The sequence below is a fragment of the Lynx rufus genome, unplaced genomic scaffold, assembly GCF_022079265.1.
Source record: "Lynx rufus isolate CCGP_SWC_20201006 ecotype Redwood Valley unplaced genomic scaffold, mLynRuf1.p SCAF_5, whole genome shotgun sequence".
Lineage (NCBI taxonomy): Eukaryota > Metazoa > Chordata > Mammalia > Carnivora > Felidae > Lynx > Lynx rufus.
In genome coordinates, this window is record NW_025814867.1 from 100,757,243 (window position 1) to 100,901,421 (window position 144,179).

Genomic DNA, 144,179 nt, shown 5'->3' on the forward strand with positions numbered 1-144,179 from the left:
ACCACAAGAAATAACCACTTAACCAAGGTTCTGATTTTGTTTTTAATTTTTTAATGTTTATTTATCTTTGAGAGAGACAGAGCGCGAGTGGGGAAGGGGCAGAGAGAGAGGGAGACACAGAATCTGAAGGAGGCTCCAGGCTCTGAGCTGTCATCACAGAGCCTCACGCAGGGCTCAAACTCACAAACTGCGAGATCATGACCTGAGCCGAAGTCAGACGCCCAATCGACTGAGCCACCCAGGCGCCCCACCAAGATTCTGATTAATGAGAAAGGACTTCTGCTGGTTCAGTAGTTCTCAACTCCGGCTGAACACTTGAATCACCCAGAAGTCCTGATGCCAGGACTTAATTCCACAGGGATTCTGACTGAATTGTTCCAGAGTAGGACAGCCATGATGTTCAAAAAGCATCAACACACTCTCCGAGTTATTCTCACATGTAGTCAGGGAAAAGCACAAAGGAACTAAATGTTCCTTTTGAGATTAAAATCCATGCAGCATTTCCCTACCATATCTGACAGCAACATCTGTTCTTGCTTCCTAGGGCAGAGGTTCGGGGGTGGCTGAGAGGGACAAAGGGCATCAGCAGTTTATTCACTCAGGAACTATTGCTGACTGCAGAACAAGTTTGGCTAACTAGGCTTCTTTTCCATCACCTTTGCATTCTGTTTGAACTATTTTGTAAAACACGGGAGAAGCAGGATTAATTCATCAATGTTAGTCTGATTTGAACCTGTATTTATTTCAAGACAGATCAAAATGTATAGATTGGATGAACGGGAGAGTCCCCAGATGAAAAAGAGAACAGGAATTACAGGATTTGGTTTGGGGTTAGGCTACCTGTTTACTCACACAACAGTTTGTAATAGTCTGATAGATGCACACACACACACACACGTACAGATAAAGCTAAGGATGAGACCATTGTTAGTGCAGATCATTTTAGAGGCAAGTGAAGTGCTACCTGTGTCTACTAGGCTACTTGGTCATTAGCTAATTTTCCCTTGGATCCTTCCTAATCCCATGGGGCAGAAGGCTGGGTGGAACATGGTGGGAGGAAGTGGGGTTGGGACTGGTGTTCTTGTGCAAGGTATTCTGTTTTCCTCCACAAGCAAAATATTTTCAGTACAAAGACAACTTGCAATTATTTGGAACTCTTGCCAGAACTTGCACATTTTCTTCTTTTTGCAATTTTCTTAGGAAATGCAACAAAGCTCAGAGATTATCACACTTTTGGTAAATAGCTCAGCATGGTGGCAGATATCCAAAAAGAAGAGGGTCTGGCATGGACATATGCTTGAAACCATTGTCGTCACCTCAGTCAGAGAACGAAAATGAAAAATAAAAACACTGCAAGTACTTTTTAACAGCAGTCTGATTTGCACTTCTTACATAAACAAGAAAATCTCTGCAGATTGCATTGGGTATGGGTGTGACATAACCTCTCACTCTAGCTCAATTTCAGGCATGTGCTGATGAAAGAGGGTGGGTTGCTGGGAAAACAGGTCATTCACTTCTGACATCCACTTCAGCTGCAGTACAGGCGTGGCTCGAGGGCAATTATATTAATAAAGCACAATGTCCACCTTCTTGCAGGATTCTAGCCGAGTTCTCTATGGCAAAATCTCAAGGGACTAGAGTGTCTCCATCTCATGACAAGGCAGATCACTTCCAATGGACTCTTGAATGCAAGTGTACTTGATGGGGGGTGGAGGTGGCTTGAAAGGCGGGGGTCTTTCCATGCTAGGAACAAAACATTGCTCTTTCATTGCTGAGAATGTGAGGCGGTGATTCAAGGAAGTAGGGAAGTGGGAAACAGAGCAAGAGACATGCCCACCGGTCCTCTCAGAAGTTTTCCTTGCATAACCTTCTGCTTGTTATCTGCATTATTTTAGTATCACTAATTAATATCTATATGGTATTTTATAGTTGGCAAAGCATTTTTATCATGACATTATTTAATTCATATCTAGGGATTGGATATTGTTCTCACCATTCTACAGATAATACTGAGGCTCAGAGGTCTTCAGCAACTTGCTAAAGAGAACCAGACCAGCAATTTAAGGCTTTGAACCAGAACCTACACTCTCCATGGCAACTGCCTCTTAATAGAAGAGGTGTTTCTCTTATGTGGGTTAAAACACTCCTCCGGAGACACAATTTTTAACTTCTGGGACCAAAGACTGAAGCTGTTCAAATAATCCCTTTGCCAACCTTACCCCCAGCCCTCACCCACACATTCGCTGTATACTGTGGGGATAGGTTTGAGGTGGGAAGAAAAGCTCTTCTGAATCCTTGAGTTGGTTGGTACTGGATGGTTAATGCCAGAATCCCTTACATCTGAATCTGTGAACATTCTTAAAGGCATCTTTATATAATGTTTCATGTTAGCACAACTCATCTCTTTGAAGTGTATCAGGACTCCATGTGAGCAGCACAAATGCTCCAGCTCTCTTGACATCAGGACACAGAAATACAACTGTGAGAACATTTATGTCTCTGACTCAAACACCTCCAACTCTTCTCAGTAAATCCATAGCACCTTAATCTCTCCAAAAATTTAGAGGGAGAGGGGGAGGGAGAAAGAGAGACTCTCATCTCTATATAACACAAACATCTGAATACAGAATAATCAAAAAATCAATTCAAAATCTCAGATTCCCGTTTTCTCACTTTAATAAAAATATCTAATGCCTATTACCTGGCTTTCTGATGCTTTCACATAGACAATATATATCAAAAGGTGGAAAAAATTCTAAGAAATCTGCATCTGTGTTTTTTCAGGGAAATTAAGAACTCCTCAAGGTATATGGTAGCCAAAGTGTAGTCCTTGGCTAAGAGTCCAGAATTTCTGACTACTGGTTTAGTGTGTTTTTTTTTTAATTTTGTTTTATTTTTCTCACCACGAAACACTCCCTGCACATGACTATAGAGTGCTCAAGGATACTTTCAGTAGAAGGTCCTGCACAGTGGGCACTGGCATCTTAGATAGTAGCCGTAAGAGATGTGGAAGAGACGCTCTCTATGTTGGAGGGTCTCCTCCAATCATGGTCTAATCTGGATCCCAAATAGCCAAGTCAGAAAAGTGAGGCTTAATCTTACATGTCATTGCAGATTGCTGAGTGAAGGGAAAAGAATTTTGGAAAATATTTCCAAAAGACAAAAGAGGGGCAACCCACCATTTACTTTCTTTTCTCCTTGGGGAAAAGGGAAAAGGGCGGTAAAAGCCCATTCTGCCGAAAAGCAGATGGAGTTTCTTAAAATTACCTTTCTCACTCAATTTCACACTTGAGCATCTAGGCCCAGCTGGGCCCAGGCAGTTCAGAGATGCATGAAAATGAAAAAAATAATGAAGATTAAAAGAAAAATCAGTTTTAGTTTTTGAGGTGAGGCAAGGCTCAGTTCTCATTTCATGCCCACTGACTTGTCCCATCTGACGAGTGTCACGGACTGAACAGAGGGGGACCCCAAGTCACAAGTTCTGCAACTAGTCCCAGCTGTGTGTGGTGCTCAGCAAACTGGGAAGCTTCTCTGAGCTTCCCCAAGCCTCATTTCCTCAGTTACATAGGAGGGGAACTCTGGACAGGGGTGATACTTCAAGTGCTGCGTGAATGTTTTGTACTGAGAAACCATCTCTGTTCCTGCAGATTCAGTATGATACTCACATTTCTTTCTGGTATTGACACCATTTTCTCACTCCAAGACCGAACAATGCCATGCAGAAAGAGAGCAAGGCTGCTACGATCACTGGCCAGGACATTCCGTCTTTAGGTTTATTAACCACGATACCTGCAAAGGGCATAGAGAGACGGACTTTCATGTCAAACTTTGGCAACTAGAAAGCATGACTAATTGAACTCTCTCTCCTACCTGAAACATGTTTTCTGCAAGGTCCACCACTGACTACAGTCATGCTCTGGGATCATATCTATGCCTTGTTCTCACTTCTGTTTTTGAGTTTCTGAAGTTACTGTTTATGTGAATGTTTTTCTTAGAATTTAGAATGTTCCAGAATCCATCTTTTTTTTTTTTTTCCCTTTCATTTTCCTGAGGCCCTGAACAATTCCTGGCACATGATGGCAATGAAATGTTATTTGAAAGAAGGAAGAAGTGGGGCACCTGGGTGGCTCAGTCGGTTGAGCTTCCGACTTCGGCCCAGTCACGATCTCACCATCTGTGAGTTCGAGCCCCACGTCGGGCTCTGTGCTAACAGCTCGGAGCCTAGAGCCTGCTTTGGATTCTGTGTCTCCCTCTCTCTCTCTCTCTCTCTCTCTCTGCCCCTCCCCCACTCATGCTCTGTCTCTCTCTGTCTCAAGAATAAAACATTAAAAAAAAACAAAAAAAGAAAGAAGGAAGAAGTAAAAGTGATAAGCTGTAGATTTGTATCCCAAATTTACTCCAGTAAAGGGAATTTTATATGTGAAATAATGCCCTACCTTTGGCTTCTCCTATTCTTTAAGGAGTCATTAAATACTTTATGGAATTTATTGAGTGTATTAGCAGGAGGAAGAAAGAGTAAAAGGCATTATAACTGTAACATTCCAATGCCTTGAAAGCCCCAAATTGAGAAGGCCTGGGTAATACCTATAGAATTGTATGCTCAAGAGACCATCATGTAAGACTTTTATTTAGATGTCACTTGAGGCATGATATCCAGAATAGAGAGTTTTTAATCCTTTCTACCACTGTCCCTCTTTTTCCTTCTTCCTCCTTCTCTACGTTTAGGCAATAGAAAGGGGAGAAGTGACCAAAGGAGTAAAGCAAAAGCCAGATAGTTTTGCTCTTTCTGTGGTCTGCAAAGGGTGGAAGTCAAAAAGTAAAGGGCAGGAGGGGCTGCTGGGTGGCTCAGTTGTTAAGCCAACTCAGGTCATGATCTCACAGTCTCTGAGTTCAAGCCCTGCGTTGGGCTCTGTGTTGACAGCACAGAGCCTGGAGCCTGATTCTGTGTCTCCCTCTCTCTCTGCCCCTCCCCTGCTCTCTCTCTCTCTCTCTCTCTCTCTCTCTCTCAAAAATAAACATTAAAAAAAAAGTAAAGCACTGGTAGAAATTATACTGGTGTGTAATGTAGACTGATTTTTCTTACCCCTCTGATTATAGCCACACTCAATTTATTCATTACATTTCTAGCATTTGAACACTAAGTCAAGCTGTGTGAATCAAAGAGTTTCAAATATTGTTGATTTTAGACCAGAGGCAATGTGAATATCATATTCCAGACTGTTTTACTTTTTTTCTAACATGAAGGAAGAATTAAGAAAATTAACTCTCTTAGGAAATAAGACTGTCTGATTTTACTGCAGACAATAAAAGGGGATGTCTATAATTACATAGTTACTTAATATTTTCCTTTTTGAAAAGCATTTTAAAATCATGTTAAAAATTCAAACAGTATAGAAATATAAAACTATAATGAAAAAGGAAGTGTCCTTATGGCTTTAGATGCTGGTAACCCACATTAGAGGCAAAACATTTTAATAGCTAATTATGTATCCTACTGGAAATTTTCTATGCATATCTAAGCATATATATATATATTATATACATATTTATATATATTATATACATATATATTTATATATAATTATATACATTTACATATATATTATATATTATATATATATTTATATTTATTATATATATAATGAATATGTATTTCTTTTCTTACAAATGAGGGCATGCTATACAAGTTGTTTTGTCACTGGCTTCTTTCTCTTAAAAAAATGCTCTTGGAATGTTTTCCATGGAGATATATAGAGCTTTATCTTATTTGATTAAATGAGTGGATAGTTCCCCAGTGTATAGACATATCATGGTTTATTTAATTAGTTTCTTAACATTCAAGGGTTAAATTTTTCCCAGGCTTTTGTTATTTCTAGTAACACTCCAGTGAAATTCCTTATACATTATTGATAACTCTTCAGATTATGTAGATCATTTGGGCAAAATGTCCAGTTTATGTCAGAATTATCTGGATTAATTTTTTTATTGCTTCAACTAGATTGTCAACTGTTTGTAGGTAGAGACCAGGTTTTTAATTTCTTTTATTGTCTCAGATTTATTATACTGCTTTTTATAAAGCAAAGTCTCAAAATGTATAGGCAAAACTGGGTTCAAAATATTAGTTACCAAATCTTTTCTATGTATTACATAGCTTAGACTGCATTGTCTATGTTTATGACATTGTCATGTTTATGACACACACCTAGAGACTTAGGATGTTCCTGAGGCTCACCCTACCTCAGCCTTGTCCAAGCACATGCTGAGGGCACTCTGGAAGCCCATGTAATCCTATAATGCATACCCATTTGCTATGTTGTCTGTGCAGGTGACTAGTGCACAATAGTTCATGGAAGTAGTGGAACTGGTAAAGACTAGACTATCACAATCATAAGGGAAACAATCATACAGATGGCTAACCCAAGACTACACATAGTTCTACTTTAGTCAAGTCAAAATTTACTAGGCTCTACACTGGTAACATGGTGGGACACAACATTTTACTCCCAAAGTTTCAGATAAATAAAAGAACAAAAGGTTTTATTTATTTTTTTTACTTTTTAAATGTTTGTTTATTTATTTTTAAGAGCTACAGAGAAGGAGAGACAGAGAGCAGAGGAGGGGCAGAGAGAGGAGAGAATCCCAGGCAGGCTCCATGCTGTCAGTGCAGAGTCCGACATGGGGCTCAATCCTATGAACTGTGAGATCATGACCTGAGCCCAAATCAAGAGTTGGACACTTAACCAGCTGAGCCACCCAGGCACCCCAAGAACAAAAGGTTTTAAAGGGGTCTTACATCAATGCTTAAAATGTTTCTCCCTACCAAATACAGAAAATGAGACCACTGACTTCAGGGATGTCTCAATGGAGAAGCAGGGCTCCAATCTTGCCCATCTCTGAACCAGGCAGTTCTAAGCCACCAATATCTGAAAGACACTGTTGGGCCTTCAGTTTGCAGTTCTAGTGCCATGTTGTGCGCAGGATGGTACTCCAATGATCTGAGGACTGGATGACCTTCGATGCAAAATAAGCTGAGTACCCAACTGGAGCATTCACCAGTCAAGTGACCACCTCTTGATAATGCCCCTGGGTTAGGAGGGCCTTGATCTCTTATGAGATAAAACAAGAAATCATATTTAGTATTGACAAAATGTTATTAGTTTAATTATAAATACTCTTTGTTCCAACAATCTTTCTGGTCTCAGATATATTTTCGCAGGATAAAATGCTCTCACTACTTTTCACCTGGCTAGGTTTCCTCATTTTTCACATTTTAATTTCAATATATCCTCAGAGGCTCCTTTCTTGTTCCCAGTAAGAATCAGATCTTTCTGTTATATTCTGACAACGCCTTGTACTATTTCATAGCATTTGTCACAAATTAATTATATGATTACTTGCTGTATATCATCCATAATAGATTATAATCTTCAGAAGGCCAATGTTTACACAGGTCTCTTCTACGTACAAAACGAGAAAGACCTACTTCTTTCACAGTGTATATCCAACAACCGACACCAGGTCTGGCAAATGGTAGGTACTCGACAAATTATTTGTTGAGTGAGTAAGACACACAATTTTTTAAACAGGTAAATGACTCACCAGTGATATGGATGTGACTGCTGTTAGTAGATTTGGCAGTTGTGGGAACTTCTGAAGATGTTCTGGTTGTGCTGGTGAAGACATCACCTAGAGATATACAGGACATACCCGAACCGATCCTAATAGTCACCTCAACCCCATCAAGCGGTGTAGAATCATGATTGGATTTCATTTGCTACTTGGAAGGGCTCAATTTTAATGGCCTAAATGCTCCTATGGTACTATGTATAAAGCTTTCTTAGGACCAATTTATTGCAAGGCTAGGATCTTAGGATCTAACAGCTACCAAAGGAGTGAAACCTTCCATTGGTTTAGAGGAAAAAAAGAGAGAGAGAGAGAGAGAGAGAGAGAGAGAGAGAGAGAGAAGCTGTATAGCACATATAACAAAACAATATCTGCTAAAGAATCTCCATGAGAAATTTAAGTGGTTATGGGAAAATGTCTTATTTTGGAGCCATAGAAAAATTCAACTTAGCCCTATTCTCCCAGGGTATCAGGGGTCCAGCCACTCAAAATACCAATTCTCCCACTCGAATGTGTTTGAAAAAGTCAATAAAACTTCTTTTGCAACATTTTAGTAGAAAAATCTCTGTTGACAAATCATCTCATTTTCTAATGGAAAATTAACACTTAAAATACAATTTTAATGAATTTGCTTAGCCGAGCAATGCTATTTTGTAGATTTCATTGTGAAATAAAATAGAGGAAAAAAAATCTAAGACTTGGTCTCTATCTTCTTTGAATGATCGTGACTGGGAAAAATTTTGGTTCTATTTATTGCTGTTTTCATCATCAAGGTACACTTTTAAATACCTGAGATTGGTTTCTTACCTGTCCTTGCTTTTCCTCCTCTGCCTAAATAAAGCAGGTCATTATACTCCTTGACCCTAAATCTCCCCCAAGTACTCACCTTGAATTGTTGAGCCTACACCTGAGGGGGATGAACTGTCTGTTTCACTGGGCATCCATGGAGCTGCTAGGGGAAGAATATATTGGAAGAATGAAGCTGTATAAGAGTTGTTATTTTATTGTCCCTTCTTGACCTTTACTTGAAGTTAGTAATTTATATAAAATAATAAAACAAAAAATATTATTAATGCATATGTAAAGTAAAATCATTGAACTACGCCGCAGCATACATACGAATGTCCCAAAATAAAGCGGGAGTTGAGGGAAAACTTGTGATCTAGATGTCTCCAATAGGGAAGGTTTTGATTATTGCCTCTTAGAAGCAGGAAGAAGGAATGGAAGGAAAACACTAGAAGAGGTTCCTTTAGCCACAGAGAGTGTTCTCTTGTCCATCCAATGGGTGGGAGAGAATGAAAGCCCGGCTGTGTTATGGTGGCCCTTTGTTGAGAAAAAGTGCCAACAGGACTTTGAAGACCTTGGTAGAACACGCATGAGGGAACAAAATAATTTGTATTTGTGCACAAGTTGACATTCTAGTTTGGCTATGAAAACTGAACTGTGTCAATAGTGAATTATCAGCCCCCTATGGTCATAGGCCACGCTAGCTGCTGTGTGAGTCGTCTTGATGGATTCAGAAGCAAACCTTCCCCTTGAGTCGATGGCAGCAAACTCAGGAAGTACCTATGGCTTTTGAAGTAGATCTATCGACTCATTTTGCTTAGTTCCCCATCTCTGGCAGCAAAGTTCCACTTGTTGGCAGGCTGTGCATTTCAGGCCTGTGCATTTACATAGTGTAGTGTAAAATAAAGTAGCTATAGTCGCACATAGTTGCAATTGGTAGAAAAACACCATGCTCATTTATTTAAAACATTAGCATCTATGATTTTCCAAGTGTCTTCTTGTGTGTCAAGACCAAAGCAAATAAGCAAAACCAAAGCAAACATTAAAAAAAAAAGTCCTTAGTCCTCCTCTTTACTGGTTCCTCCCTGGGTGCCAATGGCAGTTGAAAGTATATTATCAGGCCCTTCAAAGAGGTGTGGCTACATGCTCTCCGGGGATGGCTCACAGTGCAGTCTGCCATAGCTAATTCCACTGGGGGTCACCCCAGAAATAAGGGGGTTTTGCACGCAGCTATTTTGAGTGTGACTAGGTCAGGGAGACATTCTTATCTTCAGTACAATTATCTGACCCTGCACAAGTGATCTTGATTAATTTTTATTATTGCTGTTCTAGAAAGAATACCAAGGTCAATAGGTGATGATGAACTGAGCCCTTTGTTAAAAGCCCATTTTAAAAGGCTAAGCCATTAAGTTAGGGATTTGAGTAACAAATAACAACAACTAATTAAAAAGAAATTGGACCAGGACTGGATTTAGGTACAATTTTGAAGAAGGCAAATTGTTCCAGATAAGCTTACAAGATTTTTTTTGCCCAATATGGTGCCTCCTTTACTTATTTTTAGAGCTTGATACTTTATTTTTTATCTTTCAAAGTCTGTTTGTAAGAAAGGATGTGATAAATTAATTTATGCTGAGATATAAATAGTTGAACAAGTAGTAACCCTTTCAGGGAAGTGGGTATTAAGATTCTTTTTTCCATTTCATGTTTATCATCAGCAAGTACATACAGACCATCTGTAAAAAACAACAGTTTTTTCACCAAATCTAGAATGCCAATCTTTTCTGGTCAATATTGATTTTCTTCAGGCAAAATAACCAAGCATAGCACGATTTCAGGAGATGGTGATACCATCGGCATGATCCATGCAAATTACAAAAACGGTAGGACTTAAAATTATGCAAATTATTTGCCATTTCATAAATCTTCCTTTTTAGACTTCTAGGAATTTTCCAAGTGTAAAAAGACTCCTCAGAAAATGTGTGATAAAATTAAACATAAGAGTCCATTTAGAAAAGCAAAAGTTATTTTTCTAATTTTGGCTTTAAGATTTGTTTTTAATCTGTTAAAAAAATATAGTGGGGAGTGTGTTGAGAGAGATGAAGAAAAAGGAGCTTCCAGTTGATGGATTCAGCATGTCTGAAAACACTCAGGTAATGTAAAGAAAAAACTTTAAGAGCGAGAATGTATTATACATAAGAGTCTTCCAGCGAGACAAAGAGATGAGCAATTGTTGTATCAATTGCTCCCACAGGAAAGAGGTCTTCCTGAAGAATACTTACTTATAGAATCCTCAGTAAGATAGAGTTGGCTACCTCTAATGATTCATCTCTCACTAACATAATACTTTTCTAAAAGCTCATCCACTTTATCATTTAGATATCCAATCTTCAGAATGTGTTCCACATTGGCTACTCCATCTGCCATCCTTAAGTTTCTTTGAGGGTCTCTCGGCAGAATTATGTTTCTACTGTCTTTTAATTGATTGAAATATTCTGTGTTCTTCAAGCCACCATGATGTGTGTTAAATACATGAGTTAATTCTCCTTTAAATCTTTTGAGACTCCATTTTAATCAAAATCCATGAATAAACACTACTTTGACATTTGGATGATAAATACCAGCTTGATGGATAACCTTCTCAAGCACATCACCATTATCAGCCAAAAATATGAACACAGGGATGCTGTGTTTTTGGAGTTTTTCAAATAAATTTTTATATTCTTCCTTGAACATAACATTGGATTCTTCCACAATTTATTTAAATTTAGCATTGGGAAAAGCTTGTTCAACAAGGAACCTATGTGCCTTGGCATGTCTTTCTACCATAAAGGGATATTTTTCTTCTATGGTAAAAGCAGAATCAATTTTGACAACATAGTATTTTTCCTTAGTTGCAAAAACTTTCATTTTTGCAGCCGGTTTATGGTTGTCAATAATATTATGACATGTTGGGCACCTCTTCCCTTTGCAGGAAAATCTACTTAGTGCCATATCAAAGTCCATAGTTACCTGAAGATAAACTGCTACTTTTTTGATAAAGCTACAGATAATTTCTGTTACTTTTGTACGGTTTTTGATGTAAGTTGAACTTCTCTGAAATTTGGGCATCATTTTTGCATGTACATTTTTACATTCACATTTACCAAGACTTGTCTCAGTTATCCAATCATCCTTAAGCCATTCTGAATTCTTCTGTCCCTGATTTTGTCCTGAAACAATGGCATGGGTGGCAAGAAATATTCAGAGATGCAGGGCTTGGATACAGGGATCTCAGTGATCTTGGTTGTCTACCCCATCTTCCTCTTCAGGGTAAAGATGCACTGGGACAGCACCACTCCTTATACCAGGATGCAAATGTTGGCACTAATTACCATGTTTGTTCTTGTCACGACCACTTCATCTATAGATGAGACCCTCATGCTCTTCCTGACCATGAGAAAAGATGACACTCATGATCTCTGGAAAGGCAGACTTGTGTGCTATCTGTGGAGAGACCCATGATGCCCTCAGAAATTGGCATTTTAACAGAAGATAGAACTTAAAATCAGAGAAACAAATCTTTAATTTGTAGCTGACCTAATCAGGACCTAGGTAACAGAATGGGAGGAGGACAGTGTTTTACAGAAGAGGAAAACTGAATGAGAAGTGATCCGAGACATATAAGTTTTTCGAATTTGAGGACAAGAGTGGCGAATTTAGAGAATCAGCATCATAGCCAACAGGGAACATCAAGACTGCAGGGAGTATTGTGCAGCCTGAAATAGGAGCAGGGCCCAACACTGTTGTAGATTCTGGCATTGCTATGTCCTTGCCATTGACCCTCAACCCCTCAACTCCAGCTTCTCCATCCCCTCCGCCTATGGAAAGTAGAAGGGGTTGCTATGAAATTATTCGGCACAGTTACCAAAAGCCTGAAAAGAACCAACCAGGACCAAGGACAGAGAAAACAATGCACTTGCAAGATTTGCGAAGAAAAGTACATAAATTTTGAAGAAACAGGAATGTCTGGTCAAAGAACAAAATAAAGACCCTATGTGAAGTCATTAACAAGTACTCTGAGGCCCAGGTGTGGGTGTGTGTGGGTGTGGGTGTGGCCATGCACATGTGTGAGGTAATGGTGAGCTTGTTGATTTTGGTAATGAGGCAAATTGGAGGCATAGGGGCCCGTGGAGACGCATATCATTTTTCTGCTTGTCTAACTTAGACAGACTGACTGAGTTTCATGTGGCTTTAGGCTCCACTGGACCCGATGGATGGCAGGGAAAACAGAAATAAAAAAAGTAATCAAGCTTCACTTTTCTGCTCCATGGCCTGATCACTTGAATGTCAAGATGCAAATGTCTCAGGATGTTATTAACCTTATATATTTTGGGCATTTAGATAGTCAGATTTGGTACCCCCATTTCATAAGTGGTTCAAGTAAAATACACATTTCTGTTCCAGACTGTTGGAAACTTGGAAGCTGGACTAGGATTAGATTCTAATATTCTCAAGTGGATAAAATGACAACAAAAGAATATATGAAAACATATACTTATAAATTAGTGAAAATGCAATGCCCTCACAATCTTCTAGTGACATCCAAATATATATAAGCTACACAAAATGCATGTATAAGCAAATATCCCATTAGAATGTGTTCGGAAATAGCAAGAGCCTTAGAAACAGTGTTGGTGGGTTTATTTCACCAGAAATCCATCCATTACTATTCTTTATCTGCCTGTGAACATTTCATAAATCTACTGAAATAAACATACTAGAAGGAAAAAAAATCCTATTACCAATGCCTGTCATGAATCTTGGCAAATGCATCATCTAATATTGGATGTCACTTTATGGTCCAATCCAACGAGTAGAAACACGTTTCAAAAATAGTTTGGGAGTGAGCAATCAATGTTAACTTGTCGGATCCTAATGTGTTTTTGTGAATGATTATAAATAGAGCAACTCACTGTAGGGAATTTCTTTCTCTAAGCTTATGGATTAAAAATGGCAACTAGTAAACAAGATATTCTTATTTGCATAAGTAGGAATGTGGGTTTTCACTGCTGAGAAAATTTTGTTTGTTGGGTTTCAGAGTCCTTTCTTAGATTTCACATTTTCTAAGGCTCTATTATGGTAAGAATGATAAAGAGATGTTTGAGGATAAACAAAGTTTTCAGTTGGGAAAGGACAGATGATATGAAGAATTGCAATAGTTCATTTCATTACGAAATCTATTAAAAAAACCGAGAATATATTTGTGTAAATTATAAAGCACTTTCCTGCACTCCCCTTTTAGTTTTCCAGTTTCTGGGGAAGAAAATACCTTGGGTAGCCTCTATGTTTCATAACGATATGATGCATGGGATGAACAGGAATTATTTTTTACTCTGGGCACACATAATATTGTAATAACAATTTAATTAAAGCAAACAAAAAGTTCGAAAATTCCAATTAAGTGGATCTTTTCTTTTCTTTTCTTTTTTTTGGAGAGAAAGAGAGGGAGCATGAGTGGTGGAGGAGGCAGAGGGAGACAGAGAGAGAGAGAGAGAGAGAGAGAGAGAGAGAGAGAGAGAAAATATTAAGCAGGCTCCATGTTCAGCACAGAGCCCAATGCAGGGCTCCATCCCACAACCCTGGGATGATGACCTGAGCTGAAATCAAGAGTCGGACGTTCAACCAATTGAGCCACCCTAGATCATTTCTTTTCACCGTGTATGTATGTATTTTCTTCCTTGTCTTTACCCACATGTACACAGATTCTTTCAATTGTTCAAGAAATATTTGCTGAGTACCTATTGTGTGCCTGCCGCGGCTACAGTCATTATGATACTACAGTGAACAAGGCAGGAAAAGGTTTAGGTCCCTATTCTTGGGTATCTTACATTTCAGTATAATTTCAATAAAAAATCAAATAAATAAAATAAAGGAAATCATTAGACACCAAGGATTATTCTGAGAATGAAAGTATGGGATAATTTATATGTAATTATAGCATAAATTTAAGTTGGAGTTCAGCTTTTTCCTATAATATTGTCCAATAACCTTTTATCAGCATTGCTACATAATTCCCGCCATACCCAACAAGTATTAATTCATTTATCTATTCAACAATATTTGTTGAGCACCAACTATATACCTTAGGCACTGAGGATACAAGTAAGCAACAACAACAAAAAAGATCTCATGGACTTAACTTGTATTATACTATCAAGAATCAAGGATGACAAACTAGTGTAGGTAAAGGAGAGTTTCGTCAAGTTCATTAGAAACTCAAATTTATGTTAACACCATGGAAGACAAATGTTAGTCTATTAAGTATGGACTTTCATCCCCGATCTAAGATTTTTAATCTCAATTTATATCTGATGGGTAAAAATTTTCCAGCAAGTACCCTTGTCTATACAATAAGATGTACTGGCTAGCTTAGCATAGTATGGCTGTTGTTTGGATTGGCTTCATAATATTGCATTGAATTATGATCTCATCTTATTCCACATTCTCTTATTATTGGACATATTTTTCCTTAACACCCTCAGACCCCCACTCACACACAGATTTTTGGACTATTATAATAAATTATAAACATTATGCCTTCTTCTTGTCTCATTCCTTGTATGCCCTTTGCAAAGCAAATGCTGTTCTGAATGCTATGCCCATTATTCACTTGCTTTTACAGTTTTTAAGTATTTATCATATGCTTAAGCCACATGGTGTCTGGCTGTACTTGCTTTAAAATTTTATTTAAAAATATCATTCCATATATTGTCACCTGGCATTTACTTTTTTGACTCATTACAATGTTACTAAGATCCATTCATGCTGTTGTATGTGGCTGTCATCTACTCATTTTTCATTGCTCTCCAGTATTTTATTCTAGGACTATGCAACAACTTATCGATTCTCTTGGATATGGCCATTTAGGTTATGTATAGTTTTTGCTATCAGTGTTTTCCCTGACATTTGTGTACACATCTCCTGGATAGGTATACTAACGTGTGTGTTGGGGGGTGAAGTATACATTCAGGAGTGGAATTGTTGGCTGGTAGGGTATGAAAATGTTTGGCTTTAAAATATCATGTCAAAATGATGGGAAATGATGGTACCAGTTTATACTTTCACCAGCAATATATAAGAAATTGGCAATTTCAGACTTCTTAATTTTTGTTGATTGATTATATGTGAAATGGTTATCTGATTCTAGTCTTCATTTGCATTTCCTGATTGTTAGGTTATGCACCTCTTTGGATGTTTTCTAGCCACCGTGGTATATCTTTGGTGATGTGCCTTTCTGCTCATCTTCTAATGTTTTTGCATTTTTCAAAATTGATCTGTAGCCATTCTTTATATACTCTTGGTATAAAGTTCTGCTCCGTTGTCAATTATGTATTCTTGATCAGTTTTCAGTGATCAGTTATATAATGTGGCAAATATCCGCTCCCACATGATAGCTTGCCTTTTTTTTTTATTTTTGCTAAGGCGTCTTTTGATGAAAATAATTTTCTTAATTTTATTATATTCTAGCTTTTCTATCATTTTATGGTTCGTGCTTTATGTCTCTTTTTTAAGCCCTTCCTTACCCCAAAGCCAAAAGGAAGTTCACTTTTATTTTACTACATGCTTTAGTGTTTTGCTTTTGACATAAAGATCGTATATGCCGCGGAGCTTATTTTTCTGTCATGTGCATGGCAGACAAATATTTTAATACTTTTTTCCTTATAAATAATCAATGTTTCCAGATCCATTTGCTAATTGCCTCTTCTTTTCACAGGAATGTGCCACGCCACCTCTGGTTACACCTATTTGTGGATCTCCAGGGGTGCTGTGTCTTCTGAGCACCTTTCACTTCTTGCGCTTGGGCACTGAATTCACAGGTGTCTATTATATTAACATATATACTAAAAGAAATACACTACACTAAATTAAATCATGCACGGACTAATGGTGAAAGTGTGTCCTGAATTAAGAATTATGCTTAATCCAAATGTGTGCACCTGAAGTCCACAAAAGAGATAAAATCAATAACTAATGCGACAAAGAGCAATATCACACATGTTCCTTTTCACTCTTCGATTAATCTCCTAAGGACAAGTTCCCAGCAGTGAGAAGACTGAGCCAGTGGGTATCAAAGACTTTTAGAGGCTTTAAACGTACAACTTAAATGCTTCCCTAAAAGAGACACACACCTTCACTGTTTGTGCAAAAGGGCCTAGTAGCGAAATCCAGAGTTCTGCACCAGCGGCCCCTGGGGGCTTTGCTGCAGCCACAGCCCTTGCCACTCGCCTACCACACAGACAGATCCTCGTCTTCTACCACTAAGAGGCAGTGCACTTCCTCTTTAGATCCTGTTGCTACCTGCCAAAGCAGCATCAGCACAGGCTGCTGAGAGGCAGCCAGATTAAATGGCCAGACCCTTTCTGTGCCTCACACTGGGCCCCCTCTTCTCATTGTCGTTAGTGACATGTGTACTCTGGATACGTCACTCTTTCCTCAGATACACTCATAGCCTGCTCTTTCGTCTCCATTAGGTATGTTTTTACTCAGATGTCACCTTCCTCAGTAAAGCCTTGCAAAACCACCCTATTTAGAACAGCAACCCACCCTCACACCTGATTCTCATGGTCTCCCTCCACTGCTTTATTTATGCCCGGTCACTCATCACCGTGTGCCCGTCTCTCTTCCGCTAGAATTTGGAACTTAGCTCCGTTTTGTTCACAGATGTATCCCTGGCAACTAACTGCAGCAGTGCTTTAAACACAGTAGATGCTTTGTTTAGTGTTTGTTAATATGATTAGGAACAGAGCACGTAGTGGTTGTCCATTATAGGTGTCGGATGAATTAATGAGGTCCAGAAGACCCCAAGGGACTCACAGTCACGTGTACAGTTTTTGGTATCTTTCCCGCTCGAGGTCCAGTAGTTGAAGCCTTGGGTAGTCGCATTGGAATTGCTGGCTGAAAGACAAAATTCTCAGAATCCAACCTTTTTTGTACAGCTGTAATTTGACTTTACTTTGATGTGCTGAATTTTTAATCTATGTGACTTTGGGGAAATCTGAAATTGAAAATATGCTTTCCTACACGGGAACACAGCTGGCATATTAAGCAAAAGCTCCGTAGTTTATGTTTAATGCCGACTTGTCACTGATTTTCTTTTTCTGTTCCTGTCACCAACTCAGATCACTGGGAGTACTGTCAAGATTACTTTAATGCTATCTTAAAATTCCATGAGAAATGAGAAGTGCACTATAATAATTCACCAACCCATATTTTTAAGATTACAGTGATTGTCATATCAATATATAGCCACAATTTAGATTACAATTTGCCACTGAGCAACTCAAAACCAAAATATCAAACATTAAATGAAAATTGTGGCCTTTTGCCCAAACCTCAACATTGTCATAGCTATACTAAAACTTGTGTTTTGTCTCTTTTCAGTCACATAAGGAAAGCCTTGCTGTACTCACCTTGAGGGATGGTATTTGGAGTCGATGTACCCACGTCTCCAAGGGTTGTTGATGAGGTAGCTGGATACCCTATTTTGAAAACAAATTTCCCAAAGTGTTAAGGTATATACATTCCCATGTTTGATATGCCGCTGTAATTAACAAGGGTGGCACGTAGAGCATGGAATATCAGAATCATAAAGAACCTTGGTGAATACAGTGCCTACTGCCTTCATTTTATAAACGATGCAACTGAGTCCAAAAGGCATATGCTTGTGGCTACATACCCAATATTCAATATCATTTCTGTGATATTAACTCAGTTCTCCAAGTGTATCACATTCACACTTTCAAAATATGATGTTCCAGTGTCTTTTGTGTGCCAGGCTCCAGTCTACATTCAACAATGAACATGAGGTGCTTGTCCTCACGGAAATTACCTTGTACTGAGTTTTCACGATTGTACATATTTTAATATGCTCAATATGGTTACATATCTACGTTAGTTCTTAGCTTTCAAAATCATCCCCATGTTTACAGTCTATCATTTCCCATTCTTCCCCTCTCTCTTTTCCTCCCAAAGTGAAAGACGAATTCATATTCATTTGAAAATACCTCAGGGGATGAAGCAAGATAGATTGAAAGTGAAAAGTACCCAATCACACTCCATTTGAAAACATGGTTTATCTCTTGGGAAAACAAATGTTTAATGCATTTATTTTTGTGTATTTCTCCTTTGTTTCAAAAATATATTTAAGGTAGCATACATAAATACTCAATTCAAGAAGACAAAAGAAGTAGATAGAAAGGGAAACTAAAGCCAAGGAAAATATGGTTAGAAAAAGTATGTTAACCTCTGTCTAAACCTGAGTGGGGATGGTACACAAAATGCATTTCTTGATGTCATGTACTCTTAACAGATGTGGATCCCACATTGCATCAGAACTTTCTAGTAACAATGCTAAGAAATAAAGAGTATATGTTCTGCCATTTTTGGCCATCATAACAACAGTCAATTTTCAAAAGAAACACAGCAATTCTTTTTATTATGATTAAAAAATAAATTTCTCACCTGTCTTTTAAAAAAGAATACTGTATACTGTGTATGATATTCTGAAAAATATCCTTATAGTATGGTGGTCAGTATGCTCATACACCTGTTAGCTTTAGATAGTAGTGAATGGTATCCCAGCCTCCCAGGTACCTCAGCTCTGGCAAATCACATGCTTAAATAAAAAACATGGGTGGGACGCCTGGGTGGCTCAGTCGGTTAAGCGTCCAACTTCGGCTAAGGTCACAGTCTCGCAATCCGTGAGTCCGAGCCCCGTGTCAGGCTCTATGCTGACAGCTCAGAGCCTGGAGCCTGTTTCAGATTCTGTGTCTTCCTCTCTCTCTGACCCTCCCCGTTCATGTTCTGTCTCTCTCTGTCTCAAAAATAAATAAACATTAAAAATTTAAAAAAAAAACATGGGTAATCAAATCTCTAAAAAAAAATACATGTAGGACACATTGATAAATTGGTCTCATGGTTTATGCATCTATAACCAATTTAGAGAAATGATCAACAACAATTGTTTTGCAATCCTGCTAATGAACACCAAAGACACGCTCTGCCCAAGCTCCGTGAATAGTCAGATATGGGGAGATGCGTTAGAGGCTGCTTCAGATGGTGCCATATGAGGAACTAAAATGGGCAACAAGCATCAGGGTGGCAGAAAAAATGTTTTGAATACTGAATATGCACAGCTTCATTTACCCAGCAAATACTTATTGAGTGCTCAGTGTGTACGAGAATTGGGGATGACATGGAGAGAGAAACACTGCCCTTGTTCCCAGAGTTTAGTGAGAATAAAGGTCAGCATGGCAGACTATCAGCTGACCACCAAGCCCATTCTTCTCTCTGGTGTGCATGAACTGCATCTCCTAGCTTCCTCTGCAGTCGGTTAGCTATGGCCATGTGCTATGTCTTAGCCAATGGGACGTGAATAGGAGTGATGGTTGTCATTTCAAGGCCTGATGTATAAAGCCTCCATGTAAGATCCTCCATGATCTGCCCTCATGTACTATCAGATATTATGATGCAGGGAGGCATAGAAGCCCACGAATGAAAGGTGACAGAACTGCCAGAAACCTGGGTTCTTGAATGACTGTGTCATTCCAGCTACTGGATCACAGAAAGAATTTGAATTTCATTTCTCTCACTGAGATGGCTCTACCTTTGTCCCTATCTGCAGCAATTCCTTCGGTAACCTATTTTAAAATTTTTGTATTGTGATGTACTTTTTTTTTTTTTTCAACGTTTTTATTTATTTTTGGGACAGAGAGAGACAGAGCATGAACGGGGGAGGGGCAGAGAGAGAGGGAGACACAGAATCAGAAACAGGCTCCAGGCTCTGAGCCATCAGCCCAGAGCCCGACGCAGGGCTCGAACTCACGGACCACGAGATTGTGACCTGGCTGAAGTCGGACGCTTAACCGACTGCGCCACCCAGGCGCCCCCGTGTGATGTACTTTTAAAGTAACCTCATCTCCTTTTTAAAACAAGGCAAGGAAAAATTGCATAGAAGGATAGAAACGACTAGTCATAAGTAATCTTTGGATATTGTGAAATACTGAGAGATAGGTGTTTCTCCTAATTAATAGAGGAAGAAGAGGTGAAAGCAAAAGGGAGAAAGAAGGAGAAAGAGAAGAAAGACTCTATCCAGTTTTTGAGAAATTCTCAGAAGGACGAAAAGAAGGATCTCTTTACTCTGGGACTCCATTCCTCATGTAGGAGAGAGTGAAACTTTTATTATTGGTGGCAGTCTATTATCTCACCTCCCACAGACCAGTATCATTCATTCTTCTTCCTTCCTTCCTTCCTTCCTCCCTCCCTTCCTTCCTCCCTCCCTCCCTCCCTTCCTCCCTCCCTCCCTTCCTCCCTTCCTTCCTTCCTTCCTTCCTTCCTTCCTTCCTTCCTTCCTCCCTCCTTTCCTTCTCCCTCCCCTCTCATTCTGAGACCTAACCTCGCAGAATTCACTGAGTGATTACATAAGTGAAAGCAGAAAGGAATGGTTTTAAAGTGGTGATATGATAACAATGGTGATAATAAGGATGAAGAAAAAGAACTAAGAGGTAATCATCAGAGACCTTTGTATTTATTTGTAGGCAATATTGCTGTTACCTAGAAATCTCAGTCTAATAAGCAACTGCCAGTCACATTTTAAAATACCTCTTACTTACAAGCAATGGACACTTTCCCCAGCCAGCGATTGCCCACACTGACCATTAGCTCCATGTGATTTAATTCTGTCAGGAATCAGTGGAATCCTGATGACATGGGATAACTTGACTGAGAATTTCATGTGGATTAAAATGACTGATTAAATTTCTTTCCTGGAGAATCAGAAAGTAATGTGACATAAATCCTAGCTCACTGCAAGTTTACTGCAGGGAAAGGAGAATTCATTCATTCCACTGCATCTGCATGTTGTTCTTGGACCACGTGAGAGGAGGAACACTGACTGCCCCAGGCTCACATGCCACCTTGATCTTTGTGTCACTGTGTCTCTTGCCTGGCATACATATCAGTGCAGCTTTATGCTTCCTCTCACAGGCCTGCAGAGTTTGTTGAGGGCTGAATGTGTGCCAATAAGCTTCTGGGAACAAAAGGATCAATGACACCCCGTCATATCGCTAAGAAGTCCAAGCTCATTTCAGTTTTATTGGTCGCCAGCTGAATTTGGCTTGAGTCTTGGCCTGAGGGTCTGTACCTGGTTGCACAGGTTTTTGAAAGAATGATCCCTTTACCATGAGACCCTGATCCTCAGGTGCAAGTCAGAGCTGAAGCCATTTAGAAAACTGTCTAGTACTTTAGGTAAATCAAATCCCTCTCACTCCCCTTGGCTTTACACTATGCTTCAAGGTCCTTTGGCATTACATGACCTGACCTCCAACAGTCTCCACATTGTTATCTCCTGCTACCCCCTTCCTCTGTTCTGTCACTTATTGACCCAGCATTTGGGAGCCTCTATCTTCCAGGCATTGTGCTTGGGACTGGCGGCACTCCTCTGGAGTTGAAGTTCAGAGGATATGGACATCAACCAAAGAATCACAGAAACCAGTCCAAATATGAGGACACGTGAAAGAGGAAATGGCTTATGCAGAGTCTCAGGAAGGCTTCCCTGGGGAATGTAGCAGACTCGAGTGGGAGCAGGGGAGGGGTGGTGGGAGCCTCTAGGCAGAGGACACAGACAGTGCAAAGGCCCTGTAGGCGGTCTCACGCACTGTTAGCAATAGCAACGTGTGGGGCGTGTCTATCAGGGCTGGGCCTTTGTAAGCCCTCAAGGAGGGTTTGTTCTGTGTGATGAACTGAACTGAGTATGAGATTGTGAGCCACTGCTTGTCACAGTGCACACCCATGGCCTCAGCCGCAGAGGACAGTGATCAAACTGTGGCCCACTAGTGGCAGAAACACTGCTTGTTTCTCAGCGTTGTTTTGTTTGGCTGTTTTTACTTTTAGAAGAAATCTCTTCCTAGGGCCTGGCCTGGAGATCCGTAACTGTAAGAGGACATAATCGGCGGTCTTTTGACATCAAATAGAGCATTTTAAAAGAATTCTATTTCTATTCCTCTTAGCCAAGTCTTTAAGATTCATGTTGATCATATATTTCAGCATGTGAATAAAGCAGCTTGTTTTTTTTTTTTTGTCTTTCTGTTTCAAGGTTATATTTATACTCATAATAGAGCAAAGCCTCTTCAGCACTCAATACTTGGTTCTATATTATGACATACTGTGTAGGCGAGTAATATGCCAAACCCAGTGACAGAGTTGTTTGCTTTGTTTGCTGGTTGCTTATATGTTCTTCAGTTTGAATGCTTATTGTTATTGAACCTTGCAAGTATCCAGAGATACATAACAATAACCCATGTTTCAGGAAAGAAGAAGGGGTTTGGGAGAAAAACACTACTTTGTACAAAATGTCTTGCCTATATTAATTTGAAAACTGCCATGAGGTTAGATGAGAAGTTTCAAAACTTTCCTAGCCCATTCCTATTTCAACTTAAAAATGTTTTTCCACGGAAATTAAAAATTACCCCTTTATGTTATCACTAGAAATTCAATTAAGTTAGAAGACAGCTCTAGTCAGTTCTGAGTTAAATGGAGGAGACAGAATCATGTTCTTTAAGAGCTAATTCTGGTTGGCTCCTTGTGACATTATGAAACAGAATGGAATCTCTTCATCTGGACTCCTACCATCTTCCTGGTGACTGTCCCTCTCACTGCCGGAGAAGGGAAACAAAGGGAAATGCTGGAGGTCTCATGGAGGGTTAATTTGGGGGAAATGCTGAAATATTTTCCAAACAACTTAAAATTTTAAAGATCATTTAATATGAACTTACTCTGTACCAAATGAGAGAGACAGGTGAGCAGTCACTGATGCAAGGTAAGTGGAGGATAAAAGTTAAAATGGTAATTAAAAAAAAAAGAAATTGTGATTTGGTCACTGTTTCCTCCTTCAAGGAGATAAAAAATACAAGTAGAGGTCTTGATTTATTTTGAGATGAATTTTCTTTGCTGGACTCTTGTTTTGATCATGGCATGCCTTCCCAGACTGGCTTGTGTGGGTCTAGCTTTATAGTTGCTCTTTATGCATTTACATATTTGATACTCAGAATAACCACATGAACTAGATAATACTAACTCCTGGTTTTTAAGGTGAGGAAACAGTATTTGAGAGGTAAAATGACTGTCCAGATTACACAGCTAGTAGTCAGCAGAGATAGGAATTGAACTCAAGCCTGTCTGACACCAGAGACTATATTCATTCCACTCTGGTAGACTTATAAAGTATAGTTGGCCTTGCTGCAGAACCAGGGGGTAGCCCTGGAATTCAGTCATGGTCCCCAGCACACAACCTCCCAGGATAATTGATAGTCTGTGTGTCTCTCCCATCATCCTCTCTCAGCCTCCCATTGTAAGACTGCCCTGTCTTCAAGCCCTGACCAGGTGCCATTTTCTTTATAGAGCCTTCTTCCGCTCTCCCTGAAGCCTTTCCTTTGTTAATCTCTTCCTCCTCTGTGCTTGAAAAAAATATCCTTAAGCTCCAGGATATTTACTGAGTTATCAATACTTACTTACAGCCAGGTGTTATCACTGTTCTAGGTGACAGAGATACCTCAGCAGACAAATCAGACTGAAAAAAAAAAGGCCCTTATGGGATTCACTTTCTTGTGGGGACAAGCCAAACTAGTGAATTCTACAGGATGCTAAAAAATTCTGTGGAGAAAAATAAAGCAGGGAAAGGGGACTGGAAGTGAGATAGAGGAGGCTACAGTTTCGAATTAGGTGGTCACGGAAAGCCTCATTGAGAAGATGACATTTGAACAAAGATTGGGAGAAGATGAGAGTGGGAGCCATGTAGATTTTGGGGGAAAGAATTTTCTAGGCAGAGGGAAAAAGTAAAAAGGCCTGAGGTGGAAGCAACTCTGGTATGCTGTGGGAACAGTGAGAAGGCCAATTTGGGTGAAGCAAAGTGAGCAAAAAGGAGAGTACTGGAAATATAATAAATTGGATATAACATGAAAACTTTCAGGCTAACTTTGTAGATATTTGCCCTTCCTTACCACCATTTTCTTCCTCCATTAATGTGACCATGATCCTGGTGGGTTTTATTTACGTAAGTATCCATCTCAAGCAGAAGGAGACACAGAATTCTAGGGCTAGATTATTTGTTTTTACTAAAACATGCACACACACACACACACACACACACACACACACAACTTAGACAAAGATAGACTGGTTAATTAATCAACCACTCTATTTCCTACTTTAGGTTCCTACCATGTTCCAAAGGGATTTAAGGGGACAAATAATACAGTGTAACATTTTGAAACTTATGAACCAGGTACTATATTAGGTGTTCTGCATGACTACTACCTTCTGTTGCTTTTAATAATCCACTGAGAAAGGAACTACCCATATTAAAGTTCTTCCTTTTCTTCTTTCTCTTGTTTTCCCCTATTTTCTTCAACCACCCACAACTTTGGCCATGTTTTTAAAGCTATGTTTATTATTTACCAATCCATTACACTGTTTCCAAGAACTATAGCTTTCTGTGGATCATCTCCATGGGTAAACCATCACCTTGTCATGCTTGCTTCATTTTCACAAAATTACTTTATCTACTATTTGCTTATTTATTAATCATTTTATTTTTTTTTCATTGTGAGAAGTGTACTCTTTAAACCTCATCACCTATTTCACCCATCCCCCCATCCACCTCCCCTCTGGTAATCATCAATTTGTTCTCTATAGTTAAGAGTCTGTTTCTTGGTTTGCTTCTCTCTGTTTTTCCCTTTGCTTATTTGTTTTGTTTCTTAATTCCACATATGAGTGAGATCATATGGTATTTGTATTTCTCTGACTGAGTCCTTTTGCTTAGCATTATATTCTCTAGCTCTATCCATGTTGTTGCAAATGGCAAATTTCATTTTTTTATGGCTGAATAATATTTCATTACATGTATATATATCACATCTTCTTTACCCATTCATCTATTGAGGGATACTTGGGCTGCTTCCAGAGTTTGGCTATTGTAAATAACACTGTAATAAACATAGGGTTGTATGTATCCCTTTAAATTGTATTTTTTTTGTTTTTATTCACACACACACATACACACACACGCACAACTTAGACAAAGATAAGTTGTGTGTGTGTTTTAATAAATACCCAGTAGTGCGATTCCTGGATGGTAGGGTAGTCCTATTTCAATTTGCAGGGGAACTTCAAGTTTTCCACAATGGCTGCACCAATTTGCACTCCCACCAATAGTGCAAGAGGGTTCCTTTTCCTCTACATCCTCATCAATACTTGTTTCTTGCGTTTTTGATTTTAGCCATTCTGACAGGTATAAGGTGATATCTCATTGTAGTTTTGCTTTATATTTCCCTCATGATGAGTCACATTGAGCATCTTTTTATGTGTCTGCTGGATATCTGAGTCTTCTTTGGAGAAATGTCTATCCATGTCTTCTGCTCATTTTTTTAATTGGATTATTTGTTTCTTTGGTATTGAGTTGTATCAGTTCTTTACATATTTTGGATACTCTTTATAAGATATATCATTTGCAGATATCTTCTCCCATTTAGTAGGTTGCCTTTTAGTTTTATTGACTGTTTCCTTTGCTGTGCAGAAGCTTTTTATTTTGATGTAGTACCAATAGTTTATTTTTGCTCTTATTTTCCTTGCCTCAGGTTTTTATTTTATTTTTTAAATAAAAAGTGTATATATTTAAGGTAACAACATGATTTGATATACACATACATAGTGAAATGATTAGTACAGTCAGCTAATTAATGTATCTTTCCTCACATAGTAACAATTTATTTTTTTGTATGATGAGAGCACCTGAAACTTACTCTGACCAAATTTCCAATATTCAATACAGTATTATAATTATCATGCTGTATATTAGATCTCCAGACTTATTAATCCTACATAATTCCAACTTTGTACACTTTGACCAACATCTCCCCATTGTCTCTTTTTCTTTGCCCCAGGAATTACTGTTCTACACTTTGCTTCCATGTAGTTCACTCTTTTAGACTCTACTTATAAGTGAGATCATGCAGGGTTTTTTTCTGTCTGTCTTATTTCACTTAGTGTAATGTTGTCCAGTTTCACCCATGTTGTTACAAATGGCAGAATCTCTCTTTTTTTTTTAAGGCTGAATCACACACACACACACACACACACACACACACACACACACACAATTTCTTTACCCATTCATTTGCCAATGGAAGCTTAGGGTGTTTCCATATCTCTTAGAGGTGACTGGTTTTCTTTTCTTTTCTTTTTTTTTTTTTCTTTTCTTTTCTTTGTGTATATACCCAGAATAGAGATTACTGGATCACATAGTAGTTCTATTTTTTTATTTTTTTGAGGAACCTGAAAAACTGTTTTCCATAATGTTTTTCATATTGTTTTCCATAATGGCTACACCAGTTTACATTCCCACCAAGAGTGACAAGAGTTCTCTTTTCTCCGTAGCCTCACCAACACTTGTTATCTTTTATCATCATCATCATTATTATTATTATTGGTAATAGTCATCCTAACAGGTGGGAGGTGATATCTCATTGTGGCTTTGAGTTGCAATTCCCTAACGACTAGGGATGTTGAGCATCTTTTCATGTACTTGATGGCTATTTGTATGTCTCCTTTGGAAAAATGTCTATTTTTAGGTCCTTTGCCTATTTTTAATGAGTTGTTTCTTGTTTTGCTATTGAGTTGAATGAGTTCCTTATATATTTTGGATATTAGTCCCTTATCATATATGTGACTTAAAAATATTTTCTCCCAACGTATAGGTTACCTTTACATTTGTCGTTTCCTTTGCTGTACAGAAGTTGTTTAGCGTGATGTAGTATACTTGCTTGTTTTTGCTTTTGTTGCCTAGGCTTTGGTGTCATATCTATAAAATCAATGGCAAGGCCAATGTCAAGGAGGTTTTCTCCTATGTGTTCTTCTAAAAGTTTTATAGCTTCAGGTCTTATGTTTAAGTCTTTTACTTTATTTTGAGGTGATTTTTGTGTATGCTGTAATTCCATTCTTCTGCATATAGACATCCAGTTTTCCAAACACCATTTATTGAAGAGTCTATGCTTTTCTGTTGTGTATTTTTGGCACCCTTGTTAAAAACAGTTGACCATATATGGTTGAGTTTATTTCTGGGCTCTCTGTTCTGTCAATCTATGTGTCTGTATTTATGCCAGCACCATACTGTTTTGATTACTAAAGGTTTGTAGTATACTGAGAAATCAGGAAGTATGATGTCTCCAATGCTGTTCTCTCTCAAGATTCCTTTGGCTATGTGACGTCTCTTGTGAATATAAATTTTAGGATTGTTTTGCCCTTCCTGTGAAACAATACCATTGGAATTTTGATAGGGACTATACTGAATCTGTATATCACTTTGAGTAGCATGGACAATTTAACAATATTAAAATTTCCATTCCATGAACATCAGATGTCTTTCCATTTGTTTGTGTCTCCTTCAATTCCTTTCATCAGTGTTTCATAGTTTCCAGTGTACAAGTCTTTCACCTCCTTGCTTAAATTTATTCTTAAGTATTTTAGTCCTTTTGATGTTATTATAAATGTGATTGCTTTCTTGACTTCCTTTTTGGATAGATCATCATTGGTCTCACTGAATTTCTTTTAAAAGCTGAATTTTAAGGGGTAATACAGAAGAGAATTTTCAAATGGACCTCTTTGTACCTTTGTTTTAGATGAGGTTCCAGAGGCTAAGAATGATTTTATAGGGCAAGTCATTGTCACTTCTAAAGCAGAGTTCTGGACCACCTATGAGGGGCATGTGGAGTATGTTCTGTTAACTATGGTCCATCATCAATCTCAAGACTTCATAGGGGCAGAAGTGCCCCAGGTGAGAATTTTTTAAAAGGTATATTTATTTATTTATTTTTAGAGAGAGAGAGAGAGAGAGAGAGAGAGAGAGAAGTGGTGGAGGGGCAGAGAGAGAGGGAAAGAGAATCCTAAGCAGCCTCTACATACTCAGCACTGAGCCCAACACAGGCAGGGCTGGATCTCAAGACCGACCAGGAGATCATAACCTGAGGTGAAATCAAGAGCCAGACCCTTAACCAACTGAGCCATCTTAGGTGCAGTGAGGATTTTTTTTAAAGAGAGTTGTCAGTGTGCTACGAGTCAGGTCCCCTCTCACGTGGGTGGTGGGTAAAAGAAGAACCTGCCCCCTTACCTTAGCCCAAGTGAAGTGTGGTTTCAAGAGAACTACTCAGAGCTGTTGGCCTACGTGTCCTGGAGTTTGGGATGAAGAGGACCAGTGCCTGACTCAGGCTAAAGAGACTACACTGGGAGCCTATGCTTGACTAGTAGTGTTGAGAAGAGAGAGATGGCCCTGTTGGAGAAGAGGAGCACTTCCACCAAATAGGAGGCCAAGGTGCATGTTTTCTCAGATAAAACAGAATGCCATGGAAAGAAATCTCACCCAGGAATATCTGGAGGAGCAAACAGCTCCTAAGGGGAAAGACCTCCAGCAGCTCATGGGCTATAGGGGGATAATAAACAGAAGCCTGGTGGAGAGGCAGGACCTGCATCCTGCATCAAGGGGACAATAGCCACGGGCCAGTCCCAAATTTCTGAGAAATTTGCCAGAGCGCCCCATGAGGTCAAGATGGCAATTTTTATTCTCCCCACCCACAGGGCACCTACGTCAGATTGCAGTCAGCCTGACAAGGAAGGTCTTTTTCATCTACCTCTCTCTTCTCTTCTGCATGGTATGACCCCTAAAGCGAGGCCCGAACCAGGAGTGGAAGACAGGATTGAGCTGGACAATCAAAGAGACATTTTCTCTACCCTCCACAGACATAAAACACACAACCTTGCATCCCAGGCTTCTGCAGCTGAGGTACACCAACACACAGTGGGCAGAAAGGGAAGAAAGTTCTGGATCAAATTAGTTTTTGCAAGTTTTGACACTACATTTGTCAAGGCTTTTTAATTATTGACACAAGTCTGTTCTTGAGTCTGAAAGGGACCAGACAACATTTATTATATGAAAATCACCAAAAAAGCTTTCAGAGTCTAGGGAGAAATTATTCAACAGAGCTCATTTGGACAGGGAATAATGGGGAAAGGAAAAATCTTTTTTTTTTTTTTTGCTAATTTTACCCACTTTAGCTTATTTATTCAACAAAATGTAAAAGTGAAAGTTATTTGTAAGTTCAGGCTGCTGCTGTGATCTGGTTTGTCAAGCTCAAAGGTCCGAGACTTTGCCTTACTTTTTTTTTTTTTTTTTTGAGAGAAAGAGAGAGAGAGACACAGAGTGTGAGCAGGGGAGGGGCAGAGAGATGGAGACAGAATCTGAAGCAGGCTCCAAACTTCGAGCTGTCAGCACAGAGCCTGATGCAGGACTCAGACTCATCAACGGTGAGATCATGACCTGAGCCGAAGTGGAACGCTTAACCGACTGAGCCACCCGGGCGCCCCGAGACTTTGCCTTATTTCTATGTAAAACTGAATCTGAAAATATAATTTGTTTTTTTCAGATAGTAACATTTTCACTTGACATTCTATTCTCTTGACAGTATCTAGCCACATAGCCACCTAGCCTTTCCTGCACATGTGTTACTATACTCCATCAATGCACCTGCAGCACAAAGAGCCTTTAAACTCATAATGATATTAACTGGAGAACTGCACTTAAAAGAATATAGGCCATCAACTACATCTAAACACATGTGAGTTGGCTTCATCAAGCCCTAATGTCAGGATTATGTGCATATTGACGTTTACACCAGCATAAAGGAAATATATGGTGTGAAATCTTAATCTCTGCTCAAGACCCTTTGCCCATGGGAGGCAGATTGTTTGGGGAACGTGTGTTCACTGAATGGCTAAAGCAGTGTGTATTACTGGATTTCTGGTCTAGGAAGGGTTTCTAGGACCCGGTTGGGGGAAATGACAGGAAGCAGGACAGAGCTCATGACACATTGTGTGGAGTGTTAACAGACACTCAATACTTTATGAAATGAACGGAAGAATAGGTCAACTGATAGTTTTTTTCCCCCAGAGCTACCTTGCTCCCAAGGAGGAAAACTGGATAAACAAATACTCAAAGTAAACTAGTCATCAAGAAGGCTACCCTTGGCTTATGGGGGATGGGTATGGAAAAAAATGAGAAACTCTTTAACAACTTGCAACATGAGCCCCAGGTGCAAGGTGGTTGAGAAGATGCAATGATGAGAATTTCCCAGGATTAAAGGAGAGCGCCGGAGTTTTGTATGAATTCTGTACATATCTCTGGGCAATGAAATTATATTATAATAATGTTGAAAAGGGAAGGATAATGGATGGAAGAGGATTTTTTCTCCAATTTATTTCTGACTGAGGAAATGTTAGCCCCACTTCTGGAGGCTGCATTTCTCAGAAAACACTGATCCAGAGAAGAGAAAGATTAATATAGGCATAACTGTCATGTTGACCTTTTCATATCAGCTATACCAGCTTCACACAGGAATGGATTTATTCAGTGTCTAAAGATATTTATTGAGCACCCATCCTGTACTGTCAGAGGCAGTAGGGCTCAGGCTCTCAAACTTGTCTGGGCTCCAGCACTTTTTCTGGATCTAGGGCTGTTTCTATGACTTCAGTTAAGTTATTTAAACTTTTTGTGCCTCAATAGCTTCATCTGTAAAATGGGGATAATAATAGTGCCTGTAGCATTGCGTTGTTGGGCGAATTAAAAGAGATAATGCATTTACTAGTTTAAAACGCTGCCAGGCACATCAGGGGCACTCAAATACTAACAGATATTATTAATATTATTGCTTAACACTATAATATAATTGGGGTAGTTGGTTAAAGATTTAGGTAATTACCAGGCAAAAAACTGGTATGATAGTCTGCTAAAAAGCTTTTATTTATCCCTCATATTTAGGCAAACCAGCCATGCTGGATCTTCTGTTGAAGTACTCTCCATTGCTGCATACGCCCACTCTAGTTCAGATCATTATCACTTTACATCGCTTAGAATCTGCATCATTTGGTCTGCATGCTCTATGCTTGCTTCTACCACTTACCATACACATCACCTCTATGTCACCCATATTTTTCACATACTCACAAAGCCACGGTGGCTCTTTGTTGGCATTCTGTTCCAGTCCAAATCCTTGGCCCTTAACTGAAGCTCACCCTCACCTGGCACCTCACCTAAGCAAGCTGTGCCCACCCAACGAGCACCGTCAGCACTCACCCTGCTTGTCTTCTCATGCCCGACACTCATTTTATTTTATATCTGTGCTCAGGACGATTGTCTGAAGATCCATCTCTCATCTTTCTTCCACCTGAGTCTATATTTCCTTCCAGCTCCCTGTGTAGACCTCCCTGATTCCATCCTCCACTGTTACCAGCACTCCTCTACGTTGGCAGGCTAGCAAGCTTTCTCCAGAGCCCCTTCTTACTTTAACATCCAACGTCTCGACCTGCAACTGATCTTGTGATCTGCTTCCCCCAGTGATCTACATTTGACAATCTTGTCCGATGGCATATCTTCCGGTGTCATCCCTCAGCCATTCTGACATGCTTTCTCATAAATCAGTAGTTTTGGTGCATCCCCTGGGAAGCTGCTGCCAACAGTCTGTACCTTTCGGTGTCTGATCCCCCACCCGCTAAGGATCAGGTGTGCTTGCCTGGAGAGTTAGACAATGGTTAGAATCATCCTGGACCTGGTATTTTATTTGAAGTGTTTGGGGGTAGAAGGATCTAGACTGTGAGGACCAGCTAAAGCTTGAGAGAAGGCTTAATATCAAAACCAACATCATCAGGTCCAAGAGTCATGTGCAGTCATAAAAAGAGGCAGAGCCAAAAGGCCTGTGGCTCTGTGGACAGTGAAACAGGATGCTAGGCATGTGGGTCCTGCTAGATTGTAAGCTCTGTGCAACTGGGTCCCTGCCTGTATTGTTCATCACTGTATCTCAGCACCTCTAAAGTTCCTGGCACCTTGCAGGCACTCAATGTGTATTTGTCGAACGAATGAATGTCTTGAACGATTGCCGGAATTTCTGAGGCCTGTTCTCCTAAGTCACACAACCTGCAGCCAATTCCAAGTCAGAGTTAGAAGGCATAGAGCTCTATTCAGCAGTGGGAGCCCTTGAGTCATGTACTGCCCCACCTGAGATTGGTCAGGTGTCTCTGACTGTTCCATCCCACTGGCTTGTCTCATCTCCCCATTTAGCCTGTCAGCCTCATGTCTTTTCCTAGGACAGTGCTGCCGTTGCAGCTGGGACTCAGAAGACATCATCAGTTCAGGTTGAAATGCGCAGGGCTCCCTGGGTAACTCTTACAGTTGGCTCTGAGTTATAAGGGTCTCCTTCTCTAGTAGAAGAATATTGTTTCCATTACCTTGCATTTGTTTAAACAGTACCTTTTCGATGCAGAAGAAAAAAAAGATACAAACTGGATGTTTGCAGCAAGACATGTAGCTTAATAATTATGACTGAATTATATGGTGCATTCCATCTTAGAATTTGGACTGAAACCATAGGCTTTTGAAGTTGGTTTCCATGACATGTTCCATCCTGCTTCCTTTCTTAAAGAACACAAAGGGTGGATCCTCCCAGCTTCTGAGACATTGTGTGATTTCACAATCACCCTCCAGATTTTCAAGACAAAATTTGGATTTTTCAGTAGTAATTCGGGGTTTATCCTAAGAAAATAAGTTTTATTTAGCTATAATGAGCCACTGATTTAACATTTTTTGACATTTCAGACTGAAAATTGTTCCAAACATAATTTATTATTATTATTTTGACAGAGGTCCAGATTTTGTAAAGTGAGAGCTAGCTACTCTTATTATACCTGAGCCTTGATCTAAAATAGGGTTTCTCCGGAAACCCTCTTGAACTGTTGGTGGGAATGCAAACTGGTGCAGATGCTCTGGAAAACTGTGTGGAGGTGCCTCAAAAAATTAAATATAGATCTACCCTATGACCCAGAAATAGCACTGCTAGGAATTTACCCAACGGATACAGGAGTGCTGATGCATAGGGGCACTTGTACCCCAATGTTTATAGCAGCACTTTCAATAGCCAAATAATGGAAGGAGCCTAAATGTCCATCAACTGATGAATGGATAAAGATGTGATTTATATACACAATAGAATACTACTTGGCAATGAGAAAGAATGAAATCCTGCCATTTGTAGCAATGTGGATGGAACTGGAGGGTATTATGCTAAGTGAAATAAGTCAGTCAGAGAAAGACAGATACCATATGTTTTCACTCATATGTGGATCTTGAGAAACTTAACAGAAGACCATGGGGGAAGGGAAGAGGAAAAAAGTTACAAACAGAGAGGGAGAGAAGCACACCATTAGAGACTCTTAAATACAGAGAACAAACTGCGTGTTGATAGGGGGTGGAGGAGAGGGGAAAGTGGGCGATGGGCACTGAGGAGGGTACTTGCTGGGATGAGCACTGGGTGTTGTATGGAAGCCAATTTGACAATAAATTATATTAAAAAAACAAAAAATAAAACAGGGTTTCTCAACCTCGGAACTATTGACATTTGAACCAGATAATTCTTTTTTGTGGTGGCTGTCATGTCCTATGCCGTACATTATGTAGCAGCATCCTTGGCCTTGGCTAGTAGCACCCTTCCCCCAATCGTGGCAACAAGAAATGGCCCTGGCAAAATTTCCCTGGTGAGAACCACTGATCTCAAACAGTCCTGAGGTTCAGTGTGGTAGGATCTTTTCTTAAAGAGCTCTTGTGACTCTCCGGAATTTTCCCAACCATATCAGCTTAGTGTGACAATAGCTCAAGTAACATATGTTCCTGCTTTTTGATAAATATGTTTATTTGACTGTATTCTCCTTCCCTAATACTAGAACTATTTTATATTGCAGGTTTCTTAAAGGGAACAAATGTCTTTTTCCTTTCCTTGCATTTCTTCACAGAAATAAGAATGATGTTTGGTCTGATAGAAGCATTTTAATGTATGCCAACTAACCCCATGGAAAACTCACCTAGAAGAAATGAATTTCTGCTTTTAACTGGCAGAATGTTAATGTCATGAGGGCATAGTTGTTCTCTTTTCTTTCTTTTTTTTTTTTAGTAGTCTTTTAAGTCACATTTTTATTTATTCATTCCTTTATTGAAGTATAATTGACAAATAAAATTTTAAGGTATTTAAAGTGTACATCATGGTGATTTGATCTACACATGCATTATGCAAGTCATGTTTTATTTTTATTTTTTTAATAATTTATTGTCAAGTTAGCTAACATACAGTGTATACAGTGTGCTCCTGGCTTCAGCAGTAGATTCCCATGATTCATTGCTTCCATACAACACCCAGTGCTCATCCCAACAAGTGCCCTCCTCAGTGCCCATCACCCATTTTCCCTGCCCCCCAGCCCCCGACCGCCACCAGCTCTCAGTTTGTTCTCTGTATTTGACAGTCTCTAATGGTTTGCCTCCCTCTCTGTTTGTAACTTTTTTTTCCTTCCCTTCCCCCATGGTCTTCTGTTAAGTTTCTCAAGTTCCACATATGAGTGAAAACATATGCTATCTGCTCTCTGATTGACATTTCACTTAGCACAATACCCTCCAGTTCCTTCCAAGTTGTTGTGTATGTCAACTAACCCAACCCCATGGAAAACTCAGCTAGAAGAAATGAATTTCTGCTTTTAACTGGCAGAATGCTAATGTCATGAGGGCAGAGTTGTTTTCTCTTTTTGGTTCCTGTTGTATTCCTAGTACCTAGAACAGTACCTGGGACATAGTAAGTGCTTAATAAATATTTGGTAAATGAATTATATCACTTCCTTTCTAAAAAATATTAATTGAACTCCCAGCCTCATTTCCTTTGGGAGAACATTGAGAAACCTTAGGCTGGGGATTAAGGTTCTCTTTATTCTGCATTTTCTAGTCTTCTTTGCTACACAATCCCACCCACTGACGCAAGATTATCTACTAACATTTTGTCAAATTGTCACCCACATCCTCACCAACGCTCAACTACTCACATTGTTCTCTTGGTTTAGAATGTTTTCTTCAAGCTCTCAACTGAGTCAAATAAATACAATACATACTTAAAGGGTCATCTTATTTTCTCTTTTTAGTAACATTTCTTGACTCCATGTACCCATGGGATCTCTCCTTACTTAAAACCCGAGACTTGCTGGTCTGCACCTCTCCCTGAGCATTTTAATTCTGTAAGATGTAACACCTTTCACCTCACTATTTTGAATTATCATTTTTATGTGCACATATTATCTCTTTCCAAGTACACTGCGACCTTTTTGAAGGCAGGAACAAAATATCATCTCTTTTTCAAGACATCATGGAATCTATTAAATGACATTTATATAGTGAAGGAACAGTATTCTCATTAATTCTTTTATTCATCCATTTATTCTACTAGTATTTTTGTGTGTCTACTCTGTGCTAAGCATATATCCCCTGTCCTCATGAAGTGTTCAGACCAGTTGGAGACAACCTGGTGTCACATGTGGATAGAACTAGATTTAGAGTCAGAAGACTTTGGTGTGAATACTAACTTTGTCATTTACTAGCTGTGTGATCATTTAAGCCCTCAGCATCTCAGTGTCTTCATCTGGAAAATGGGGACAATAATGCTTGCTCTGTCTACCTCTCATAATAAAGATCAAACCACATTGCATTTTATGTGCAAATATTTTCTAAATGACAGGACATGGTGGTTTTAATTTGTCTACAAATTCTTTGATACTCTTCCCTTCAAGAAGTGGAGCCTAAGTCTCTTCCTCTTGAGTATGAGCTGGACTTAATGACTCACTTCTAACAGATACAATAAAACAAAATGATGCTGTGCAATAAAAAGGCAGTGTGGCTTTTGTCTTGGTTACTCTATTTCTTGAGTTAGTTGGTCTGAGGGAGGGCTGCTGCCATCATGTGAGAAACCTTTATGGAGAGAAACCATGTGGTGAGGAACGAAGGCCTTCGGACAACATGCTCAAACTTGAAAGCAGAACCCTCGGCCCCAGTCAGACCTTCAGATAACTAAAGACCCGGCCAACCCCACTTGACGACAACCCCACGAAGAAACCGGAGCCATATGACCCAGCTTAGCTGCTCCTGGATTTCTGACCCTAAAATCATGTAAGACAATATATGTTTTAAAAGTTGCTAATTTGGGGAGTAATTTGTTATGTAGCACTGGATAACTGGATAATACGTGGAGTACTAAAGAAATTTAAGGCATTATTTTTGAATATGCTAATATTTGTTGAATGAAGAGTAGCATAATCTACTATAGTTTATTGCCGAATGATGAGTTAGAAGTGGAAGAAAAATCAGCTTCAAATAAAAATTTCAAAACATTACAAACTAGGAGAAGTCAGATGGATGTAAAATTTCTGATGGGTGATTTGCAGACATTTCGCACCCTGCCACATGCTTCATTTTCCGAGAGGTATCAACCTGTGACAGTGACTGCAGGCTGTATGCCAAAAGGCTACAGTCTGAAAGAATTGTTCATGTCTACCAACTGCTTTTGTTTTATTTCAATTTCAGTTCTCATTTTGAGCTAAAATTGATAGTTTTAATTAAATAAGAAATGAGAACTGTACTTCTCCTCTACACAGAATATACATTTTTTTTTGTATTAAAGAAAGTAACCATGGTTCTTTGTTAAACACAAAGGCCACAGACATGGGAATTTATGATTTGTTTGCATCAATACAACCTTCTGAAAGTCACTGCTATCCCTTTGCCATAGTAACACTGACCTAGCCTGGCCTCCATTATTAATAATGCCACTGGGAGGCTGAATTCATAGTCCTCACCAGTCAACTTTGTCAAAATTAATTTGAACCAGAACAAATTTAAATTTAAAACTATCTAACTACATCTGATCCACAGGATGCCCATTTATAACCAATCTCTTAAACACCCCACTGAGAACACAGTTCTAGAAGAAGACTGTCAATTTATTAACCTATTTAATAATAAATACAGAATTGAAATTTCTCACTGCGTATTTATTGACCCTAATCTTGCCAGAGCTTCAAGTGAAAGGCTTTGGAAGCTATGTTAATTCTTTAAAGCCATGAGAATAGTACTGAATATGTGTACCTAAAATGGTATAGATAATAAAAGAACACGAATGATACAAATTTTCTGATAATGTTTTCTCTATCAATCTGCTTGGTTAAAGGATGGACAGCTCATGGGAAGTAAAACAGTATAGTCACCAGTTGCAGATGACATGCTACTAAGTAGACAAAATCCTAAAGACTCCACCCAAAGCTACTAGAAGTAATAAATGAATTTGATAAAGTTTCAGGATACAAAATTAATACCTAGAAATCAGTAGTTTTCCTATACACTAATAGAGAAGTCTCAGAAAGAGGCATTAAGAAACAATTCCATTTATAATTGCACCAAAAAAACCCCTAAGAATAAACTTAACTAAGAAGATAAAAGACCCATACTCTGAAAACCCTAAAACATTGATGAAAAAAATTGAAGATGGCACAAATGGAAAGGTATTCCATGCTCATTGATTGGAAGAATTAATACTGTTAAAATGTCCACGTTATCTGAAGCAACCTACAGATTCAGTTCAATCCTCATCAAAATACCAACAGCATTTTATGCCCATACTACCCAAAGCAATTTACAAATTCAGTGCTACATGCCAAAAGGCAATCCCTAGCAAAATACCAACATCATTTTTCACAGGACTAAAACAAATAATCCTAAAATTTTCATGCAATCACAAAAGACCCTGAGTAGCCAAAACAGTCTTGAGAAAGAACGAAGTTGGAAGTATCCCAATTCCAGATTTCAAGATATACTACAGAACTATAGTCATCAAAACTGTATGGTACTGGCACAAAAATAGATCTGTGGAACAGAATAGAGATCTCAGAAATAAACCCATGCTCGTATGGCCAGTTAATCTATGACAAAGAAGGCAAGAATATATAATGGGAAAAAATCTCTTTAACAAATGGTGCTAGGAAAACTGGGCAGCTACACATAGAAGAATGAAACTGAACCACTTTCATACACCATACACAAAAATAAATTAAAAATGGATTGAAGGCCTAAATGTGAGACCTAAAACCATAAAAATCCTTGAAAAGAACACAGGAAGTAATTTATCTGACATTGGCTACAGCAACATTTTTGTAGGTGCTTCCTAAGGCAAAGGAAACAAAAGAAAAAATAAATTATTGGGACTACATGAAAATAAAAGCTTTTACACAACAAATGAAACCATCAACAAAACAAAAAGTCAACCTACTGAATGGGAAAAGATATGTGCAGATGATATATCCAATAAGAGGTTAATAATCAAAATACATAAAGAGCTTATACACCAAAAAACAAAAATCCAATTAAAAAATGGACAAAAGTGGCACCTGGGTGGCGCAGTCGGTTAAGCGTCCGACTTCAGCCAGGTCACGATCTCGCGGTCCGGGAGTTCGAGCCCCTCGTCGGGCTCTGGGCTGATGGCTCAGAGCCTGGAGCCTGTTTCCGATTCTGTGTCTCCCTCTCTCTCTGCCCCTCCCCCGTTCATGCTCTGTCTCTCTCTGTCCCAAAAATAAATAAACATTGAAAAAAAAATTAAAAAAAAAAATGGACAAAAGACATGAACAGACATTTCTCCAAAGAAGGTATCCAGGTGGACAATGGGTTCAAGAAAACATGCTCAACATTATTCATTATATCATTTCGGAAATGCAAATCAAAACTACAATGAGATATTACCTTATACCCATGAGAATGGCTAAAAACAAAAAAACAAAAACAAGAAACAACAAGCATTGGCAAGGATGTGGAGAAAAAGGGAACCCTCATGCACTGTTAGTGGGAAGGCAAACTGGTGCGGCCACTGTGGAAAACAGCATGGAGAGTCCTCAAAAAATCAAAAATAGAACTACCCTACAATCCAGGAATCGTATTACTGGGTATTTGCCAAAAAACACAGAAACACTAATTCAAAGGGATACGTACATGTTTGCAGTCTAATTTACAATAGCCAAACTATGGAAGCAGCCCAAGTGTCCATTGATAGAAAAATGGTTAAAGAAGATGTAGTGTACATATATACAATGGAATATTATTCATCCATAAAAAAGAATGAAATCTTGCCATTTGCAACAACATGGATGGAGCCAGAGGGTGCAATGATAAGTGAAATAAGTCAGTCAGAGAAAGACAAATACCATATGATCTCACTCATGTGAAGAAAGAAAAAAATGAGCAAAGATTAAAAAGAGAGAAAACTGGGGCGCCTGGGTGGCGCAGTCGGTTAAGCGTCCGACTTCAGCCAGGTCACGATCTCGCGGTCTGTGAGTTCGAGCCCCGCGTCAGGCTCTGGGCTGATGGCTCAGAGCCTGGAGCCTGTTTCCGATTCTGTGTCTCCTTCTCTCTCTGCCCCTCCCCCGTTCATGCTCTGTCTCTCTCTGTCCCAAAAATAAATAAACGTTGAAAAAAAAAAATTAAAAAAAAAAAAAAAAAAGAGAGAAAACTCCAGAAACAGACTCTTAACTATAGAGAACAAACTGATAGTTACCAGAGGGGGGGGGGGGGGATGGGTGACATAAGAGATGGGGATTAAGGAGTATACTTGTCATTATGAGTACCAGGGGATGTATGGAACAGTGGAATCACTATATTATATATCTGTGATGAATATAACACTTTATGGTAACTAACTGGAATTAAAATAAAAGCTTAAAAAATAAAGAACCTATATAACTCAACACTAAAAAACAAGTCTGAATTTAAAAAATGGGCAGAGGTGCTGAACAGACATTTTTTTCTACAGAAGACACAGCTGACCAACAGACACATGAAAAGATGTCCAACATCACTAACCATTAGGGAAATGTAAATCAAAACTACAATGAGATACCACCTTATTCCTGTCAGAGGAATCAAAATAAAAAAGACAAGAAATAAAAAGTGTTGGAGAAGGAACTTTCATATACTGGTGGTGAGAATATAAATGGGTACATCCACTGTGGAAAAATAGTATGAAGAAAAAATAAAAAATAGAAATAGCATATGATCCAATAATTCTACCACTGGGTATTTACCCAAAGAAAATGAAAATACTAATTCAAAAGGATATATGCACCCCTATGTTTATTGCAGCATTATTTACAATAGCGAAGATACGAAAGCAACCCAAGGGTCTATCGATAGATGAATGGATAAGGAAGATGGAATATTATGCATCCATATGTGCTATTTGCAGCAATATGGAGAGACCTAGAGGGTATTATGCTACATGAGGTGAGTCAGACAGGAAAAGACAGATACCATATGATTTCACTTACACGTGGAATCTAAAAACAAACACAAATGATCAAACGAGCAGAATCAGATCTATAAATACAGAGAACAAACTGATGGTTGCCAGAGGGGAAGGGAGAGTGGGGATGGGCAAAATGGGTGAAAGGGAGTGGGAGATACAGGTTTCTAGTTATGAAAGGGGTAAGTCATGGGGATGAAAGGCATAGCAGAGAGAATATAGTCAGCGGTATTTTAACAATGTTGTATGGTGAAAGATGGTGGCTATAGTTGTGGTGAGCACAGCACAACATAGAGGTTGAAATACTATGTTGTACACCTGAAACTAATGTAACGTTGTGTCTCGACTATACTCAAATAAAAAAAAAATAATTGAAAAAGGAAAAAAAGAGAAAGGAAGGCTGTGTGAAAACATGCTTACTTGTAGGAGATACTCTGTTGGCTGGAGAAGTTCGGGTGCCAAGGGTACGTGTGACAACATTAAGCGGAGAGTCTGTCGGAGGGTTCATGGAGCCTGAAAGGATGAAATGGATGTTAATGATGACCATAATATTGTAACAGAAGGATGATGTATTGACTTAATTTCCCCCACAATTGTGTCTACTCATCTAACAATTCATTAATGAAGGCCTATTACATGCAAGGCTGTGGGATGCAGCGGTGAATGACAAAGACATCGGGCTGCGTTTAAGGACCATAAGCCTAGATAACAGGCAGGTAGCCAGGCATTGTGTTGAGTGCCACGGGGTGCCACGGGGGTGCAAAGAAAGGGTACCAACCAAGACTGGAAGGTCAGGGGAAGCTTCCTGGAGAAAATAACGTTTAACCAAGACCTGGTAAAATAATTATAGCAGCTAATATCGTGAAGTATTTGAAAAGTAATCATACAGTTTACAAATCCACAAGCCTGCAAAATTGTATCGGCAAGAGAAACAACGATGTAATGCTCCAACTGGATGTAACGTCAATGAACCTAAGGCTGATGGCATTATTATTGCTTTTTCTCAGATGCCTTTTTTTTTGTCACAAAATTTTTATTTGGCTATAACTTTTCTCAATGTGTGTGGGGGCAGGTAGGGGTGAAAGGGAGCCTAGAATACATTGTTTTATCATATTATACACTCACGCCAACTCCTTAAGCTTCTATTATTGAACTGTAAAATAGTCCTATTAGCAGTATAAAACAACCCAAAAATGCCAGAAGGATCTATTAACTTTAGGAATGTCTGGATTAAATATGGTTAAATGATTTTCAGGCTAGGGGATTTTGTGATTTTCTACACATAATGACATTGGGTGTAATGTCACACATCTGGTGTGCTGTGTCAATTATCTGGACATTTAATTATAAATTATACTATTGGTTCTAGTCTGTAATTTGCTTTAAGGGAAAAAGATATATAAATTATGCCACCAGATAGCACATAGAACGTTGGAAGGAATTTGTTTTTGTAATCAAGATGTATCCATGTTTTATTTTCAGCGTTGGCAGTATTGTTGTTGCTGTTGGCTGTGGGTAATGCTCACAGTTGGCTCTGACCCGTTATCATATTATCATGTAAATGATCCCTCGCTATTAATCCCTGAGGAGGTGGTGTAGGGTGGGGAGAAAGTTCCATGGAGAGTATACAAATAGGCTGGTGGAATGACCATCCTCCTCCACCCGAACCATCTGAAACATATCTGAACACTTCAGCACGACACACAAATCTGATCATTTTCTTCCCCCCCATTACAATCCCACTTCATTTCCTGAAGTTGCCTATCATCTTTTACATCTCAAATCATACCCTCAACCCAACAGGTGATATTTCAATCCGATCTCTGTGGATTCTTTCTTTTTGCATATGCTGTTTCCTTATACTTACCCATCGCAGACTTCCTGGTATGCACCTTCTCAAACTTGACAGACCCTAGGGATCTTTGCGATGTGCTCATAGCCCTCAGTGTTTACCCTAGCAAAAGCCTTATTGCTCTATATCATCAGTATACCCCTCAACAGAAGTGATTGGGAAATCTCTGTATTTCTGATTCCTGGCAAATGCAGGTAGATGAATGAATGAATATAGATTCCTTTTTAACACTGGAAGAGAGAAGACCAACTTTAAGCACATTATCTGACTGCTGATGCATAATAAGCATCATCTTCCAAAGTAGTGACCTTAATAAGATGGAACACGAGCCTGGAAAAATAATGCCTAGGTGTTTTTCTCTGTAGATTGATTGGAACAGAAGTATGGTCCACAAGTCAAATCCACCCACTGCCAATGTTTGTAAATAAAGTTTTATTGGAATACAGCCACATCCATTTGTTTATGTAATGTCTATGGCTGCTTTTGTACTACAATGGCAGAGCTGAGCAATTGTGATAGAGACCATATGGTCCACAAAGCATAAAATATTTACTATCTGGCAGATAAAAACAGAAAGTTTGTTGACTCCTAGAAAAGAAGATGTTGATAGGTTGTGCTCAATCCTGGATTTCTACAATAGGAAGCATTTATTTTTCATTGATGGAACATTTCTATTTTAAGATGTTATGCAGCCATATTTCAACACCACATATCTTTGTAATCTGAGAAGTTCTTGCCACACACAACCTTACAGTGTATCAGGGAGTTGTTACTGCAAGATTTGTATTTTAAGATGAACTCTTTGCTCTGTAACAAAAATGATGCATAGCTTTCAAGATGAAATGTGCAGCCAAACAAAACAAAACAAAACACCAAAGAAAAAGAAAAGAAAAAAAAAAAAAGGTCCTTGTGGTTTCAGATTGTCCTATAAAGTAGAAACTCCTCCTTGGTCAAAACAAAACTCAGGGGGTATAGAAAAGAGTGGCTAAAACTTAACAGAAAAAAAAAAACCCATTTCCCAAAACTCAAATGCAGAATTTGGCAGGAAGATATCAACCAGTTTTCAGACCAGTACATTTGCCATCGTGCTGTAAGCGGTTAAGCTGCTGGCTGAAAGCAACTTCATCTGTTCCTGAGTGTGTCCTATCTGCAGCAGGCCTGGCAGGGTGCCCAGGACCATCCTCATGGGCAGTAGTGGCCAGGTGTCTGTCCCCTAGGGCAGCTGGTCAGTTCTCGGGCTTCCTCAGAGCTCGAATCAGCCCTTAGCTGGTCCACCTAGAAATGAACCAGACTCCAGGCCTTGCAAAGTCTTTGCTTCTCAAAATGTGGTCCATGGTGTCTCTTAGGAGCTTGCTAGAAATGTAGGATCTCAGGCCCTGCCCCTCCACCTCAACTTAATGAATCAGAATCTGCTTTTTAACAAATCCTTGGGTAATGTGCATGTATATATTAAAATATTTAACTGGAGCGCCTGGGTGGCTCAGTAGGTTGAGTATCTATCCTTCGGTTTAGGTCATGATCTCACGGCTAGTGAGTTCAAGCCCCACATCAGGCTGGCTGCTATCAGCTCAGAGCCTGCTCCGGATCCTCTGTGCCCCTCTCTCCACCCCTCCCCTGCTCACGCTCTCTCTCTCTCTCAAAAATAAAATAAACATTAAAAAAAAAAGTCCTTAATGGATATCCTAGGATCTCCAGGATCCTAAGGATCAGTCAGGGTATGAGAAAAATCATGAAATAAGAAGTATTTGTCTGGCATATTCCACCTCAACATTCAGTGGTTCTCTTGCCCCACTACTAACATATCCCTTGTTAATCCTGTCTCCACATCCAAAAAATATACATACATAACTTTCTTTTCTGTCCCAAATGGAAATCCTTTTAATGATGAATGGCAGCTGGTGACAGTGAGGACATTACCCACCCCAGGGGGCATTTGCACTCAACTTTTGTTTTAAAATGAAACAAAACATCCCCTCCACCTCAAAACAAAACAAAACAAAACAAAACAAAACAAAACAAAACAAAACAAAAGTAACTCTTTCTATATACCAAAAAATTGGCCCTGCAGCGCTACAATTTTAGACATTCTGATAAGCTAGACTAGCAGTGAAGCTACCTCTGCCTCTCCTGCTTAAGCAAGTATCTTTTAACTTTAGCAAATCCCTTGAGACCATGCGATTGGTTAACCTTCCTTTGTATATCTATAGATTTTGGATTCTTTCCTAGAAAGAACAGAGCACTCCTGCCCTTCAGAAAACATGAAGCAGGGGCACCTGGGTGGCTCAGTCAGTTGAGCGCCCCACTCAGTTTCCGCTCAGGTCAAGATCCCAGGGCAGTGGGATCAAGGCCTGTGTCCTGCTATGCGCTGAACACTGAGCTTGCTTAAGATCCTCTCTCTCCCTCTGCCCCTCTCCCTTGCTCACTCTCTCTTTCTAAAAAAAAAAAAAAAAAAAAAATATATATATATATATATATATATATATATATATGAAAAAGGAAACAGGTAGCAGATTCCCTCACACAACCCCCAGCACTGAGATAAGGTCTTTAGCTGGTTACCACCAAGTCTGCACCTAATCAAGAAATGTTACAGACTACTGAACCCCCCTACCAATCCTAACCCCCTTTAAAACATCCTTAGGCTAGGCAGAAACCACAGAGTCGGCCTCTGCACAAGAGTCCATCTTCTCCCCAGGTGGCCGGCCTCCTGAACAAAGCTCAAACTCTTTTCCAGTCAAAACTCTCTTGAGTATTGATGGCCTTTCGAGTGAGGAGCAGCTGAACTTGGGGTTTGGTAGCAGCAGGGTAAAGTATTTTGGAAAGAATTTAAAAAAAAATGTATTCACTGTTGAATCACAGGAATCTGTAGGCCCTCGTACTCAAATAGCTACCTGATGAGCCACTGACCACCCTACGCTGACCCCTTTCCCTTTCTCAGTTTACTGGAATAAGAATCCCTGAGCATTTGAACTCACTGGGAGACCGGGAGATAGGTGGGGAAGGGAACAGCTCAGAGAGCTGTTAGCTTTCAGGCTTCTAACTGTTCTCTGGGAGCAAAGGGAAACCAAAACTCCTCTTACTAAACCTCCTTTCTGCTCTGTAATATTCTCAGAATTTCTCTACTTTAGATTTTTCTTCTAGATTTTCATCTCCATATCTGTCAACAGTAATGGCCTGATAAAGCAGTAACTCTTACACAAGGCATCAGAAGTTTTCTTCAGGGTTCATAAAGCTCCCAGCAGTGCCCCCACAAGCAGAAAGTGTTTGGAACTAGGTGTTTAAAAACTTAGGGGCGCCTGGGTGGCGCAGTCGGTTAAGCATCCGACTTCAGCCAGGTCACGATCTCGCGGTCTGGGAGTTCGAGCCCCGCGTCAGGCTCTGGGCTGATGGCTCAGAGCCTGGAGCCTGTTTCCAATTCTGTGTCTCCCTCTCTCTCTGCCCCTCCCCCGTTCATGCTCTGTCTCTCTCTGTCCCAAAAATAAATAAACGTTGAGAAAAAAATTAAAAAAAAAAACTTACAACAAGTAAGGAAGTATGATCCAGGGATGACATTGCTTTACAGAGTCTACTGCATCTTCTAAATCATTCTTAAAGATATAGGCTAGAATATGACCAGAATGTAAGCTATAACTTTGGGAAACTGAACTCTTCAAGATTTATTATCTTTAATATTTGATCATAAAAGATAAAAATTCACTTGACAATTTAAAAATAACCATCTGCTCAGAGCCTAAAATTATACTAGATCAAGGACTGTCCTATAAAATTGGAATTATGGTGTGCTTTGGGTATCAGGATCAGTGCTCTCCCTTATTATCCCAAAATTATAGCACAGTTCAAGAGAATGAGAAGCCACAGACTGGGAGGAAAACATTTGCAAAAGACTCATCTGGTAAAGGACTATTATTCAAAATATATAAAGAACACTTAAAACTCAACAGTAAGAAAACAACCCACCTGATTAAAAAATCGGGCTGAAGACTTTAATAGACACCTCACCAAAGAAGACATATTGAGGGCAAATAAGCTTCATATAACATGTCGTCGGAGAAATGCAAATTGAAATAACGAGATACCACTACGCACCTATTAGAATGGCCAAAAACCATAACACTGACAATATGAAACGGTGATGAGGATGTGGAACAACAGGAACTCTCATTCACTGCTGGTGGGAATGCAAAATGGTGCAGCCACTTTGGAAGACAGTTTGGTGTTTTCTCACAAAACTAGACAAAGTCTTATCTACAATCCAGCAATTGTACTCCTTTGTATTCACACAAAGGAATCGAAAACTCAGGCCCACACAAAAACCTGCACATGGGTGTTCAAAGCAGCTTTATTCCTAATTTCCCAAAGTTGGAAGCAACTGAAATGTTTTTCAGTAGGTGAGTGGGTATATTAGACTATGGTACATGCATAAAATGGAATATTATTCAGTACTAAAAAAGATAAGCTATCAAGCCATGAGGCAACATGGAGACAACATGCTAAATGCATATTACCAAATGAAAGAAGTCAATCTGAAAAGGCAACATAGTGTGTAATTCCAACTATATGGCATTCTGAAAAGGGAAAATTGTAAAGACTAAAAATATCAGTGGTTGCCAGAGGTGGGGGGTGGGGATAAAGGATGTATAGGTAGAGGACAAAGGATTTTTAAGGCAGTGAAAATTTAGGGCCTTTTGAAGCTGTAATGATGGGTACATGTCAGTGCACATTTATCCAAACCCATAGGATGTACAACGCCAAGTGTGAAACCTAAGGTAAATTAGGGACTTTGGGTGATTATGATGTGTACAGTGTAGGTTTATCAGTTGTAACAAATGAACCGTATTCTGGTAAGTGATGTTGATAACAAGGGAGGCTATGCATGTGTGTGGAAGGGTATACAGGAAATCTCTGTACCTTCCTCTTAATTTTGCTGTAAACCTAAAACTGCTCTAAAAAATAAAATCTTTAAATCAAGACAAGCTCAATTTTAACATCAGAAAAGACTGGTTTTTCAAATATGGTTCTGTCTGTGATGGGAATAAGGTTCTCCATAGGAATTTGAGGTTGTTTGGTCTTTAGCTTATGGCCTTAAAGTCTGCCAAAGTTACTGGCAAATCTATAGGAGAACCAGCTGCCTTTACTCCGTTCCAAGACCGTAGCCTTACCTGTGTCCAGCCTTCTAGAAAGGAGGTGCATTTACTTCTGAGGGAATTAGGCAAAATTGAGTATGGATGTTTTAGTGTAAACCCATGATCATTTCCGGATGATTAACTAAAAGTTCGGAGGGAGATGTGTTTGTGTGTGTGTGTATGTACACATACACACAAGCAGCATTACAGGCATGATGCCACTGTCCCAGATTCACAATGGCACCTACTTCTGAACAGGGGAACGGATGTGTATTGAGCCACATACCCTTCCCAACTAAGGCTCCCGGGAACCAAATGGCTGCCTGTATGAAACGGCCGGGTAGGACCCAAGATGCGGACACTGGCCTTGAAACAAAGAGGAACTTTCCCTTATAAACTACCTTGGGTTTTAGGAGTATGTTATAGACTACAATTTCTCTGAAAATAGGAAGGTGGTAAAAGATGTTAACGGTCCTGCAGAGTTGTGATAATGGCTAACGAATCTGTTTACATATTACTTTGCTGTTATACATGCATGTTTGCTAGTTGTCATTACAAACTTCTATTTTTTATAGGCAATCTGTTGTCACTGCATTTGTTGAGACATTTGTTCACATCTTTTATGTAGCAAAATCTCCATTAGTTGGTCAGGTTTAGAGTAGTCAATATTCCGGTTCGTCAAATGTTGTCAATAAGTAGAATGATCCTACGTATCAATTTTCAAGTCATAAAAATCTTCTATATGCCCAATTCTGTGCTTCAACTTAGGGGCACTAAAATCATTAGGACACAGTCTTTATCCTCAAGCTTTTTATATCTCACACATGGTTTATCCATTCCTAAGTATTAAAATTATAAATGTTATATGTAATTGAAGGTTGTTAGTGACTCAGAAGAGATTTTAGGATTTTAAGAATCACTCTTGATCATCAATGTATTAGTGTTAATTTTCATTATATGGTAGATTAACAAAAAGTTATTATTAATGAAATTTGAAAAAATTGCCATATTCACTAGAAATTCTTTAGAAACAGGAATCAGCTGCTTTTTATTTGAAGAAATTCTTTTAAGCAGAGTCCCATTTTTCATCAAAAGAGGCTTGATCCTACGAAATTTAGTAATTTTGAGTTGTGTAGAGAGTCTTCCGAGATTAAAACACCATGGAAATAATGAGCACTCTATTTGTTCTAATTAGAAATGTTCTGAGCTTACGGCAGTCCTGGCCGCCCCTTGTTGACCTTATTAAATAGACAACTCACCCAAGGAAAAAGTGATCTTTTCAGACGAGATATTCCACACTTTGTTTCCAGGGACTGGAGACATAGCCATGCACCAGATGGTCAGGTTGTTTGGTTGGGCTGGCTTATTACCATACACCCTTGTCAAAACAGACTTCAGCTCCCAAAATCCACTTTTGTCTTTTCTCTCTTCATTAGTAATGTATATTTCTAGAAGACAGATTAAGAACAAGATCGGTCAGCAACATTTTCTGCTATGAGCCATACAGTGATGGCAAGGAATGGCTGGGGATGTGCTGGAAGCCGAGCTATCCCAGCCTGATGGCAAAGCCCAGGCTGTGGACGGATTGGTGACTGCAGGGCGGCCCGCTGACAGTGAAGCTTCTTGGACTCCCGCTTTTAGGTAATATGGCTTTAATAAAAGTACCTGGGGTATTGTCTGTTGGGGAAGTGCCCTCGACAGGCCCCCTGGGAAAAGAACTATTAGGAAAGAAAATAAGGTTCCGCAAGAAATTGTGCGGCCTTACATTTAGCCCTTGCCATCCCCTATGGAGACTCCTCTACTTACAGGAAGGATAGCCTCATGCATTTGCCAGCAAAGGAGGCCAAAAAAGGAGAGACATATGGATTTGAAAGCCCCACTCCTAAGGAGTGTATCTACAGGCACAAGTCACTCTAACCCCTAGGCTCACTTGGCCCCCAGGAGGCATTCCAGATGATGATTGAACCTAGTCGGTTAAAGTACAGAATAGTTCATTAGTTCCTAGGTGCATTGTCTGTCTGAGAATGTATAAGGCGTGGGTTTCTAAGGCCCTCTTGGCCCCCTCCTGGCACCTCAGACCCAGGCAAACACTTTTGTTCCTCAAACTACAAATGGTTTGGGGAAACAACTAAGAGGTCATATTCCTGTAACTGTTCCACTTGAGGTGTTGAGCGATAGATGACCTTTCATGAAAACAGCAAAGCAAACGCTCTATAGATTATAGATAAACGCAGATGCATAATGGAATAATGCAAGAAACTAATAATCAAAGGGTATGAGGGAACATTACGAGAAAATCGCCATGTTATTTCTTAAAGGTTGATTACACATAGGAACATTTTCAAAATTAGGTAATGTTAGAAAAACATAGATGACGTATGCTACAAGGAAATCACTAGCAAATATAATGCCATGTTTGCTACAATCAATCGGCCAGTTCAACACACTGCTGTTGTCTGTGTCCATTTTTATTTTTGTTTTTTATTTTAGTTTTGTTTTATTTTCACTTTTTCACCGACGCTGTTCATCCTTCGGGAACCCCTGGTTGCTGGAGCAGGTCTCCGGCAGGGATGGTTCAGTTTACGGTAACATAGAGTCTAAAATGGTCAAACCACAGCTTCTGGGCAGTGAGGGTCTGTTCCAGCAGGCCTGGAGTTACCCTAAACTGTTTGGCTCAAGCTCTTGCATGGCACCGATCCATAGTCAAAGTACGGAATGTGTTGATTCATAGCATTGCTTTGTTGGTGACCGTGGGTCCAAGGAGCTCGGGGGCCAGTTGTCTTAGCTCATCAGCATTGTTTATTGTTGACTGATACCGGTAAGATTAATGATTTGCACCTGGCCCAGGCTAGAATCTGGGAAGGCTCTGCAGTTCAGTGTGTCTACATAGCAGGAATCCACCTAAGTAACATATAAAACAACCTCAGCCAAGACTCCACTTGGGGTTCCCTGCTTCTAAGGTGCTCTGTGCCATACTGGTTGTCTCCCCTTTGCAAAGGAGCCCATGCCTGATTTCACTGCCCCTGTTGCTGTAAATCTGTACATGGGATGCATACCCTTACTTTAATGGTGTTGTTATATTGTATCCTTTTCCTGAAATAAGCTGTAGATTTATAGCCATTGTCATTTGGGTCCTGTGAGTCTCCTTTAGAAATAGAAACTGTTTAACTGCCACTGTTAGTACAACCTCCAAATAGCACACATGGCAGCAGGAAATCAACGTGAAACCATCTGTCACTGTAGGCCAGAACTTTCTGGACCCTTATGGCTTCTTTACACTAAAGGCTCTAAATGCTAGTTTTGAAGTTGTTACTTACCAAAGTAATAACTACATGTGGTAGAATTCTGACCACAATGTCTGGCCTCATGGTCCAGAAGAGTAATGGGCACATCAAACCAGGGCTTACTTAACAGGAGACCATACCTATAATGACCCTTAAGAAAGATTTTCAGGATTGCATCCGGTCATGATTATGGGTGAATTGTTTTTAAAGTGAATAACAAAACCAGTAATAGTCTCAAAATGAATACAGTGGATCAATACGATCATTCATCAATATAAACTTTTTATTTTTACCCATTAAAAATAACAATGTAGCAAGAGCTATGTGACTCAGTTACTGTTGAAAACATATTGAGCTTTGAGAAAAAAATGACTCAGGAGGAAGAAGAAGGGCTGTTGTCCCAGGCAGGGGGGGCTGGCTGGGATTGTTCTGGCACAGGCAGCCATGTTTATCGCCTACGAAAAATACGGCTTTATGCATTCTCATCGGAGCTTGTCTCAGTGTGTGTCCCTGCTCCGAGAATTTTTAATCCTCCTGGTGGAGTTCCTTGTCATAAAGCCCAGTCCTTTATATGTACTTCCTCTAGTCTTCCCCACCCCACTCAGATCCTTAGAAGAAAAAGTGGAAAGTATTTGTTCATTGATTTGAATCAGTGGTGCTAAGTTATTTGCATTAAATGAAATTATTAATACGTATATATTGAATTAAACTTCTTTGCCCTCATGTAAGAGATCTGCTTTTACTAACAGTTGAGAGTTAAAGAAATCAGGTGTATTTCTTAATTTTGGAAAATGTTACCCACTCCCGTCCTCTTCGAGGCACTAGATGGGGTATCAGAAAATGGCATCTGGTAGGCAAGATGATGTTTGTCTTGGAATGAGAATTGTTCTTAAATGCCAAGATCAGCTCAGGAAATGGCAATTTCTATTCTTCTTTGTTTTCTTTCTTTCTTTCTTTCTTTGCCAAACCCATTTCCATTGACTGATTTCCTTACCTTCTTTTTCACCTTGAGGAAAGCCTCCTTCTATAAACCACGTGAGATTTGCTGTGGGAAATACATTCCTCAGGGAGCAGGTAAATGTTCTCTGGGGGTAAAAGCAGAACACAGAAAGGCTTATTTGCAAATTCAGCAGCAAATGGTACCCCTTACATCCCGGCCAACCGTCACATGGGGCAAATTGGCAGAAAACAATTTTCTACACTTTCAACAAGGCTATGTTTACCTTTCAGAGCTTATGTGAAAAAGTGAGCTACAAATAGACTGTCTCCTATAGACATGTCATGAACTCATGGCTGGAAGCATAGGTCAACTTGGGAAGAATCTAGGACTAGACTAAGATTGCAAGTCTGGACTCTGGGTTTTGGAAAAAGAAGATCACTGTTCTACCCAAGAAGAATAAAACAGTGCTAAATGGAAGCCAAAGACTAAAAAGGAAGAAGCTCTAACAGTCAGAGACCAGAAAAGAATATTCTGTTAGACTCTAAGCTAAAAGATATCCACATTTGGGTTGTTTCCATTCCCCAAATAATGTAAAGTACTATTTGTAGCAATAACCACAAAAACCATTATTGTGAATATCTCACTTTTGACTTGTAAAGAGTTTATGCAATTGACTTTTCATGTTATCATCTTAACAGTCCTCTAGGGTGGGGTAGGACACAACTTATCATTGCCATTTGACAGATGGGGGAACCAAGGCACAGAAATCACAGGATGGTTAAAGAGAGTGGAATGTAGTTGATGGCACAACTGGGAACTAAGTTACCCCATTTCCAGTCCAAGGTATTTTCTGGTAAAACACATTGTACTGAAATATGAGAGAAACAGAACAGGTAGCTTAGAGATAGGTTTAGTTATGTTTTATTTCCAACACCATATTTGCTCTTTGTGAGATGGTGTTTTTTTTTCAACATCCTGGTGAAAATACCCAAAAGGAATTACTGGATCTCATTATTATTATTTTATCTGAGACACTATAAAATTGTATTTCGATCTTTTTTTAAACATGCCACTGCATGAGGTGTTTTTTTTTTTTAATTTATGTTATTTATTTATTTTGAGAGACAGAGAGAAAGAGAGAGAGTGTGTATGCATGTGAGCAGGGGAGGAACACAGAGAGAAAAATCCCAGGCAGGCTTTGCACTGTCAGCACAGAGCCTGATGTGTGGCTCGATCCCACAAACCATGAGGTCATGACCTGAGCTGAAATCAAGAGTCAGATGTTTAACTGATCGAGCCACCCAAGCACCCCAACACTGTCCAATTATAATACCACATAGAGTTGTTTGTTGTCTCATCAAGAGATGTATGTATTTCATATATGACTGGTCTTGGTTCTTAGCTCTCAAATATTTTCCACAACTGATGAATTTACTAGTTAACTAGTAAAGAACAATTAGCCATACGTAATACATGGTGTGCCAATTTCTTCACAGACTAGTTGCACCCAAAGAATCTGGTCCTGAGCAGAGCTGAGACACCAAATTGAAGGACACTAAAGTAGAATTTTCTGGTGAGATCCTACTGAAGTGCAGTTTAGCATCCCTCCACACCACTACCAAAAGCCCAAAGCAAACATGAGACTTTCAGAAGCGACTATCTGTGGAATCCAAAATGGTGGGTAGTGAAAGCTGCAGCTCCCAGTTTTCACATTCATGCCACACTTGACAATGGGGACGGGTGACAGGAATAAAAACCCGTGACATATGTCACTTTTTGTCCTAGAAAGCCAAAAATAAAACCAGGTTCCCTAAAATATATTCTTATTTAGTGAAAGAAAGAGAGTGCAATTTATTTAATCCAATGAAATGCCAAAGATTGATGTTTACCTTCAAGTGACCCACAAAAGGATGTAAAATGTTAGGAAACAAGTTGTAAAGGTTTGTATTAATGCCAATACTTTTAACCTCTCTCATGACTCATTTTCTCCATGCTCGGTTAACCTACCATAAGATGATGATATGGTAATATCAGGAACAAGTAGGGGTTCCATTATATTATAAAAGCAACTGGCTCACTGAAGAAATCTCTTGTCAATTTAATAAAAACGTTAAAAAGCTTTAACTCTAGTGGATTCTCTGAACTCAGATTTTACGGAGCGATTCAGATTTCAAATACTCTATACCACCTCCAGACTGTGTTCCAAGACTTTGTTTTGGAATGTGCTTGATGTCCTGAACACCTCCCAGTCTCCCTCAAATTGAAAAACCACAGACTAAACTAGTTCAAACTGAAGTAAAACCTCTTATGAAACACCAAGCTTATATGGTTTTGCTGTGCAAGCAGACATGAGTAGGACCTTCCACATGAGTAGGAAGAAAAACATGTGAAATTAAAAAAAAAAAACTATGAAGCATATACACACAAGAGTCCGTGCACACACCTACAAGTGCACACGCACACATTCTTCTGCTGAGGAGTCAGAATCACTCGCTCACTTACGGTGTGGCTGTCATGTCCATGAGACAAGCGAAAGAACTGGTTTCTTCAACACATTTTTTCTCGGTACACATGGAATATGTGAGCAATAGCACAAAGAATTATATAATAAGTGGCAAAAAGTATTTGGGCAGTTCTATAGGAGAGCAGAAAGAGGTGAATTCTGGGAATAACTCAGAAAGCAGAGTAATAGTTTGCAGTCAGGGAAGAGATGGGTCTGGATTCTACAGGTGGTCTGTGGTTGAAAGTGGCGGGGAATTCACAAAGATTGACAGACGGAATGGGTTCGTAGGCCAATGTGTGAGTTGGGCACATTGTCCTGGAAGTAGAGGGAAGCCAGTGGAAGGTTGTAGCACGAGGAGACTGAGGAATCAGGAAAAGTAGATCCAAATCTGGCTGTAAGAATGATCATTTCCTTATTTCCACAGCTGAAATACTCAAATGCTGACCATTTGTAAGTCAGCCCAGATTCAGTTTGCCTAAGTTTGGGCAGAGCCTTTTCAAAAGGGCTTCTCATAGATTCATTTAAAAAAATTAGCTTTTTAGTTTAGAAAGAGAAATCTTTTTTTTTTTTTTTTTTAGTTCCCCTATTCGTTTACCAACTCTTCATTTCTATTTGGAGTCTTTCCTCCCCTCAACCTTCTTTCTTCACTTGAAATTTGTCTTTTAGTCTTGGCATGTTTTCTACTTTGCCATTTCTCTTTTCTTCTATAACTCAAGGATTTTTCTTCCACAGACACCCTCTTTAAAATGTTCCTGTCTCCTCTTGGTAGGTTCTCCTTCCAAAATATACATATATAAATATAGCATATACGTAAATATAAAATTTGTGCTTAAATTGTGACTATTCATTTATTTCACTCCAACTGAGAATAGAAGCCAACAACATTTCAGCTTTTCCAATGCTAGTTACATAATATAATAAAAAGCAACCGCAAATCTGCTTCTCAACTTGTCACATTTCCTTCAACTTGGGAGGATTCCTTTCACTTCATCTTCCCTTTTGTGCAGGCTCCCTGGCTTCTCTACTGACTGTATTTACAACATCCGGAGTTTCTGAACCAAAAATTGAGACTCATGGTCTGACAACTGGACAGAACATTTGAAAGCACAGATGTTTCTGGGGCGTGTGGTTTCTCTGCTGAAACCTCACCCTTTCCCTCCTTTAAATATTTTTCTTTGCTTGAGAGGTCAGATGATCTAGTTATCTGGAAACAGAACCAAGACTAGTAGGTGCTTGACTTATTGTTTTACTACACAACATTTGCCAGAACATCTATTTTCCGAGGTGGGGGGGGGTACAGAGAAATGTGTGCATCTTTGTGTGGGCAGGCAGAGACACGCCCACTTGGAAAGGCATCATCCCTGGAAGTGGGAGGGAACAGGACCTGCGGGTGCCCTCCTCCTGGGGGCAGAAGTCAGCTAATAGCTACCCACAGCGTGTGGGAGCACTCACCCTGCACCAAAGCCATCAGAGACAAGCTCGGGGCCTTGCTTGCTTGTAAGTACCCACTTGTAGGGCTGTGGGGCCGAGGGAGGGAGGAGAGTGTTTACCAACTGTTAGGGATTGCAAAGCTTGGCGGATAAAGCTCTCAATCACTTAAGAAATGACCCAAAAAAGGAGGGAGAAAACAGGCTATTTCTAAAAATTTAGTTGTCCATTTATTTACTTAAATGGGGTGCAAAAGCCAAACATTTAGAGTAAGCTGCTGTCGAGGAGGTCTTATCAGCTATTGGCTTTGCAGGTGATGGTTCCCCTGGGAAGGCAGAGTGTAAGCTACTTGCTGAGGACTGCCGGGAGACAAGTCGGTTGAGATGTGCTCTATGTCCTTCTCCTCTGCGTGGGCCAGCTCCTCCTGCTGAAAACAGCTAAGTCTGCTGGAATTCTTGGAATCTCAGCCCCAGAGGGACCTCGCTAGGGGCAAACTGATCTCACCTTGGGAACTTTATTACCCAGCGTTTGGACTGCTTGTTCCAACAGTTCTTAGGAAGTGTGAGTGTCTTTCACACCAGCATCTCTCTGTGCTTGCTTCTGCCTACACTGAGGAAGACAAGTGCTGCCCCAGCCCTGGGGTTCCCGAGCAGCCTGAGGGTTCAGAACCTCCAAAACCCATATGTAGACCTCCAGGGGCATAGAAACATTGGAAGCAGCCAGGAGGACAATCGGGAGAAAACCTAACATTTTCAATATTCAAAAACTACTCGTGGAGGTGGTTGATGTAGAGAACCCTGAATTCACTGAAGAACTTTGTAATTTCTGGACTAATCTGTGTTGTCGTTCTGGTGTACACAAGGAGGGATCAATACATATCTGGGGCCTGGAGGGAATGTACCTGGGGGCCTCGGAGGCCATTTTGTGTGGCCCTGACTCACCTTGACTCTCCCGTGAAGCAGAAAGGAGGAAACATCACACCAGGTGTGGCCAGCCTTTGGCCATTGCTGTGAATACCCAAGAGTTACTGCAGTCCCTTCCCAATTACTCATTTTTGCCTTAGCTGTGGTTCAGCCAAGACTTCTGGCTCAAGGAAAGCTGTTAAAAGACGAGACAGGATGAGGCGGGAAGAGGAGGAAGAGGAGGGAACCAGGATGAAGGCAAAAGGAGACCTTGAGATGAAGGAGGAAGAGGCAATCAGTGAGAAGGGAGAACCGGTTGGCCCTTTCGCGAGCGCCATGCCCACCTCTCTGCCGCACAACAAGGGGTCCCGGTTTTCTGAGGTTTGGGAATATTTCCACCTGGCCCCTGTTCGTGCTGGCCACCACCCCAACCAATATGCCACCTGCCGCCTGTGTGGCAGGCAGGTGAGCCGCGGCCCGGGGGTTAACGTGGGCACCACAGCCTTGTGGAAACATCTGAAGAGCATGCATAGAGAGGAGCTGGAGAAGACTGGCCATGGTCAGGTGGGGCAGCGCAAGGACTCCAGGTCCCAGGGGCCCCAGCTCCCCATGGGTATCGAGGGCGAATGGGCCCGGCTCCTGGAGCAGCTGGGGACCCTGGCTTTGTGGGCCAGCCAAAGGGAAAAGGAGGTGCTTAGGAGGGAGAGGGCAGTGGAATGGCGGGAGAGAGCAGTGGAAAGGAGAGAGCGAGCCCTGGAGGAGGTAGAAAGGGCCATCCTGGAGATGAAGTGGAAGGTGAGAGCTGAGAAGGAAGCCTGTCGGAGGGAGCAAGAGCAGCCTGCAGCAGCTCATCCTTTCCATTTTGTTTAAATCAGCCTGGGAGGTATCTTATTCTGAAGACACAGACTTCAGGCTCCCAGCAAAGAGCCACTTTAGCTTAAATATAAAGTATTTTGTCTTTAAGAGAAAGAGTGCATAATAGGAGTTAATCTCAGCAGTTCCGAATTGACCAAATACTTACCTACAGGGCCTCTGAAGGCTGTCCTGATCAAAACCTCAAAACGTATTAACTGAAGATCGCTGTTGTTTTGCCGCCATGGGTCTGTGAGTTTGGGTGCAGAATGGACCATACGGTCAGTGGTGATGAGTGAAAATAATGGGATTTATGCCTAGCACTTGGTTCGCGGAGCTGAGGGTTCTGATAGTTGAGGTTGGCCAGGTAGCTGGAATGTACCTATGTGACCAGCTCATTCTAAGGGACTCTGCCACGAGCAGAGCTGAGGCTTCCTGGGGCTGAGGCCTTTGCACACATACTGGTGGTGATTTGAGAACTGGGTACAGGGCTTGTTCTGTGGGGCCCAGCTGTGGAAGCACATAGAAGCTTGAGCCTGAGTTCTCGGGACCCATCCGATGTAGGTCTTTTCTGCCACTGGTGCTGTGTTGTATCATCTGCTTACATTAAAGCTGTGTCACCAGCAGAAACTGTCTGAGTCCTGTCTTTGCAACAGTGTAACACGTACGTAATTAACGTATAATCAGCACAGAGAGAATTAAAGACTTTTCAGCTCACTGGAAAGAAACGTTAAGAATAGAGGATGTAAAAACTTATTCATAAATATTTAAAAATATAATCTAATTTCATATTAAGGTCTGTTAAAGAGGGAGATCATGAGGAAGAGAGGAGAGAAACTCAGAAAGGAAAAAAGAAAGGTGGAGAGAGGCGGTAAGAAGAAATAAAAAACAAAGGCAGAAAACCAAAAAAGAAAGAAAAAGGGACAGAGAAGAAGTGTGACATGGCAGTAGAGAGACAGATCCCTCCTCAAAAATTCACCATGGAAAGATGAGAGACATAGACTATCTGGGAGACTGAAGGGCGGAGAACATTTTCTGAGGTTCTGAGGTCAATTTTAATGAGTTAAATTGCTTTAGTTTTGTTCCCACAGACCACCCATTCATTTAAACAGTAGGTTTTGGATTTTATTCCCGCCTTTGAGATGCTGGCTACAGGCCAACTGTTCCATGACTTTAAAAAAAAAACAAAACTGTGCATTTTGGGGGTGTCTGGATGGCTTAGTCGGTTAGGTGTCCAACCTCAGTTCAGGGCATGAGCTCACAGTTTGTGAGTTCAAGCCCTGCGTTGTTCTCTGTGCTGATAGCTCAGAACCTAGAGCCTGCTTCACATTCTGTGTCTCCCTCTTTGCCCCTCCCCCACTTGTGGGAGCACGCACATGTGCTCTCTCCCAAAAATAAATAAACATAAAAAATATTAAAAAAAAAACTGTTCATTTTTAAATACTCAGAGATGCTTTGAAAAAAGGGAACCTACCAGTCCATAAGGAAAGAACAATCTATTGAGGGTATGCCTAATATGGTTACTCAGGAATAGATTAAACCAAAGTGGCAATGACTGTGGCCTTTGGGTTGGAGCTGACTTTTATTTGGATGATTCCTCTAGAACCTTTTTTTTTTTACTGGGTTGGAGGTGGAGTGAGGGATGGTGGGAGCTGGGGAGACAAGAGCTAATAAAGACAGTTTCTCATTATCTTGTAGATAGATCCAAGCACTTAATGGGCAACGGCCTCCCAGAAAGTGGACAAGATCCTGGTGTCGTAATGGGGTCTTGTTTCCCTCTGTCCTCACCTGTGTGGCTCCCTCTTACTGCTTGCTCATTCTTAGACTGTCAGCAGCTCTAACACCCAGATCTGTTTTCCCTGTGAGCTGTTTGTGGAACAAGCACAAGTCCAAACATAGCTTGTGAAAATCCCAGACTGTACTGTAGGCTTGTAATCTCCTTATTTTTTTCTAGAAACTTGCCTGATATTAAAGGTTTCACTTCCCATATGGTTTTCCAAAGGGATGTGGTGCCATTTTTAGGGCCCTCTCCAGCTAAGGTAAAAACTCAGGGACTCTCACCTTCTAAATGATGATGAGGGCCACTGAGAGTCCCATGACTGGACATTGGGAATCAGAGACTTATTGTTCCATAAGATTCCAGGAAGGAAGGAAGGAAGGAAGGAAGGGAAGAAGGAAGGAAGGAAGGAAGGAAGGAAGGAAGGAAGGAAGGAAAAAGAGAGAGGAAGGAAGGAAGGAGGGAAGGAAGGAAGGAAGGAAGGAAGGAAGGAAAAGAAGAAAGAAAGAAAGAAAGAAAGAAAGAAAGAAAGAAAGAAAGAAAGAAAGAGGAAAGAAGGGAGGGAGGTCAGAGGGAAGGAGGGAGAGGAAGAAGCTCTAATACCTAATCTTAAACACACATACACCCATACATTTGAAATGAAGCTTAAGAAGGTCAAAGAATCCACAGATTCAGGCTTTGCAAAACCACAATTAAATAAAGAGCAACAATCAAAATCTGCAAACAGACACCAGAACCATCCTGCTGAATGGTAATGTGTGTTTTTAGATTATGGTGTCTGTTTTACATGGCTCTTATGATTTTCACTTCTCTTCCTTTTCAGGCATTTTAACCCCAGCTACTTTTGTTTCCTATCTTTCATGTTAGGTAGTTCTCTTTACATATTTTTTCACTTAACTTTTGTCAAACATAATAAAGGTAGAGAGTGATGAGAACAAGACCCATGGAGATGAAGGGGTTAAAGCAGAAAGCCCGGGTATAAAAGAGAGACATATGTGGTTCATGGAAAGACCGAACTGTTGAATAAACTCTGGGGTTTTCATGTATCTCTCTTGTGCCTTCTTTTGCTACATCATCAGAGTAGGCTATTCAGGGCCAGGGTCTGTGGGCTGAGGGCTCTTTGGGCCAGCATCTTTTATTCGAATACTGTGTCTGCTACAAGAAGGGGCCCTGAGGTTTCAGCTAAAGACTCCTTTTCCATCTCAGCTGAGGAGGCGAGGCTGCATGCCATGCTGGCGCCCTGGTGAAGCCTTGCCCCCAGAATGCACAAGAATATGACATCCACAGGAGTAACACTCTCTTTGGATATTGCTGGCATGTCTAAACCTGAGAAGTGTCATGGTTAGAATAATTTGGGAGCTTTTTGATTTTTCAGGAAAACCAAATTAACCATAAACTTCATTGCTTTAGTAATGCTGGAAAACATAACTCATAACTGATCAAATCCCTATTACTTTAACTCCAAGGGCTGCTGGTGGAGTGAATATGTAGTACATAGTAGCATGCAATAAATGTAGGTTGAATTGGTTAATCTCTAAGAAATGAAGGGTAGGGCTGGAAGTTACCATGCCCAATACTTATGGTTGCCAGATGGTAGGTACTTTACATGTGTTCTCTCATTTGATCTTTATATCACTCTTGGGAGGTTGAGATCGTTGTCCATGTTCACTGATGAGGAAGCTAAGGAACTGAGGTCCCAGGGGTCAGAGTTAATAAGTGATAGGGGAGAATTCAGACCCAGGTCTATCAGATTCCACAATCTATGTTCTGTTTTTTCATTATCACATACTGTCTCCCAAAATCAATCACATAGGAGATTTATGAATATATCTTCAGATGAAACAGTGGATGAAAGGGAGCAGGTGAATGATAAATAATGGGAAGGAAAGAAATATTCCTGAGACATCTATTATGTTCAATATACTCCATTACTATGCATAAATTTAATTCCCCTAAGAGTCCCATAAAATATTAATCCTGATCCCAGTTTTAGATGACTTAGTTGAGACTCATGGAAGTTAACTATCAGATGAAGATATGTAGCCAAGAAATGGTTGAATTAGGATTTGATATTAGTTCTGTCTGCCACTGAATCATGGTCTCCTCTCATTATATCATCCTACCTGGTTATGGGCATTCTAAATTCTCATCCCAGCTCTGCCTTTTATTAGTGATTCAGCCAGTTGTGTAGACTCTTCAGGCCACCATTTCTCATCCGTAAAATTATGGATGCCCCACCTATTTCAGAGAATCACTCAATAAAAGCATGTGGAAGGACTTTGAAGAGTTAAGAAGCTATTAAAAATACAATGGGAACTCTAAGAATATTAGAGTAAGAAATTACTAACGTTTGGCAAAACGTTAAAAGATCCACAGACAAGCCGTGTCCTGTCGCTGGTTAAATAGAGTTGGTGAGAGATTATTTACTAATTCCCCAGGAAGGAAGGTTCTCTGACTGTCCTAGTCAGCACCTAGGTAAACATGGGTACAGAAGAAGAAATGTGATAACATGTAAGAGAAAGTCCTTTTTTTTTTTTAAACTGGAATTCTTGGATCCAATCTTACGGTTCTGTATCTTGATTGAGTCCTTATTACCTGTAAACACTGGCATAAAGAACCAACAGGAAAACCTTATAAGAAACAAAAATACCTGCCAAACGTGCCATTAGACTCTTAGTTTTATTGAAACTATTGAAATGATGTCCACTAATAAAATTGGAGTTAATTGTGGAAGAACAAAAAAAATTAAATTTTTTTTCATATACTCGGGACTATATAACAGCAATTATCTAAGAGACTAATACATAAAATCAACAAAAGACACAAATATATGCCCATCTAAAACCATCCCACAGAGTTTGAGCTATGATTTGTATATAGCTGTCAAATTAAATGACTTATATTTAGGATCATTTGTAAATGATCTTATATATAGGATCAGAAATCATAAGTTATGTAGTGTTCTCAGGATTAGAAGAAATTAGAATAGGAGTATAATTTTCTCTCATCTCATGTAGCAGAAAATGTTTGAGAGTTCACAAGAATATTTATTTTATTTTATTTGGGATTTTGAAAAGCTTGAATTAAGTCAAAATGCCCCGAGACAACTGATTAACACCCATAGTAGTAATAACAATAAAACAACAGTAATAATGTTTACTGAGCCCCTAATATATGCCATAGAGCGTACTAAGAACTTTTCATACAGTATTTCATTGAATTCTTAAGAACAACAACAATATGCAGGTGTTCTTCTTATCCTCTTCATATAGATAGAAAAAGATAGAAAAGGATGTGAAGTAATTTGCCCAAGGTCACAGCCAACAAGAAGAGCTGGCAAATGAGCCCAGATCCCAGTGACTCAAGGCTGGGAATCACCTACAAGAAACTGAAGTCAAACAGCCCTACTCTACTTTCCTTTTTCACCTGCCCTTTCTCCTACCGCCTAAGAAATAGGCAGGGTTCTGAAGGAGTATAGAAGGGCACCTCTCCTCTTGTTACTTCAAACCAAAGACTATAAGAAGGGCCGGTACAGGAAGTGGATTAGAATGAATTAAATGCCAGCTGAACAAAAGCCTCATTCTCACACTAAGATTCACACTGCTTTCTGTTCTATTTTTCCTTCCCTAGCTTCTCCAATTTTCACTAAAGAGAAGTTTAAACTATTGAGATGATTCTTCCAGAAAATTTAAGGACTAAGGATTACAGATCGTATGTTCTGAGAGCCCTAAGTCAGAAAGTAAGGATTTCCACTTGGCTCTAGAATCAGCTCAGCTTCTCTTCTTCCTCACTAGCAATTAACTGGCTGAGGGCCAAGGAATAAGGTCCTTTGAGAAGATATTCTGACAATGATGTAACCAAACACACCTTGGCATATTACACTATAGATTTTCAAAGGCTTTAATGTGACTCACCTCTCCCAAGACATCCGTAGAGTTATTTTCCATAATCATGGGGATTTCTGGCTTAGCTTAAAGGCAAATAAAACACAGTTAGTGTCACTGAATACCATCTTACCTGGCCACTAGTGTGTGTGTGTGTGTGTGTGTGTGTGTGTGTGTGTGTGTTCATCATTCATCAAATATTAATTCAACATCCACTATGTGCCCAGCTGTATGCTAAAGGCCTACGAAACAAAGGTGGACAAATCAACTTCACTGTCCTTAAGAAATTGACATTTTCATGGAAAATACAGATTTTAGAATACATCAGAGGATATTTCAGTGACTTTGACGTCCTGTTAGACTGTAAGTGCCCTGAAGCCTATTTTCATTCATCCCTCCATCTCTAGAACTTACCAGTGACCAGCACAAAGTAGACATTGAGTACATTACGTTGAACCAAAGTGGCTTCAAGTCAGTGTTTGAGTGCAGCAGACAAGGCTGTCTGTGAACCACTGGAGAAATAGTAAGCCTGTCACAGGCTGTCAGTGTCTGTTACATCTAGACGCATTTGCCTCTACTTGCTGAAGGCCTTTTGTTGGGCATACCTGTGACCCTCTCTTAGGGATTTATTGGGCCTATGGGAGCTCACTCAGTCCACAAGCAGGGCAAACTGGATGTCTAGTGAGCTAATGGCTATAACAGATAGGGAGTTGCTGGAGAATACCCCAACTTCCTTGCCTTTATCTGGGAGAACTCTGATGTGTATTCCCCCAGAGTTCCCTGGTGGGAATGAGCTCTGAGCCCACCCTGGTAACTGGCATGTTCACGTATATTTCATTATCTTCCTTCCCTTCCTTGGCTTTCTGACTCCTCTTCTGATGCTTCCCCCGATAAATTCCTTCAATAAATACCCCTCAAATAAATTAATTTAACTCAGATCCTTGTCTCAGTGTTTTCTTTTGGGGAACCCAAACCAAGATAGACCCGAAAACACTAATGCGAGGAGGGGTATTCTGGCCATTCTGACCTCATATCAGCAACAGATACCATTGGAATGAAGGACCTGAAAGAAAGAACCGTTACTGAAAGTTGCAGGGGTGCTACAGAGACATTCCTTTTGAGGCTCAGGACAATCAGGTTTAAGGGCTTAGAAGGGGGCAGGAGCGAACTTGGGATAGCAGGTGATGCCCTGCTAAGGAAAGGAAAGTCAAGAAGATCAGTGAGAGGAGAGCAAGAAGTAGCAAAGGAGCCAGGGAAGCTCCTGGCCCCTGCACTGTTAGAGAGGGAGGTGTTATTCAGGACGAAGAAATAAAGTGGATTTAGGGCAACCACGCTGCAGTGGGTCTGTGCTACACTTGGGTACTTATTTTGAAGTTTCAAGTTTTTATTTTTGGTTTGTCCTATTTGAGGAATCACCGAGGACTGCTGAGTGGTTTCTGAATAAGACATGTATTATACTTCCATGCCAGGGCCACTAGGATATATACTTCGTGGCACACACAAAGAGTCTAAGGACTGGATGAGCCAGGCCAAGCACAGCCTGGCTGGCCCGTTTGCTAAAGGGGAAAGAGAGGAAGCAGGGAAAATCGAATGAACAGGCAGGCAGAATCTCCTATTTTTAAGCATCCACTGAGAGGAGATCAAAGAAGAAACAGAGACGTAGAAACAGAGAGGTGTAGACACAGACAGGGTGATAAGAGTAAGATGTGAAAGAGGAAAAAGCATTCAAGACTAAGACGGCGGAGGTCTCTGCCACAGAGAGAGAGAGGGTGTGGTTTAAGTGTTGACAAGGCAGTTAGATCAAGTTGGGGTGCAATAACCCTTGGTCCAACCGGACATGGTTTGCCCAGCTTAGAATCGACACGTGTTTTCACATCCTGGAGAGCTGCCTTCATTGATTTGCCTAAAGTCAGGCCAGATGAGTCAGTTTTGTGTTTGTTCGAAGACAGTCACGCCCCAGTAAGTGAGCCGACAGCGATATCGATGAAAGAAATGAACAGTCTTTCCCACCTCTTCACAGAGCACTGTTCAGGCTCCATAAGCAACATGATCATTAGGGGTGATCAATTATCTCCTAGCCCATCCACAAGGAGAGATGGAAAGAGGGGGAGGGAAGGAAAGGGAGCCAGAGAGAGAGAGAGAGAGAGACATAAGAAGAACTACAAGAGACTTCCAACTACATAAATCTTGGCTGTAGCTGCCTCCATTTTTACGAACTACAGTCTTTGTATTTCCCTCAAAACACTGAATTCTCTGATCTCTATTAATAATGCCGTAAGATTCTAAGTGAAAACAAAGATTATTCATTTGTCTGGTCAGAGAACTGAGGGAAAATCTAGTAGCTCGTGTGCTCAGGTTTGGTGAGGTTATTTTCTCTCCGGTTCCCTCATTTGCAAAAACAATTAATGGCTCATCCACATCACTGCTTTTCTCTTTGCCTTCACTTAAAAATGACTTGGTAAAAAACACAGTTCTTGGGGACAAAGATGAAAACGATCCAAAGCCAGGGGTTTGGATTTTATATTTACTAATATTGCCTGGCCTCACTGAGCAAAATAGAATTTTCACATTTTCTGCAAATTTGCTCCCCGCAGAGCCTGTGAAACCTGAGTGGGCCATCGTGGATATTTCCGCTCCACACTTCAGTGGATGCAGGGACAGAGGGCCATCCTGCAGACTCCTTCACTGAGGAGCTGGCCCTGCTGGGGGTGGGGGGACTCCTGCAGTTTCTCTGGAGCTGTGTTTATCGTTTTCCTTTTCTCACACTGTCCCTATTCTGCCTCACTCCAGCAAGCAACCAAGACAATTAGACAACTCGGTAATTAGATTTTGGCAGTTATAATTAAAGAGATTCCCAGTATTCTCAGGAAACATTAAAGTTGTAAATAAGGAGTAGTCACCAGGAGCCTGGCCACTCTATGGCTTTCAGTGTGATTTTATTCTATTAACTCAATCCTCATTCTTTAACTCCCTACCCTTATCCTCACCCCTAACGTGAATGCCAGTATCAAGGGCAACAGAGCTCTAGAATAGCTATCCTGCGGGGCTGCTCTCCAGAGACCGGGGCACTTTCTCTGTAGGAGAGAACAAGGCAGGAAAAAAGGACAGGAGGACGGCAGGGAGTCCGGAGAACAGAAGCTCTTACCAAAAACCTTGACTGTGGTGGAGCTCCTCAAGGTTTTACCAGGTCTGACCATAACGTGGCAGGAGAACTTCCGGCCATCATCGTGGATTTGGATTGGAGAGAGGTAGAGTTTATAGTCTGTACCTAGCTTGACTCTGTCTTTAAATAGTGTGGAATTGCTGATGGAGTGACCTTGGGTGATACATGCTTCCTGAGTTCCGTTATCTTCCTGCTGAAAGAAATATTCCCGGTTACTCAGCATTCAATCGCGTCAGCTCCAGACTAGATGTTCACATGCATTAATTCATTTATATCTTGTAAAAAATACAGGTGATGGATGAAGAAGTGAAATTAAGAGATATTTGCTATGTTACTAGAGAAAAGATCATTACACTTGACTTTCAATGATTAGAGTCACCCTCTCCTAACAAGAATTGAAACTTGATGTTCCTCTGACTAGAACTTCCCCTTCATAACTTTCCATAAGGTGCGTATCAGCAGTGGGATTTGGAGGGCACAGCACTGGGGGCTAATGAAAGATCATAATTCTTATTTCAAGTTCAAGAATCTATTTTTTCAAGTTTATTTATTTTGAGAGAGAAAGCACACAGGTGGGAAAGGGACAGAGACAGAGACAGAGAGAGAGAGAGAGAGAGAGAGAGAGAGAATCCCAAGCAGGCTTTGCACTGCTAGTGCAGAGTCTGATGTGGGGTTTGAACCCATAAACCATGAGATCATGACCTGAGCTGAAGTCAAGAGCAGGACGATTAACTGACTGAACCACCCAGGTGCCCCAAAGTTCAAGAATGCTAATGCTAAGATGTGCTGTATCCATTTTGCTAATTAAATCTTCATCTGGACCGGATGATTATGGTTGTCCTCCCTTCCACCTTTCCTTTGGAAAAGGTCTCATTTTAGCTCGCCGTGGGGCCAGGACCAGGACGAAGTAAAGAGGCTCTTAGCACTCATTCTCAGGGCCCTATCAGTGCAGGGTGGGTATCTGAAAGTAAGTGCCTTCTTAAATTTTGTGCCCTGGGCACTTTCTTGCCTCCTTCCCTCTGACTAGACATGGTCCTTGCCCTTCTCTTTTTTATTTCTATGCTACCTTCACAGAGGACACATAAAGGGTAGACTCTGAATATTAATCAAAATTCCACAAATCAGAGTTTATTTGAAGCACTTGGTTCTTCTATTCCATATCGGTTCTTGCATTTATGAAGGAAAGCTCCTATTCTTCTTGCCATACCCAGAATTTCCATGGACAAGATCGCTGGGCAATCATCGTGCTGGTCAGTGTCGGTAAGTGTGCTAAGGGCTGGTGACTAGGGGACTCTTGAGGGGCACAAGGGTAGAGGAAGGGTTATGATCTCATTCTTCTATAAATAACTGAATATTCTCAGTTGAGTTGCTTTGAAAACATTCTGACACACCAAGTTTCTCCTCTGCAGATTCTACCTCAGTTGTTCTGGGATGAAACTCGGCTGGAACATTTTTTAAAAGGTCCTCATGGGGCGCCTGGGTGGCTTGGTCGGTTAAGCGTCCGACTTCGGCTCAGGTCATGATCTCCCGGTCCGTGAGTTCGAGCCCCACGTCGGGCTCTGTGCTGACAGCTCAGAGCCTGGAGCCTGCTTAAGATTCTGTGTCTCCCTCTCTCTCTGCTCCTCCCCTGTTCATGCTCTGTCTCTCTCTGTCTCAAAAATAAATAAATGTTAAAAAAAAAATTTATGAAAAAAAAAAAGGTCCTCAAAGGATCCAGGTCTGAGAACCACTGGTCTAACTCTAAACAACAGATTAATCAATCATTATGTGCAGAGATCAGGGGAAATGGAGAGAACTGAGATGAACAGCAATGCATTTGGTGGAGAAGTCACGAAATAATGAAAACAAATATCCGTCCCTTGGAACCTCTGGTTTAAATCTGTCAAAAAAAACCCCCACCACTATACATATTCAGAGTAGAAGAAACAGAAGCTAGGAGAGTTAGAGAATTCAAGTATGATCTGGGAGCAGAAACAGCGGAAACATGAAGGCAGACTTTATTTAGTTTATATAAATATTTCCAGAATATACTTAGTAGAAACTCTTACGTAAGACACCATTCTTTAGGTGACATGGGCTAAGATTGCTATCAGCTTTACATACAGATACATAGACAGTACTGTTTGTAAACAGTGATGCCCTGCTCGAGACTTACCCTGAAACAATGTACATACCTTTGACCCCACAATAAGAAAGGACCTAGGAGTCTGTGCTACTATCTTCCTAGTGAAGAAGCATATAGAAAATTAAAAGGAGACAGCTTACATTCTGGAGACAGGGCCCAAAAAGGAGCCCTCTGCATTGGGTGGTGACAGAAGAAAATGGACGCGGTTCACTCAATGGCTGCAGATCTGGAGGCCAATAATTAAGGAAGCAGGCTCCCCCTGCAGGTCTGCACACTGAGCTAACTTCTATAGCTCTTGCTTCACTCACAGGTTCTCTTTTTGTGAGGATCTTCAGAGCTCAAAATGCTTTTTGGCCACTTAGTAAATGTCTCCCCATTGGAAACATTTCCATCTGTTACTTTGTAGTGGGAAGAAAGGCAGTCAGAAGCTGAGGTTGGAAACTAGGGAGACAAAAGCTGTTTTTCCATTATTGTGTTGCTGGGTGTGGCGGGCCAGGGTAGTTTAACTGCTGGAGGAGTTATAAAGGGGGCCCAAGCAAGAACCTGCAGGGAATGGCTGCCTTCACCCAGCAAATGAGAGAGGAGATGAGGGAAAAAGGAGCCCAGGCAGACAATGAAATGTCTGGAGCTGGAAGAGGGGAAACTAATACTAATAATATGCTACAGCCACTATTAAAGTTTTATATTCTTATTAATCATAGCTTAAATTTATTTAGCACACACTATGCTTTAGACATTGTGCAAAGTTCTTTCGAGTCTTTTTTTTTTTTTTTTTGATGTTTATTTTGGAGAGAGAGATAGAGATAGAGCCCAAGCAGGGGAGGGGCAAAGAGAAAGGGAGACAAAGAATCCGAAGCAGGCTCCAGGCTCTGATCTGTCAGCACAGAGCCCGATGTGGGGCTCGAACTCGCAAACCGTGAGATCATGACCTGAGCTGAAGTCGGACGCTTAACCAACTGAGCGACCCAGGTGCCCCTTTTGAGTCTTATTTATTCCTATGACAATCTGGAATAAACTAAGGTTGAGTAATTTGCTCAAAGGTCAAACAAAGCAAGAAGGTGCTTAAGTCAGGGCATCAAAAAGCAGAGATGCCCAGGTCCAGGGAAGTTAAACCTCAGAGACAACACGTACTAATAAAAACCAAACAACCACAAAACAATAAAAAGAACTTTTTGTTTTGTTTTGTTTTTTCGTTTCTGAGTATGTGGAATGAAAAATTTAAAAGAAATTCCAGGAAGCCAGAGGCCTTTATATACATTGTAGATTACAGAGGTGTGGACAATTTGTTGAGTGAAGAAGCTGTTTCATAATATAGTGATCTACCTTTGGTGATAGGGGTCAGAGAGTATACCTCTGATCTTACCTAATAATGATCTCAGGTAACCTTGTCTGCTGAAAACATACTGGTAAGAGGTCTTGTACAGAATCTTTATTCTTGCCTGTTTTTTTTTTCTTCTTTTCTTGTTTTTCAAAGAAAAAAATTGGATAATGTGTAAAGGTGTTTTTTGGGGGCGCCTGGGTGGTGCAGTCGGTTAAGCGTCCGACTTCAGCCAGGTCACGATCTCGCGGTCCGCGAGTTCAAGCCCCGCGTCGGGCTCTGGGCTGATGGCTCAGAGCCTGGAGCCTGTTTCCGATTCTGTGTCTCCCTCTCTCTCTGCCCCTCGCCCGTTCATGCTCTGACTCTCTCTGTCCCAAAAATAAATAAACGTTGAAAAAAAAAAAATTTAAAAAAAAAAAAAAAGGTGTTTTTTGTTTGTTTCTTTGTTTGTTTGTTTTTTGTTCTTTGAGAGAGACAGAGACAGGGCAAGCAGGGAAGGGCCAGACAGAGAGGGAGAGAGAATCCCAAGCGCACTCTGCGCAGGCAGCTTGAACCCACAAAACCATGAGATCATGACCTGAGCTGAAACAAGAGTTGGACGCTTAACTGTCTGAGCCACCCAGGCACCCTCCCCCCTGCCTTTTTAAAACGTTTTGTTAATTTAGATAACTTTAAAAAATATTAATAAATATTTCATTTAAAAAATTTTTTTTGATGTTTATTTTTGAGAGAGAGAGAGAGACACACACACACACAGTGTGAGCATGGGAGGGGCAGAGAGAGGGGGAGACACAGAATCCGAAGCAGGCTCCAGGCTCTGAGCTGTCAGCACAGAGCCCGACACGGGGCTTGAACTCACGAACCACAAGATCAGAACCTGAGCTGAAGTTGGATGCTTAACTGACTGAGCCACCCAGGCACCCCTAAAATATTAATAAACATTTCTAAAACCCAATGGGATTCTCACTTTGGAGGAGCCATATGATTTAATGAAGAGTACAGACTGAATTCGCATACATACAGTATACCATGCTTGTCCTGACCCTCAAGTAATACTCAAGTAATAGTAGATACTCAAGTAATACAGACTGTCTTCCAGCCTCACTGATGATCAGTCTGTACTTCATGAGCATCCACTATCTGCAAGGCTAAACTGAAGCATTATAGAGTCATAAAATGGATCCTTTAAAGATTATCTTGTGGGGCGCCTGGGTGGCGCAGTCGGTTAAGCGTCCGACTTCAGCCAGGTCACGATCTCGCGGTCCGTGAGTTCGAGCCCCGCGTCAGGCTCTGGGCTGATGGCTCAGAGCCTGGAGCCTGTTTCCGACTCTGTGACTCCCTCTCTCTCTGCCCCTCCCCCGTTCATGCTCTGTCTCTCTCTGTCCCAAAAATAAATAAACGTTGAAAAAAAAATTAAAAAAAAAAAAAGATTATCTTGTAATACGTACTGAGTATAGGTACTATGCTAAGCTGTTTAGTTGTATTATTTACAACCTCACAATACCAACATAAAGTCAATACTATAATCATCCCCTTTTACAGATGAAGGAAGTAAAACTTAGTTTAGGCCACTTATCCAAAGTCATACTGAATTCTGAGACAAAAGGAAAAACGTGTGCACCTGTAGGCACTTCTCAAATATTCTCCCATATTTTGACCGAGTGGAAAAATTAATTAAAAAAATCTACAATTAAAAAAATGTTTTATGACCATGTAAAGTTGTGGCCATGGGGGACATGATGCCATGAAGTCCCAGAAACCACAGGCAAATTGGAAAATACTACTCCTTGGACAGCATACCAGGGTCTCAAAACAGACAAACAACGGCTTATGCTTATTTGAAATTTGATATTTTGTTCATCATGCATTTTCTCTAAGTTTTGATTTTATTTATTTACTTAAAAATTATTTTAATGTTGGGGCGCCTGGGTGGCTCAGTCGGTTAAGCGTCCGACTTCGGCTCAGGTCATGATCTCACAGTTCGTGAGTTCGAGCCCCACGTCGGGCTCTGTGCTGACAGCTCAGAGCCTGAAGCCTGCTTCACATTCTGTGTCTCCCTCTCTCTCTCTGCCCCTTCCCTGCTCATGCTGTGTCTCTCTCTGTCTCAAAAATAAAGACATTAAATTAAAAAAAATTATTTTAATGTTTATTTTTGAGAGAGAGACAGACAGAGCGTGAGTGGGGAAGGAGCAGAGAGAGAAGAAGGACAGAATCTGAAGCAGGCTCCAGGCTCTGAGCTATCAGCACAGAGCCCTATGTGGGGCTCAAGCCCACGAACCATGAGATCGTGACCTGAGCCAAAGTCAGACACTTAACCAACTGAGCCACCCAGGTGCCCCTCTAAGTTTTGATTTTAAAAAATATTTCATTAAAATATGTACCTTAATTACTGATTTTGGGGGGCAGTCCCTTAAAATTTGCATCTAAGGAGAGGACCTTGCTCACCTTACTCTAATCCTAGCTCCTACGTCACACAGCTAGTAAATGGCAATAGCCAGGATTTTTAAAACAATTTCCTTCCAAAAGTCATGCTGTTAATGACTGCGATGTTCAGCCTCATAAGAGTAGTAGAACAAACAGTCCTTGCCTTTTCTGCTTATAGTCTATTTGAGAAGAACAAATTCACGAGAAAAAAAAAATCAGGACCCACAGAAGAGAAATAAATGGATAATTACATTTTGGACAGGAGTTGGGCAAAATAATTAGGATGATGAGGGTTGGGCAGGGTAGTACTGAACCATGAAAAACTCTTCCTGTGTCCCTTCATGACCTTAATAACAAGCCTTAAAATAATTTGTGGGTGCTTTCCTGTTTTTGTACTATAATCAGAATTTCCAATGCAGAAAAGAGGCATTGGTACTATTTGATTTAGTGATATTACCTCATCTCTGGGCTGGCCTGAGCTCCAGGTCAGACCGATCTGTGAGGACCATACCACATGGCAGGCATTGAGCTATAGTATAGAGCTCATTCGATAAATTCTGTTAATTTTATCGATTGTTACTTCTTTATCTCCAAACTGCTTCTTATCTTCACACTTCCTCCATTTATTTTCCATCCAGTCAGTGCTGTCAAAGCAGGCTGCTTGCAAAGCTCCCCACGTCTACTTTTGTAGAGCACCAGAACAATATTTTTCCAGTCATTGCAATTGGTTGTCAGTTCTTTGTGGGTTGGCTACCACTTTATTTCTGATTATGGTGAAGACAATTGGGGTCAGCAGCTATCAGGTAGAAGGTGACAGTTTCATTTTCTGAATAGCAAGGCTTCCCACAGGCATGGAAAGCTGACATTGTTTATAATGCCAGTCTACCTTTTGTTTAAACATAAAACATTGCAAATACTAAAGAAGAGTATATTGAAAAGATGCATTTATAGAGATGTAAAGAAACATAAGCATCTAGGTTTTAGTCATGTGCTTTTATCACTAACATTGAACTATTTGAACCTGATAGAGTCCTCTCCTTTTTTTCCTGATGTTTAGGAGAAAAATCATGGGTCTCTCCTTCTTCACAAACTTTAGAAACAAACATTCCCTCAGCACCTCTCTACACCCCCACTACCAACTTGTACTCACGGGTCCCAGATCTTGGCATATACACATCTGAGGTTTGCTGGCCAACTGTTCTTTAATTACCCAGCTCAAATATAATCTAAGAAGTTTTCCAGGTCCATTTGCTCAGAATCAAACCGTTCTCCCTCTATGTTGCCATTTTTTTACATTTTTACTGAAGCTGTATTTCATAGCAGGAAATATATTTGATGTCGTTTTATATCCCTGCAGGACCTAACACTCAAAACAGATTCACAGATGTTTGCAGGATTGAATTGAAATTTATACTGTAGGAAATCAGGGTGATACTTTGGAATGAAAACAGAATATTAGACTCTATTTAGAAGCTCCCGGAATAAGCCTGAAGGATTTCCCAGATGACTATACACTTGTGCCCCAGGACATAAACTGGAAAAACTGCTACTTGTCCCTTATCTACCAACTGCATTCCCTCTAAACATAAACATCCTATGACTTCTTATTCATCATCCCATCATATACGGAAACCCTCAGTGCCCGCTGACAGGTTAACCCTTTGTGTTTATTTGATGACCACTCACGCTACATCAATGTTGGATACGCTATTTGCATCTGATGCCTTTCTACTTCAGTCTACTCACCACCCTGGAATGTAACTTCTCCAATGCTAAGAAACCACTCCACAGACACATTTAACACAGCCATTGCATGGGGTCAGGTACACAGAGAAAATCATTTTTTAAATGATAACTGAGAATCCCAATGATAACCCTTGTCATGAGGGTCCTAACAGAATTAATTAGATTTTATAAAATTCCACACAGAAGACATGACTTTTGTTTTTCAGTGACCTCGACTACAATAATCGTAGTTTATAAAATCGTTTCCAGGGCTTAGTGCAGCCTCTGAAGTGGGAGCATTTTGCAGCTTCCTGGAGCGACTGAGTTCAGTCCAGTAGGTTCCTACACTCTTTACTTTGTCTTCACCACCTGCACTCTTTAACCTTTTTCTAAATTCCACATTATAGCATGTTTTAAAAAACAATTGTCTTATTAGGACAATTATTGCTCATTTAACAAAAGATTAAGAGATGATTATTGCTCATTTAATAAGAGATTAAACACTGGGGGTGGGGGGTGGTATTTATGTCCTCTGCAGACCTGTCACAGTCATGACTTGAAAAGCTGTCCTAAGGGGCGCCTGGGTGGCGCAGTCGGTTAAGCGTCTGACTTCAGCCAGGTCACGATCTCGCGGTCCGTGAGTTCGAGCCCCGCGTCAGGCTCTGGGCTGATGGCTCGGAGCCTGGAGCCTGTTTCCGACTCTGTGTCTCCCTCTCTCTCTGCCCCTCCCCTGTTCATGCTCTGTCTCTCTCTGTCCCAAAAATAAATAAAAAAACGTTGAAAAAAAAAATTAAAAAAAAAAAAAAAGAAAAGCTGTCCTAATATGAGGACATTAGATGATTTCATATCAGGCTTGCTGAATCCCACAGCTGCCAACACTGGGGAGCACAGATGTAAACTAGAGGAGTAAATAGATTTTGACATTTAAAGAGGGAATGCACAGTAGGAATTTCATCAGCACATTTGCCAATACAATGTTCCCTTTGAAGAGCGATTTCTTCAAATCAAAAAGATCCCTCAAGTTGTCTGCATCCCTCAAGTGCATCCTTCAAAGTGCCAGCATGGCTTGAGGTTCTAGAAGTTTAAGATCGCCTCGCTGTGTGACCTTAGGTGCCCTCTCTCTGTCCCTCATTTATCCTGAAGGTCCTGGCAGGATGCAAAGATAAGGTCTGCATAGTCTTCTTCATTTCTTTGAAGGAAACTGCTAGATAGAAGTTGTCTTCTCAGTTATCTGGTGATTGGTACGTAATGAGCTGCTCATTAACCATTTGAACAGCCAGCGTGAATTTAGTGACCATCAGTTTAATAGGAGTCCAATGAATAGGAAGGACTATGAGGGGAATGGACAAAGAGAAACAGAGAAACAGATCCGTTCAATTATTTATTCTCTATTGAGGGCCTGTGTTCTAAGTACTAATTAGATGCTACGGAGTTTTTAAATGAGGGGCACAGCTTTTTGCTCTGGAGAAGCTCAGTTGACACTTGCTTGGAAAAACAGATGACCCACCCTTTAGGTAAGATAAGAACTATAGATCAACTTACTCGCCAGCATAAATCTCTACAGTCAAGCTTTGTTAAAGTATATTATTATTGATTGCGATTAAACTTGATTGTTCCCATTGATAGTGAATTTGTGATAATTACAGTGGAATTCTTGCCCACTGGCGGGAAACAGGAATAGTGCAAGCAAGGTGTAGATAGTACACTTCCATTGCTGTAACGTTTAGTATAGCCAGTTCCTGCCCTCTTGAGACCATTTCCACTTTTCAACTTTTTTCTGCGATTGTTTGTTAAGAACAATTGAATTATACTAATGATACGTGTAATGGTAGGAAGACTTGCATTTTAGAAACCAAACCTTATAAAGGGAGGAAAAAAGTGTTTTCTGATGGATGACAAAGAGACGCCGTAGCTCTCAGAAGAGTTTGAGAAAGTTATTTCCGAACATTTTTTTCTTTTCATCCTGACTGTTCAAAAAATATCTGGACAGTGAAAGCTCATCCGTAGTTTGCATTTTGAGGCCTCCTTGCAAGTCTATTATTTTGGGTTTGGCACATCCTCAGAGAAATCTTTGTATAGGAAGGGTCTAGTTTCCAAGATAGTCCATAAAAATTTAGGTAACTTATAATATGCATTACCATTTGTGCAGATACAGTATTTTATAAGTTGTATCAGCCATTACATCCATGGAGATCTAGGAGTTCTGCAAAAATTTTTAAAACCTGTGTTTGATGACAATCTAAAAATTAATCATATTCTGGATCATCTAAAGAAATAACCGATTAGGTGATTCTCAAAACTGTGTTTATGGTTATCTTTATTTTTTGTGTGTATTTATTTTTGAGAAAGAGTATGATTGGGGAGGGGCAGAGAGACGCATGCACATGCACATGCACACCCACACCCACACAGAGGATCCAAGCAGGCTTTCTGACAGCAGAATGCCCGATGGGAGTTTCGAACTCATGAACCATGAGATCATGACCTGAGCTGACGCTCAACCGACTGAGCCACCCAGGTACCCCTTCTGCCTATATCTTATAAGCATTAGAGTTTGTCTTTCCTGATCTAAAGAAATGCTGTGTATTCCCCAGGATGCAGCAGCAAGGGTTCTAGGAAAAGGGGTTTCTCCCTCTGTACCTGTTGTTTATAAAACAAGTATTTGTGAGAAGGGGTTTCTGCTGGATGTGGCTCCTCTCCAGGGCACCATCATACTCTTTCCTCTCTGTAATCATGGTTTGGTATATAGATTGAAATAGAAACTAACCTTTAGGAACTAATTTTTAAATTACTGTATTCATAGACCTGGAGGCTTGCTGAGTTAGAAGGAATCTTAGTGCCCTCCCTCCCCTCCCCCGCCAGTCCCCCACCTTCCACATAATGCCTGCTTTTCCTCCTGTGTGCTTCCTTCCCTATTATTACTTGTTATTCATTTTTATTTCATTAATATTTAAAGATCATTGCAGTTATTCACTGAAAAGGGCAACACTTACCACCAACCATGCAAAGGTGAACTCAGACGAAATTTCTGAGGAGATATTTTGAAAGCATGGTATTTCCAGAGTCTGATTTATCTGTACTTCTATTAAATGGCTGCTTCTCCGTTCATCCTGTGTAGCTATAACAAAACATAGGTGGCAAACACATGAACATGCGATTGGTTTCTGAAATGTTTTCTTATGAGAGAAACAGGAACAGTTTTACTATAGAGATTTATCCACCCTCAGGGCACACCTATGACAAGGCAAAACCCCACTAAGGTCCTCATTGTCTAAAAGGCAAAATAGAACCACTGAGAGTCACTGAAAATTTGCAGAAAACTACTCTTAAAGGATCCAACTCACAATCTGAAATGTTCCTCTGCTTTAGCCCCAAAGTTTGTGCTTTAGGTTTCAGATCATACTTTCTTGATCAGTCAGAATGTAAAACTTTATAACCTAACCTTGAACTGTTCTTTTTAAAAATCTGAATAGATTTAATTTTTTTAAGAGATGTTTTCGGTCCATGGCAAAATGGAGTGAAAAGCACAGAGAGTTCCCATTGTCCCCCATGCGTGCACAATGTTCCCAGCTATTAGCACCCTTAACCACAGTGGTACATTTGCGACAACTGATAAAACTACATTGAGATATCATGATCACCCCCAAGTCTATAGTTTACTTACATTAGAATTCACTCTTGGAGTTGTACATTCTATGGGTTTTGATGACTGTCTAATGACAAGTATTCACCACAGTAGTGTCACACAGAATAGTTTCACTGCCCTAAAATTCCTCTGTGCTCCACCTATTTGTCCTCCTTCCTGCCAAACTCTGACATCCACTGATCTTTTTACCGCCTTCATGTCTAGCTGTCCTTTTAGATCTTATAAACCTTCCTCCAAAGAGAGGATGATATAGAAAAATACACGAGGAAACTCTAAAGAAGCATTGTTAATGGATTTTCATTTTTAATGTAATTTGAGATAAATGTCAGTTTCATAGCCTCTCTTTGGGAAAGTGTAGACACATTTGTAACTAAACTACAGTAAGATCAAAAAACAATTGATAAATGGAAAGAACTCTATCATACTAATATCCTGAAAATCTTATTGTTTCCATGTCTATACAAATCTTGTTTATATGTATATGTTTTCTCATACTTTGCAATCTTCTTAACTAATAAACGTTACTTACAATGTTTTGCATGATTGTATTTTTACTTCAAATGTTTTGCATGATTCTTAAACAATTTGTAGCTAAAATTTTCAGAGACTTTATGTCATTCTGTCACTTATATACACCATCATTTGTTTTGTCATTTCCAACACATTGGATCATTCTTTCAGTGTGGGGTTTTAAGCTATTATAATCTATATAGCAAGGATCATCCTTATACTAATAGCTTTCCCCTGACCACTCAGCTTCTTAAAATAAATTCCCAGAAGTATAATTAATGGATCATGGGGTATGAGCACTCTCATTATTATCAACAGCCTATTTTTTTTTTAAGTGGGGTATTTCTCAGTTTGGAGTGTTATGTCTACCCTTAGAACTCGGTGATATTCCAATCTCTCAGCAATAGTAGCTATCCTCTTTACTGATAATTCTTTCCTCCTCCCTTCCTAAACTGAAACCTAGCCTTCCCATTAGGGCACAACTTCCTTGTATCATTCTCAAATAGTGGTTGTTTATTTTCTTGTACCCTTATTTCTTCAAGATTAAGAGATGGGATCGCTGCTGTCCTTGTTCTTCATCACTGCTTCCAAACGTTATTCCAACTCCATAATTAAAAAAAAAAAGCCTGTCCTTTATGGTGAAAACAATTTAGCTATAACACTACTTCCAAATGGATTTATTTGTATACCACCACCAAAATTGTTTGCCAGGATTGCACATCATTACTACTATTTAATTTTATTCTTAAAATTACTATAAATGTTTTTTTTCTGTACTTGTTGTACTTACATAAATTTATTTTAAACAGAGAGTGAACTAGGCACTAATATCTAATTTAGAACTAGGCACTAATACTAATGAAATTCACTTGATATGCTAGTTATATTTTAATGTGCATTACCCAAATATATAAGTATTAAACTTTTGTGAAGTTCATCCAGATTCTGGGAAGTTGGCAATGCAACTGACCTAACTTTTTTAATATTCCTGAAGCTGCCTATAAAAACAGACAAGGTAACTAGAGTAGCAAATGTAAAAACATACAGGCAGTATCTATAGGGACACCAATTAACAACATATCCCCATTAACAGGTGGGGACAAATCACTGAACCACTGTGGTATCAGCAACTGAGCAGAAAGAAACAGAGGAAAATTGACTGGGCTTCTGATGCCCCTCAGAACTAGGGAATTCCTCTCCAAAAGCAACAGATAATCACTAGAAAGACATGTGGACTAATCTGAGAATAACAGCAGAAATGGAGAAAGGGGCTTGCAGGCACTAGATTACCCATGCCTTCGAGGGAAACAAGGAAAAGCTTGTCAGCACCGGGACAGGGGGTGCTTTTCAGACATATCCCTCCACTGAGAAGAATCCCCTGGGAGTAGAATCCAAATTAAACAGGACAGGTCCAATAGGAGAAAGCAAACAGGCAATTTAGATAAAAGTGAGGGATAGGAGGAGAGGAAGTATATCTCAGAAAGTACAATGGAATATTATTTCCCTTGAAAATAACAGAAGATATGGCTCTAGAGACACTAAACACCCTAGAAAAGCTAGCCTGGCCCACCCTTCCATGGAAAAAATCAGCATGCATTTACCTTAAGCGTGAGCAATAGGAAAAGGATGGGATAGAATCACAGGTAAAGATACTACAAAAAAAGAGAGAAAAGGGAACAAAAGAACATCCCCACAACAATGACAGCATATAAGACAAAGATAACTTCAAAATAAATAAAAACTATACCTTAATAATTGAAAATGAGATAAAAGAGGTAATAAAAGTGATATGAGCTGTGAAAAATTTTAGCCAGACTGGTAAATGAATCAACTGGAGAGAAGGAAGCATAGCTGAGATAGGTGAGAGAATTCAGGAAAGAGCTGGAAATAACTTATTTTAGAAGTTAAGAACAAACCACAAGAAAAACAAGGACATATTAGCCCAAAAGCTAATGCAGTGAAAGAAAGTTAAAAATTGAACTAAGGGTGAGGCGACTGGGTGGCTCAGTCAGTTAAGCATCCGGCTTCGGCTCAGGTCATGATCTTGTGGTTTGTGAGTTTGACCCCTGCGTTGGGCTCTGTGCTAACAGCTCAGAGCCTGGAGCCTGCTTCGGATTCTGTGTCTCCTCTCTCTGACACTCCCATGCTCATGCTCTTCTCTCTCTGTCTCTCAAATAAACATTAAATTAAAAAAAAAATTGAATAAAGGGCAATTTTAAAGTAAATTAATAAATAATACATTTTAAAATAAAAGAAAAAAGATAAGCAAAGAAGATTAAAAGCATGTATAATAGAAGACACTGAATGACATAAGCAGTAGGCAGACAAAAATACTAAAAAATTATAATTCAAGTATAATCTCTTAAAGCATAATGATTAGAAAATACATATTGAAAGATTATACTGCAAAAGTAGGAAAATAGGCTCATAATAGACATTAAGCACATTATTCTAATGGTATTTTTTAAAAGTCAGTTATGGGGAAAGAAAATAGGATTATTATTAGCTTCTGACAGCAACTCTTTATGCCAGAAAATAATGTAGCACCATATTCAATATACTCAAGGAAAGAAAATGTGAGCTAGGGATTTTATATTCAGCAAAATTAGCCTTTTAACATAAAGACTACATAAAACCTGTTGATGCCACGTGTAAGAACTCAGGGAATATTGCTCCCATGAGCACTTCCTGCGGATTCTCCAATAGAATACACTTCGGACTCAAGAGGCATTTACATAAAAGCTGGGGTGACTTGAATCTATGTCTACTTTTAGCACTAAAAACAAATCATTGCTATAAGGAAGAGAGCAGTAATGCATATATATATTTTAAAACAAAGAAAAGGTAAGTATCAAAAATGGGGCAAGGCTTGGATTGAGGTTCTGGTGGCTGAAAACATGTATAAGACTGAGCATATGTATTAAAACCACCATTTCAGGACCAAAGGAAAACATGCCATTGAGAAGCATTTCTTCTTGAAGAATTGCTAGAAGTTCAGTAAAAATAGCAGGAGTCTTTAACCTTCTTGCCTGGGGATCCTTCTATCCCCTCGCCCAGCATGGCCAGTGAGAAAGTAATTTTCGCATTTTGGAGTTGGCTACAACAAACAGCAGCTTTTCTTCCAGAAGGGGCAGACTTAAGTTAGGTCTGAGCGTAAAGATCGTACGCTTTGTTAGTTAACAGGCACACACCTGGTAGGAAACAGAGAAAAACTGCAGCTTGGTTAGCTTGGGTTTGCAAATTCCATTTGGGGTGGGTAGTAGCCCAGAGAGACATTTAACATGGAGATTCTGGAAATTAGGGAGTCATAGAAGAGCTGAAAGCAGTTGTCTACCCATCCTGGGCTGCCTGGGAAAATGCACAGGTGAGTGAAGAGACTTCAGAGAGCCTACTGGAAAATAAAAGCCAAAGCCTTACTATCTGCAACTTTGAATGCACCCTGTAACCACCCCTCTGCCCCTACCCAACATTTATATGTACAGGTGGAAGCCTGGTGGGCTGGGGGAATTTGAGCACAATTTTTGTCAAATTCATTGATGGACCAACCAAAGGACTTTGTCAATGCAAGGCAACTCTGTGGAAACCAAACTAAAGGCATAAGAATTATAATAAAAACTTGAGCAGGGATATCAAAAGGAAACCTATTTTATAATTTAAATATGGATAGTTACCAAAATTAAAAAAAACACTTAAAAAACTTCACCAGATACGGAGTTCTCCCATTATTATTATTATTATTAAGGTATAGTTTTCAACAAAAAAGAAGACACATGAAGAAAAAAGAAAAGTGTGATCTCTATTCAGGAAAAAAGCAGCTGGTTGAAACTGATTCTGAATAGGTAGTACATTGGATTTAACAGACATTAAAGCAGCTCTTATAAGTATGCTCGTAGGATTAAAACAAAATATGATGAAAATGAGTCAATAAATAGGGAATCTTAGTGGAGAAATAGAAAACTACCAAATGAACCAAATAATTATTCTAGAGTTGAAATGTCAATAACAAAAATGATGAAAATTTTACTTGGGATTCTCAACAGCCAATTTGAGATGGCAGAAGAAAGAATCCGTATATTTGAGAGGCACCTGGGTGGCTCAGTTGGTTAAGTGTCCGACTCCTGATCTCTGTTCAGGTCATGATCTCGCAGTTCATGGGTTTGAGCCCCACATCTGGTTCTGCGCTGACAGCATGGAGCCTGCTTGGGATTCTGTCTCCCTCCCTCTGCCCCTCCCTCACTTGCTCTCTATCTCTCTCTCAGTATAAATAAAAATAAACATAAAAAAAAATCTGTGTATTTGAATATTGATTAATATCAGTGATCTAATCTGAAGAGCAGAGAGAAGGAGGATTGAAGGAGAAGGCGCTTCAGAGCCATAGAGGACAGTATAAAGTGTCCAATATGTATGCCGCGTGAGTCATAGAGAGATGAAAGAGAGTGGGACAGGACAAATGTTTGAAGAAACAATGGCCAAAAACTTCATATTTGACTTAAAAACTTTCCTCCAAATTATCTACACTCTCAGGAACTTTAAAACTCGAAAAAGGTAAACTCAAAGAGACACCCACCTAGGCATATTATACTCAAACCGCTGGAAGCCAGAAACAAAGAGGAAATTATGCAAGCCGCAATTGAAATCACTAAGAAAAACAAAACAAAACAAAACAAAACAAAGCTATCGCACGCAGAGACCAATAAAACAATTAATGGCTCACTTCTCACCAGAAACAAAGGAGATCAGAAGACATATTCAAAATGCTGAAAGAAAAAACAGCCCACTAAGAACGCTACATTCAGTGAAATTATCCTTCGAAATTAAAATGGAAAAAAACAAACAAAAAAACACAAGATTCCTTGCAAGTAGATTGTCTTATGTGAAATTCTAAAGTAAGTTCTTTAGGCTGACAGGAAATGATACCAAACAGTAACTTCACTCCATGAGATGGAATGAAGACCATAGGAAATGGTAAGTATGTGTGTGTGTGTGTGTGTGTGTGTGTGTGTGGAGAGGGAGAGAGAGAGAGAGAGAGAGAGAAAGAGAGAACATGAGCAGCGGAGGGGCAGAGAGAGAGGGAGACACAGAATCCGAAGACAGGCTCCAGGCTCTGAGCTGTCAGCACAAAGCCCGACCTGGGGCTCAAACTCACGAACCACGAGATGGTGACCCAAACCGAAGTCAGACACTCACCTGACCAAGCCACCCAGGCGCCCCAGAACATGAAATTTTTTAAACCATTAATTGTTGCACTGTTCTGTTGGGTTTATCTTCGACAATAATAACAAAAGGAAGAGATAATATTGGAGGAAGTTGCAAAAAGAGAGAAAGCAAGACAGAAACATAGAAACAGACACAAGAATGACCCTGACATTGAAGTTATCCAACAAGAATATTAAAATAACTCTTTAATATATTCAAGAATAAAGAAAAAGATGAAGAAAGTAAATGAAAAGATGGGCAATCTCACCAAAGAATTAAAAATCTACTCAAAACAATAACTAAAATATAGTATCAGAAATTAAGAACTAATTTGATTGGGTTGAAAACTTACTGGACATCACGAAAAATAAGATTTGTGAAATGCAATATAGGTCAATAGAAAATTTCTAAACTGCAGAAAGGAAAAACAGAATAAATAGGAAAAAAGCATTAGAGATATATAAAAATATAAACTTGGGCACATTTTTTTAATACTAGAAACCTAGCATCACAAATTTAAATGATAGTAAAAATCCATGCAAGTGTTAGAAGTAACATGAGTGAATTTGTATGTAATAGGAGAATGGGGAAACTTTTTCCACAAAAGTAAGAATTAAGCTGATTTGGAAACAATATCACAAGCAAGGAAATATAGTTGACAAACTCGGAAAATATTTGCAACTTACATCACAAAGGATTAAATAGATTTTATATATGGGACTCTCGTAACAAAAATAAGGATAATAATGGGCTGGAATTCATCAATATGTTTAAATTCATATGAATTCGTAATACTTAACACAGAATACTTCTTGGTCACCTTGTAAGAATCCTAGTGAACCAACTCATTTTTAAATCTGATAAATAAAAGGAAAGAATCAAGTATCCTGCATTTCTGATACAATCTGTACATCCAATAAACAGCTGATTCGTGAGCGGAAATTTCTCTATAAGAAGACTTCATCCAGGGGCACCTGGGTGGCTCAGTCGGTTAAGCGGCTGACTTCGGCTCAGGTCATGATCTCACGGTCCGTGGGTTTGAGCCCCGCGTCGGGCTCTGTGCTGACAGCCTGGAGCCTGTTTCAGATTCTGTGTCTCCCTCTCTCTCTGACCCTCCCCCGTTCATGCTCTGTCTCTGTCTCCAAAATAAATAAACGTTAAAAAAAAAAATTAAAAAAAAAAAAGAAGACTTCATCCAAAAAATGAAAGAAGGATAGGATTAGAGCATCACTATTTATCAACCCATAATGAATTAATGGATCTAGGCAATACTTATCAGTGGCTGTTAACATCATACAACTAGACATTATGTGCCTCTGATGTACTGTGCAACATCATCTATAAAGTTTTTGTGCCAAAAACAAAAAATAAAAACGCAAATAGTGTGATCAAATCTCTATACCTAACTAGTGAAAGAGGGACATGGAGATACCATGGGACATAAGAGTAAAATCCAGGCTGTGGGTAACTTTACAGGATAAAGAGTCAAATTTACTTAACAAATATATTGGAAAAGAAAAATAATAAATATAAAATAATCTTCAGATTAAAAGATGTTTTTCAAAAGATTCCCAATACTTTATGTGATTTATGTGAATCCTAATTTAAACAACCAAAATGTAAAAATAACAACTATGAGGCCAACTGGATATTTAATGGTCTTAAGAACTTACTAGTTATTTTTAATTCTGGTAGTGGTATCATGGCTTTATTTTATATATATGTGTGTGTATATATATATATATATATATATATATATATATATATAACATATATACCTTTTAAATTTTTTTTTCAACGTTTATTTATTTTTGGGACAGAGAGAGACAGAGCATGAACGGGCGAGGGGCAGAGAGAGAGGGAGACACAGAATCGGAAACAGGCTCCAGGCTCTGAGCCATCAGCCTAGAGCCCGACGCGGGGCTCGAACTCACGGACCGCGAGATCGTGACCTGGCTGAAGTCGGACGCTTAACCGACTGCGCCACCCAGGCGCCCCCATATATACCTTTTAAAGACTCATTCTAAAATAAGATTTTGGGGCACCTGGGTGGCTCAGTTGGTTGAGCATCCGACTCTTGATTCTGGCTCAGGTCATGATCTCACAGTTCTTAGGTTCAAGCCCCACGTCAGGCTCTGCACTGAAAGCATGGAGCCTGCTTGGAATTCTCTTTCTCCCTCTTTCTGTGCCCCTCCCTCTCTCTCCCTCTCTCAAAATAAATAAATAAACATTAAAAAAATAAATAAATACTATACCTTGGATTTTCCTTAATCTGGGAGGTGGCAGTTGCTAAGGGTTTAAATGAAACAAGATTGTCTGTGAGTTAATAATTGTTGAAGTTGCATGTTCAGTACATGGGAACTCATTATACTATTCTATATAATTTTGCATGTTTGAAATTTTCCACAATTAGAAGTTTTAAAAATTTTTGATGAATCATCTGAAATCATCATGAGTACTGCCAGCTACATAAAACACACTTTGAGAAAAACTAAATAATCCCTCTTTCCCCAAATTCACTGCTATTATCCTCTAATTCAGGAAATGTACAACTGTGGCCTGTGGGCTGAATCTGGTGGCTGTTTTTGTAAATAAAGTTCTACTAGAACACGGCCAGGCCCATTTACTCACGTATTGTCTATAGATGCTGTCATGCTATGGCAGAGTTGAGCCCTTCTGACGGGGCTATAGGGACAAAGCCTACAATATTTACTATCTGGTCCTTCAAGCTTGTCAACGCCAACTCAAATGTCCCAATCATCATCCATTATTCCTTGAAGATACTGGTATCTGGATTGCAACACCCTTGGTCACCTATATAGGTCACAGCCTAACCCCCTATATAATCCTGAGTGGTTTCAGTTACAGTGCCGTTGTCCTATCCGTTACCTGGCCTCTCAGTCCTGCGACTGCTCCCTCCGCTGTCCCTACTCCACTTGTGCCATCCACTCCCCTGATCACATCTGGACCTTTTCTGCCATACATACTTGCTCCACCTACAAACTCACTAAGTCAAACTTGCAAACACCCCTGCTAGTCGTTTTGTGCAACTAACTTCATCTCAACTGTTCTCTCTCCTCATTGAGTCTTTTAATGAATTGATCTCTACTTTCTCCCAATCCATCAGCTTTATTTCGTTTCCCTCATTATTGAGCTAAAATTCTATAGCCCATAATTTCAGCAATATTCTTGCTAATACCCCAAATCCCTTGGTTCGTCTCCCTTCCCCACTAATATACAGGAAATCCAACAACAGTGAATTACTACTATCTACTTTTTTTTAATGTTTACTTGTTTATTTATTTTAAAAATTTTTTACATTAACGTTTACTTATTTTTGAGACAGAGAGACAGAGTGGGGGAGGGGCAGAGAGACAGAGGGAGACACAGAATTGGAAGCAGGCTCCAGGCTCTGAGCTGTCAGCCCCGAGCCCGACACGGGGGGTTCAAACTCATGAACCACGAGATCACGACCTGAGCCGAAGTCAGCCGCTTAACCGACTGAGCCACCCGGGCACCCCAGCTACTCATTTATTTTAACAGAGAGAGAGAGTGCTCACACAAGCAGGGGAGGGGCAGAGAGAGAGACAGAGAGAGAGAGAGAGAGAGAGAGAGAGAGAGAGAAAGAGAGGGAGGGAGAGAATCCTAGGTAGGCTCCATGCTGTTACGACTCAGGGGCTCAAACCCATGAACTGCAAGATCATGAGCTGAGCTGAAATCAAGAGTCAGATGCTTAACCAACTGAAGCACCCAGGTATCCCTCCCCAATGATCTACTGTTGAATGCCCAGACCCAAGCAGCCAAACACTTGTCTTCACTACAATTTGTTACCATATTCAACTGGATGTTCAACCCTGACCAAAAATCCAAATACATTTATCTTGTGAACTCATTTTCCCTCTGTTCATAGATGGTATTTCAAACTCTCTCCAATCTCTTTCTGAAGCCTCCTCCCTCTCTTTACCTGAAGGGGACTTTGTTTCCTATTTTAGAGAAAATAGACGAGGGCAACGCCCTCCTCAAATGCACTTATCCCAATTTCCTTCCCTGCTGTTACAGTTTTTAAAACCGGTCCCTTTTTCCAATTTCTGGGTAGCTGTAGTACTGCTATTATAAATCCCACTGCCCCTATATTCTCCGAAACCTTAGTTTACTTATTGTACTTGCTCTATGGTGTATTTAACTACTCTCTTTCAACTTTGACTGGGCTTTGAAGCTTAGTCAAGCATCTTGCATTGATTAAAACCACCACCACTAACGCCACAACGCCAATGACAACCCTCATTTGGGCACGCATGCCCTTCTTCTGATCACTAACAAACTTCTTACAAGTTATGTCAACATTTGTTGTCTCCGCCTCTTTGCCTCCTACTCACTCCTCTGCTCCCCACAGCCTGACTTCCATCTCTCTTCCATGCCACAAAAACAGCTTCCGTTAAGGTGATCAATACCATCCTGTTCCTAAATACGATCCGATAACCACGCTGTCCTCTCAAAAACATCAGAATTGACAGCTACTCCTTTCATGAAATGTTATCATTCTCGGTTTTTGTGAGCCAACTCCTCTCCTGATTTTACTGCTGCCTCTTCAGCCATTCTTCCGGAACCTTTAAAGATGTATCTTTCTCCATCTCTCGCTGTGGACTCTGCTGAAGGGCCGCATTGCTTTTCTCCCTCGAATTTCTCTGCCTAAATGATTTCTTTCATTCCCCAAACTTCAGTTAGCACACACTCATATGCCTCGCCAATTTGTATCTTCAACTTATACCTCTCTTCTAGAACAGGAATTCTATCTATCTATCTATCTATCCTCTATCATCTATTTCCTCGAGATGTCCTGAATGTGTCAACTTCATGTCTAACTCAACATGTACAAAATCAAACTCAAAGCAATCTCTGCACAATCTGATTGTCTTCTAGTTTTTCCTAACACAGTGAGTAATTCCCCCATTTTTTCTGTTCCACATACTTGAAACAAGAAGTATCTCCTGACATTGCCTTTTATTCCTCATTCCACATGTACCATCCAACACCAAATCCTGTGGGGTGAATATCCTAAACTTACTTCTTTTTTTTTTTAAATGTGTTTTTTATTTTATTTATTTTTTTTTTTAAATTTTTTTTTCAACGTTTATTTATTTTTGGGACAGAGAGAGACAGAGCATGAACGGGGGAGGGGCAGAGAGAGAGGGAGACACAGAATCGGAAACAGGCTCCAGGCTCTGAGCCATCAGCCCAGAGCCTGACGCGGGGCTCGAACTCACGGACCGCGAGATCATGACCTGGCTGAAGTCGGACGCTTAACCGACTGCGCCACCCAGGCGCCCCTAAATGTGTTTTTTAAAAAAATGTTTACTTATTTTGAGAGAGAGAGAGCAAGGGGGGCAGGGACAGAGAGGGAGGGAGAGAGAGAGTCCCAAGCAGGCTCCACACTATCAGCACAGAGTCCCACACTGGGCTCAACCTCATGAACGGGGCTCAACGATATCTGAACTGAGCAGATATCGAGCAAGAATTGGACACTTAACTGACTGAGCCATCCAGGCGCCCCTCCTAAATATACTTCTAATTTGAACATTCCTCCCCATGTACCTCACTGCCACTCTACTCAATTACTAGCATCTCTCACTTAGATTTCTGCCCTGTCTTTTAACTGATCTACATTATCCTCTGTATCTTTTTTCAATAAATTCTCTATACGTTTGCCACAATTAAAAAAACAAAATCAAAACCACCATCTGTCAGTTAGTTTCCACAGCTCTTAGGATAAAGATAAAACCTGACTGGACCTCTCAATCTCTCTAGCCTCATCTTCAACTGCTTCCCTTTCAATCCCTATGCTCAAGACATAATACCTTTTAAAATCCCCCACAATTGCACTACCTCCTTACTACCAGAGTCTTTATACCTCCCATTTTCTGTAAAGCTGTGTTCCCCACATTGACCTGGTTAACTATGGCTCAAGCATCACTTCCCCAGGAAACCCTTCTTGATTTTCCTATTATATCCTCTCAAAACACTACTTTCTTACTGCAAGAACACTTCTCACTGTTGCAATTTGACATTTTTTTGGCTTATTTGGCTATTTTTTGTCTCTTCCCATTGAACTTCACGATTCCTGATGACAGTCATGTCTGTATTGTATTCCTGGTGCCTACCACCTCAAGTACACACAATATTTGTTGGATAAAGATTGAATACAAGAATTTAAGAAGAGTCAGCATTCAAGTTCAAGAACAAACTATGCTATAAAAACAGACACACAGGGGCACCTGGGTGGCTCAGTCGGTTAAGCGTCCGACTCTTGGTTTCGGCACAGGTCATGAACTCAGAGTTTTGTGAGTTTAAGCCCTCCAGTCCAGCTTTGTGCTCACAGCATGGAGCCTGCTTGGGATTCTCTCTCCCTCTCTCCCCGCCCCTCCCCTACTTGTGCTTTGTCTCTCAGAATAAATAAGCAAATTTCAAAGAAACTTTAAGATGGACACATAGATCAATGAAACAGAGACCCTAAAATTAAACTCACATATATGATCAATTAACTTATAATAATATTATTATGAAAAGATCCAAGAATACACAATGGGGAAAGGACAGTCTCCTTAATAAATAATACTGGGAAAGCTGGATAGCTGCAGATAGAAGAAAGAAACTGGACACCTGTCTTAAACCATACATAAAGATCAAATCAAATGGACTAATTACTTGAACATAAGACCCCAAACCATAACACTCCTAGAAGAAGACATAGGGGCAATGGTTTTTTTGGCCTTGGCAATGATTTTTTAGATTGGACACCAAAAGCAAAGGCAAAAAAAGCAAAAATAAACAATGGGACTGCATCAACCTAAAAAGCTTCTTAACAGAAAAGAAAAATATCAATAAAATGAAAAGGCAATGTATAGAATGGGAGAAAATATTTATAAATCATGTTATCTGATAAGGGATTAATATCTAAAATATAAAAAAAACTCACACAACTCAACAACTAAACAAATAATCCAATTTAAAAATGGCCAGAGAAATTGAATAGACATTTTTCCAAATAAGATATCCAAGTGTCCCAAAGGCAAGGAAAAAATGCCCAACATCATTTTTTCATATTGGGCATCCCCAAGCATCAGGGAAATGCCAGTAAAAACCACAATAAGATACCATCTCACACCTGTTAAAATGGCTATTACCAAAAAGATAACAAATATTAGAAAGGATATGCAGAAAAGGGAGCACTTGTACATTGTTGGCGGAAATGTAAAATTTTTGCAGCCACTCTGGAAAACAGTATGGAAGCTCCTCAGAACACTAAAAATAGAACTACCCTATGATCCAGCATTTCCACTTCTGGGTATATTTCTAAAGGAAATAAAATCATTATCTTAAAAAGATATACACATCTTCATGTTCATTGCAGCACTATTTTCAATAGCTAACACATAGAAACAGCCCAAGTGGGTCCTGATGGTTGAATGGATTAAGAAAATATTCTAATGTACAAGGAAATATCATTCATGCGTTAAAAAAAAAAAAAGAAGGAAATCCTGCCATCTGTGACAACATGGATGGACGTTGAGGGCATTATACTATGCGGACAAAGAAAGACAAATACTGTATAATTTCATTTATATGTGGAATCTTCAAAAACAGAACAAAATGAACTTATAGATACAGAGGACAGATTGGTGGTTGCTAAAGGCAGGGAGTGGGGGCGAAATAGGTGAAGGTGGTCAAAAGGTACAAACTTCCAGTTATAAGATAAATAAATTCTGGGGGTATAATGTACAGCATGGTGACTACAGTTAATAATAATGTACCATATGTTTGAAAGTTGCTAAGAGAGTAAATCTTAAAAGTTCTCATCACGGGAAAAATACATTCGACTGTGTGAGGTGATAGATATTAACTACACTTATTGTGATGATCGTTTCACTATACACATACATAGATAGCTACATAGATCTATCTATCTATATATCAAATCATCATGCCGGGGCACCTGGGTAGCTCAGTCGGTTGAGCGCCTGACTTCCATTCAGGTACTGATCTCGTGGTTCGTGGGTTCAAGCCCCGCGTCAGGCTCTGTGCTGACAGCTCAGAACCTGGAGCCTGCTTCAGATTCTGTGTCTCCCCCTCTGTCTGTCCCTCCCATGCTCATGCTCTGTCTCTCTCTGTCTCTCAGTAATAAATAAACGTTAAAAAAATTTTTTAAATCATGTCATACACCTGAAACCAATACAATGTCTTATGTCAATTATAGTTCAGTAAAACTGGAAAAAAGATATCAAAGAACAAATTATGCCTCTGGACAAGGTAGTTAGACTCAGAGTATCAAGATTATATTATCAAGATATTATATTCTTTTACTGACAACAGAATAGAATATTTCTCTTATTAGATTCTATGTATTTCTTTTCCCACTCCTCCTCCTCCTTCTATTACCACTACTTCTTCTCCTCCTACTGTTTTCGGTCACAACATCAACAGCCCTCTAAGGCTTTTGTAGTGATCTGGAAAATTAAAATCATGTTGCACTTTGATAACAGAGCCCAGCAACTTCACATTTTAAAACACATCAAGCTCATACAATCTCAGGCACTGTGGGTCCAGCTGCATTCAAACTAGGAAACCTGGATTACTACAACCCAGGGCTTAACTCAGAAAACTGCATTTCTTGGAGTAACTTGAAAGCTCACCTTGAAGAAAACCCTGTCAAGTGAAAGTGAAAAAGAAGCAAATGCTGAACGGTTTATTACATTTCTATCCTTGTCCACAGCTTCGGAGCACTAACTCACACCAAGGAACAAAATCTTTTGAAAAGAGAACTGAATCCCTTCTCAGCAACCCCCACCCCCCACCCCCGTCCCGGGAACATAGGGACAGAATTTAGGCATATACTGTTTTGTGAACAGACAGGGCTCAGAACGGCTCAGAGGACAACGGAAAGGAAACAAGAGGTCCCAACTGCCTGTGGTCCCTCAGATTTTCATATTTAGATTCTTACACACCACTTCAATTCACCTTTGTTCACAAGCTTCCTAAGTGTTTTCACGTCGCGTGTGCTTTGCTTACCCAACTAGCTTGCAAACATCTCACAGGGATGTACGAGGGAAATGGCACAAATGGGAGAAGAAGTGAGTGAAGATCAAAGGAATAAAGGGGGAAAAGGTGTGCCTTGGGTGGGGACTTGACAGGGCTTTCAAAAGGCAACTGCTTCATCTGAGTTAAGTGTCTGCCCCTTTGCGCTCTACCAGGCTTACATTTTTGGTCACTCTGTAATGAAGGATGGTTTTTCCTGTTCTGTTTTGCTCTTTTGTATGTTGCCCGCTTTGTACTCAATACACAGTAGCAGAACTATTTCTCTAACATGGAGGCCATTTTTCTTTTTCATCTGGTCCAGCTGACCAACAGCAAAGTTATCATCTGGGATATTTCCAACCGCAAAGCATGTAGACATGGCTTCTGCCTCTCCTGAGAGTTGCAGTTTTTAGTAGCTACAAACTTAGTTTCTTTGAATTGCCCTTTATTTCAAGGAACACACGTTCCTTAAAGGCAACACCACTCTCCTTTCTGGATAACATACTACCTCTTCTCCAGTGCTGTCCTCATGTTGAGGACATGTCCCCATATGACTTACTTCCTATAGGGTACATCAATCCATTGAGAATCAAGCCAATTCTCAATGGAGTAGACATTAGACCCACAGAGATGCAATAGTACAGTTCACAGATTTAGGCAAAAGGTACAAAATCTTAATCTTAAAGCCAAGGTCAATGTGTACTTGGGCTAATGTATGTTCAATGTTCGGCTGGGTTCCAAATTAGACAAATGCAAGAAGAGAGGGAGTAGGACCCATTATAAATAAGAACTGATAAATAGAGTTCACTCATTGTCATTATTACTCTTCTTAATGAAAACTACCCTTTACCAAACTCTTCCAGTCTGGCAGGAAGTATGCTAAGTGCTTTACAGATGACCCCATTTAATCATCAAAATAATGGTACCTGTGAAGGAGGTACTATAACCATTCATGTTTCTTCTACAATAGAACAAAAGCTTAGAGACTTGAATAACTTGACAAAGATGATACTTCTAATAAATGACAGAGCCAGCATTCAAATCCAGGCTACCTGACTTCAAGGTATGGGCAGGTAGACACTGTTCTACACAGGTCTCCTTGTTTCTCCTCATTCAACTCGTCCCCAATTGAACTCAAGTATTTCTTTTTTCCTGGACAACAGCACTAGGAACAGGGCATTGTAAAGTAGTGGCAGAGGAGCTCCACGTCTACAGGTGGACTGTTCTAATACCACCTTATCTCCTGATAAGGAAGAAGAGGAAGTGATGGGGGTAATAAATCCATCCCTGCTGCCCATCCTGGGCAGTTCCATGCCTCTTTTAGCACAACCTTCAGGAGTTAATTTTTGTTGCTTTTTTCTTATATTATCAGGCCACTTTGCCCCTGAGTTAAAAACACTTCATTTCCAGCGCATGTTCCATTTGTTGGCTTTCATTTTCATTCTTTTCCATTAGTATAAATGGAAATCATTTACTATAGGACCAACTAATTTAGGGGTAGGCAATATTATCATCATTTTCCAGATGGGTTCAGAGAATGGACATGACAGTCCCCAGGTGAAATTTATTTCTGGCCAGAAAGGAGCTAGAACTTAAGCTTAGGATTCCTGCCTCCAAACGCAGCCCCCTAAAGCAAGTATGTGTGAATGCTACATGTGCAGCCACCGCCTTTGTGCCTTTACCTGCCCTATACTAAATATATCATACATCCAAAGCACCTTGCATAGTTTCCCCCACAAACCTCCTCTGCTCCCTTTCCCTTCAGTGAGTGGCAACCTCTCCCCCAGATGTCACCCTAAATTTTTCTCTCTCCCTCACTCATACTGCCCTCACTTTTATGCCCAAAGCACACAATTTGTTGTTTCTATGTCTGCCCAAACTATCACTCTGTCTCCTCTGGGCCACGAGGACGGTCTCCTAGTTCACTCCCACCTTTCCCTTCTGGCCCACCTTCACCCCATTCTTATACTGAAGCCAGCAAAATCTTTTATGACCCAAGTATAGCCAGGCTATAAATGTCATGCCATCCTTTTGTTGTGAATACTTCACAACAATGTCTTCCTATGGTTCTTAGATAAAAATCAAACCTTTGAAACATTGCTGACAAGATCTGACACCATCTGGTCCTTGCCATATCTCCCACCTCATCTCTTAACCTCTGCACTGCAGTCCTGCTGGCATTTTCCCATTTCTTTAAACACTATAAAGTCCCTTACACAAGCTGTAAGGGATCACTCAAAAACCTCCACATCCTAAATGGTGTTAATGTCCACTCCTTCCTCAGACTTCAGAGCTCAGGTGTTGCTTTCTGAGGGTCAGTTTCCCTGCCGCTATTACATGCTCTTTCACAAGACCATTGTAGTCCTTATCACTTATCACTGTTGCAATTTTACTTTTGTTTGTGGAATTATTTGGTTAATTCCTGTCTTCCTTTCCAAGCAATACCTCTTTCTGCTCAACTTCTGTGAACTTAGCACCACGTTTAGCATGTGGTTGGCTCAGAATACATACCTGTTGAATGAATGAGAGCTGAGTGAAAGCATGGGATTCTTTCCCTCCCAGTTATGCTTACCATTTGTCTGAATGAGCAGGTTGTAGATTTTAGTCCGAACACCCTCTGGAAACAGAGTAAAGCTACACTCATACTTCCCGGTGAATGAAGAGGACACGTTCTTTAAGTGCAGGGTCCATTTTGACACATTTCTGGGAGTTTTTGTGAAAGTCACTAGTGATTCACAGGGACTGTCATTGGCACAGTGCAAGCCATATTGGGGATGATAAAGAGCAATCAGGTCCAACTTGTCAGTGACCTTGGACCATTGCATCTGTACCAACAAGTCTTTCTTCCATGTTTGGCAGGTCAAGTTGACATCAGAGCCAGGGAAAGCATAGATGTCTTCTTCATTGGATGCTTTTCCCCATACTCCTGAAAAGGGAACATGAGCCATCAGTTTGCGTGATTCATGTGGAATGACTCTTATTTAAAAAGCTTGGTCACTTCGGTGAGGTGAGCAACTGAGGAATTTTTTTCTCTGGTTGCCTTAGGTAGAGGAGAGAGCTTGTGCATGACCCTGACAGTAAAGCAGAGACTCAATGCAAATGAGGAGGCATTTGATCAAAGATGCTAGGGGAATATTGATCTCTTTGTCTGTTGGTCTGTCCAAAGAATAATTTAAGTTCTCTGCCTGCGAATAAAATTAAGCCTATTTAGAACCTGAAGCCCACCAGCAAACATTATGACAGCTATCTTTGCAATGACTCTAATGGGCTGGTTTTGTTTTGTTTTGGTTTTGTTTGGTTTGATGAATCAACAGCTGCATATAACACACAAATAATATTTTCTGAAACTGAAAACATAACTGATACATGTGTAGCTGTTTTAAAAATGTATGTTCTCCAGGGGCGCCTGGGTGGCTCAGTCGGTTGAGCGTCCGACTTCGGCTCAGGTCATGATCTCACGGTCCGTGAGTTTGAGCCCCGCGTCGGGCTCTCTGCTGACAGCTCAGAGCCTGGAGCCTGTTTCCGATTCTGTGTCTCCCTCTCTCTCTGACCCTCCCCCGTTCATGCTCTGTCTCTCTCTGTCTCAAAAATAAATAAACATTTAAAAAATAAAATAAAATAAAAATAAAAAAATAAAAATAAAAATGTATGTTCTCAAGAGGCTTTCAAATAGACTATTTAATCCTTCTCACATACCAAAGAATGATGTTGTTAACCCTCTACCAAAGACGAAACTGAGGCACAAGATGAGTAAGTGCTTTGCTTAAAGTCACACCTCACAGTAAAAGACCCTGAATTTGGTTGCCTAGAGTCTGTGCTCTTTCTGTAACCTTCATAACCTCCAAACTGCCTCCCAAATTGGTTGAGAAGACTAAGAAATTTGACATTCAATATATGAAGATCAAAAGGACCTTTATTTTCCTGCAGTTGGGGCTTCTGAGGGGAGAAAGAGAGAAAATACCTCAGGGTGTCCACTAAAGATGAACTATGGTCAGGATCATCAATAATCAACACTTTGAAATACTAGACATAAAAGAAGAAGATTCTGTCCCATCAGCTCTCTGACCACATGGTATAAGGCACTTAAAATATGTTAAGCATTGAGCCTTTGACATGCCTTCAATAGTGGAGGCCTCCGTTTTAGCGTTAATGGAACACTGTTACAGGAATGATATACTATTATGACAAGTCCCACTGAAGCTCACAAAGGAAAAAGATAAAAAGATGACAAGCAACGGAGAAGAAACAAGGCTCTCTAAGGTACTTGACAAATGGGAATTATTACACTTTTATGGATTCAAAAGTTTGGGTAGGACAGAGGTTAGTACAGTTTAATGTCGTTCCCTGTAAGCTCTCTTTTGCCTGATAATACGACTCTGATCCTATCCACAGCACTGTATTCCAAAGTCTCCTTTGATTTAGAAATTCTTCTTAGGATCTTCATTGCGATATCTGTAAAGCACAGTTAATTCTTAAGACACTCAAGCTCACTATAATACTCCCATGCTAAGGAATGCAGAACTAATCTTTCCTCATGTTTTTTTTTTTTTTTAAATAGGCCCTGAAGACATGGGTTCCCACTGTCATAAGGACCCTCCTTTGTCTTCTGGGTCCTTACCTACACATGCCGCATTAAAATTCAACATATGTTCAACTCCCAAAGACGTTAGCTATTTGGAGGAGTAATGCTTGTTCCATACAAAAGAAACAGGATCCTTGAGAGAGAGAGAAAGATGAGCGAGGATCTCAGAGCACTGATGGCTTTGTGATTTTTTTTTAGTATTCTGGAGTTGTTCTCACTACCATTTGGAGAGCATTTCATTTCTGAGAAGCACAATTTCCCAGTTACTCCAGAGGTCCTCTTCGGAAGGAAATGGGTGAAAATGTCTCAGAGCAGTGACACAAACTACTCATTCCCTTCTCGTTTTTAGTGTTCGTTAGTAATCATTTCTGGACTCTTAACATCTCTGCGAAAGCTGCCACTTAAATATGTAACTGAAAACCTTAGCTACGATCTGCCTTCAGTGATCAATGTCAGCCGCAGTCGCACGCATTTTAAATGAACAGAGGCCCCACTCACCCCGAAAGCAGCCGATCTGACAAGAAAGGACAAGTGGAAGCCTTACCCCTGACAAAATGTATCTGGATGATGGAACAGACAGCACAATATGTCCATTTTTTCTCCATCGTCTCCTGAAGGCCTCACGCCAGCATCTCCACGATCACAGAAGTCAATTGATGCCTTGAAGCAAACTCCAGCTACCCTGTTTGTGCAGAAAAACCCCAAACCTGCTGCACGCCTGGGTCTGTTTATCACTTGGCAAGACCCCAGGAAATGAAACGTAGACAGGAAAGTAATGTGGTTCAGAGCTAAGTATAACCTTCAACAGAACAATGTTGAAATTGTTCTCTAAAATTTTGTGTATCACCTTCGTTAAAAGACTTCTCAGGATCCAAAGATTCTCTCCTTCAGGATCTCTGCGTCAGTCAAGCTGCTTCTAAAATCCAAACAAAGGAAATCATGCAGAGCGACTCATAATGTGCTTTTTATACATTTCTTTTCAAGAGCACAAAGTCATTTAACAAATGTGAGCTTAGTGTCTTTCATATCCATTTTTCTGCTCAATTGTAAATTGTCACCCTTATTTCAGGAAAACCTTCATTTCCTGGGGGGGGGGGGTGTAGAGGAGGGAGGGTTCCTTTTCTACCCCCATCTGGGCGAGGCTGGAGGTCAGGCAGAGAAGCCTCCCACCCAGCTGGCTGGAGGGCTTTTTTGCTGAGAGCAGAAGAACTTGCCCGTGCCTCAGCCAAAAACCAGAGAGAGCAAGGCGGAAACAATCTGAATCCAATGGCAAAGAATCTCCTATCTCAGCCAGCAACCACGCCTGTGATATCTGCCCAGCTGCCTCCATTTACAGAAGACAGACTGGGGTTCAGGGAAGGGTCCTAGTATATGATGACTTCCCTGCCGGATATGATGCCAGATATTGGTTTTCCAGCTGGAGATAAAATAGGCCTTCCAGACTCAAGAAAACATGCATTAGGCTGAGGACTACAGCATAAGGTTGATGAACAAAGAGTAAAAATGAATAAATATATGTGTTTACATATAACCATATGAACAACTGGTGAAGTATTCTGTGACTCTAATTTTACTAACACAATAAAGGCATCAGCCAGCAAGCCTGAAGGCAAACAAGAAGGCTGAGCTGTGTTCCTGAGGTGGTTACTCTTTACAGAGAGAGGATACTGGCCAGGTTGTCATTCATGTATATTGCCATCGTGTACCGTGACATCATGGTGTACTGATCTACCTTGTATATACCGATCTGTCCCTCTGCAAGGACTTGGGAGTAATATGGATGATGCTAAGATATAAGGCATCACCTCTGCCATTGAGGAGACCAGAATGTAACCGGGGGTACAGAGATGTGCATGTGGTTAAACAAGGGCTACTGTCCCCCCGGATGTCCAGGCTCCCCTCTACACCACCACTGCAAACAGTTGCCATGACGACTGTCATCCGAATTCATCACTAGAAAGCTAATGATGTTTCTTGTAAAGGCCAGAGGATGGAGTTACTTATTTCCTAGCCCAGTGCTCCCCAGACCTTTATTCCCACCCCCATCCCCATCTCCACACTTAGTTTCAGGGGTGTGACCTGGAGGGGCGAGGTCAGGTGGTGCTGACAGGGATGTTTTCAGGGAGGCTGCAGACTGCAGAGACTTTGACCGAAAGTCAGGAGGTATCGCTGCTCTCAGTGCCTTCATGTACCCCCCTTTACCCCTGCCTTCCTATCTTCCCCTTTACCCCTGGACATTCTTGTAAATAACAGCGATGGACTACAGTGGCAAACATGGGCTAAGAAGATCTGGACCTGCAGGTGGTGTTCCCATTACAAGCCTGGGGAGGGATTTAGTTTATCTCACTCCACCTGTCATATTATCAGGAATGTACCTACATGAAATCAATAAAAATCTAAACTTACTGAATTCTCAAAAAACAATCTGTCCTCTCGAAGCATTTAGTGGTCTCCTGTCTCCTATTGCTTTAAACTAAAACACCTTTTCAGGGAAAAAAAAATCCCTCAAATTCAGAAAAAAAGGGAAAAGATCACTTATTTTCCAGAGCTACAGATGGAGCCCTTGCCTCTCACTGGGGTTGGGCTGCCCAAGGCACCCGTGCAGAGGCCGCTGGGCAGACTGGCCCTCTCTGGGTGTCGTTCAGGGCTAGAAACCTCGGTGGCCCAGAGTCTTCTGATTTGACTAGTTTCCTTTGGGATTCACTCAGGCTCTAAGAGAAGAAAAATTTCAGATGCCCACAGAATGTTAATTGAACGGACGTGGTGTCCTAGGGCTGTGAGACCCAAGCAGCAGCCCCTCCATGACAGTGTGCATGCAGCAGGTGGCAGCAGCGCCCCGCACACGGGCGCCTCTCTCCCAGGTGATGGGAACTGCCCCCACTGCGTTTCAATCCCAGTAATATTTTCTAACGGCCCATGCAGCATGGGGATAGGCGTTCTCTACACTTAAAAATAACTCTTCAGTGGAAGTCATGAAAATCTCTATTATCCTCCCTGCTCGACCAAATCCCAATTGCACAGCGTTTCTCCTGCCTTAGATGATAGTCCGCTGCTTGTGAAAAGAAAACAGAGGCAGTCAGTTCCACATACAAAAAGAAATCTTGAACTTCTTGAACTTCAGAGGCAAATTCAATTATTTACAAAGAGAAGCAGGGGCACGTATTATTTCTGCTAGAGGCAAGCTGTCATTGTGTGTTTTGAGCAAACTTTTTAAATGCTCCATTTAAACGCCCTCAATGAGAAAAGGACATTTTCAGAAATAGGAAGTTGAGCAAAAGGCACACTTACCTCTGTGGTTTGCATAGAGGTTAGCTCAAATATTACTGATGTGTCTTAGATTTTATTCTTAATTATTATATATAAAAATTAAAATGTAGACTGTTCTATCTTTGCACATGTTTCTCTCCCAAAATGCTTAGAAAACATGCTGTTTAATGTTTCAAATAATTGAGAAATACTCATTCATTGAGTGCCAACTCTTAAGAGATTACTGAAGAGGCACAGTTTTAAGTGATTTTAAAATGCAAATGATAAAACACAGCTCTTGCTCTTAAGGCATTTGCTATTTTGCTGGAGAGAAACATCCGCGCACACCACAAAGGAGTCAAGAAACATAAGACATAGAACTGAATGAGTAAGTAGCCCAGGATTTTAAGAAAGGAAGAGGAGGGATCAAGTAAGCTAGTAACATTTTAAGAGTGGAAATCTAAAGCTGGCTTCACATTGTAAGGGCGAGTCTGGTGGAAACCACAAGGTAAGTCATTCCAAGCAGAGCAAACAGTAGAGCCAACAGTTGGAATTGTTGAAGTTCAAGGCCAACTCTGAGTCAGTTGTGATCATGGAACAGAGGCTTTATTGAGGGGCTTTGGGTCAGACAAAGCTGTCCAAAGAGTGAGATTAGATTATGGAGGGCTTTGAATTCTGAGCTATAGATTTTGTTCTTCCTGTTAGAGAGAGTTACAGATTTTTCAAGAGAAGAGTGACATATATAAAGTAACATTTTAGAAAGATGAATCAGGTGGGCTTGTGAATAACAGTAAGAGGGGGGAAAGAGGGTTAAGAGCTGTTAGGGGTCTTATATTTCCCTAAGCAGTGGAGGGCAAGAGGCTGCTGATTGGTTATGGCAGTGTGACGGGTGGTGGGGGGGGGGTGGAGAGGCGGTGGACATTACAAAGAAAGAGGAAGTAAGGCTTGGTGTCCCATTGAACATGCAATCAAAATCTGCTCTCAAGTTTCATGCATCAGAATGAGGAGAAAAAAACAACTCTAATAGATGTAAGGGCTGTAAAACGATGTGAAAGTGTAATGGATTAATTCAATATCCCTGCTGGAAGAGCCACCCTACCCTCGGGGCAGTGGGCAAGGGGTCACTGAACTTTGGACAGAAAGTGAGGGATAGCCTATTAGGGTACAGGTAGAGAGGCCTCGCCTTCACGAGAATCAAGTTCCCCCTTTTGGTTTTCACTTGGATTTTATGAGTTTTAAGAATTACCATCTAAAGGGAGAGAAAGAATATCATGGCACTTTCATAACATATAGCAATCTATTTTATCATTGTCCTCTCCACCATGCTCAACTCTCTCCATTAAAGACATTCTAATGTAATGCATTTTGCCAATGACAACATCAATATCTGCTCATTGCCAGAAAACATTTTAAAAGGTTAACAAAGAAAATAAAAATCAGCTGGAATCCTAACCACCCACAGGCAATCAGTACTTACATTTTGTCTTATATCTTTCTGGATTTTTACATAAATATGTATATAGGAAGAAAATGAATTTTTACTATTTTTACTATATGCACTCTATCCTGTCCCTTTTGTTTTACTTCATAATATAATGTAGACACACATGGTAATGAAACAAAGATAAACTTCCTTCCTTTAAAATAGTTGCATGGGGGGCGCCTGGGTGGCGCAGTCGGTTGGGCGTCCGACTTCAGCCAGGTCACGATCTCGCGGTCCGTGAGTTCGAGCCCCGCGTCAGGCTCTGGGCTGATGGCTCAGAGCCTGGAGCCTGTTTCTGATTCTGTGTCTCCCTCTCTCTCTGCCCCTCCCCCGTTCATGCTCTGTCTCTCTCTGTCCCAAAAATAAATAAACGTTGAAAAAAAAAATTTTTTAAAATAGTTGCATGGTATTTTATTGTATAGACATACAAAAAAAAAATCTTTAAGTAAGATAAGTATAAAATTTCTACTAATGTTTTACTTTAAGAAATAGAATTTAAATTCAGTTGAATAATTATAGTTAGTGATCTCTGAATATTTTTCAATGGTAAGCTAAAATAAACAATGAGAGAAAGAGCAACAGACAGAAGGGAGAGAGAGCTTGATTTTGCCAAAGCCCTGGGAAGCTAATGCTGGCTCACTAATCACTCAATAAAGTTGACTTTTGCAGCAATGCATTTTAAAAACTATTAATATTTCTAGGATTAACATAGAATAGAAGAAATCTTTTAGATGATGTTCTACCCAGATTCAAAACATTGAAATGTCTCTTCACACGCAATGGAGAAAAAAGTACCACCTGAAAAACTGAGAAGTTTTGCAATTGATTTTAGAACTTAAAAAAGATAGTATGGAACTAAATCACTTACTGTGATTCTTTTGTAGACTTCTACAAATATATTTTTGACCACATTGTATTTTTAAAACTGTAGACCACATACAGATATTGTTTCCTTTTTTTTAATTTATTTATTTTGAGAGAGATAGAGAGAGCATAAGTGGAGGAGGGGCAGACAGAGAGAGGGAGAGAGAGAATCCCAAGCAGGCTCTGCACTACCAGCACAGAGCACGGGGCTCGAACTCACGAAACCAAGAGATCACAACCTGAGTGGAAACTGAGAGTCCGACGCTAAACTGATTGAGCTACCCAGGTGCTCCTGTGTTTCTGTACTTGGTAAAAAGAATAGACTAAGTAAAACTAGATATGACCATTAGCCAGTAATCCCCCCCACCAATCAGAGCCAGCAAGTGAGAGAGGAAGGGATACAGAGGCCACATTGATATTTGCTGCTTTATGTAATGGTGTGGCTCAATACAACCTCAATTAGGTAGTGTTACCAGGAAATAGCAGATTGTGATTAATAGCATTTCCTGGGTAATTGAGAGTTAAATCACATTCTTTTCTTGGGGGAAGAAGAACTATAACGGGAAGGCTCGTTGAGTGGGATAGAAAGTCCTCATTGCTGAACATCTTTTAAAAAGGTATTATTTCGCATTTCTAGCTCAATGATAACCTTAGAATGAACGTTATTTCACTTTATTTGGTGATTGAGGATCTTTTTTTTTAATTAAAAAAAATTAATGTTTATTTATTCTTGAGAGACAGAGAGAGACAGAGAGAACGAGCAGGGGAGGGGCAGACAGAGACAGAGACACAGAATCTGAAGTAGGCTCCAGGCTCTGAGCTGTCAGTACACAGCCTGATGTGGGGCTCAAACCCATGAACCATGAGATCATGACCAGAGCCAAAGTCATATGCTTAAGCAACTGAGCCACTCAGGTACCCCAGTGATTGAGGATCTTACAGAGACCACAAACATTGTTCTGAACCTGCGACCCTATCTAAGAATATAGAGGGCAGTTATAAATAAAAACATACTCCCCTTCTCCAAAAAAGAAGTCTAACTTATTAAAAATTTGTCTGCTTTGTGGAAGAATCAAAAACAGAGACACGCGCATACCCCAACACGAAGATTGTCTATTTTCTGCCAAAATCTATAGAATGTTGGAGCTACAAGGGACTGTAGCCATTATCTAGTATAGGTAGAGTCCTTCATATTAAAGATGAAGAAACTGAGGCTCCAGAGGTAAGTGTCTTGGCCAAGGTCAAAGAGTTTGTTGTAAAGAACCCTGTACTACTTGTTACACTGAGGTAATGAGTCATACCTCACACTATTAAACTATTCAGTTTAGTATGCTTAACAGTTAAAACCAACCATTCTTCAAATTAAAATGCAAATTGCCTCCAATATCTTTACATGTAAGAAACAATCTAGAAATCATTTGCTTTTTTTTTAATTTCCTTGACATTTCTCTCAACTCACCTGCTCCTGTATATCCCAGAGGAAACAACAGTGAGCAATTTATATGTCTGAATGTACACACACACACACACACACACACGCACACATTTGTTTGAGAAGTTTCTGTTTGTGTATTTATTTGTTTGCTTGCTTGCTTTTCAGTTTAATTTCCTGGAGGAATTCTGACCAACTCTCTGGGCAATGCCAAACAGGCAATTTTTAAATCGAAGACAGTGAATTAACTTCACCTGGTATTATGTAACTCAGCATCGATTTCATTTTATTGCCACTGTTCTTTCACCATTTATTATGTATTTTCCTCTTTCATTTTGCTCAGAGAGGGCACAATAGGTCTCCTATTTACTTCTCCAAACACTTCTTTTTCTTGGGGGCCTCTCTGTCCTCCACCCACACAGTTTGGTAGACGAGGAAGCTGCTCTAATTACACAGCACCCAGACGGAAAGACCACACTTCTAGAACTAGATGATCATGCAAACAAATGAACAACAGAAAACAGTGTGTGTGGAGAGTTCTCTGAAGCAAACAGAAGATCCTCAAAGCTTTATTTTTTCTAAAACAGTCATGCCTTGTCACTTTTGAGAAGGTAGAAAAGCTTTTCTTCTCTCTCTTTTCCCCTAAAACTTAATCATGCCTTTTTGCTTTTGAGAATGTTAGAATCTACTTGGAATTACCAGCATTTGTATAATTTTCACACTCTAACAATTGTTATAGGGCCCTGGAACTTCAGAATAATCAACCCCTTACTTTATAAATAAGGAATCTGGGGCCCAGTGAAGGGAAATGATGAACCTAAAGGCACAGAGTTATGTCTTCCATAAATACTGAACTCAAAGGCATGGTTTAACTTGGGCCACTTCCCCCACCCCCATACAGATTATATCGTGAATATTGCTATTTACCTGACCCTATTTACACGGTTCTGTGGTTTAAAGCACCACACAACCAGGCTGAGTTGTCAACTAGGCCTCCCCAGCAAAGAGATTCACCCCCACATACCAGTCTCTCAACACAGGTAACTCAAATATGTGTCTTTGTGACATATAATTGCACAGAACAATATATCAGAGACCTGATAAGAGGTGCAAACCTCACATGCCAGCTCTGTAAATGTCTAAGCTCCTCTTTCCATACATCTCTAAGGCATAGTCAGTGGTGCTTGAGAGGAACTCAACACCTCATTGTGGCTGGCCAGGCTCTGCACAACCAATCGCTGGGCCCCTGGATCCCTCTCCTCCCTCCCAGCCCCACAGGCCCTCACTCACCACAATCCCGCTCTCTTTCCTTTCTGTCCCTCAGGCCCTCTGTATTCATTAAACACAGACACAGAGGGTGTCTGTATATGCCATTTTCTCTGTTCAGTACTCTTCCCCAGCCTTGTTACATTACTGGATTCTGTCATTCTGGGGTTATTGAAATGCCCCCTTCCTCTTCAAGGGCTTTCTGACCCCTGTGATTATATAAGGGAGCACCCCCACCCCCTCACCACGGGTCTGTTTCACAACAGCCGTATTTCCTCTATGGGGCTTATGAACTAAGAGAAGTTAGGTTGCTTACATTCTTGTTGGTGTATTGTTATTTTCCATTAGAATGTAAGCTCTGCAAGGAGAGGGATTTTGTGTAGTAATCACCTCTTACACCTCACCAAACATCCCCTTGACTCACCTTTTCGTTCCAGCTGGTTTTTGAAGGAACCAGGGGCTTACATGTGCAACATGAAAGCACCCCCTCTTGGCCGCCCTGAATGTCCCTCTCTTTCTGACCTGGGGTCTCTGGAGCAGAGACGCAGTGCCTCATCTATTCTGATACATGAACAACCCTGAAAATTCAAGGTAGCTAGCGCACCACGGGGCAACACGTGACCAACGAGGAGCAGGATCCTGCTGGTGCCTAAATCCCTCCTCTTCTCATGTTCAGGTGAGTGATTCTAGGGTGTGTTATGCATGGCCCCTCAGAGGGTGCCCAGAGGGACCCAGACACATCTGTCCACAATATAAGGTGCTTAATAATGTGCTCTTGGACTGGCTTGCCTTCGTTTCCTGCTTTACTCATTCCAGTCCCTCATTTCTGTTCCAGAGAACAATACCCCAAAGTAGCTGTAAACAGGCTCTTACCTCAGGCTGTGCCCTTGAGGGGGAATGCATGCGAAGGCTCTCTCCTTATTCACTGCTCTATCTCCAGCCCCCAGAATGGTTCTGGCCACAAAATAGATACTATCTGAGTATTTTTTGGTCAGATTGTCTTTACTGAGTAATACCATTTCCCATCAATGGGAACAATATAGCATACTTATCTCACAGTGTCCATGAAATTGAAATAAGCTAGTCAGATAGTCTTAAAAATAATATATATCCTTTATTCTGATGCGTTTCTCAACAAACATTGGGCTCCAACTACATGTTAGGCACTAGGACTGATCTACAGAGGTAAAGATAAAGAACCTTTCCTCTTCTCTGACATCATTTCAGCACTATCAAGGAGAGGGGTGACCACTGTAAGGGCGAACAGTTAAGGGACTCCCATTGGGTCCCCCACAAATTATGACCTTTAGGTCCACTGTAAAGAATACAAGACTAGGGAAATTAGCACCTCATAAAAGAGCAGACGGTATATACCCTGACAAAGTCAATATACATTTAAAGACACTTGGTGGCTGACTTGCCAAATGCTCAAATGAACTATAGACAATAGAGAAAGCCTTGTCCCACGAGCCATGGAATCCGGTGGCAGTACTTCAGACAGAAGTGACAAACTTACCTCTACCCATGGCAAGATTCTTTTCTCTGATACCCACACAGCCAAAAGGTGTAACCATAACCATGAGGAGATGAATATGATAAAATCTAGGCCTCTTATACAAAGGGAGGTAATCTTTAAAAATATCAGAAAAGACACAATGCAACTTCTGTCGGCACTAGAGGCCTAGCACTCGCTGAAGTTAGTGCTCTCTGGGAGCTGCATTCCTCCAGAGCTGGTAAGCCAGTCTCATCCCAGCAGAAGACAAAAGGCATACCCAAAAGTGATCATTGAGTTGAGTTTAATATAGGGTTTATACATAAGGCATGGTAGGGTGTAGGGGAAACAAGAAGCGACGGCATAGTTCTCAGGGCTAGCAACCCTGGGGATCCATTTCCTTTCCCGAGACTGAGGAGGATTGGAGAGGGGCACCAGAGAGAGTAACTGTAGGGAGAGGGCCTCTTGACAGGAATCGTGGCCTTCAATATAGAAGTGCAAGCAAGCCAGGGACACCCTTCAGATAGGGAGCTGGGGACATAAACATCCCAAGCTCACCTCCCACAGAGGGAGGAAGGAGAGTGGGGTCGAGACATTCGTGTGTACTCATTTGCAGAACCAAAGGTCAAGAGAACTCATCTACACAGTCCACACAGCCTAGCCTCCTGGACTGGTAAACATGGTGGATCTGGAGGGACAAAAAGGTAATATCCAGCATACCAGCTATGTGGTCCTCAGTTATTGTAACAGAAAAGGCTGCAGGCTTTCTTTGCTGGTTCACCTGCACCATGGTCGAGTCCACTGTTGAGTACCCAGCCTCACAGGAGTCACCAATCAGAGAATTTGCAGCAGGGTGATAGAGGAGAGCCAGTTGGAGGATCCTTTTCCTTCTGTAAGAAGGGCTTAAAAAGATGTCACTTCCTTCAGTCCTGTGCAATAGGAGGTAAGTCCTATCATGAGAAAGAGCTCCCCTATTGGCAATGCCTGCAAGAGGATCTCAGATCTCCTGGAAGGAAAACGGTTGAAATCAGAAGGATGTGCCATTATGTTCAACTTCAGTTCCATCACCTCTTGTCACTTCCTTGTATGTTAAAAGCATTCCAGGAGACCAAGTGTTACTATAACAGACCTCCTCTTTTCATTTGGTCCCAACATTCCAGGTAAGGCCAAGGTTCCCTGACAGGAAGAGCATGGGCACAGGTGTCAACTTGAAATCTTTATCTAGGAAAACTCTTGGATGTTTCCAATGAATCTTCTACTTTTATAATGTGGAAAAGAAGCTTGATATAGGGCATGAAATACTGCAGATCAGGAAAATACCCCATGGCCTATTAGAAGGGGGAAATGAAGACCTGAGAATAAGCAAACCAGAAATGTAGAGTTCAAAGTGGGTAGCAGGACCCAGCCACAGACTATGAACTAACAAACCCCTTTTTCGTGAATATCTATCAAGACACTGTGCACCACCACCATGTGATGCCCATGGAGTCCTGGATCCTGACACGTTGTTGTCACGGTTTGCACTAAATCCACTGGACAGAGATATTAGAGATTATGGATTTTAAACATATAATTTCCTATGTAGGGATTAAATGGTGTAATATACCATATTTGTTCTCTAAGGGCTACTGTAACAAATTACCACAAACTTAGTGGTCAAAAACAACTCTAGGAACTCTAGGAACAGGAAGTCCAGAATCAGGTGTCAGTAGGGTTGCTCTCCCTTTGAAAGCGCTAGAAGACAATCTGTTCATTCCTTCTTCTGCTTCCAGGGACTGTTAGCATCACTCCAGTCTGTTTCAGTCTTCACATGGCCTTCTCCCCCTCACCCTGTGTCATCTCCTCTTCTGTTTCTTATAAAGACATTAGTCATTGGATTTGGGGCCCACCCTGTTAATCCAGGATGATCTCATCTTGAGATTTTTAACTTAATTACATCTGCCAGAGACTCTTTTTTTTTCAAATTAGGTCACATTTATAGGTTTAGAACCTGCACATTTCTTTTGGGAGGCCACCTTTCAAACCACTAAAGATACTGTGAAGCAAAATCATCTCAGATAATCAAGCATGCTCTGAGCACTGAGAAAACTGGCATCTTATAGATACTGTGGTGTACTGACAAACTCCCCCATTCAGGACTGAATCGCGCATTTCCCCTGCCTGCTCATGGCTCATAGCTGAGTCACTTTCCAAGAATTTTCATCATCTGAAGAGGGCTGCCTCTGCCAAGTGTATGCTTCCTTCCTGGGAAAAACCCAGACGTAATGAGAGGATAATGAGGGGCAGGTACAAAGGCCTGGTCTTTGCCTCAATTTTGGACACCTTAACAGGGCCCCCTGTAGGATGGGCTGAGTTCTCTGCTACAACTTTATCACAAACCAACTTCTCCTTCTGCCCCATCTTGCTTCCTCACTCCCTGGTAGATGTTGTTCCCAAGAGCAGCCCCCATTACACCCCCTGTGGGCAAAATCTCACCACAACATGTTTCCCAAAGACCTTGACCTAAGACGCACCCTGACACGAGATAAACCATAGATACTCTAAGTAGCTTAGAAGGAGTCTTTTTGGAGAACCATCTGCTTAATGGGCTGGGAGAGCCATCTGGATTATCAAAGGAGAGCCCGGGTAAAAGAAGTCCTTACCCTCCATTGTGTGAGCTCCCTGCTGTATTATCCCTGTGATTAGAAACATGAAGAAGTTAAACACACGAAGACAAGGACACACTTTTTTTTTTTTTTAAATATAAGGAGCATTCTTCAAAAATTATAGGGCTAAGATGATTAGCAGGTACTGAATATTAGTAAGAGAAATCAAACCAAAAATCTTAACATATTAATAAAGATAATGTGTTATCTTGGCTAGATGGATAAAGACATCCAGGCATGGCCTCCAGAAACTTAATGTCTACACTCCCAGTGGAAGTATTTGGTAGAAATGTATCAGGAACCTTTCAACTGCAGATTGCTTCACCATGTTAGAGTCCCACGCCATGTGTGAAAACCACACCCAAACCTGTACACAAATATAAAGAAAAAGATCTGTATTCATTTGAAGCATGAGCTGCACGGTTAGATCGGCTTCAGTTTTTGGCTTTGCCATTTACTGTCATTACCACCTTAAACAAATGCTTAACGTTTCTGAGCCGCTGTGTCCTGCCATCAGTAAAATAGGGTGAGTGTGAATATTTATGTAAAGCACCAGACACCAAAGGAAACCCACTGCAAAATTAGCTATTATTAACATGAAATGCCGAGTACTATTTTATTTTTATAATGACAATAACTTTTCCCAAAATGTTAGTTTGCATTTATTGACTAATTCTTTCCTGGATGAAAACAATTTGAAATTATTTTTCTCAATGTGTGCCAGCTACAATTTCAAAGGAGCTAAAGAGGTACACCTGGGAGGCTCAGTTGGTTGAGTATCTGACTTCATCTCGGGTCATGATTTCATGGTTTGTGGGTTCAAGCCCTGGGTCAGGCTCCGTGCTGACAGCTCAGAGCCTAAAGTCTGCTTTGGATTCTGTGTCTCCCTCTCTCTCTGCCCTTTCCCCAGTCATGCTCTCTCTGTCTCAAAAATAAATAAACATTAAAAAGATTTTTTGTTTTTTTTCAAAGGAGCTAGAGAAAATGATCTGTGCCCTGGTTAGTGCAATTCTTCATTAACTAAAGTTTCCAGCTATGTTTTGAATCCTTAACACAGACAGTAACGTGTGAAGCAAAGATTGGGTCAAAAGGAATGATTTTCAGACAAGGATTTGAGCTCAGGGGATGAGAAAATTAGAAAATCACATTTTGCCTTAAGAGAGGCAGTATAGGGTATGGTGGGGAATTTAGGGTTTGCATTAAAATGAACTTTGGTTTTAAAATATTGGATTCACTAGCTATTAGTTCAATGACCTTGGTCAAGTAACAACTTCTTTGAGCCTTAGTTTTCTTACATAGGAGGATAGTGACAATACCTAGCCACCAGAGTTGCTGTGAAAAAGCAGTCAGTGAGACTGCATATGTCAAAGTACTTGGAACAGAGTCTGGCCAATAGTGTAGCTAATGAGGCCACAGTAATGATAATAAAAATAAGATGCAAAGGAAGGGAGTCAAGGAAGGCTTTCTAACTATAGGTCTTCCTCAACTCAGTGATGTTAGACAGATAAGTCATTTAACTTTTCTGGGTTTGCGTTTCCTCATTAGTAAAACAGTAAACTGCTAAAGATTATAGAAATGGAAATGGCCTTCTAGTTCACTGACTCAAGACGAGTCTAATGGTCATCATTAAATGACTTTTAGAGATCTCAACATTATAGCAGTCTGCTAGGCCTGCTATTAAGCTACAAAACATAAGATATCCATGAAATATACAAAAGATGATAGACCATATAAAACATAGAAAATTACGGTAAATTATATGGATGAATATCTTAGTTCTGGCAGATGCAGCCTATAATCTCTTAATGTTTTTTCCCCTCTGAGTAAGGGGCTTTTTCTCTAATCCTTAAAAATCAATGCTATACTAAATTAATCATAACCTGCTGTAGTAATTGGATTCACGGAAAGATCTTGCTAGGGTTTGCATGAAAGCCTAAAGTAAACAGCCACCCAATATACAGATATACTGGTTAGGGTATAGAGACACTATAAAATCCAGTTAAAATTGAATTAATAAACCTATCTACTTAGAAAAAAAAAAAAAACACCTTCGGGGAGCCTGGGTGGTTCACTTGGTTAAATGTCCGACTGTCGATTTCAGCACAGGTCATGATCTCACAGTTTGTGAGTTGGAGCCCTGTGTCTGGCCCTGCACTGACAGTGTGGAGCCTGCTTGGGATTCTCTCTTTCCCCCTCTCTCTGCCCCTCCTCCCACTTTCTCTCTCTCTCTCTCTCTCTCTCTCTCTCTCAAAATAAATACGTAAACATTTAAAAAAAAAGAAAACTTCTAAAGCGGAAGGGATTGGGACCTCAGATTCTTAATCTTTTTGCCTCTCTAGCTATTTTGCTCAAATAAAATTTAAGTTTTATTAAAATCATAGATTCCATGAAAGTCTCAGGCAAGTTAGTCAACACATCTGCCCCAGGTGCTTCCTGGAGTGGTCCTGGTTCTAGGCTATTTAATCTAGACCAGATGAGTATCTTCATCTCCATCAAATTCATTTGTGAATTTAAGTCAGCCCCAGATCATTCAACAACTGAGTGTTTTTAAGCTGACCCTGAGAAAGTCTTTTAAGCTTCTTCAGCAGAAGACAGCTGTAACACTATGGTAGGAGAAGATAGCTAGGAAGTTCAGTCTCCACAAATCCACATGGCTCAAAATGTTTGGCATAAAGGTTCAGGGCATGCATGATGAGTCGATATGTACTCAGAAGTGGCCATAATGTTCTGATTTATCATGTTTCACTTTTCCCACAAAGCAGGTGACAAAATGGGAATAAAACAAAATGAATCTATTCTTATTAGATTGGGGCCACAATCTCATATTGAGTTTAGATATTGGATTTCCTGACAGCTTCCTGTGTTGTCGGCTTATTGCTTTCAAGGGAGCCAGCAATGGCCTGGGATAACAGAGTGTCTAGGATGTGAGACATCTTAAATGGATGACACATTTCCCTGGGCTCTGCTGCCAGCGGAGTTCCCTAAGCAAGTTAGAGTTTATGTGTCGGTGATGTTTGGGGGCTCAGTGGAAACCAGACAGGAACGATCCTTGTCTAGAGTAATGATACCATAAAAGAAAGTGGGAACACAAAGATGAATACTCTTACTGATGGTATTTACTCAGGTGCAGTATTGTCTGCGTGAGGAGTTTTGTTTCTTTGGGCCGACGAAGACTCGAGGGTTCTTTCTGCACTGGTCTCCGCTCCTTTCAGGGTGTTTCTGAGTACCCTTGCCTCTGACCCAGTCATGGCTGTTCCTCTCTTTCTCGTATCAAATGTGACACATGCCCCCAACTCCATATGTTGCCGAGTTGGTCCTTTAATATTTTCTGACATAAACTCGATCTTTCTGGCTCGGGGCCTCAGTGTGACAAAACAATAAAGCACTCTCTTCTCTTTGAGTTATACGGGAGCTTTAGCCTGGCTTTGCTTCTTATAAGTGTAAGTTTGATGATAGGTCCTGGTGTTTGCTGATAGGTCAAAGATCAAGAATATTTTCCATTAATTCAAAGAAAAAAAAAAGACATCACCTGAAATAAGCACTGAGAAAAGAGCAGACAAATTTAAATGAAAACGAAACTGGGAAATTTATGCTTTGTCAAAGCTGAAGTACTTGGGGCTAGAAGCTGCGGCTGGATGGGTGGGTGGGGAGAGATGAGGGGAGACCGCACCACCCAACTAGAAGATTCCTTCATCCTCTAGCAGCTCCATCTTGGATTGCGGGACTCCCTGGTATCAGCAGCTGACTGAGCCCTCTGCCTAGCAGTGCATGGCAGGAGGGCCAAGGTCAGCCCCATACCTGCTGCATTAGGACTCCACTGCTCTGTCCCAGCAACTTGCCCATGAACTGACCGTGTTACGAGTCCACCTGGATGGAATGGGACACTGGTTCTCTCCTATCATGATTCCCCTCGTTCAGAGAGTGGGACTGCTGGGAAACTTGTCTGGTTTCCGTAGGCAAGACCAGGGCAGTGCTCTTCCACTCCTACCCACCCCCCACCCTATGCACTGTTCCGTGGCCAACCCTCCTCCATCTTTTTGAAGCCATTCAAACTTCCACTCCATAAGATGAGTCCTCCTATAATACGAGTCTGTTTTCCTCCTTCTTTTCTTCTCTGTCTACCCTCTCTGCTGTGTTTCTCACCAGGAGTTCAAGTAGGCGGTGGCAGAGTAATAGTGTATGCAGATGCTGAGCTTCGTGTTGGGAAAGCAGAAAGAATAGAGGATTCTTTTAGGGGAAAAAAAGGCGAGTGTGAAGTAGCAGGAGTGGGGAGTGGTTAAGTTAGCAGGAATTATCCTATTTTTAGGATAGGATTTTTGGGAGTACAACATTGATTTTAGGCTGAGGGGAAGTAGACAGTAAAGAGACTAATAATTTAAGAAAAAGGGGGAAAGTCACAGGAAAGTGTCTGGGAAAGGATGAGGAGGGCTGAGATCACAACACAGTTGGAGTGACCACACTGCAAAGGGAGAGAAAAGTGTTTCCATTCTTCTGGGGAGAAGGAAAAGTATAGTGGACTTGGTACGTAGAGAGCAAGAAAATTGGACGAGTTCAGATCTGAGCCCTCAGCCTTGGATGTAAATAGAAGAGCAGGTGGACAGCTTGCAGAAAATCGGTGATCGGGGAGCCCTGAGGAAAGTGGAGTAGGGAGTTTTGGACTACAGACTTGGAGGATGGTGACAGGAGGGCAAGAGATATGAAGAAAAGGGTTTCTGAGCAGAGGTGAGACTGCGCTTGAGGATGATGGGCCGACTTTGGACTAAAATCAAACAATGCTTGATGTCAGGGAGCAGGACAGACAGTTGCGGCTCAGCAAGGCGGTAATGCCAGGAGGCTGAGAGGCCCAGGTGCAAAGATAAGACAGAGGACAACTAAATCTGCTGGCTATGGGGTATCTGAGGAGAGATGGAAACTGAAAAGGTGGCTGAAGAATGGGGAGAAGAGGAGCGTTGGAGGGGATAAAGGAGGTAAAGAAGAGAGAGATCAACTCTCCCTCCATGCTTACAGATTGTTCTCTGTTCCTGCTGGTTTATAATTTTGACCCAATTTCACTAGTAAATTTTTTAAAGAAGGACTTGTGTGGCTAATATCCAATTTAAAATGTAACTACTCCTTATCCCAACAGCTCATTGTTGTACCAGCTCACACCAATATATGTGGAAAAACGGCCTTTGTTACAAGGAGACTACAGGCTATACCCTTTCTGAGTGAGCTAAAGAGAAAAAAGCTAGTGTCTGCAGCTGAAGATCAGCAAATTGGGAACCACAGACCTTGGACTTGGGAGTGGGGCAAGGGCGTGAGGCGTGATCCTTAGCACAATGCTGAAGAATAAGCTTTGCTTCCTCCATTCTTGCTGTGCTGTGTCTCAGGCATATCTGGCATTAAATGAGAGGAAGAAATGGTTATGAAATTCTGTCCAACTCTGACCCAGGATCATGCTAGTGCTCAATTAGGAACCAAACACCCGGATTGTGTGGAGATGTGGGAGGGAAATCACCTGATTAGATCAAGACAGTTCTCCACATCCAAATACAAATGGTGCCAGCCCTCGACTGTCTGATTATCTTTGGGCAGTTGCCAACTTTCATCCCAGGAGGTCTTTATTTTCTTTCAAGAGACCCAAAATCAATCACTTAATTCTTGGTGAGGTTAAGGTGGAAGATTAGAGTGGATTAGAGTCAATTATAAATACAGTCCCTTCTGCCATGCTTCCTGGGGACCAACAGAAGCTCGCCAGACCACTCATTAAAGCAATTACTCTCACAAGCCAGTGATACTGTATCTCTTTTACCTATTGGCTATACCTGGGTCTATATTGAAACCAGACGAGAAAAATTAAGGGAATTAATAGGAAATAAGTAGGAATAAAATAGGAAACAAGAAATAAAATACCTGAAAAACTGCACAGCCTCAGACTGGAAAGACCTGCCTTACAATCTAGATAGATAGATAGATAGATAGATAGATGTTTATCTTAGATCAAGACTGGTGAGGACCATTCGCTTCTGAAATTGACCAATGTAGATATTATTATTAGTGCAACATTTTCTAAGCTAGAAGAAATTGAAATGGTGGTAGCGGTGGGAGATGAGAGGAAATTGAACACTAAGTAAATGAGAGAATGTTAGGGGCCAAGGAGACAGCTGAGCCCAGAAAACACTCCTGGTGCTCCCCCATACCACTTGGACTTGTTGTGGTAAAAGGCATGTCTGCTCAGCTGGCTTCTCTGCCAGAGTAGATTCCATATGAAGCATTTCTATTACGCAGAAGAATGGCTAAATGGCTCACAGATGTGCTGTTTAAAAATCTGCCAGCTGCCAAGTACGAACTGGGGTTTGACAACATAAAGTCTCTACTATGTGACCTCAGAGTCATTTCAGGCTGTTTCCTCATTTTTTAGGAATATTAATTGAGGCAATAACACCTTTATGTATTTCTTTTTAATATTTCACGTCTCTATAATAGCGCTTCATTTTTCAAGAATGTTTACAAAATGGGAAAGAATTCTGGTTAAAATTAATGCAGTCTCAAAATCAGCACTGTAACCATACAGAAAGGCAGAAAATGTAAAGTTGCGACTCTCGGTTCTACTACAATCCAGTGTCCTAGCAGTACTTAAAACTTCTCATTAGCAGGTATGGTATTAATTCCTTCTTCTGCTAGTACAATGGGTTCAGCTATGTCTGCCTTGGGATTTTAAACTTGAGGTTTTTACTGGAATTTGCATGATTAAAAACACAGCATTAATTTTGCCGTAATACTTAACTATGCTTTATTTTTAGTTCTCCTTTTTAAGGAAGGAGAGTGAGTGAGAACAGAAAGGGGACAGAGACATTTATTCGGTTAGCCCAGAGACTGAGTGTACTGTAAGCCTTATGGGGGACCTTGAAGGGAAGCATGAAGTGAAGGCAAATAGCAGTGCTCTCACAGGTTATTATCCACAGTCATTCTCTACCCAAGTGAACCAGCCAGTTAGTTGATACACAAGGACCTCTTCCACCTGCAGGATTATAACAGAATTTGAGCCATCAACAGCACTGGATTTAGGATCACAAAACCTTAACTTGAGCCCTGCTTCTGTCATTCACTACCTCTGTGAACTTAGACAAGTTATTTTACCCTCCGAGTCTGCTGTGTTTTCTAAAATGAGAATTTTCCAGGATCTTCCAACTAGAATAGGAATTCTCCTAGATTTTTAAAGGGATTAGATGAACTCACAAAAGAAGCACCCCAGACAATGCCTGGTGCATGATAGTTACCGGATAAATCCTAGGTTATTTTCTTCTTTCCCATTTTAATGAATAAAGGATGGGTTTTGAGAAATTGTTTCTAGGAATCACATTTCTACCTACTTAGAGCATTAGCAGAGACAACAACTGCGTAAGTCATTTCATAGCCATTTTCAAAGGTTGTCAAACGTATACTACCCCAGTCAAAAGGGTCTGACCTTAACAATCTTCTAGTCCAATTCCCTCATTTTATAGACAAGGAAATTGACCCAGAGACCTTAAATGAAAACACCCAAGGTCACAAAGGTACATAGTGGCACAGTCGAGACTTGCAGCCGGCTCTCTTGCCTGGACTCCTGAGCTACCCATTACCATGTGGATACCACTGGAGCTGGGAAAAAGAAGTGCATGTGTCCATGAAGTCTGAAGGTTCAGGGATGCTTGCAAGTTTTCAGTCAACTCACTGGTCTCAGAAAGTGGCTGAACCTGGCACATACTCAAATCACAACAGAAAAAGGAGCATTCAGTCTGGCTGACAGGTAAGTACTTCCAGAAATTTATGTAAGGGCTAAGACTAACCTTGAAAGTAACCACCTAGAGCTGGCCTCATACACATATCATCATAGCCCACAGTGGTCTGGCTATGTTCTAAGGAGCTCTACCCAATGGTGGCAAATGAAAATCTAGACATAACGAATGGCATTGAAAAATACTTGGGGGACTTCCACATTTAACATATACCGTATTTCCCCCAGGTACCTCTTCCGCAGATTGGGTTTATAGCCGAATCTTTCAAAGGAGGTAACGTCATGTGGCACACTTCAGGGAATACTCACCCAGCCCCACCACTAGACTGGGATTTTGGTTGAGGCCACTTGGGGAGAACTTTTAGAGCAATGGTTTTCAAGAACCGGTGTGAAAACTTGGGCCAAGCTGGCTAGCTCTACCACTAGGGAATCTTCTGGAGAGAAAGCTTGAAGAAATAGAGATCCTCCCCTGGAGATCCTCTTTCAGGTCAGTCTGTGGTGGGGCTTGGACATCTGTGTTTTTCAGAAGTTCCAGAAGTGTTTTGATATGCAGCCATCACACTAACTCAGGGTGGGGGCATTTGGGGAAAGATAGTAGGAACTTTTACAAATGACAGATATGACAGCTTCTAAGCCAAGTGTCTCCCCTCATGGCACAGATGTGGTAATGTGCAAGGTAGTGGCTGTCTCTCACTCTGTTCTGCACTACCATTAGCTATTCCTCTCTCCATAGTCAAACTTGCCCATCTACCAGAATCCAGGCATATACTTTGAATACATCTTTCTGCCCTGTCTTAGTAATTCTCTCTGCCCTGTCTGCTCCCCCAGGAGTCAGTGACCTCCTTGAGATAAGAATGGAGACTACGTGTATCTTTCAATGATCTCTGTACCAAGTGCTGGGGCTGGCACATGATAGGAACACAATAAACATTGGAAACAAGAATTAAATACAGCCTCCTTGTTATCAGAGGATGTCATCATTTCTGCCGTGGCTTTAGAGGAAAAGCATATTGACATCCTTGGGAAAAATCTTATGTCATTCAGAATTCTGAGATTTACTTTTCCAGAGAACTGATAGACACAATCTTTGAGCTCAATTTCCATGAGAGAAATCCTAACCTGACAAGTGATATAAACACCCATAGTGTCACTTCAAGAGATGAGCCATGTGGTCCCTGGGCCTTCCACATGGCTTCCGTGATTCTCAGAGTGATTCAGCCAATGGCTGTTAAACAAACACAGATGCTGATCTGGGAAGCAAAATGAGGTTAAAAGCTGGTGAGCCCACAAGTCTACAATAAATCAGCCCTTGAATCAACTGGGATACTTTGGGAAGCATGTAGTCTTCTGAAGCAGATTCATCTTCTGCTGCACTGAATTAATTTTGGGGTTATAAAACTGGAGTATAGGAATGAGGAAACAATGAAAGTGTCAGTTTATGCTGGCACTCAAAGAGCTCAACCGCATGAGCAAAGTTACTTATCATGACCCAAGGAGCAATTCTGTTTCTTATTTGAAAGAGAGGATAGTGGGGGTCCCAGCTGAGCCTAAACTCTTTTTAGTTGTGGTCAAGCCAAGGCTGGCCAACTCTGGCTAAGTCAAGAGTAAATCTACCAGAAGTTTATAGGACTAAGAGTGACCTTGATGAGAATTCATCTCATCAAGGGGAGGAGAGAGACAGGCTTCACTTTGTAGTAAAGCCTCAGCTTCAAGAGGCAGCAGGAACTCGGTATACATCTTGGTGTCTCTCCTTTGCATTTGTCTCCTGACCTAGTCCTTAAGAACTCATATCTTAGTCTATGGAGGGGAGAGGCATAGGGAGTGGATAGGGAGGTGGGCAGCACATAACTACAGAAATAACTGCAATTTAAGACTTCTTTATCTTTCCAGGATCATGTGAGTAGAGAAACTTAGTCCACAGCCACTCTCATGAAAACCTCCTGTCCCCTCCAAATTCTTGAGCATCTCCGGATTCCTGGAAGCCTCTCATCGTTGCTTCCTAACAGAATTCTCCCATCTGCATAGTCTTGTCCTCACCATCCTGATCTATCAAGCTCCCCATCCTTTGTACAGAGCATTCACAACACGCATCTGACCTGGGCTCTCCCTCTACCGTATGCTCCCCTTCACTGGGCTTTTACTTCTTTTTCCTTGATTGCTTTTCTCAGACTTTGATTTTGTCCTTTCTCTATTCAGAAAGGAGGGAAGCAAAGAAGCTGTGAACATCTATGTGTTAGGTTCATCTCCTCACAGCTGTTTCGATAAAAACTCTGTCAAGTTTGGAACCGAACAGCCCTTTTTAATATGCCATTAAGAGAAACAACACAAGTAGAGAGAAGAGATCTTTACAGTTCTCCCCAGAGCCCCATATAGCCTTGGCCAGGGTTCCCTGAGGGTTCATATGCAAGAACAGCCCCGACGCAGGCAATGGTAGTCAGAGTAAGTGGCAGAGGTGCATCAAGACATTAGTGGTATAGAGGTACAGGGAGAGGCAGTGGCAATGCCCAGTGGCAACATCAGGGCCCTGTGGAGGTGATGGGGAGACCCATGAGAGCAGCTATACCCTGTAAGAGAGAACCACTATGGCTTCTACCAGCTGATGCAGGGCACCTTCACATGGGTCCCCATGCACTGGAGGCCTTGGAAGCAGGCATCCCTGAATGAGTCTGGAGCAGAAGAATAAGAAAAGGGCTCATGACTTTTGGTCACGAAAAGAATTATTTGAAGCGTATGTGGGGTACCATTTAAAAACTAAGGGGTTGATATGGGAGCTAGTGATACTATAATAGCAGGTGGCAGAAAGAGCCAGTGAAAAGTTAGCTAATGTCACTCTAATTCCTGTGTTTTATGCTCTTCTAGAGAGTATCACAAGTCCAGGAGTGAGGATGTTTGCCTTGAAGACACATAGATCACTTACGACAAAAATGATATCAGTATGTAATTCAACTTTGATATACTGATATCCGAGTTTTCATAGCAAAATATAAGTACAAAGTTCTTCTATTTAATATCAATTGTTTGGTGAAGTCCCCAGGAATCATTGATCAGAAGTCTTATATGTACGCCCACTATCTGATTCAGTGTTCTCTTAAATGTAGGGTCTGGAATATATGACCTTCATATACATCTTAAAGACATGCTTCTGGTCTTCAGACTTTGAGTGCTTGAGAATTGGGTGAACTTATTACACAATTGCTACCATAAAAAATATAATCAGAAATAGGCTTCTAGGGGGACCTGGGTGGCTCAATTGGTTGAGCGTCTGACATTGGCTCAGGTCATGATCTCACAGTGTGTGGGTTTGAGCCCCACATCAGGTTCTGTACTGACAGCTGAGAGCCTGGATTCTGCTTCAGATTCTGTGTCTCCCGCTCTCTCTGCCCCTCCCCTGCTAGCACTCTGTGTCTCTCCATCAAAAATAAACAAACATTAAAAAAAAGAAAGAAAAAAGAAATAGGCTTCTACTATTAACCTACATTTCATTGGCTAAGGATGGGTAGATGGATGAAGAGCTGGATGGAAGGACGACTGAATGGGGACGAATCTGTTTTAATACTCATTGGATATTTAAAGTAGTTAACAACATCATCCAGTTTAGTTAGCCATTAGAAATATTTTTCCACACTCATCATTCTTTAAACATCACTGACATTATCAAACAAAAAAAGTTAGAATACTGGATTAGAAATCAATAGATCTATGTCTGCCAATCACCATGAGCCCTCAGCCATGTTTCTTTACTTCTCCCCAACTCAGTTTTCTCATCCATATCATCAGAGAATTGAACTAAATTGTCTCTGAGATCTCTTTTTGCTCTATATTTCTATGATTCTGCTTTTCTTTGGTTGTTCTAAATTGGGTAATGATTTTCCAACTTTTTAAACCAGTGGTGTCCTTAATCCATACGGTATATAAATTAGTCTTAACACATAAAACAAATAAAGGCAGAAGTTTTGTAGATGAATTATAGGTGGGAGGTAGATTTTACAATTTCTTTGTACTCCTCTCAAACCTCCTCTGGCCCCGAGTGTTCCATAGACACCAAATTATAAACCACTACGCTGTGGAGGCAGGGGCTAAAGCACTAGAAACTAAGTAGGTACATTTGAAGTGATGAAGTAGAAGCTAAATCTTGGAAACAGCTAGAAATTGGGTTGCCAGTGGTTCTAGTTAGTTCTGAAGTCAACTAGGAAAAGCATCAAAGTTTCAGAGAGATGCCTCATAAAACAGAGGACTGATTCCACAAAACACCAATTTTCTTTCCTCTATGACTTCAAGACCAAACTGTAGAAGTTTTGTGTCAACTTCACATTCCTTGAAAAATGAAGACACAAAGAGGGGGAGCATCCCTGGAGGAGTTTTGGGCAGACAACCTTAAATCAAGTTCAAGGAAAGAAAAATGCATTTTGAATTGTATCAAGTAGCATGATGCAATGACATATCAGTAACAAGTGCCTGTGGCCACATTTTTAAATGATGGCTTGAAATTTATCCCCATTGCCCTCCTACCTCCCTTTTAAACTAAATGGCAAATAAGGTTGAGTGAGAAATGTCATCTATGCTTTTCCCATTCTTCTTCCATCCAATTCAGAAATGAAAATGATGTTGATGGTTTATTTTGGTCATCTTTTGTTAGAATTCTCACTGCAATCCATCATGTTCTCTAAAAATATTAGCAATTCCTTTTGACCTAGTAGAAGACAGTGAGCTTCAAATTGACTTGTTGACGGGGGTAAGTGATAGACAATGGTACCTTTCAGCTATTTTAGGTAAAGCCCGTTCTTGCCATAACTCTGATGGATGGTAGTAAAACACACAATGGGCAAGAAGAAAAAGGAGGCAATGAAAAAAAGTGACCATGATATTTCCCCCACCTTTCTCTCTCATCTACCTCTCCCCAAGAGAATGGTATATCAGAGAGACCTTCACTATGAAATTTATAATTGTTCCTTTATTTAGCACAGCTCAAGGCTGTAACTTACTGTATCATTGGGGACTCTGTGGGAAAACTTGAAATAGTCATTGAAGGTGAAGGATAAAGAGTAGAAAAAAACAAAACTCCTGAGTGATGCCATTTCCTCAAACAAGAATTATCTTGCCTTTATTCCTTATCTACTCTTAATTTATCCCATCTCATCTTTGGCTTTGTTCAAATAGAATAAGACTGTACTGGTTTAGGTTTTAGGCATAAATTTCTTCTTAGTGAAAAATAAAAATCAAATATTTCCTTGTATAATTTGTCACAGTATTTTTTTCTTCCATTTACTTATCTAAACATTAAGAATTTATGGGGTTCCTATATGCTAACTGCTATTAATTGCTGGAAAGAAAAAAAAATGAATAAGACATGATTCTTCCCCTCAGGAAATTCATGGTTTGATTTTTCCACATTGAGATCATAGCCTTAATAGAGAAGTCTCTAAGCAGAATGTATTGCCCTTAATAGGAAGCTTAAAATGAGACCAGAATAAATTGGGATTACTAACAGGAATATAGGGAGAGAAAGATGGGTTAATTCTTCATTTTCTACTATAGCTTAGTTATTTATGATGATATTCTCTCCTTCTCTCCTATCTTATCCAGTTGGAGGTACAATGCTATTGTACGAGGCCATAGCCTCCCATCTCATACAAAGGACAGACATAAGCAGCAACTTGAGTAGAAGCAGCCCTTTGGTCTTTCCTCTTTCAACCTAAAGGTGTGTAAGATCTAACTATTAAATTTGAAGGGAAAACAAATTCTAAAAAGAAAACAGGGACTTTTAAGTCCCTTAAGGGGCGCCTGGGTGGCTCAGTCGGTTGGGCGGCTGACTTCAGCTCAGGTCATGCTCGTGCTCCATGGGTTCGAGCCCTATGTCGGGCCCTGTGCTGACTGCTCAGAGCCTGGAGCCTGCTTCAGATTCTATCTCTCCCTCTCTCTGCCCCTCCCATGCTCATGCTCTATCTCTGTCTGTCTCTCAATAATAAAAAAAAAAAATGTTAAGTACCTTGCAAATTTTCTCTCTATTCCACTTTTACATAAGATTAGGTAGGGGGAATCATTTTTACATCTATCTCATTTAATCCTGTCAAGGTTACTGTGAGGGAGACATTATTAATATGGAAATTCAAAAATTTGGGTACTTAATATTTGTAACTCTGAAAAATCCTTTTGTTTTGAACAGTGCTTTGAACTTTGTTTTATTTTACTGTGTCAAGAAGACATAACATGAGAGCTACCCTCTTCACAAATTTTTAACTGTACAATACAGTAGAGTTGACTACAGGTACCATGTTGTATGGGTAGATCTCTAGAAGTTGCTGCCTAATTGAACTTTTACATCTGTTGGTTAATAATTCCCTTTTCTCCTCTCCCCTTAGCCCTTGGCAATCACCATTCTACTCTTGATTCTATGAATTGGATCATTTTAGACACCTCAAATAAATTGAAATCATGTAGTATTTTCTTTCTGTGACTGGCTTATTTCACCTAGCAAAATGTCCTCAAGATTCTACCATGTTGTCACACACTGCAGAATCTTCTTCTTTTTCTAAGACTGAATAATATGCCATTGTATATATAGGCCACATTTTTATCCATTCATTTGTGAATGGACAATTAGGTTGTTTCCACACATTAGCTATTACTAATAAGTGCTGAAATGAACATAGGAATGCTAATACCACTTGGAGATAATGACTTCAATTCTTTTGGATAAACATCCAGAAGTGGGATAGCTGGATAATATGGTAGTCTATTTTTTATTTTTTGAGTAACCCTCATACTGTTTTCCATAGCAGCTGCACCATTTTGCATTCCCACCAACGGTGCACAAAGATTCTCTTTTTTCCACATCCTCACCAACACTCTATCTCTTATCTTTGTGAGGACAGCCATCCTAACAGATACAAGAGGATATCTCATTGTAATTTTGATTTGCATTTTCCTGATGACTAGTCACACTGAATATTTTTCATATGTCTATTTGCCATTAATATGTGTTCTTTGGAAAAATGCCTATTCAAGTCTTTAGCACATTTTAGTTTTCTTCTTTGGCCCTCTTAACTAATTTCTTTCATCCCCCACACCTCTCCTCTGGCAACTACCAATCTGTTTTCTGAAACTATGAACTTGTTTTTGTTTTTATTGTTGTTAGTTTTGTTTTATTTTAGATCCCACACATAAGAGAGATCATACGGTGTTTTTCTCTTTCTGACTTATTTCACTTAGAAAAATGCCCCCAAGTCCCCTCCATTTGTTGCAAATGGCTACATTTCATTCTTTTTTATGGCTGAGCAGTATTCCATTGTGTATACATATCACAACACATGTCTATAATATTCATCTGTTGACGGACACTTAAGTTGTTTCCATATCTTAATTGTAAATAATTCCGCAATGAACATGGGAGTACAAATATCTTTTCAAGTTAGTGTTTTCATTTTTATTTAGACAAATACCCAGAAGTGGAATTGCTAGATCATATGGTAGTTACATTTTTTAATCTTCTGAGGATCTCCATACTGTTTTCCATAGCAGCCACACCAGTTTACATTCCCACAAACGGTGTGCAAGGGTTTTCTTTTCTCTTCTTTCTTTTTCTTTTCTTTCTTTTCTTTACACCCTTACCAACACTTATTATTTCTTGTCTTTTTGTTAATAGCTATTCTAACACGTGTGAAGTGACATCTCATTGTGGCTCTGATTTGCATATCTCTGATGATTAATGCTACTGAGAACCTTTTCATGTACCTGTTGGTCACCTGTACATATTCTTTGGAAAATGTGTACTTGGATCTTCTGTCCATGGTTTAATTGGACTTGTGGGTTTTTTGTTTTGTTTTGTTTTGTTCCTGTTTTGTTTTTGGTTTTGTTTTTGTTTTTGTCATTGGGTTGTACAAGTTCTTTATATATTTTGAATATTAGTTCTTTACCAGGTATATGATTTGTAAATACTTTCTTCCATCTAATAAGTTGCCTTTTCATTTGTTTTCATTTCAAACAAATTTCATTTGTTTTGATGGTTTCCTTTGCTGTGAAGAAGCTTTTTGGTATGATGTAATCCCATTTATTCATTTTTGCTCTGGTTGCTTTTGCTTTTGGTGTCATATTATAAAAATTATCACCAAGACCTATGTTAAGGCATTTACCACCTGTGTTCTCTTCTAGAAGTTTTATGGTTTCAAGTCTTAAGTCTTCATGTTAACTTAACTTTTGTGTATGGTGTAAGATAGCCGTCTAGTTTCATTCTTTTGCATGTGGCTATCCAGTTTTTCCAACACCATTTATTGAAGAGACTGTCCTTTCCCCCATTGTATCCTCTGGGCACCTTTGTCATAAATTAATTGAACATATATGCATTGGTTTGTTTCTGGGCTCTCTTATCTATTCCATTGACCTATGTGTCTATTTTTATGTCAATACTGTAGTGTTTTAATTAATATAGTTCTGTAGTTTGGCTTGAAATCAGGAAGTCACAAAGAAAATCACAAAGAAAAAGTCACAAAGAAAATCTACACTTTTACTGCAAAAAGACATGATCCAGCTTTGTTATTCTTTTTCAAAATTGCTTTGGCTATTCGAGGTTTTTTTGGTTCCATACAGATTTTAGGGTTATTTGTTCCATTTCTTTGAAAACAGCCATTGTAATTTTGATAGGGCTTGCACTGAATATGTAGATTTATCTGGGTAGTATTGATATTTGAACAACATTGGCTGGTCCAATCCATGAGCATGGAATATCTTTCTATTTATGTGTGTCTTCTTCAATATCAAAATTTCTTCAGTTAATCAAGTTATTAGTTTTTATGCTATTGAGTTGTAGGAGTCCCTCTTATATTTTGGAGATTAACTCCTTATCATATACATGCTTTGTGAATATTTTCTCCCATTCTCTAGGTTGCCTTTCGCTCTATTAATTTTTTCCTTTGCTATGCAGAATCTTTTCAGCTTGATGTAGTCCCATTTGTTTATTTTTTGTTTCATTGCCTATGCTTTTGGTTGTCATATCTATGAAATCACTGCCATAACTAATAACCAATGTCAAAAAGTTTTTCCCTTGTTTTCTTCAAGGGGTTTTGCAGTTTCAAGTTTAATGTTTAAGTATTTAATCCATATTGAGTTTATTTTATGTATGGTGTAAGATAAGATTTCACTTTCGATCTTTTGCATGTAGATAATCAGTTTTCACAGAACCTTTTGGAAGAAACCATCCTTTCTCTATTGTGTATTCTTAACACCCTTATTGAAGGTTGATTTCCTGCATATTCTAGGGTTCATTTCTGGGCTTTCTATTATGTTCCATTGGTTTGTATGTTAGTCTTTATGCCAGTACCATTGTGCTTTCATTATTGTAGTTTTGAAATATATTTTGAAACCAGAAAGTTTAATGCCTCCAACTTCATTATTCTTCTCAAGACTTATTTATTTGGCTATGCATGGTTCCATATGAATTTTGGAATTTTTTCCCCCATTTCTGTAAAAAGTGGCATTGGAATTTTTATAGGAATTGGAATTAATCTGTAGATAGCTTTGGGTAGTAGGAACATTTTACAATATTAACTCTTCCAATCCATGAACACTGGAAATCTTTCCATTTGCTTGTGTCTTCTTCAAGTTCTTCATCAGTGTTTTTGTAGTTTTCAGTATACAAGTATTTCATCTTCTTTGATAAGCTGATTCCCAAGCATTTTATTCTTTTTGATGCTATGGTAAGTGAGATTATTTTCCTAATTTCATTTTCAGGTAGTTTATTTTTAGTGTATAGAAATGTGACTGATTTTTGTATGTTAAAAGGATCATACACCATCACCAAACGGGATTTATCCCTGGGATGCACAGATGATTCAACATACAAAAATCAATTAATGTGATGTACCACATTAACAAAATAAATGATAAAAAAAATGATCATCTCAATAGATACATAAAAAGACTTTGACAAGATTCCATACCTTTTAATGATAAAAACCCTCAACAAATTAAGAATAAAAGGAAAGTATCTCAACATAATAAAGAAGGCCATATATGAAAAGCCCACAGCTAGCATACTCAATGATGAAAAAATGAAAGCCTTTCCTCTAAGATTAGGAACAAGGCAAGAATGCTAACTTCTATTTAACTGAGAGTGTTAGCCAGAGCAATTAGGCAGAAAAAAAAAAAAAACTAAAAAACATCTAAACTGGAAGGGAAATAAAATTAGCCCTGTTTTCAGATGAAAAAAATCTTACATATAGAAAACTTTAAAGACTCCATAAAAAAAAAAACCCAAAAAACAAACAAAACAAAACAAAACAAAACAAAACAAAACACCCAAAACCAAATCTGTTAGAACTAACAAGCTAAGAGTTTAAGGTATAATTGGGTAATTTACCCAAACATATAGTTGAATGGGTGCCAATTATAACAGGAAATCCAAAGTTTTGTTTTTTGATAATCTTATCTGTGTTCATTTGTTAGAAATGTTTTAATCTTAAGATGTTTAAGAAAGGAATTTCCATCATATCAGTGTACCTCACAAAATATATTGTCCTGATCTATAGTCACAAATAACTATATATATTTAATTGTACAGGATGAGTGTTTAAGAGAGTCAAGAATGAATGGTAGGGTTAGTGGAGATGGAACAGAATAAATTATTACAGAATTACTATAATTCATCCATTTGACATCATGCAGATTAGAAACTGTTGATCATATTCCTCAGCAATATCTGAGGTGGATGATTGCAGAGAATCTTCCTCCTCTATTCAAGGAAGCTCAAATGTATCAATTATTTATCATGGCTATATTCATCATATAGAATCCATTGCAACATCTGAATTAAAATAATTAGTGTTCATTACAGATGAACACAAACACAGTAGAAACACAAGGTCCCCTTTGCAATAACTATACTACTTCATGGGTAATGCAGTTACCTTATAACAGAATATTCCTGATTTCTCCCTCCTGTCCCCTGTTACATTACTGCCACTTATTTCATTTATCAATAAGTTCTACTCAGCCAGTATACTGTTGTTATTATATTTTTGACAAAACCGTTATTTGGTAAATCAATTACGACTAATGGAAATATAATAGTTTATTTTACCTTAATTTATTCTTTCTCTAAAGTCCTTTTGTTTATGCAGATCTGGGTTTCTGACCTATTTCATTTTCCTTCCCTCTGAAGAATTTCTTTTAACATTTCCTCTAAGGCAGGTCTACTAATGACAAGTTCTCTCAGTTTTCAGTTGCCTGACAAAGTCTTCATGTATCCTTAAATTTTGAAAGACGTATTCATTGCATACGAGATCACTGATTGTTACTGCAGCCTTGTCTGGTCTACTGATAAGGCCATCAAAGGTATTCTTCATTTCTGTAACAGTATGATTCTAGCATTTCCTTTTGATTCTTTCTTAGTCCTTTCCCCAGATTAGTTAGACTCCGGTAGAACCCAAGTAAACTAAGCTCCAGTAAAATAGTTTCCCTTGAGGGCAGGCCATTGTTAAGGAGAACAGAGAACCCTGGACTTATTCCAAAATGGCTGCTTACTCCATCCTCCTGCCAAAAACATGTGGGGATTTTTCTCTGATCTTCAACCTGAGAACCTAGTGGTTCTCGGCATCCAGAAGTTTTTATTTCTCATGTTAGTCCATGCTCAGTCTCCAGCTATTAGTCAATTATCCTTTGATTGTTCTTAACAAGCTCCAGCCGTGGCTGCTGATGCCCCTAAGCTGTGATTTCCTGTATTCTGACTCCAGTTTTCAGGGCAGTAGTTTGCCTTGTGAAGTCAGTTCTGATGAATCTAAGAAGAGTAATTGTTTTTCAGTTTGTTTAGCTTTTTTCCTTATTGTAGCACAGGATGACAACTTCCAAACTCTGTACACGTCAGACCAGAGATCGGAAGTCTACAAATTTTCAATCCATATAGTTGGTACTTTTTTTTCTGGTATGACTTCTGTCACATAATTTTGAGATTCACCCATGTTGTTGCATGTATCAATAGTCTTGTTATTTTTTATTACAGGGCAGCAGTCCATTGTTTAGATATACCATAATTTGTTTACTCATCTGCTGATCAAAATTTGGGTTGTTCCATTGTTTAGATATACCATAATTTGTTTACTCATCTGCTGATCAAAATTTGGGTTGTTTACAGTTATTGACTATTGCAAATAAAGCTGCTATAAACAAAAGCATGTAAGACTTTGAATGAACAGATTTTTTTTTTTTTCCTTTGAGCCAATTCCTAGGAGAGGAATGGCCAGGTATTTTGCTACGTGTGTATTTAATTCTTCTTAAACTGCCAAAAAAATTCCCTAAATTGTTTTACTATTTTACACTGTCACCAGCAGTGTATGAGAGTTCTACTTTCTTCACATCCTCACCAACTCTTGATCTGGTTAAGTTTTGTTAATTTTAGTCATTCTAAAGGGTGTTTAGTAGAATCTCATGCTTTTAATTTACATTTTCATGACTAATGATGATCATCTTTTCATGTCCTTATCTACTTTTGGTATATCATTTGTGGTGTTCATCCAAATCTTTTGCCCATTTGGTTCTGGTGGTAGGGGGTGATGATGAAGGTCTTTTTTGTTTCTGTTATTAACTTGTATGGTTTTTTTTTATGTATTTTAGATACAAGTCCTTTGTCTGATATATGTATTCTAAGTATGTCTTCTCATAATATTGCTTGTCTTTGTCCCCCCTCTTAATTATAATTTTCAAAGTGCAAAGGCTTTTAACCGTGGAGCTGTCCCAATTATTTTTTTATGGTTTTGCTGAATTGTAAGCAATTTCTCTTGTGTTTTCTTATAAAGCTTTTTTGTTTGTTGTTTTCTATTTTTTAAAATTTTTTAAATATTTATTTTGAGAGAGAGAGAGAGTGCACGCAAGTAGGGGAGGGGCAGAGAGAGAGAGAGGGAGAGAGAGAATCCCAAGAAGGCTCTGCACTGTCAGTAGAGAGTCCAATGCAGGGCTCGAACTCATGAACCACAGGATCATGATATGAACTGAGATCAAGAGTCAGATGCCTAACTGACTGATCCCCCCAGGTGCCCCTCTTCTAAAGTTTTATAATTTTAATTTTTATGTTTAGGTCTATAATCCTTTTTTAGTTATTTTTACATGTGGCAAGAAGTAAAAGTCAATAGAATGCATCATTTTTTAGCTGCTTTCAAAACTGCTTATATGTCTTTATATTCCTTGTTTTTTTCAGTACTTTGATTATGCTGTGTCTAGGCATGCTATTTTTCCTTTTGTTTTTATATCCCATTGGGGGTTAAATGAGCTTTTTTCCATTGCTTTCAAGTGCATTTTCCATGGTCTTATGGAGAAGAGTTATAATAGCTGCTTTAAAATCTTTTTTTCATATTTTAAACTCCAAGTTACTTTATGATTAGCATTTGTTGTCTTCTCTCCCGAAAATTGCTCACATTTACTAGGCAATTTATGATTGTATTTTATAAATTATGGCATGTTACTTGTGTAGACCCTGAAACATGTTATAATCTTCGGGCGAATGTAATGATTTTTATCCATATATGTACAGACCCAAGTACTGTTTCACTTTCCCAAGGTTATGGCTCACATGTAAGTTGGGTTCTTTAAGGCACTGCTATGCTGGTTTGGGTTTGTCCCACACATGCATAATTCAGGAGTGAGCCTAAGATCTGCAGCTTTTTATGCATAATTTGGGATTCCTTTCTGATCTGGGATTTTCCTTCCTCATACTCCAGCTTCCAGGGTGTCTTTTCCCTGTTTCCTCTGGCCAGAAAAATAGGGCTACTATTGGTGGTTTGGTGCTCTGCCCTCATCACCCCACAGCTCTGCAACAGAGGTCTGCACTCAGAGCAAAGCCCATTAGGAGACAGAAAGCAAACTGAGAAACTCACATATGTGGTCCCTTAAATTTTGATTTTCCCCCACAATCAGCTTCCTGTTGTTTAATTTTAGAGGCCAGACGTGGTGTGTTTTTGTGTTTTATCTAGGGTTTTGTTTTGTTTTTGTTTTTGTTTTTTTTTAATTTTTTTTTCAACGTTTATTTATTTTTGGGACAGAGAGAGACAGAGCATGAACGGGGGAGGGGCAGAGAGAGAGGGAGACACAGAATCGGAAACAGGCTCCAGGCTCTGAGCCATCAGCCCAGAGCCTGACGCGGGGCTCGAACTCACGGACCGCGAGATCGTGACCTGGCTGAAGTCGGACGTTTAACCGACTGCGCCACCCAGGCGCCCCTTATCTAGAGGTTTTAATTGTAATTAGCTGGAAAGGTAGACCCAGTGAACTTAGGCCACCATGATAGATCTGGAACCAAGTTGCATATTTCTTTTAAAGGTTACTCTTAAGTATTTCATCTTTTAATAGTGAATACAAAATGTCTTCTCTTCCATTATAAAATTATATCTTTTAACTGGTTATTGCTTATATACGTGAAGGCCATGTATTTGCATATATTAACTTTTTATCTTTCTACATTATTGTTATTATTTGTGTTTTATCATTTATTCCTTTGAGTTATTTAATCATAGTCTCTCAAAAAAAGATATAGATTTGCTTCTTTTTCCAATTTCATGTTGGTAATCATTTTCTCTTCTCTAAATATATAGGCTAATACCTGGAATATGTTGTTAGTGAAAGAGAGTGGACATCTTTAACTCTATTCTGACCCTAGTGGAACTACCTCTAAAGTTGTACTGTTAAGTCAAATATGGCTTTAGAAATGAGTTCTACATATTTAGTGTTAAAGCAGAAGCAATACTTTTTCATTGAGTTTATTATTTTTTTTTAATCAGCAATGGGTGCTGAATTTTGTCAAAGGTCTTTTTAGGATCTATAAGAAATCAGCATTTATTATTTTTCCTTAGCTAGTAAAGGTAATGAACTGTCTTAACAGATTTCCTCATATTAAATCACTTGGGAATAAATCACCTGATCATGGGTATTTTTATAAATATACCATTGGAATTTGTTTGCTGGTGTTTAACTTTGAATTTTGGCATTATTATTAAAAAATGAGACTGGTTCTTAAGTTTTCTTTTTATATTTTATTGATTTGGCCATCAATGTCATACTTGCTTCATTAAAGAAATTTGGAAGTTTCCCTTCTTTTTCTATGCTCAGGAGCAAGGATGATGGAGTATCTTTGAGAAAAATATCTGAATCTGGTGCTTCTTGTGGAATAATTCTTTCATATCTCACTGGTTTTTCCTGTCAAAAATTATTTGCTTGAAACTTTTATCTCTGTTGAGGTCAATTTTGGCACATTGTATTTTTGTAGGAAGCTATCCGTTTCATTTTAATTTTCATATATTTGCATTGGGCTGTGCAAAACAATCTGTTATGACTTTTATAATTTTCTCTTTTTCAAAAGTTATTTCCCTCACACCATTTATTTTATGAATATACCCTTTCTCCTCTTTTTCTGGGTTCAATTAGCTAGTAGTTTGTCTATTTTGGTGATTTTTCACCAAAATTCAATGTTTTGATTTATTTAGTTAGTTTTACCATTTTTCTACTTCCTATTCCATTGATTTGTACTTCTTTATTTTAAAATTTTCTTTTAAGAGAAACCCTTTTGCACTGCTAGTGGGAATATAAACTGGTATAGCCACTCTTGAAAACAGTATGAAGGGTACTCAAAAAATTAAAAATAGAATTACCCTATGACCCAACAATTGTACTACTAGGTGTTTATCCAAAGGATACAAAAATGCTGGTTCGAAGGGGCTCACCCCCAGTGTTTTTAACAGCACTATCAACAATAGCCAAAGTATGGAAAGAGTCTAAATGTCCATTGACTGATGAATGGATAAAGATGTGGTGTGTATACACACACACACACACACACACACACACACACACACACACAATGGAACATTACTTGGCAATCAAAAAGAATGAAATCTCACCATTTGCAACAACTTGGATGGAACTAGAGTATATTATGTGAATAACTGAAATAAGTGAAATAAGTCCGTCAGAGGAAGACAAATATATGATTTAACTCATATATGTAAGTTAAGAACCAAAACAGATGAACATAGGGGAAAGGAAGCAAAAATAAGATAAAAACAGAGAGGGAGGCAAACCATAAGAGACTCTTAAATACACAGAACGAACTGAGGGTTGCTGGTGGGGTGTTGGGTGGAGGGATGGGCTAAATGGGTGATGGGCATTAAGGAGGGCACTTGTTGGGATGAGAACTGGGTGTTAAAATGATGAATCACTCAGTTCTACTCCTGAAATCATTATTACACTATATGTTAACTAACTTGGATATAAATTTTTTAAAAATTAAAAAAAATAAAATAAAATTTTTTCTTCTTTTTCCCTCCTATCCTTCTGAGTTGGGGATTTAATTGGTTTCTGTTTTTAATTTTTATCTACCTAAGTATCACAAGTGTGTAGTGCTATGCATTTTCCTCTAATCACAACTTTAATTGTATCTCACAAATTTTTTAGGAAGGGTTCATGTGTAGAGTATTTACTGAGTTTTTGTCTGCATCAGACTTTTTCTATAGGACTTATATTTATTTATTTATTTATTTTTTTTTTTTTTTAAATTTTTTTTTTCAACGTTTATTTATTTTTGGGACAGAGAGAGACAGAGCATGAACGGGGGAGGGGCAGAGAGAGAGGGAGACACAGAATCGGAAACAGGCTCCAGGCTCCGAGCCATCAGCCCAGAGCCCGACGCGGGGCTCGAACTCACGGACCGCGAGATCGTGACCTGGCTGAAGTCGGACGCTTAACCGACTGCGCCACCCAGGCGCCCCTATAGGACTTATATTTAAAAGACAGCTTGCCTACATATAAAATCATTGGTTTACAGTTTCTTCAGTTTTTGAAAGTTGTTATTCCATTATTTTCTTAATTTATGATCTTATTTTCTTTGTGACTTGGCTTTTTCGTGTGGATGCACAGAAGATTGCTTTTATATATTTGATGTCTAATAGGTTTATTAGATTATGTTGTAGAGTTGACCATTCTAGGCCATTTTTTCCCATGTACACAATGGGTTCTTTCAATTCATGGACCCGAGTTTTCTCTTATTTATGAAATTTTTCTTGGATTACAGTTTAAATATTAGTTCTCTTGTCCACGGTTCTGTTTTTCTTTTTTAGAAATTTGATTATGTATACAGTTGACCCTTGGACCACATGAGGGTTAGGGGTACTGACCCTCCTTGCAGCTGAAAATCCATGTATAAGCTTAGACTGCCCCAAATTTCACTATTAATAGCCTACTATTGACTGAAAGCCTTTCTGGGAACATAAATAGTCCATTATCACATATTTTGTATGTTATATGAATTATATACTATATTCTTACAATAAAGTAGGCTAGAAAAAAAGTTAAAAAATCAAAAGGAAGAGAATATACATTTATATAACTGTACTGTATGTATAAAAAAAAATCTGTGTATAAGTGTCTTCTTTCTTTCCTTTTATCTTCAAGCATCCAAAGAATGCCTCTCCTTTCCAAGTTGGCTCTTCTCCCATAGAAATTATATCCTCCAAGACTGCCAAAATTTCTTCTTCATCCTTCAAGCTATTTCCTTTTGATCCTTTAGTAGTTATGTTCTGATCCATTTGGCCTTAGACCTGTTCTAAGTATTGTCCACATTTGGAATGGACTCTCTTTTATGGGAGTGATTTTATCTGTGTACTGCCATGTTGGTTTCTCACTTGGATAATGGTTTCCTATGTACTGTCTGTTATGGCATGGCTCTAGAGCTGGCTTTGGAATATTTTGGAATATTTGTTCCTCACATACACATGTAATTTCACATATTACATCCTGCCTTCTAGTTTTGCTATAAAAACCAGTGGTGAATCGTTCTTGTTTAGTTTTCTTTCATGTTTATTTTATTTTTGAGAGACAGAAGGAATGGGGTAGGGTCAGAGAGAGAAGGAGATACAGAATCCGAAGCAGGCTCCAGGTTCCACAGTCAGCACAGAGCCCGACATGGGGCTTGAACTCACGAACTGTGAGATCGTGACTGAGCTGAAGACAGATACTTAACTGACTGAGCCACCCAGGAGCCCCAAGTGGTGAGTAGTTTTATTTACTCTTCATATGGATCTGCATGCTTTTTTTGACAATGTATGGAGAGATTTGAATTAGAAAACTGCAATTGACCTACAGGAACCCAAAAATCTATAATTGTACTCTTGGTGTCCTCTTCAATCCAGTGGTTTTACAGATTTTTTTTTTCCATTTCCACTTGGAAGGAAGTGTCTCTTTAAATTTTTATTTCTTGTCATAAGATATTTATTAAATAAATTAATAGATGAACATTTGGTATCAAATTTACATATATATACACACACATTTATACATATTTTATATATTTATATACATTTTATATATAAAATTGTATATATGTATATTTTACACACACACACACACATATATACATATATATTTATAAATTGGTTTCAGTGTTAATGACAATCTTCTTATATGATTTTTTTCCCTATTCCTTAATTCTTTATTTCATTTACCTCAGTTGGCTAAAATATCTTGAAACAGATTGTTCAAATGTAATAGGTAGATGGTATACTTTCTGAGCCACTGAATATCTAAAAGATTGTTTTTCTCTTGCCTTCACACCTAAGTGGCCACATTTTGTGACTCACATTCTTGGGTCATGACATTTTCCACTATTTTGTGGTTTCCTGGTGTTCAATGTCAAAAAAGTTTAAGGTTCATCTGGTTGTCTTCCTTTATAAATAACTTTCTTGTTTTCATTTCGTTGCCTGGGGTTTAGCTATCAATGTTATACTCACTTGGTAAAAGAATTTAGTAGATGTCTATTTTATTCTACCTCAGTGAACATTTTAAACAATTCTGAAGTTATCCTCTCCTTAGTAGAATTCCCTTGTGATACCATTTGGGGACTGATGCTTTTTTATTTATTTATTTATTTATTTATTTATTTATTTATTCATTCATTCATTCATTCATTTATTTAATCTCTTTGACATCTTTCTCTGTTTCCTGCATGGTATTTGATCTGTTCATATTTTGTCTTTGGTCAATGTTGGTCAATGCTTGGTATTTATAATTTCCTAGAAAATCAACCATTTCATCTAAATCCTAGAACATATTCTCTTAAGCTGATAAAATCATCCTTGTAATTATTATAATTAGTTTGTAAATTTGTGCTATCCTCATTTCTCCTAATTTAGTTTTTTATCAATTTATCTGTCTCTATTTTGTTATCATTGTTTTCATTTTTATCAAAGAATCACCTCTCAGATTTATGATATCCATTTGTGATTTTTAACTAATTCCTACTCATTTACTTAGGGTTATTATTATTTGCAATTACCTTTTTCTGATTTATTAATTAGGTTCTTAATTTCTACATAATCTGGGCTTGTAAACTCCATCTTCTGCTCTGTGATTGTTATCCTCATATTTGCATTAGTTTCAGATTTATAGCTAAATGAATCAAATGTTCATGCCATACCTTTTTCTATAAGGTCTGCATTTAAATCTCAGTTGAGTAAAGTTTTCTTTAGTGTCTTCAAGTGTCTTTAAGACAAGCTCAAGGAAACTTAGACTTGGCATGTTTCACACTATTTATCTGTCAGCTCTATACCTTAATCGTGGATTAGCTAGGTATAAAATATTTGGATCACATTTTCTTCCCTTGAGAATTTTATAACACTTTTAGATTGGAAGTTGCTATGGAAAAGTCTGAAATGAATCTTATTTTTTTTTCCCCATAACAGATTACTAGCTTTCACTGGTCAGTCTTATTTTCTTATCTTTGAAACTGATCATTTTGCCAGAATATTATTTCTTTTTTTTCCCTACAGTTTTTTTATTTTTAGACAGGCAGAGAGGGTGCCAGCCAGGAGGGGCAGAGACAGAGGGAAAATCTCAAGCAGGCTCCCTGCTGTCAGCACAGAGCCCAAGTGGGGCTTGAACTCACAAAACCGTGAGAGATCATGACCTGAACAGAATCAGGAGTCCGATGCTTAGCAGACTGAGCCATGCAGGCGCCCCCAGAATATTCTTTTTTAGTGCTGATGATTATGTAAACATTTTTCCATGGCATGGTGTGCCCTTACAGTCTACAGATGAAAGGGTTTTTTAAAAACATTTTTGGCAACATTACAAATATCTTTATACGTTTTCTGTCTCATTATGTCAGATCTCTTTTTTATGGTAGGTACAGAGGGAGATACATATTATACTTATGCTGCATTTCCCATATCTGTTTTCCACATGGATAATCTTCTTTCTAGTACCTTTCATTTTACTAATTTTAATTTCATTTTGATCCTTTTCCTCAAGCCTATCATTTGCCTCATTTATTTGAAAATGTTTTGTGCAGTTTTCTGCTTTTGATGTATCTTTTACTTCTGTTATGGTTTTAAACATTTTTTTGTTTACTTCTTACCTGGTAAAAGATCAAATTTTATCTCCTTCTGTTGCCTTGTCATATCTTCCCTCTTATTTTATTTATTTGTTTTATTTTATAGAGTGAGAGAGAGAGAGACCATGAGTGGGAAGAGGGGCAGAGGAAGAGAGAGAGAGAGAGAGAGTGAGAGAGAATAAGAGAGAGAGAATCTTAAGCAGGCTACATGCTCAGGGAGGAGCCCAATGTGGGGCTTGATCCCAAGACCCTGAGATCACGACTTGGGCTGAAATCAAGAGCCTGCCACTCAACCTACTCAGCCACCCAGGCGCCCCTCTTTCCTTTTATTTTAGAGACAACTTCTTTAAAAGCAATTTAGAGACAATTAAGCTTCTGATTTTTAATTTTTATTTTTATGGGGGTCCACTTGCCCACAATTGGTGTTTGCTCCAACAAAACTTTTTAGAATGAGTGTATTTTATCTGTAAGTTCTTTCCAAATTCCTCTCCTCTGTTTATCTGTTAATATCTTTGTAACGATCTTGTGTTACTTCTTTTGATCTTATTACTTCTTTTGAATTCATATAATTCATATTATAAATTCCTAGACTTTGAAGTTTCCTATGGATTAAGGACTAAGACTATGTTTCAAGTTTGTAGAAATTCTCTTTATGACATGTGTGTGTGTAACTTCTTTTTGCCTCTACTGTCCTTAACCTACTGGAATCAACCTGGTTGGGTAACTTACCATATGCAAATTCTCTCATCCCCTGCCTTACCAGTAGCCATCTTCCAGCAAATATGGCTTTTCTGTGTGATCTCTTACTTACCCTTGATTTCCTTGCTGCTTAAAATACTGTGGTGAAATAATCCAGAGAAGTGATGGCTACTAGACAACATTCTCATCCTCCTTATTCCAAATGAGAGCTCATTGGTTAGGGTGCCAATTACTTTGGAGATTTGTGCTTTGACAGCTTTGTGTGATATTTACAGATATGAGTACACGTCCTCGGTTTCTTCCACAATGCTATTAGACCTTGACTATGTTCTTTCTTAGAAATTTGTTGAAAATGAAGATGAGTACTTTTGTTTCTCATTCTCTGAGTTTTGTGTGATATCTAAAAGTGGAAAGGAGAAACCACTTTTTTTTACAGCCATTTTAAAACTGAAAATACTCTTCTATCACAGCATTCTGAGAATACAAAGTAGAGGCTTCTGAAACTTTCATTGGCTTATTATAGAAAATCATATCAAGAGTTTTCTCCTTGTGAATCTTCACAACAATGTTCTCTTTAGTGTGACTTTTTTTTTTTTATGGGCTCAGTGTGGGTCTTTTTAAGCTTTTCTGTCAGGGGAGACACAAATGAAGTGTTAGGATTTGCTATCAGAAAGGATTGGTAGTATGTTCTAGGTCCATCACTATCTCCTGGGGGTCTGGAGAATTGTTTCCTTAAAATATAACCATTAAAGGGCACCTGGATGGCTCAGTCACTTAAGCGCCCAACTTCAGTTCAGGTCATGATCTTGCGGTTTGTGGATTCGAGCCCCACATCGGGGTCTGTGCTGACAGCTTGCTCAGAGCCCGGAGCCTGCTTCAGATTCTGTGTCTCCCTCTCTCTCTGTCCCTCCCCCATTCATGCTCTGTCTCTGTCTCTCTCAAAAATAAATAAACATTAAAAATTTTAAACATAAACGTTAAGTTTTGTTCTTACTCATTTTATCATTGTTAGAAGGCAGGAATCCAGTGCAAGTTTCCTGGATCTTCTCTTGCTCTGTCAGATTCTCTCACTAAACTAGGGGGTATGATGTAATTTGTATTTTGAAGAGTGGAATTACATGAAAGACCGTCGCTCCCAGCCTGTACTTCTAACATTCTTCTTATCTCTGCCCAGGTTCAGGGGACAGACCATATTCTGTTTTATCAAGTTTCTTCTCATCCCTATGTCCTTCCTTCTGTGCTGTGTTCTGGGAATTGCCATTTTGAAATGATGGCAATAAAAAGAATGTCATAGGGAATACATGTGGAGGGGATAAGACCTTGGCTCTATGTGGCTACAAAATTAACTCCTCTGGAGTTGGAGAATGGCCACCTGTTTTTCTGAGTCAGTCCATCTTCACTGTTGCAGAATTAACTTCTTACAGAGAAGGTGAATCAAAGCCTTTTCTAACCTTACTAGGTCCATCTGGCCTGTTTTGGTTCAGAGATTAAAGCATGTGTTGTGCAGTTCAAAAATGTACTTCTTGAATTTATCCCCACGGCTGATGCAATTAGTTGAAATTCCACCCAGATCTGGCATATGGTCTTCTCTTGTCTTGAGTTTACAGTGATTTTTCCAGCTTTTAAAAAAACTTTTCATATTTTCATGGATATTTTAATGGTAAGTGGGAGAGCTGACATAAACAGCTCAAGCCTGCCACCATCTTAACTTCCATATTTTCACAATGAAGCCACACCTTAAATGCCTCGAGAGCAGGGACTCCTATGTCATCTGCAGGGCTCTTTATTTAATTAGTGCCCAGTAAACATGATTGATTTAGAACTGAATAAAATAAAAATTAAGTTGTCCTTGGTTCTTACTTTACTATGCTAATTTTGAACTTTATATTATCCTAGTTCTGAATATTATGAGTACATTAAAGTGATAAAATTCGCATGTAAAAAATACATCTAAACTTCAGATTTTTGTTTACCTGTACAAATCTTACTCTAGTTGAAATTCTCTATTACTTTTTAAAAAAAAAATTTTTAACGTTTATTTATTGTTGAGAGACAGAGAGACACAGAGCATGAGCAGGGGAGGGGCTGAGAGATGGAGAGACACAGAATCTCTCCACAGAGAGCCGAAGTCGGTCGCTCAACTGACTGAGCCACTCAGGCGCCCCTCTATTATTTTTTTTTAAAGAAAGCTCAACTTGTAAATAAATGGAATTTTGAAAAGTCTTGGAAATTGTGCACTTGTAAAGTAAAAATCATTATTTTCTTTAGTTCACTCTACCAAATTGCTCACAATATATAGTGAAGCATTCAGCTTGGTCATATTAGAGGCAGCAATTTACAAAATTTCCATTATTGTCAAGAGACATATGGGAGTTAATGAGCTCTCAAATCATGGTTTACTCCAGGTGTTATTTACTTTACCCATCAGTATCTTTTCTTTTTAGAGTCACAAAGACAACTAGTATCAGAAGATCTCTTTTAGACCATCACACACATTCTGCCATATCATGAAAGATGCCATAGCTACTGACCGAGATTGTAAGTCCCCCTTCACTTGTATCATAACCACCTAAGGCAATGGCTGTCTTTTAATTTTTCCTTTTGCAATGACCTCTAGACACAGAGAACGGTTGTAAGGCCCAATCTAGAACCATACTTTAAAGGATAAATTATAGAATTTAGAGTCAAAGGACTTGAGTTTCTAGCTCTGCCATTTATGATCTATATGACTTCGGACATGCCATTTATTCTCTCTCAAATGTTCAGAGGGCTGTGTAAATAAATATATTTGAATAAGCTTGATAAACTATAAATATGCTATAGAACACTGCACTTACTGTGGATTGCTCTTCAGATGGATGATACTCAGTGGTGATCAGAGCCAGGTCAACTGGCAACCGACTAGAGCAGTAACATGTTACATAGAATGTAAAAGGAGGAAGAAAACCTTATTTATCAGAACACTTAAATGGGATGAAATGCAGAATGGGTGTGCATGTGTTTGGGAGGACGATTTTGATAACTTAGGCTGAAGGAGAAGACCCTCAAGGGATATGTATCAACAGATGATGCCTAAACTGCTTTCCAGGAAGGACCAGACAAATTAACTACAGCCTTCTGTTTTGATGAGGAAAATACAGAATCTGGGTTTACCAATGGGACCCTCTTCCCCTTTCCTTCCCTCACATACCTGAGCAATCGTTCTCAATAAGTTCTAAACCACGAGTTAGAAAAATATCTGTTATAACGGCTACCACCTTAACAGCCTGTTTGGGACATGCATGGGAAGCAATTGAGTCTTCAATTGTATACTTAATTGAATATTCAAATTGTACTATAAATTGTACTATGATGGATATTCAAATTGTACTATATAGTAATATGCAATTGTACAGTAACATCGATGCGGTGTTAAACAAGAGGCATGTCTTTTCAGGATTAAGTTCTCTAAATTCTCCGACTCTTGGCATTATTTGCTCTGACTTAGGTCTTTGTGGTTCAGCTTTTAACATACTGATTAAACTCTGCTTTTTGGGTTTCTTATGAAGTTATAGCTCTTGAAATGACCGATGGTGGCTTCCTGCTTTATTCATGATTAATGAGGTTTTTCACAACCTCTCTGTGTCTATGCTTGTTGTCCTGGCTAATCTCCTAGAAATTAGCCATCTTTCTGCTTTTCAGGGATTGGTTGTCTGGGATGCTGATTATTTTGCCTTATGGGTCACCCCTGGTACTTGTAAGTAGAAGCGAAGGACACAGTAGATGCCACTGTTTGGGTCTAAGCATTGCTTTTTTATTATTACAATCCAAGAGATAATTTATAAAGGCTGACAGCCTTATTTTAGTTTCCCTGAAAGTTGTTTTGATTCTCTGGGCCCCAGAGCAAGCCCTTTTTAGAACAGAAACTATTTGTTTATACAGTCAGACTTTGAGGATGATTTATTATATATTCATATGAGAAAACTACAACTCAGGCAATTCAGGACTTTCAACTTATTTAAAAAAAAAAACTTTCAACAGCAATGGGATGTTTCCAGATAAAAGCAATGTCACTTGATGAACAGCCTACTTGTTATCTATCTTTCTGTTTTTGGGAAACCAAGAGAGGTCAGCCAAGGACATCTCCAAAAAGGTACTATTATTAATGAAAATTAAATTCATTAAATGGTATACAATACACAATATGTTTTCTGCAATTGTATTCTAAAATGAAATGGAAAATAGTTCCATAACTCTGGAGCTGATATCTGATTTAAAATATGTTTTTGCACATAATTTAATTTAATCTTTGTTTCGTATGAAATTTATAAATCATCAAGAAGATATAAACAGGGATGCTGGAATTAATTTGCTTGATGAAAGATGATCCTGTTGGCTGTGCTTATGGTTTGAGAATCCCCTCAGGACTTTGACCATTTTGTTTATGTCTTTAAGTCTGTTGGGAGTATATACATGGTACATACAAGTGCGAAGGCATAAAATGTAATATAAACACCATAAATGTGATTCTATTACTCTTTTGCTGAAAATCACTTTAAGTCTCATTCAAGTCTTCATGTCTTTAAGATGTAAATTTCTTAATATTACATACAGACCCTCCATGACGAGACCCTCGGCCATGTTCTTCACTGGATCCCTGACCACTGCTTCTGAACTTCCCCTCCAAGTTACACATACATGCACACATGTGAGCATACAAACCTCCCTAACTGTGGCTGTAGGTTTACTGCATAATTCTGTCTGGATTTGTCTGATGTTATCCCTATCTGATATAACTTACACTGAGCCAAAGCAACCCAGCCCGTGCATGGTCCTGCCACTAAACTTGCAAAATTAAGAGATACGAGGCAGCCCCTGTCTTGACATTTTTAGAGGAAAGACAGTTAATTTACATTGAAAAAGCATTTGCTGTTGAGTGATATATGACTGGAGAGTATAAAAAGGGTGGCTAATGTATAGCCTATTGATAATTAGAGGTAGCTTGAATTTGGGTTATAATTCAAGCATTTATGAGACATGTGGTCTTCTTAGTCAATGAAACTTCTCTCAGCTTCAGTTTCCTTGTCTAAAAAGTGGGCCCAGCTAGAATACTAGGCAATCAGGAAATCGGGTTTATTTCTCACCCACTGGATGGGTAAAGAAGAGAATTACCTGGGTGAGGGATAGGGAGAATGGGGGGACTTGGCTGGTGGTAAAAAGTGGAAAGTACTGAATGAGTCGCCTCAAGTATTTGGAGGACTTGGAGTCCGGCTGTGCACCCATGAACATTTTGAAAAGTTCAAAGAGCAAAGGCAGACCAGAAAATGGGAGTCAGAGGCAAGGGTCAGAGACAAGTCAGGCCTTAATGGAGGGAACAATAGGGTCAGGATCACACGAAGTGGTGATGGCTAGGAACAAAGTGGAGGGGACTGTGACTTGTCCCAGATCAGCCCAGACAATAAAAATGCATTAACTCCCAGGGTGATTGTGAGCATAGGCTATTAAAAGTCATGTAATTTGAAGCATTTAAAAAACTGTAAAGCTCTAACAGAGATTACTATTTTTATCTTATGGTATCATAAAGATGAAACAACTGCCAAAAAGCTTGTCAAGATTAACTCGATCAGGGAGCAACCTAACAGCTGTCCTCCCTTCTACCCAGGGGAACGTACACTTGGCATTCACAGAAAACTTGCCTTTGCTTCTCCTCATGCGTCCAACGCTCTCTCAGACTCGGGGCATTCACCTTCTGCTTTGATCCCTCGGTGCTTCTGGTGAATCGTCCAATTCCCAACCATAAAGGCTAATGCAATAGCAGGACTTCAGGCATTTTGCATCAAGAAATCTCTCCACTCTTGCTACCTAAAGTTAAAAAATGTATTTCTGAAGGGCAAAGTTATTTTTTCCCCTACTTTATTATTTGTTGAGTCGTCTGTCCTAGTGAGCCAATGTGCTTACATTCCATTACCATAAATT

The 144,179-nt window shown here is 39.7% G+C and overlaps 2 protein-coding genes, 1 non-coding gene and 1 pseudogene across 6 annotated transcripts; 2 read left to right on the forward strand and 2 right to left on the reverse strand.

The window, feature by feature from the left end:
* Nucleotides 1-721: 721 nt before the first annotated feature.
* Nucleotides 722-97,692, reverse strand: CD96 (CD96 molecule). Of its 4 annotated transcripts, none has more exons than XM_047099027.1 (14): nt 97,530-97,692; nt 94,976-95,329; nt 76,976-77,100; nt 66,373-66,580; nt 63,258-63,313; nt 51,936-52,026; nt 48,917-49,105; nt 41,103-41,195; nt 17,859-17,927; nt 17,263-17,343; nt 8,510-8,575; nt 7,600-7,686; nt 3,666-3,789; nt 722-1,743 (listed from the first exon to the last, which is right to left on the reverse strand). In XM_047099027.1, the coding sequence occupies exons 1-14, from the start codon at nt 97,588-97,590 to the stop codon at nt 1,635-1,637; spliced, it is 1,713 nt and encodes a 570-aa protein (XP_046954983.1). In that variant the 5' UTR covers nt 97,591-97,692; the 3' UTR covers nt 722-1,634. The 4 variants fall into 4 exon arrangements, with proteins under 4 accessions (XP_046954983.1, XP_046954984.1, XP_046954982.1 ...); XM_047099028.1 differs by having other exon boundaries at nt 8,510-8,572; nt 66,373-66,583; nt 97,530-97,691; XM_047099026.1 differs by having other exon boundaries at nt 66,373-66,583; nt 97,530-97,691.
* On the reverse strand, nt 10,451-13,877 carry LOC124526210 (cytosolic 5'-nucleotidase 3A-like; annotated as a pseudogene).
* On the forward strand, nt 56,758-57,584 carry ZBED2 (zinc finger BED-type containing 2). The gene has a single exon (XM_047099030.1). It carries the CDS (start codon nt 56,931-56,933, stop codon nt 57,582-57,584), a length of 654 nt encoding a protein of 217 aa, XP_046954986.1. The 5' UTR covers nt 56,758-56,930.
* TRNAG-UCC (transfer RNA glycine (anticodon UCC)) lies at nt 91,323-91,407 on the forward strand. The gene has a single exon. It is a non-coding gene; the product is annotated as a tRNA-Gly (tRNA).
* Nucleotides 97,693-144,179: the final 46,487 nt, after the last annotated feature.

Excerpts from the sequence above, each read along its gene's own strand:
- CD96 (XM_047099026.1), bottom strand. The coding sequence starts at position 97,590 with ATGGAGAAAAAATGGACATATTGTGCTGTCTGTTCCATCATCCAGATA. Across the intron at positions 95,330-97,529 it reads CCAGATACATTTTGTCAGGG|GAGTATGGGGAAAAGCATCC; the intron begins GTAAGGCTTCCA and ends TTCCCTTTTCAG. Across the intron at positions 66,584-76,975 it reads TCACCTTTGCATGGTTGGTG|CAGGAAGATAACGGAACTCA; the intron begins GTAAGTGTTGCC and ends TATTTCTTTCAG.
- ZBED2 (XM_047099030.1), top strand. The coding sequence starts at position 56,931 with ATGAGGCGGGAAGAGGAGGAAGAGGAGGGAACCAGGATGAAGGCAAAA.